This window comes from Pteronotus mesoamericanus, unplaced genomic scaffold, assembly GCF_021234165.1.
Source record: "Pteronotus mesoamericanus isolate MK-2021 breed Mesoamerican mustached bat unplaced genomic scaffold, CSHL_Meso_final contig_116, whole genome shotgun sequence".
Classification (NCBI taxonomy): Eukaryota; Metazoa; Chordata; class Mammalia; order Chiroptera; family Mormoopidae; genus Pteronotus; species Pteronotus mesoamericanus.
In genome coordinates, this window is record NW_026555027.1 from 3,098,426 (window position 1) to 3,235,797 (window position 137,372).

A 137,372-nucleotide genomic window follows, 5' to 3' on the forward strand; every position below is an offset into this window, starting at 1 on the left:
CCCTGCCACCTTGCCTTCGAGCGGCGGGAAGAGGAGAGCCTGTTCAGCCACCGCCTGTAGCACGTGTGTGCGGATGACTCGCGGGCGCTCTGTGGATGATTTGGGTGGGCTGACACTGGTTGGCACACTACTGCGTGCCAACTTTTGGGGGGACCGCCCACTTGATTCTCTGTTTTCCTGAGACCTAAATTTTGACCGCGCCATCTTTAGTTTTGCTCACCCTTGCTCACCCTTCCTCACCACCAAGCTCCTTTGTGCTGGGTGGGCCCGCACCCTCCCACCAAGGTAGCCCTCAACGCGGCCTTCACAAGACGGGCGTCGAGGCCCCTACTGCACCAAGAAGCTTTAATGAACCGGAAGCACCTGGTCCTGGCTGTGCACCTGGGAGCCGCCACCGGATATTGGGCTGCGGGGTCCGAGTCGAGCCCAGGGGAGTCTGGTGGGGAAGACCACGCTCGCTCACTCGCAGCGCAGGCCGGCAACTGGCTGGAGGCCTCCCCCTTAAGAAAACTTCCCCAGGTAGTAGTTCTCCCACCTCCGCACTTTGTTCACTAGTGCTCTCCATTTGCTTGGGTTTATCCTTTCAATTCCTCGGCTGATTAAGTCGCCGACAAGTATGTACTGGTAAGAATAGATGGCGTCGATGGACTGCAAGCAGAACTCCTTCCTGTGGTTGATGATGAACCATTTCAGAGAGGACCAGGCCAAGTCCAAAGGGTTCAGGTGGTTGTAAGGGGGAGGCAGCGAGAGGAGCTCGTGGCCGTAGGCCGTGGCCACCTCCAGACGACACGCGACGCTCGTCAAGGTAATGACCGGCGGGGCCTGGGGCTCCGGCGCCTCGTCCTCCTCTGGCTGCGCGGCACCCTGCCCTCCTTCGCCCTTAACCACAATGGCACACTTCCCATGGGCCTTCTTGGCCGCGTCGCAGAACTCCAGGAACAGGCTGTCTTCTTGCCCGACACACAGCTCGTCCCTGAGGAACATCCGGTAGTGCCAAGGCACCCACCCTTGGCCGCCGCCGGCGTGCACGACGCTCCAGACTGGACCAGGCCGGACGCGCCTGTTGCTGGGTTTTTCCCCAGTGACGAGACTTTCGGGGATGTCTGTTTCCCCCAAGTACACGGTCTTAAACCCGTCGTACTGCAGCGTGCGCAGGGCTCTCAGGTACTGCAGGCACTGCTTCCTCCTGTGGCCATCAAACGGGATCCTGGTAATAATGTTCCTTAGAAGAGGGTGGGCAACGCGAGGCATGGCGGCACCTCAGGCCCCCAGGAGAGCCTGCCCAGCTCTGCATGCGGAGTTCCGGCCACAGCGGTGACCTCACAAAGGGCCCCCTGGCAGCCGGGCCTGTCCGGCAGGCACACGTGGGCTCGGGAAGCGCCTTGGAACACGTATTCCGAACAATTCCCCCCCCCCCCCCGCCCCGGCTTCTATGATGCAATACGCGTGCGATACGGGAATCAGGGATGTGATCCATATAGTGAGTCTTGGTGTTGCTTCCGCCAGACGTCCGGGCCAGAAGGGGCCGCTGTGTGAGTCTCCTAGGGCCGTCGTAACCAAACATCACAGGCCGCTTCATGTAAGCAACAGAAGCTTGCCTCACCGTTCTAGAGGCTGGAAGTCCAAGATCAGGGTGTGGGCAGGGCTGGGCTCTCCTGGGGCCTCTCTCCCTGGCTTGTCAGTGGCGCCCTGTCCCTGTGGCCTCGCACAGTCTTCCCTCTGTTGTGAACGCAGGTTTGTGTCCCAGTGTCCTCTCTTCACGAGGGTGCCTGCCAGGCCTTGGAAGTGACTGGGGTGGAGTCCTGGAACCTCAGAGGGACCCACGGAGAGGACCCATGACGAGCCAGCAGGCACCCCTGCAGAGACCCCCACCTGCACGTCCAGAGAGAGGCCCAGCCAGCACAGGGGCGGGACCCCGAGGTGGTAGGGCCGGGACTGGAACAAACCATCACACCCCGGAGACCGGGCACCGAGACCCCCTTCCCGCCCTCCCCGGATGCGGCGCCTTGGTGGCTTTCTCTGCATGGATATGCATCCCCCCAGGCACCTGCCACCTGGCAGGTTTGGGAGAGGGCAGGAGGGATAAGTCTCCATGACGACTTAGAAGGCAACACCTCACCCCTTCCCCGGGCAGCAGGCAGAACGTGGCCAGCCCCTGAAGTCACGCCCGCTGTGCCCGCTCCCCCGTGACTCAGACTGCCTGCTTTCTAGAAAACTCTGCTGTAGTCCCTCCTCCTCCACTGCTGGGCAGCCGAGGGCCTACAGCGGAAAGCTGACCGGTGCGGCTCCCTGGGAGAGAGCAAGGGAAGAAGTCCTAACTGAGGACGCGCTGCCGCAGCTCCGCTGGCCGGTCGTCTACCGACGCCAGCCCGCTCAGCCCGCTCGTCGTCAGAAGAGGGAGTACTCGTGAACTAGGTGTACCCCCCAACACGAGAATAGTTGCCACGCACGCCCGTGGGTGGGTGCCTGTGCTCACTGGGTCTCATGCCACAAGGTCAGGGGTGCAGGCAGCGCCACAGTTGTCTGTCCGAGTCGCTCCCCCAGTCTCGGCCCCAGGGCCGAGCAGCGTCAGGCCCGCGGCCGCCCTCCCACGCGGGCGTCATGGGCGCCGGTCCGATCCTGCTGGCGTCTTGCTGGCGCGGAGACTGTCGAGGCCAGGCCCCGGCCCCCTCGGGGTGCCGCAGCGTCCAGCCGCCCGCAGGGGCACCTCCCGTGAGCGCGCTGCGTGCCCCATCCCTCCCCCGCTGGCCCGGCCCCGCGCCTGCGTCTGCAGGACGGACACACCGCACAGTGTCGGCGTGCACAGGGCCAGAGACTGGGGGGTTGACAGTGAGGTCAGGGCACTCGGTGCCAGGGGCGCGCCGGCCCCTCCCCCGAGGCTCCCGGCTGTCCTCGCCGCGGCCTTGGGGCCCGACAGCTGTCGCCAGGCCGGAGACAGGTGGCTCAGGAAGGAGGGGGCAGGTGTGACCGCCTCTGCTTGTCCCCATGTGTCCCCAGTCACCTCTTTTTGTCTATAGAAAGGATTCTTGGGAAAAAAATTCTTCTATTGCATTTTCTAGAGCCAAGGGGAACCGACTGAGGCCCAGGGGTTTCTTCCCGCTCCTCGCCGCTCCTCGCCCCCAGCCTGTTTCCCTCAGGAGTAAAAGGAGAGGCAGGGCGAGCATCATTCACCCCGAAGTCAGGCCCTGCTCTCGTGGGACAAGAAAGATGTGTGCAAACGTGGCTGTCCACGTGGGGACGTGTGCGCGCGTCCGTGTGTGAGAGGCAGGGGCCTCAGCGTTAGTTGTGAACTGAGTATCTTTTTCCCTCATGTAAACATCTATACAGAATTCTCAGCAGAGAAACGTTTGAGGGTTTTTTTTTTTAAAGATTTTATTTATTTGTTTTTAGACAGAAGGGAAGGGAGGGAGGAAGAGAGGGAGAGAAACATCAATATGTGGTTGTGTCTCACGTGTCCCCCACTGGGGACCTGGCCCGCAACCCAGGCCTGTGCCCTGACTGGGAATCGAACTGGCGACCCCTTGGTTCGCAGACTGGCACTCAGTCCACTGAGCCGCACCAGTGGGCGCAAGAAACATTTGACTTTCTTATGGATGAGAAAGAGGAAGGAGGGAACAGGGCTGGGCTCCTCCTCCTTCCAGGAACACAGTATCTTAGTCCGTTCCGGCTGCGGACACAAGTGTCTACAGACTGGGGTGGGTGTGAGGCTCAAACCACACATGCTCCCTGCTCCCAGCTCCGCAGGCTGGGACGGCCGAGGTCATGGTGGCCGCAGACCCGCGTGGGGCGAGCCTACCTCCTGCCCTGCAGAGCCCGCCCCATCACAGTGCCTCTCGGTGGAGGGCAGAGAGGAGGAGACAGATCTGGTGTCTCTTCTTATAAAGGCAGTGTCCCCGTGACCTAATTAACCCCCAGGCCTGACCTCCTAAAGCCCTCGCAGCAGAGCATAGGGTTCCCATGCACGGATTTGGGGGGGCCTACACATCGCGCCCTAGCCCGCGGTTTGGGGGCCCGGTTCCACTATGTAGCAGCTGCTTAGTGCTGGACGCAGATTTCCAGACTCTCGACCCCCAGACACACGGCAGGAAGGATGACCCTGCTCCAGCCCCGGGTGGCTCGGAGTCGCCGCGGGCTAAGTCTGGCCAGCCAGGGGGCAGGTGGAGGTGAGGGGGTCCCTCCAGGCTGGAGCCCTGGGCCATCACCATGAGAGCCCCCAGAGCTCTTCCCCTCAGCGTGGAGACCAGCAGTGTCTCAGCGACCTGGGTCTCAGGGCGGGGACCGTCACGGCAGGGAGCAGGGCCCCAGCGGGCCTTCTGTGCACGTGACGTGAGAGAGAGGTACACAGACCCCGAACTAGTCGCCTGCGCACTCCGCACTGTGAGCGACAATGAAGGTGTATGTTGGACGAAGACTTTCTGGAAGCCTCACATCAACTCTGGGATCTGACAGGCCTGGCTCTCAGCCCCTGCCAGCTGCGTGGCAGTAGATGCCCAAATTTCTGAGGCTCTCTGGGCCTCGGCCCCTGAGAGTGCCCACCTCGTGGAGCTCCTAAGAGGGCCACCTCAGCTAGAATGTGTCAAAGCTCCTAGCGTTTGGGCGCATTTGTTAAGTGTCAGCTTTCCCCCTTCCCACCGCACCTTTAAGGCACACGTGGCTGCCCACCTGCTTTTAGTCCCCAACCCCCTCCCGACAGCCCCACGCGTGTGGCTCACCTGTTCACCTGCCTGCCAGGAGCCCCAGGCTCTTTTGGAGGAAGCCCCCACCCTGTTTGTGCTGTAAGCAGCCCCACAGTGCATCCCAGGTTCCCGCCTGCACTTCCAGGCTCGCCGGCTCCCAGAGGGGCCTGCACCTCTCCCTCCCCAGGAGCAGATCCGTCCTCTGTCCTCAAGGCAAGTCTCCCCAACACTCGTTCAGACACCCGGCCCAGCCGGGAGCGCAGCCTGAGCGCCAGCCGGGATCCCCGCGGAGGCGCTTTCTGCTCATTGCACTTCCCAACATAACCCCGTGCCCAGTGCGTGGGCCGGCAGGGGAGGGGGCACAGGCCCCCGCAGGGCCCAGAGAGGTGGCAGCTCCCCGCTGCGTTTCGTACCAATAACACACACGCATGCAGGTGCCGGCCTGGGCGAGGTGCAGCTCGGAACGGTGGGCACGAGGCCAGGCTTCGGACAGCCCACCCGGGAGCGTGGGCGGGGGGCCACAGCGCGGCCTCTCTCTGGCAGAGACCCACCTCAGCGCTGCTCCCCGAAGGCCGTCCGTGTCTGTGCCCATGGGGAGGCAGCACGGCCGCCGTGGGGCGTCCCTTGACACGGACGGCTTGTATCGAATCCCCATCAACTGATCCTGCTGGTCGGCTTCACCTCGTGTCTCCGCGGTGTCTGGCGGGGCTGCTCAGGCTGAGCACGGCCAACCTTGGTCTCTTTCTCTGCCCTGACCTCATGTCTACCGATCAGTTTTCCGGTTCTGCCTTAACATGGTATCCCAGATCACCAGCGTGTGGGTACGCTTGTCTTACAGAGAGTTCATAGTCTGGGGGACGCTTCCTCTGCCAGGCCTGGGAGGCAGCGTCTAACCGGGGTGCGGGACGTCTCCATGCTACCTGGGACCTCAGAGAGGCCATGACGCCTTCTGAAAGTGGCCGCCCTGAGCCTCTCCCCCTGTAGGAGACGCTTAGCACAAGCCGGCTCCTGGACGGCTGGCCCTTCCCCCGGAGCCCCCTTCCCACACCCCTCCTGGACAGGGTGACCCACCGCCCTCCCTGCTCCCAGAGACCTGGCTCACCCCTGGCCCTGTGCATGGTCCTGGGACACCGTCTTCTCCAGGACGCGGTGTTTCTCTGTGTCCCCGCCCGAGGACAGTGCCTGGGCCTTTGTGTGTCTGGGAGATAATGAGAAACAGATATTCATTCGGTCTTGGTCCCCGGTTCCTAGCACAGAACTTCTAAAACCCTTGGACTTCCTGAGTGCCCCTAGATGGCAGGGGGCGGGGGCGGGTGGCCTGAGGCACCAGGACCATCCGCTGACCCCCTGCGAGGGCAGGGAGGCTGGTGACTGAATTAGTCACTGAAGGCTAATGCCTTAACCAACCATGCCTGCCTGCGGAGGCCGCCACCCAGTCCCCTAGGAAGTGGCATTCGTGGAGCTCTGGGTGGGGAACGCAGGGAGGGGCGGGGCGGGGCGGGGTGGTCCTCCGGGAGCAGGCGTGGAAGCTTGGCGCCCCTCCCCCACGCCTTGCCCATGGTCTCTTCCACCCGGCTGCTCCTGAGTTGTGTCCTTCATGATAAACCAGGAGTCCAGTGGGTGAAGTGTTCCCCTGAGCTCCGTGAGCCTTTCAGGCAAATTATCCAACCTGAGAGGGGGTGTGGGAAGCCCTGCTTCACACGGAGCTGATCAGAAGCACAGGTGGCAGCTGGGGACCTGACGCGGCCCCCGAAGCAGTGTGTCTGTGGACAGAGCCCCCAGCCTGCGGGGTCTGTGCTGGGCCTGGCCTGCTGGCGTCGGAACCAAACGGAACCGCAGGGCATGCAGCGGGGGCTGGGCGGCGGGAGCCCTGGGTGTGGGCGTGGAACACCCGCACGTTTGGAGTCACAAGGGTTTTGAGTAGAAAGAGCTCGGGAGGCCCTTGAAAATGCGCAGGGGGCTGTCGTGGTCCAAGGAAGTGCTGCGCGCACCGTGCACGCGTACTGTGCTCCTGCAACGGGGCGGCGCTGAGAGGGCCTGCGGACCAGGCCACCGTCGCTGTCTAAACAAAGCAGTGCTCAAGCAGTGCTCGGGGTGGAGACCTTGGGGGAGGGGAGGGGGAGGAGAGACAGAAAGAAGAACACGTGGGAGCCTCTCTCCTTCCAGGAACGAAAGCCTGGGACTGCGTTCCGACCTTTACAGAATCGGGGGGCTGGCTGCAGGCCGCTGCGAGTGTCCGCCTGCAGTCCAGGGGCATCACCCAAAGCCAAACCAGATGACCTTCACAGACGGCGGCACGAAAGAGAGTTCCTCCCTGTGCCTGCTGAGAGGCACGTGCAGGAATTCGGCCGACCACAAGCTCTCTTATTTCTGTAACGAGTGTTGGTAAAGCACCAGGATGAGTCTCAAGTGACGAACACGAAAAGCGACCACATGGAAACCTTCCGTCTCGTCAGCCCGACCCGGAGGACGGGGCATCGGCTGGTAAGTGCAGACAGGTCCTCCGGTAGCGTGAGGCGGGGCAGCCATCCCCGGCAGACGCGCCGCCAGCGGGCGAGCTCTTTCCCGTCTCACAAACGCGTCACCACCGCCACCAGCGCCTGCCTCGGCCTCCCCAACAACAGCCCCCCCCCCACCGAGTACGAACGTCAGCTGCCATCGCCCCCAGCGTCCGCCATCAGCACCAAGACCAGCGCCACCGTCAGCATCTGCCGTTGTCACCACCGCAAGACGTACCGTACTGTTTATTTTATTTTCAAAATACACTCAGGTGCATGGTCTCGTTAGCGCTCCTCTGCTTGTAAGGTCCGCAGAACTGGCGTCGTTGCCTTCGTTTTATCTGTACGGAAGCCGAGATTCACACCCCAGGGGCAGATAGTGAAGCCCAGACTAGAGTTTGGTTCTTCTGACGCTTTTTTCCAGTGGGTCCCTCTCTTTAAATGAAAATGAAGAACATCTGACGAACTTCTGATAGTAACGACTGCATTCTGCGTTCCAGCCGGAGGCCTCAGAAGGAATGGCCGGCGGGACCACATGTCCCAGTCCCCACGTGCCCCAGGTGAGCTGCCAGCCTCTCAGCGTTCACGTAGCCCCTTGAAGTTGACACTTCATCCAGGGCCTGGGCTCCCAAGTCAGCCTTCTGAGACAAGAGGCCACCTTCATGGACACCCTAGGAGTCTCCCAGATTCCTCTGAGAAAAGTGGGCGTCCCTTACCCTCCCCGGGACACAAGCTTCTCCGGGGCAGGGAGAGTCTGGCCGGAAGCCACTGCTGCTGCGGTCTCATCTCAGAGCACCAGAAAGCCTGCGAAGGACACAGGACGCAGGCTTCGCGTGTGTGCCACCCGCTGGGAGTGCCCAGGGCTCCGCAGAGATCCTCCGGCCCCCTCGGGGGCTTGAGCCCTGTCTCCAGGTTCCAGGTAAAGCCAAAGCAGCTCTCGGCCGACCCCGCAGGAAGGCTGGGCCTCGTCTATGGAGACCTGCTTGCCTCGCCTTAAGGGATCCCCTGGATCTCGGTTTGGGTTCCGCTGCTTGCACACGTGGGGGCCAGGCTGGCCTGGCTGGGTGGCAGGGCGGCTCTCTCGCCAATGGGCAGTGCGGAGTGCTTAACCGCCTTGCCCTGGAGGCCTTTCTTTTTGAGTTCGGAGGTCAAATTGGAGTAATAAAGGTCTTCCAAGGACTTGTCGTTCTTTCTGAGGATGTTGCTGGCCAAGCGGAAGAGGAAAACCACTGCGTAAATGCCAATGATGGTGAGGATGTACCAGGCGGCGCTGGTCCCGTCTGGAAGCTTCAGGGCTCTGGTGGAGTTGGTGCCGTTGCGGCCCTCCAGGTGGTCCCTCAGCAGGTGCCCCAGGAGGGTGGCCGCCGGGGTCTGGTTGGGGGCTCCCTGGGGAGGGCACTTGACCCCTGAGAAACAGAAAGATGCGGATGAGACCCAGCGTCCCGGGCTGAGGGTGCCTGGCCAGGCCAGTGGCCGCGAGACCGCCACACGGGTGGCGAGCGCAGGAACGCGGGAAGAGGCCTTCTCTGCTGAAGGAGAGGAGCCCAGCGCCCTACGTGTCGATGCACTTTTAAGACCCAAAACGGTTCAAAATGCCAAGTTTTGGAATAGGAGATGAGGCATCATAAAGATGTCCATTGTCTCTCAAATAATCTGCACAACATAATTGCAATAAAAATGTCAGTAGAATCTTTGCGAACTAGACAAACTACGCCTATGGAAAAATTAACGGTCAAGACTAACTAGAAAGAATGTGGGGGGATAAAAAGGTGATGGATGGAAATTAGCGTAGCCAGAAATGTAAAACTCGCTGGTCAGGGGAATAATTTCCGGTTTTGTAATGAAGAACTATTTTACTTGCCCACAGCCCAGCTGCGCTCGCTGGGCCTTGTCGTGGCTGTGGATGGCGCTGAAGAACCAGGCGCAGCTCTCCCCAAAAAGGCCCCCTGCAAACACGCTACAGCTGGAACAGTGTGATGCCGGCCACAGACCAATGGGACAGAGCGAAATGCCATCGGAAGGCCGGGAATCAGCATTCGGGCCCTTGCTGCTCGGTGAGAGGAAGCCGAGCTATTCAATGAGCATTGCAGCAGCACAGCACTGGGTCTACGTCTCTCACATTATGTCCAAAAACAGTGCCAAGGGATCAAAGATTTTAACATTAAAAAAAAGAAACAACCTAAGGTACTAGAAAAAATGGTAGAGTTTTTCCTTCATCATCCCGGAGCAGGTATCTGTTTCTAAGCACAACACAAAAATCCAGAGGGGGTGAAAAGAAGAAAAAGAAAAGAAATGTTAAATTCAACTGCGTAGAAACGTGAACGTTATTGCACGCTGTCAAGCCAAGAATAAGTGACAAACAAGAACAATTACAATTTACACCACTGAATTTCTCTTAATCACTTTTTGTTCTGGGAGAAAAAAACCAAAACCCTGGTAGAAAAATATATGCTGAGGGTAGGGACAGTTAAGTTATAGAAAACGAAAGGGACCTTGAACGTGAAAAAAGCTTCTCAGTGTTACTCATAATAAGAAACGTGCAAAGTCAAACACAACCAGACAGCATTTTGGTATCTGCGGGGTGTGCAGGTCCGCCGAGTCCCGGCACACGCCGCGCGGCCGCACCGTGGGCCTGAGCGGGCCTGCTGTTGCGGGTGCGGGTCCCTACGGCCGGCCCAGGGGGCGCCGACGTTACACACGCACTTCCCTTTGATCCAGCAATTCCACCTGGAGGGCCTTATCCTGAAGGTGGCCCGGAACGAGTTTGGGACCCTGCGCGGATCAGGTGAGCCTTTGCGGCCCGACGACCAACGCGGAGGGCCAGCCTGGGCAGCGCCGCTTTCGGGGGTGGTGGCTGCATTTGGGAACCTCCAAGCAGTGCTGCTGTGCAGCCATAAGATGGATGAAGAGGTTTTTGGGTACTAAGTATTAATTAATAAAAAGTAACCCAACTGTGATATAATGTGACAATCAGACATGTAAGTAAAAGGGGGACTACGTTACCTGCTTGAAGCTTGGACGTTCATGGATAAAACATCCCTGGGGGAATACACAGGCAATCGGTACCTGTGCTTGCGCCGGGGAAGCGGGGGGCTGTGCTTTCACGGATGCCTGTTAGCACATTTTGTACCGTGCGCACTCAGTTTCGGAAAGGAAGTGATTTAAAGCCGGGAGAGTACGCGCGGCACCTTCCTGGCCACCTCGGTGACATGCCCTTGGGTAAAGACGCCGTGCACCCTCCCGAGACCAGGCGATTAAGATCTTAATTGCTGTTTAATTCTAAACTGTTTTCTCTCCTAGAGGAGCCGGTGGGAACGGAACCGAGGAAGCCAGAGAAGGCGTGGACGAAACTGTGAGGCATTTCCCCCGAGCTTTCCTGCTTCCAGCCCCCGTCCGTGCTCTCTGCGAGCCCAGCTGTGTCCAGACAAGTCACAGCACACGCCCCGCAGCCCGCGGCAGCGTGGGCCGCGGGGACACCATGGCCGCGTCCTTGCGGACGTTTGTCCGTTGCTAATTGTCGCGCTGACGCAAGGGTAAGAGCAGCTGGTGTTTTCCAGGGTAGTTAATTGTCAGAACGCATGAAGAAACTCACTGCTTTTAGATAAGAGAGACACCTGTTAAAAATAGCTCTACAAATCACATCTGACAAAGCCCAAATTAACAGATTTAATTACATGGAATTGGTCACTCAAGACACACAACCATCAGGAATTTGACACCACAGTTGGGAGGATGTTCGTGAACTTTAAGTAAAGAAGGGGGACGTCCCCTAATTACTAGCAAACGAATCAACCCGACAGAAGTATCATAAACTTAATTAGGGCAAGAGGACATGTTTAAACTTGGATGTTTAAACATGTATGACCTCATAGGACTTTCTGCGAATTGTTATAGAATGATGGGATACGTTCAAGCACATAAAAAACACCCAGCTAAAACTATAGAACAGTGAATTATTTTAAAACCAGCCCTTTTTCCGCAGGAAAGACGCTCACTGTCTTAATTTGTGAAGTTCATTGTTCTTTACCTTTCAGTTTTGAAAATAATAAGAGTGAGCAAGGTGGCCTGTAGCGGGTAAACCCATCACCCCATAGAAGACACACCTTCACCTGTGGCGCCTGCTCACGTCCTGATATGAAGGAGACATATCACGCCAGGGCTGCCCGTCCTTTTGTGGCTTCAGGACACTCACCTTCCATGGGGTGGGGGGAGTTCCTTGCCTCCTGGGAAGTCGATGAAGGGGGACCCCGCTTTGCAAATGGTCACAACGCCCCTGAAGTCCGGCTGCACCCAGGTCCCCGAGCAGCCCAAGAACGGCAGGGAGGCACCCAACAGAAGCTCAGCAGAGTGAACCGGGCGAACAGCCTCTCACTCAGGCAGTCCGAGGACCCAAGCCCGTCCGCCTCCAGTGGGCTGGGGATGAACGGCACCGCCCGGCCTCAGCTCGTTTGAGGCCGTCTGACGCTAGGGACGTGTTCAGGACCAAGCCGGCACCAAGCCTCCTCCAGCGCCCGCAGGCCCCCTGGCCCTGCGGTGACGGGCTGTCCCTGCGGCTGGCTCACAGGTTACGGCCTGGACGGTTCCTGAACTGCCCTGTTTTGCACCTGTTGCAGGCGTGGCCCTGGGTCAGGTGTGACAGAGGCCCGTTGTCATAGGGCCAGGAAACTCCGTGGGCAAGAGTCACCACCTTCCCCTCAGACTGTCTCCTCGAGGCGGAAGCCAGGCAGGGAGGCGCAGGAGGGCGCAGCACAGGCTGCGGGCCCCGCGGGGGCCGCCGGGCCACGGCCCCCGGCCAGGCTGCACGTCACAGGCCACACGGGGAGGGAAGCAAAGTTATCCCAGCTCTGGGAAGGCTCGGTCATGCAGCCCCGGTTCCTGGTCCCATTTCTGCCGAATCCTCGCTGACAGGACCATGAGCTGCCAAACTGGCGAGGGCTGTGGCTTTTCAAGTGTCATTTGATCAAGTTTACATCACTGGGGGACTAGCTAAGTAAATTATAAAATCAGCCACGTGGCCCAGCAACTCCAAGGCCCGTACGCAGAAGAAACAGAAACACACCCAGACAACACTTGTACACAAGTGCTCACAGCGGCACCAGCCACAGCAGCTAAAGAGCGGGAACAGCCGGGGTGCCCAGCGGCTGACGGTGGAGAAATCAAACGTAGTCTGTTCACACAAGGGAATATTACTGGGCAATCAAAAGAACAATAATACCTGTTACAAAGTAGATAAACCTTGGAAACATTATGCTAAGTGAAGGAAGTCAGTTACAAAGGTCAGCATAGCATGTACTTGCATTTATACGAAATGTCAAAAATCTATAAAGACAGAGGGCGGTTTGGCTGTTGCCTCGGTATGCGGTGGGGGCTAGGGGCAGGGCAATAAACTGGCTGGTGCTGGTCACACAAGTCCTCCAAAGCCACTGAAATGCGCACTGTGTGTGAGTGATGTTCGTGGTATGTGGGTTACATTTTGATAATGTAACAGAGTGGAAAACTGCGCAGCCATGAAAAAGAACGAGGAAGCTACTTGTGCACCGAGTGTAAATACCTGCAGGATGTATCCTTCAACCCAAACAGCGCAGCGGGGAGAGACGCTCCGTCTACGGGAACACGCCAGGGGAAAATCGCAGCTCCACTTCTTGCCCGTGCGGGCCGGAGGGCCGCTCGGGGGTGCCCAGGAAGGGAGGGCTGGCGCTGCGAGGGGCCGGGAGGCAGGGGCAGGGACAGGGACAGAACTCCCACTGTTTATTCTTCGTGCCCTGAGGAATCCTAACGCAGCACTGTGTTTCCTGTTCAGTTATCAGCCCAGCCGCTGACGACGTGTGAATCTTGGTCCAAGTTCCCTGCAGGCTCCTGCTGTTCCCTGCCCCAGGGTGGCCGGACCACGGCCCTGCCAGCGCTGCCACCTGGTCGGGGACTCCAACGCTGGCCCGAGGGAGTGGCCCGGGCAAGTCTCTGCCCTATGAGAGCTGCCGTTGCCTCCCCTGCGAGGTGGGGGTGCCCAGTCCCACGCCCCGTCCCGGGAAGGCAGGAGGGAAGCGGGACCGGGCGGGGCTGCTCCCAGGCAGGTGTCCGGCCGGGGGCGCTGCCCACGCAGGCGTCGCGGGGCAGGGAGGCGCCCAGGCAGCTGGCGCCCGCGGGTGGGCGCTGCAGAGGCGCCACCTGGAAGGCACAGGGCCTCGGCCTCCCCGCAGCGCGGGGGCAGCAGCAAAGAGGCCTGTTGTCTCGCTGGTCGGGCCGCTGCCCCGGGCACAGCGGTGAGGGACCAGGCCGTGTCAGCAGCTCTTCCTCTGCCTCCAGGTCCCTGCGGGCAGGAGGGCCGCTCCGCTTCGAGGTGGGGCCACGCCCTCAGGCTCAGTGAAGTGAAATGCCCGGTGTCACACAACCTGTACGGAACAGAGCTGGGATGCCTGGGGACAGAGCTGGGACGCCCGGCGCCAGAGGTGCTCCCCCTCCACCACCTGCGCGTCACCTGCACGCTGGACCCAGGCAGGGTCCCAGGAGCTCTCTGGGTCGTGCGCCCTCCGGGTTGAATTGCAGAGGGTTGCTGCTGCCGCGTACCCTTGACCTTGAACCCTCCTTGTTGGCTGAAACCACACTGTGCCACTCAAGCTGGGATAATGGACGGGGTGCCTGCCGACCCGTGAAGGAGCCCCGGGCCGCGCTCGCCTTCTGTCTCGCGGGGCCGTGCGCGCGGGGCCCGTCGTGGAACCGAGCGCGCACGGCGGGTTCCGGTCGCTACGTGAGCCCCGTGCGCCCACGCACACCGCACCCTGCCGTGACAGGCAGCCCGGTGTAAAATGTAAAATGTACATTTTACAGAAAAATGTAAATGCTCTTTTTAACCAGGGTTTTCTCCTCTGCCATGGCTGTGGCCACACGGTGCCATCGAATGAAAAGTGCGCTGTCCCCGGGAGGGGGGTGGCCAGGCCCGCGGTCACAGGGCCGGGCAGCTGCCCGTGCGCATGGCCTTATTTGTCATTCCTGAGCGCTTACATAACAGTGCCACGGAACAGCCTGTACCACCGGGAGGGTCAAGAATCTCCTCCCTCCTTGTGTGTCTCCTTAGGCCTCCGGTTCAGTCTGGACAAACACTGACCTGAAGGCCGTCACGCAAAGCCACTCCCGGTAAATATTTGTCCCAGTGGCAGTTCTGGGAGCAAGACCCGTGCTGCCCGCCCCCCACGCCCCGCCCCAGCTCCTCTGACCGTAGAGACTCACCTCTCCCAGCCGGGCAGGACTTTTTTTTTCTTTTTCAATTTTCCGGCCCCTGAAGAACCCGCGAGCTTTGGAGACGTCTGGATGGGCGGCAGGGGCAGCAGGGATGTGGGACTGAGTGCCCAGAAAGAGACGGCGCAACAGAGGAGCAAGTGCTTCTGAATGTAAAGGTGTCAGAGCTGGCGTTTTAGGAAATCTCAGTAAATAAATGCTCGCATCCACAGCTGGTCTTCTTTCTAAGGGGGGCTTTCTGGGGGTGAGGCCTCGCCACCCGTTCTACCCCCCGCAATGTGCAAGGACATTAGTGACCAACCAGGAGCCACAGGAGAGCGGCCCAGGCTACAGGCTCTGCCGCGCGTCCTGGCCCAACACGGCTCCCTGGGTCCCTCTGCCTCCGCAGGCCACGGCCTCCGAGGGGACGTTGCAAAGGTGCTTTGCGTATTCTGGGAATCTTTAATTTAAGCATCATCCTCGCCTTTCCTTGGACGTTGGATGTCACTGCCTGTCCCCAGGGAGGGAGGTGCAGAGAAAGGCTTCGGGGCCTGGAGGACCAGAGAAAACGAAAGCCAGTGGAACGAGAGACAGAAAGGAGAGTGCACAGGCCTCGATCCGTCCGTGCGGTAGGTTGAATGGGGTTTGCTCTGCACTGAACTGTGCCCCCGTAAAATGCACGCGTCGAAGCCCCGGCCCCCGGTGTGAGGGGCGGTGGAGCCTCCAGGCAGCGATGCGGTTTAGGAGAGGTCGGGAGAGGGCCTGGTGCCGGGATCAGTGCAGCGAAACCCGAAGGAGAAACAGGTCCTGCTTCCGGGGCAGCTGCAAAGGACAGAGGACAGTGTCCCACAGCACAAAGGCCAGCCTCGCAGGCGGAGGACCTGGCAAGGCCCCGCTGCACCCTGAGGAAAGTACCCTTCACGCCCCAGAGGCGGAATAAACTGGGGTCTAAGTGATTCACGTTGCCCTGCAGACAGGCTTTAACCGACACCTGCCTCTTCCAAGGAGTGAACCTCGGTGGCCCTCTGAGGCTCCCCTCGGCTCTTCCAGGAACGAGCTAAAGAAATGTGTTAGAGTTCTTAAACAAAGACTTTGAGCGCCTCACCCCATTCCAGTTAACATGGGCCAGTTGAGTCTAAAATTTATGTGGAAAATTCAACACACAAGAACAGCCAAGAAAACTCCAGGGGAGTAAAATAATGAGCTATTCTCACAAGATGTTAAAACATAACGCAGCCCTGGCAGGTGCAGCTCAGTGGACTGAGTGCCGGCCTGCAAACCAAAAGGTCTCTAGATCGATTCTCAGTCAGGGCACAGGCCTGGGTGGTGGGCCAGGTCCCCAGTAGGGGGGACGAGAGGCAAGCACACATTGATGTTTCCCTCTCTTTCTCTCTCCCTTCCCCTCTGTCTAAAAAATTAAATAAAATAAAACAAAACAAAATGTAATACAAACCACAGAAATCAACAGCACTCCCTCCTAGTACATACACGGGCAGACAGAGCAACAGAACAGAAACAGGCTAAAAAACACTCAGGAAAATAGTATAAAATAGAAGGAGCATTTCAAATCAGTGGACGAGAAACCGGTTGTTCCCTAAATGCTGGGGGAACTGAGTAGACACCCGGCAAGCGTGAGAGTGGGTCTCTGGTTTGATGCTCCAAGTGAAAATAAATTCCATGTGGCTCTAAGTTATAATTTTTAAAACGAAGCTATAAAAGAGGTAGGAGAAACACGGGAGATTTATTTTTATACTCCCAGGTTGTGATAGTCTTTCCAAGCGTGACACCAAAGTCCGAAATCGCAGAAGACAACACTGAAGAAACAAAAATGTCTTGGCGCCAAAACCAAAAGGTTTTAACAGACTCCCAAAATAAATAAATGATGAGCTGGCAGAAATCACTCGCAACACGTGGGATCAGGTGGCGAATTCCTTCGTGTTCCAAAGGCTTTTGACATGAAGGAGCAGATCGGGGTCTCGACAGAAAGATGACCAACACGCAGGAAAACTGGTCACAGCAAAGGACGCGCCAATGTTTTCAGAGCAGACCAAACCAGGCTCCTTCTCCCGCATAGTGATATAAATGCAAATTAAACTTATGCAGAGCCGCCTTCAGGGCTTGCTGATGAGTCAGGGCCACCTGGGAAACGGGTTGGTCCGCAGGGCCCAGGACGCAGTCAGAAGGGCGCCCGGCTCGCCGGACAGCTCACAGAGGCCGGTCACCACCAGCGTCGGTGGTGAGGACAACGGCCATGTTAACATTTTACGGCGTCCATGTTTCCTGACCGCTCGGTCCTCTAGGAATGTGGGGGGCTTCAGCGTGCGTGCGAGCTCTTTCCAGGACACGCGTGCAAGTCTGTCACCGCCGCACTGGGACAGCACAAGGGTGGAAACCACCTATAAACGTCCGTCTGGAGAGCAGGTTAAAGGCAGTGTGGAAATCCACACAATGGGGTCGCATTCAAGCACGAAGAGGAATGAGGCAGGATGTCAGTGCACGAATAAGGAACAATCGTCAATGTGCTGCTAAGCAGGAAGAAAATAAGCGCGACGCAGACTGGCCTATGGTGTATGTTGTATACCTTTCGTAGATGAAAGCGGGATATTCTTGTGTATGCACAGACTCTCCCTGGAAGGAGACCCAGGGATCCTTTCCTTGCCTCTGAGCAGCACCTCTTCAAGCAATTTGTTTATTTTCTTGATGTGTGTTTATTATCTATTGAAAGGCAAACCTAAGTGTGTGAGTGTGCCAGGAATATTATACTCGGACTCTCTGCGAGGAATCAGCCGTTTCTATGCTAGTATGTTGGAAATTCTAGCTTTCAGACACTCTAAATCCGACCCCCTACACTTGTCTCGGCCCCTGGCTTGCATCTCTGGTAGGAACGTCCCCCTTCGTTAGAGAAGTAGCTGCCTGGTGAATGAGGCGCGCGGACTGCACCTGAGGTTGCCCAGACTCTAAACACACACACACATACACACACACACGCACACACGCACACACGCACGCGCGCCCTTTTGGAATTCAGGCATCCCTGCTGGCTTTGACTGCGTGGCCCGATGCTAACCCGCGCCCACCTGATTCTTCCCGAGCGCGCGCTCAAAGAGCCTCCTGGAGGCGGAGACTCTGGCTCGGGGGCTCTGCGGTACCCGCGGATGCTCTGCCCCCTGGTGGCGAGAGGTTGCTATAACAACCAGGCCACCTCCGCGGAGCTGCGGAGACGGACTCCACCGGGTCCAGCCCAAGGGCTTTCGCTAGAGGGCGCTGATGAGACAGCTATGTTTGTATGATAGAGCCGCGCGCGTTTTCTAGCCTAACAATGGCATGTGGATTTTACACACATGCAAAGGACTAGAAAAATTGTAAAAATTGTGAAGTGCGTAACTATGGGCCTAATAGTGGTTATTGATATTTTAAATTCCTAATTCTGATATTCTGTACTTAACTGACAAAACTCCCGCCCAGAACTACCGGGTATGCTTGTCAGCTGCCTGCCTCAGTTTGACTTCAGAGAGTGACCGGGTGCCTGTCCTCTGTGGCTCCTGTGTCACATGCTACAGAGTATCCGTCCATAGGGCCACAGGGGGCCAACATTACCGAGTTTGGCCACATAGGCGAACATTTAAGATGGTGGGTCAGTGCGCTTTTTTTTTCCCCCTGTCAAGGGCCGGATGGTCAATTCTTTAGGATTTGTGATTCATACAACCTCTGTCACAAGACGTCAACTCTGCCTTTGTTGTGTGAATGCAGTGCTAGACAGTATGTAAGTGATGTGTGATTGTTCCAATAAAACTTTATTTATAAAGACGGATGGAGGGCTGGATTTGGCCTGTGGGCCATAGCTGGCCAAATGCTGGCTGAGGACACTTGTCCGCATCTCTGAAGCCCGGTGACGCCGCGCCTTGCTGGCAGCGGGGCGCTCTGTGGTGTGCCAGCCCCCGGAGTTCTGTGCTGCCGGCAGGGGGCGAGCACAGTTGGGGGCCGCTCTCTGCTCCATCAGCAGGTCCATGGAGGGCCTGCTCCAAATCCAGTGCCTTCAGACCTCTTGTGGCCCCAGGAAACGTCTCACCTTGGGGAGCTGTGTGGGGGGTGGGGGGAGTGACGTGTTGAACGTCTCCATGCTGTGCAAGGCCCCAAAGTCTTTGACCCAAGAAAGCAGCTCAAACAGCACAGCCCTTCACCCAAAGCTCCCACCACATCAGAGCCCCCGGGCCCTGCAGAGCCGCTCAGCGCCTCCCGGAGGCCCTGTGAGCGTAGAGCCTGGGGAATGCGACTGCGTCGCCGTCCTCCGTGGCCTGAGCAGGCCTCCCCTCCATCCCTCGGACTCCAGGGCGCGTTGGTGCCTTTCTTTCTCCGCTTCTCCTTTTCTCTTCGTCAGGGTGAGCCCTCGAGCGCGTGCCCTCCACCCCCCACCCCCAGGTTCCCACGTCCCTGACTGGAGGGGCTCAGGCCTGCCCACCCTTGGGGACGTGCTTAAAATAACTGATGTTTCTTTTTCTTTTCATTTACTTGAGAGTGAAGCAGCAGGAGGCCCCCAGTGCATGCCCAGCGCCGGCCGGGGAAGGGCCGCGGGCCGCTGACCGCTGAGCAGGCCCCGCCCTGGGCCCCTTTGCTTTTATCCCTGAAGGAACAATCTCGCCTCCGGTGTCCTGCCTCAGGCAGCCTATGTGAGGACTTGTTACTGTTTTATTTTTTATTGGATATAGTTAACATACAGTAGTATATTAGTTATATTAGTTTATATAGCGAGTCAACATTTTTATGCCTTACAGTGTGGTCACCCCGCCCATTTTAGTAACCGTCTGTCACCGTGCAAACTGCCACATCATGGACCGTCCCCCACTTCGCCTTTGTCATCCACCCCCCACCCCGTCCCCTCTGGCAACCACCTCTTTGGTTTCTGATTCTGTGAGTCTGTTGTTGTTTTATTATGTTTGTTCCTTGTGTTTTAGTTCTGCACATACGTGAAATCATATGGTATTTGACTTTGACTTATTTCACTGAGCGTAAGACCCTCTAGGCCCATTCGCATTGTTGCAAAGGGCAGGCGTTCGTTCATTTGTATGGGGGAGAGTAACGTTCCACTGCGTGTGTGCACCACGTCCTCGGTGTCCAGTCAGCCATGGGCGGACTCCCAGGCGGCTGCCGTCTCTCGGCTACTGTACGTAAGGCTCCAGCGAATGTAGGGGTGCGTGTATCTTTTCGAATCAGTGTTTTTGTTTTCCCTGGATAAACACCCAGAATAATGTGCGGAGTCATGGGATTGTAGGGCAGCCGGCACCACACGTGACAAGCAGCCTTTCCTTTTCGTCCTGTTCACTGGCAGCTCCTGGAGCATCTCTGTGTTGCTCGGCCTCTATTCCCTTGTAGGCAGTGAAAACCTCCGTTGACAAAGATCACGATCGGGTTTACAGCAGCAGCTTGCATTGGGTGAGAACAGGCACCGTGAACACGTGTCATGAGCTTGTTCTGTGTCCGCATTGTTCTAAGCTGTTGGCCCTAAATTGTTGCACTAGGCTGAATGCCCGCCCAGAGTCTCAACATGTGGCCTTCTCCGGAGACAGTGGTTGCTGCTGCAGTTAAGGGCGGGGTCTACAAGTGAGATGATCCTGGGGTAGGGTGGGCCCTAGGGCTGATGATGTCCACATGGTGTCCTTTGAGCAGACCGGACAGAGGAGCCCCTCCTGCCGGCAGCCGCAGCCCTGCTCCAGGGCTAACGGGACTCATCAGCCACAGGGCCCTCCTCTGTCTAGTGCTGGGCACTGCGTGTCGGGCACCCCACAGCCTACGCTGGGACTCTGTGCTCCCCAGTGGAGGGTATCGGGACCTCCGCGGTCACCTCAGGGGGGGTCCCTCCATGCACAGCGCTGGTGTCCCCAGGCCTGGGACTGAAGGCGGCACAGGTCTGGCTGAGAGACGGGTTTCCGCGGGCTGGAAAGGGCGGCGGAGCCATTCCTGGACATGGGAGAGGGGGTCCCCTCACAAAGGAAGGGGGAGGGGGTCCCAGCACCTGCCCATGAGTCTGAGCCAGATGCGGGCAGCCTGATGGAGCGTCCCCCAGCGGGGCAGGGACCTGTGGGTGCCCGGCCAGGACCACACTGGGGACAGAGCTACCAAAGATTCCGCCTGCTTCTGCCAGCAAGGCCGGCAGCCCTTCAGATGCAGGGTCCCCGCTCTGACCCCACTTTCGATCAGCGGTGGCCTGGGGCTGGCTAGGGGCTGGGCCTTCTCCCTAGCGCAGAGTGCTTACATCCGTGGTCTTGGGGCAGAACTCGGTCCCCGGTTGTATTTTGTTTGGCCCACACAATTTTTAAAAATTGAATTAGTTGCAAATATTTGAAAATCAAGAGATTTCAAACAGACATCCAGATTTCGTTTATTTTTTTAAATAACCAAGTTCATCCGGACAGTGCACATTGCCAGCTGGTGGAAAATGTACCACTCAGTCGCCCTGGACGGGGCCAGTGGAGGGTGGGGGGTGGCTCACAGTCCGCATCTGGCCCCGCCTGGCTGGGCTCCCTGTTCTCTCTCTGCGGCACCAGCGGGTTGCCGCGGAGGTTAGCTGTCCACCAGTGCCCTGGTGTCCCCTCTAAATCCTCCGGGAACCCGCATCCACTTCCTAAAAGGGCCACAGTGATAGAGACACACACCACTGATCATGATAAAAGTCTTTAATTTTTAAAAAAGATCCTATTAATACCCCAAAACGCTTGTTGCCCAATCCACTGAGCACATAACATGTTACACACAGAATAGTAACTGAGATTCTAGTTCTAAAGAGCTCAGCACAGCATCTAGGTGTAGCAAGCAGTCTATGCCTGTTGGGCCAGATTTTAAAACACGGTAACAAGGATTTGAAAACCACGGCTCAAGAGAGGTTTTGGGGCACAGGGAATGGGCCGAACCGCCAGCTGGTCCCCCAAGGACAGGGAGGAGTCTTGGGGCAGCGGGGGTGGGAGGCGGCACGAACTGATGGCCGGAGCCAGTTCTACACCTGGAATATCGAGGCCAGAGTGACATGGTGGCTCAGTGGTGGTCGCTCCGGGTCCCTCTCCACCCGAGCTCCCAGCCTGCCTTTCCTCCCCCACGGGCGAGACATGTGCCTGTCTGAAGCAGGGAACCCAAGGGGCTACAAGGTGCCAGCAGTCAGGTGTGCTTTTGGGGGCCCGCAAACCCCCAAGACGGCGGGCAAAATGTGCCTATGAGTATTTTTGGGGGGAGTATGGGGGGATCATTAACTTTCATTAGATTTTCAAAGGGCTCTGTGACCCCAAGAGCCACCCATCCCAAGGACTCAATCACCCAGGCTGTGCCCCAAAGATGTCCCAGCCAAGGGCCTCCAGGCTCAGCCAGAGGCGTTGCTGCCCGTCCATCATGGGACGCAGGCCTGGGGGTGCGCGGGCTCGGCCTGTGCCCTTGAGGAGGCTGCCGATGCTGGGGGAGGCTGGGAACAGCCGTGTGTGGTTGAAGTGCCCGTCCTCTTCAGGTGAGCGTGTGGGCGCAGAGACCTCCTGCTGCCTTCCCACGGTGGCTGGAGGAGGGGCTGCGCCCGCGGCACTGGCTCCGCAGCTCCCACCCCCCCCCCGCCACCCCCGATCGGGCCATGTGAACGGGGCCTCCTCTGCAGCCGTGAGCCACCCTCCTGGGCCCATCCACCTCCCCCCCCACCCCTGCAGTCCCTTTCCCACCCCTCATCTGTGAGGGGATCTTCTGTTTTGCGAGGAGAAGGCGGGCGGAGAGGAAGGCAGCTGTCACGTTGGCGGGGGTGGGCGCAGGGAGGCACTGTGTGAGCTTCCAGTGGCTGTCATGACAGAGAATCCCAAATTACGTGGCCTTACATCAACTCACAGTCCTGGAGGCCAGAAGTCTGAAGTCACAGGGTCACGGGGCTGTGCATCCTCTGTCACCTGCAGGGGAGACTCCCTCCTCGCCTCTTCCAGCTTCTGTGCTGGCTGTCACCTTGGCGTTCCTTGGCTTGTGGCTGTGTCCCCCCCGTCTCTGCCTCTGTTGTCACATGGGTTCTCCCTATGTGTCTCTGTCCAAATCTCCCTCTTCTTTGAAGGACATCCATTGTATTGGGTTAGGGTTGACCCCAAGGACCTCATCTCACTTTGATGGCATTTGCAAAGACCCTGTTCCCAAATAAGGTCACATTTGCAGGTACTAAGGACTTGAACAAATATTTTGGGAAGACACAATCACTCAGAAATTGCCCTCATCACTCCCACTTCCACTGGCCAAAACTTCATCATGTGACCTGCTAGCTGCAAGGGAGTCTGTGAACTACAGACCTTACCATCTCAGCGAACAGATCCTGGGGAACAGCTGATGGTCTAGGATAGAAGGAATGTGATCTTAGAGAAGTAGTGTTAATCCACCCCTCACCCTTATAATAGCAAAAAATTGTATCCCTACCATACAGAGTGTAAGAGAGCATAGGATTAGAAAAATCAGATTGTCCCATTGACTTTGTCCCCTTTTAACTGGACGTAGTGTCAGCATGAAGTCTTCATCTCGGGAAGGTACATGCTGGGTCGTTCCATAGCCAGCTGGTTTTCAATGACGTAGCACGCCCTGAAGCTCTCCAGGACCCGGGCCTGGAAGTACGCCTTGTCTTTCTGCTGCCAAGCGTCGGACTCGATGTACACGTTGAAGGGGTCGTGGGAGTGCTCCATCTTCTTGGAGCGGATGTAACTGAGCATGATGCCCAGTGTGAAGAAACCGAAGAAGCCCAGCAGCATGAGGATGTAGAGCGCCTCCATCTCACCGTGGCTGTCCCCGGGGACCCGGCGGGCCAGCTCTGACACGTTGCCGCCCTGTTGAACTGTCTCCTGCCACAACTTGGTCGAGAAGGGTGTCATCGCTGTGGTGTTAGACAGGGCCATCCTGGACATCAAGTTTCCACGGCAGGAGAGGGAGCTTCCTGGGTGAACTGTCTACAAGAAAAGTGCAACCTGAAATCACAAATACACCGTGGCCCAAACCCACACCTGGCACCCAGGAACGCTCACCATTTTCAAAGTCTCAGGTGAGAGGGGGCCTTAGCACACTCCTTGGGCTGCACCAGAGGCCTCCCTGGGCCTGCACAGTGGCCTCTCTTGACTGACCAATTGATAAATTGATTTCCTTTTATTCCAATTTACCAGCCCCACCCTCTACCTCCACAGGTGACCACCAGGATGAGCCCCTTTAATACACACCCTTTGTTGTATGTGTGCCTTTTTGTTCATGCTAAGGACCACACTGTGTCCCTCCCCCAGGTCACCTGCTGAAGCCATTACCCCCAAAGGGCCTGGCGACACCGTCTTCAGGAGGTCATTAAGGTCGAATGAGGTCCTGAGGGCGGGGCCCTGACCTGTTAGGATGGTGGCTTTGCAAGGACAGGAAGGCAGATCTATGTGTCCTTGCGTCGTGAGGACACCTTGAGGAGGCCACCATCTGCCCAGCCAGGAAAGAGGCCCGACCCTGCCGGAACTTTGCCCTCGGGCTTCCAGCCTCCAAAACTGTGAGGAAATGGATGTCTGCTGTTGCGGCCCCTGCCTGGGGCATTTTGTGATGGCACCTGAGCAGACCACACTCCTTGTGAGTGGGATCTGGGTGCATAGCTCCCTGTTCTCCCTCCTTCCTCCTCGATGCGGTGGCTCTCCAGCCCCCTCGGGCTCTGGCAACCTGCATCCCTGTCCTTCCCACTGCATGGGACCCATGGCGGGTACCCACCGCTTCTCTGTGCCCATCCCCCAGAGCCAGACGCTGCTGTGCCACCAACTCCATAAACATGGGGTGACAAATGGCCTCCTGGGGACCTGGGGAAACCACACATTTCACACAGCTGGTGCCTGGCGGTTCACGCGACGCACCATGGTGCTGTCGGGACTCCTGAGAGGGACCGGCACCAGGGGACACCGTCTGGGAGGAAGGCTCGTGCTACCGGTGGCCGGGGGTGCGTGGGTTCCCCGCTAGGGCGCCCATGTGCCAGCTGGTGCTGCATTTGCCTCTCTCTGCATTGCCCCGCCCCGTCCCCCATTGAATGGCTCGCAGGAGCCACGTAGAGGATGACAGTGTCCCCATCAATTTAGTCTGGACATCATTGTCCCTGAACACCCATGGACAGGCCTGGGAGTGGCAGGCGTGGCCTCCCTGAGACCCGCACCTGGGCGGGCACCCTGCCATCAATGAGAAGCTGAAACAGATTTTATTCTTCTTTTGTTTGATGTTTGAGAAAATCCTGCTTTCTACCCTTACTTCCTGCTGTGAAACAAAATCCCCAAGGCCCAGCCCACGACCCATGCTCCCAAGCTCCAAGCTCAACGCAGAAGGGGCCCCAGAGAGCGGATCAGACATCAGCGGTCTCACTTCTCAGGCCCCTCCAGGCATTGAGTAAAGCACCCTGGGGAGCTGCGGGGATGAAGCGGGAGGCGGCGCCGGGGTGCCTGCTCCTGACACAAAGGCTGCAGGACAAGAAATGCGCACGTGCCCTGGGTGTGCAGCGGGGGACACGGTAGGCGGCGGGGCGCCCGCGCTCCCCCAGCGCAGATGGCAGGGACAGGACGCCACACTCTGTCTCGCCCAACGCAGGTGTCACCCTCGGAAGCCTCCAGACCAGGCCCGGAGCTATTTCTCTGTAGATCGGGCCTAGTTTTCAACGTCCGTCCGCTGAACACAGTGCGGTGAAGATGCGCATGCACCGCACCGCGCGCTGCGCGCAGGGCCCTCCTCCTCCGCCAGCTCCGGGGTCCGTTGTCCGCCCTCCTGTCTCTCGCCGCGGCCTCTCCCTGGTCACGCAGCACTGCTCCTTCAGGTCGCCCACGTGGCCACCACCCCGGGCACCCCCTGAGCACCGGAGCCGCGTGTCCAGTGACCTTCCAAGGACTCATTCGCCTTAAGCGCCCATCACCCGCCCGCGCGCTGGAGGGAGCCCGCTCCCCGCCCCAGTGGGCTGTGCCATCACCCACAGGCACACCGCAGTCACCCCAGCCTGCCCGGGCCTCCCGCCGTTAGGGACGGGCACCCTGGTTCCAGCTTGGCTCCCGGCCCTGGGCGGAGGGTGGGGGGCTGCTCCCTGTCCTGCGCAGGACCTTCCCATGCCCCACGCTCCCACCCTGCTCGCCGCGTCTGGGACCCTGAACTTGTCCTCGGGTCCTTGAAGGTCCCCAGCACGGGCTGCTGCAACTGCTTGGCCCGGGAGACTCCTGAATGGTGCCTGCCTCGCCAGGCCTCCAAACTCAGCTCTCAGCAGTCTCTCGCCTCCTTCCCGAAGCCTTTCGCTGTGCCGGCCAGGCCTGCACCACCCGCCGCACACGCTGGAGGCCGCTGCGCTCCCTGCCGACTTCAGCAGCGCAGGGTCCCTGTCCGCGGGCCCATCCCCCGCTGCCTCCATAGCACACAGCCAGGCAGGGCTGTGTGTAAACTTCTCACTAGCTCCCGACGGGTGGGGCCGGCTCTTCCTGGCCGGCTTATCTGATTAGCAGACGCCCCTGCCGCCTCCAGAGCCGTTTCCGGAGGGGCAACTCTCTCTGCGGGGGGCATAGGCCCGGCTCTGTGACCAGTGGGGAGGGAGCGGAGGGCGCCCAGAGCTAGGAATCCCGCCTCCTCCTGGCCTTGGATTCAGGCCCCGCATCCCGACCACGCGACCCAAGTCAGGCTCCTTTGGCTGCTCAACCCTGTCTTTTGGCCTTTGGCAACTGAGGAGAAGGATCGCTGACCTCTGGGCTGTGTGTCGCCCACCGGGTCCCAGAGTGGCTGCCAGCCAGCGTGGGGCCCCCAGTGCGCATACTTGGTGTTCCGAGGGGGAGTGTTTTGGTGTTTCCGCCTTGTTAAGAAACAGCAGCCCAGGGGTTTGGGGGTTTGGCTCTTCCCCAGCCGATCACCATGGCATTTCTTTACCTGGTGGCGCCGGGGCCAAAATGGGGAGCACATGTGTTTGTGGCCTTTCCTGACACCTCGGGGCCTTGGAGTCTGTGCCCAGAGACCTGGCAGGGGGTAAGCTGCCAGACCCTCTTCTACAAAACCAGCATTTGCCCCATTCTAACCAGGCAGTGGGCAGGAGTCGTCGGGTAACGATTTTTTTTTTTCTTAAAAGCGTAGACCTGGAGCTGTGGGTCTGCTGGAAATCAGTCAAGATTTTTAAACATGGCGTCCAGTATTTTCGTTTCAAGTGACTGGAAACCACTTACGAACGCAGAAACCCTGCCCAGAAAACAGGCAGGCCTTGAGCCGGTAATATAATTTTCTTCCGTAAACCGCGGCCGACCACAATTGGCAAGGATTCCTGCCACCAACTCCTGCTGGAGCGTTCTTATCACTTCCCCGCCACGGGAGCAGAATTCCGGCTTCCATCGCCAAAGGTGAGCTGGTTCAGAGCCCACAGCAAATTCAAAGGAACTTCTGCGGCTGCTGCGTGTTGGCGAGTTCGCCGAGACCCGCCACTTAACACCACATGGACGTTTCTGCAGCCGGAGGAAGCAATCAGAAACATCCGCTCTGAAAGCCTGCCAGGTCAGAGGTCTGCGGCCACCCCCAAGGCAGTGCTCTCGCTCTAGAATCACCGCTAGGAAGGCTGGCGGCTGGCTCTGCCCCCGGAGGGTCTGACCCACAGGCCTGGGCCTGAGAATTCGCGTTTCTACCAGGTTCCCAGGTGTTGCTCCCATGAGGACCCTACTCAGCGAGTTATCAGAACCACCTGGGGAGCTTTAAAAATGTGACGCCTGAATTTCACCTCCAAAGAGTGTGCTGTCCTTGGTTGGGGTTCCTGTCTGGCATGGGCACTTTTTTTTAAATCCGCATCTGAGGAAATGTTGATTGATTTGGGGGGCGGGGGGGAGAGAGAGAGGAGCATCGATGTGAGAGAGAAACATCGGCCAGCTGCCTCCTGTACGCGCCGCACCCGGGGATCGCAGCTGCCACCCAGGCACGTGCGCTGACCACCTCACCACCTGACCAGGGACGGAACCCGCGGGCTTCCCGGTGTGTGGGGCGGCGCCCCAACCCACGGAGCCCCCCGGCCAGGGCTGGCACTGGCACTCGTAAACGCTGCCCAGGTGACCCTAACTTGTAGCCAAGACTGAGGGCCACTGGGCCCTGGTGTGGGACTTGAGGAAACTGACCCATCAGACTTTTGAGCAGCAGGGTCCTGGGAAAAAATTGTATAAGCAGAGAAACAGGGTTTCACAGCATAATTTTCCAATCTCCTTTGTTTTTCAGATTTTCTCCTTTGGGCTCACAGGTCCCTAGCTCGCCCGCAGGGAAACTGCCGAGGGAAACCCTCCAGTCTTCACTGTCCCCTCCGCTGCCGCCCCCACCCCCACTCCCGCTGGCACCTTCCCCTACACCGAGCTTGTCGGCGCTTTAGGCCGGACCAGAAAAGCCAAGTTCATCAGCTGCCTTTCAAATAACAACTCTGGAAAGGAAAAGCGTGTTTCTTACTTCACCCTGAATTTCCTGTATTGCTTTGGCCGCTTGCCCGCTGCGCGCCCAAGGCTTGTGGGCCGGCCCTGCAGCGTGGGTGCCGCGGTGCAGGGTCCCATGGTGCTGTGCATAGTGAGTCTCAGAATGTCACATGCTCTCATGACACACACCCCAACCTGCACGCCCGCTGAGGGGGCGTGTCCTGTGCGCCAAGTTCACCACTGTGACGACAAAACACCGCCGAGGGGCCACTCTTTCAGACTTGGGCTCAGGGGACCCTGGACGGCAACCATTGCAACCACCTCAACTCACAGGCACTGGGCTGCGTGCGCGTGAGCAGACACACCCAAGGTCATGCCTGTTATCAAAGGCAGGTGTCAAACATCAAGCTGAGGCGGAGGAGAGGCAGTTCCCAGCGCTTCGCAGAGAGGAAATGGATCCTCAGGCTCCGAGGAACTGGGGAACCAGCCACTTGGACCAAGTAAAACGGGGCCCACCCGAAGGAGGGCTGGCTTCTGACAGACACAGCCAACAGGGCGCCGTCCCCCACGGGGGACGGCCACCGCTTTCCGCACCTTGCACGGGGACTCGGCACTGGACAGCCAGGGTGGCAGGAGCTGGGGCCTCCGACCCCAAACGCAACCAGTGTGATGTTCTGACTGTGCCGAACATTCTCAAAGCCGAGACCGGGCCACTGGAACCGCTCAGGACGCGGCTCCGGGCCCTGAGCCGGGCTCACGGCAGGCCACCCCGCCCTGGGCTCTCTCTGTGAGGCCCCACCACGCCGGAGAGGGGCGCAGTGTGATGTCACGCTGTCCTGGGCATGCCAGCCCTCTGCACTTCTCCTACGCATCCCAGCTCGTTGTCTGTCGGCGCTGATAGCAGCCTGGAAGCTCTGAGGGCCGGGTTCCCCGCGTTCCCAGCTTCCATTCTTCCCTAAGCACTGACTGGGCGGGCCAGGCCCCCGTGGCTGACCAGAGGCCTTGTTCTGAGAGGGACAGTTCTGGATTGAGCAGGGAAGGGGCGTGGCGGAGTCAGGGCTCAGGGGCCTACGTTCACAGGCTCCCCTGGGCCTCGGCTGCTGGTGTCGGTGGAATGGGAATAGCATGCCTGTCATTCCTAACAGCATTCCTCGGGCGCTTTCCTGAAAGAGCGTCAGGCCTTGAAACCATCAGTGGGCCTGATCTGTTTCAGGAAGCAGGCACGGGGTGAACAATTGTGGGTAAGCCTCATTTACGTGACCATGACCTCCGGGAGGCCAGAACTCTGTGACCCGGTGTTCCTCAGAGGCCGCTGCCTGCATCACCATTGCGACACTGCGTCCGAGCTCTGGAGGCAGATCTGCCTCCTTGCACACGGGGCGCTGGCGGCGGCCCTTCCAGGCGGGTGGCCGGCTTCCCTCGTGATCCTTCCTGGAGGCTGAGTCATGCAGGGTCTGTCTCAGGGATCTGGGCGAGACCTGCGCAGAGGCACAGCATCTGGATGTCCTGTGGCTCTGAAAGGGCTTCCTGCCGCCTCCCTGCTGGGCCCGGCCCGTGGCTCTCGAGTCCGGTCACAGTACCGGGAGCTCCTCAGACCTCCCCGCGGGTGCCGAGAGGGGGCTTCAGGGTGTGCCGGAGGGAAACGCGAACCAGCGCGCTGGGGAGAGGGGCCGGTCAAACTCCACCTGGAACAAGGAGGAGCATGCAGGCGCGGAGCAGAAGTGGCGGATTCCCAGGCTCTGGAGGTGGCTGAAGTCACAAGGAGGGAAGGCAGATGGAACGCCCTCTTCAGCAAATTAGAATAATTCGGGGCACCTGCTTCTTACCTGAAGCCAGGGTCTAATGGAACCTAGGCTGGCTACACCCCAGGGTTCTGCGAGGCATGGAGCAAGTCCCCCCGCCTTGCCTGTCTCTTGCTTTTGCTGCTTTCTCTGCCAGAAAGGTGTGACCCACCATTTCTGCTTCTGGAAATGCTCCAGGAGTCCGCTCCTGTGCCACCCTGCGTGTGAGCCCCACCCGGATGTCCCCAATCCTCTTTGACGCTCAGAGCACCCAGCCAGTCAGCTCCCATGCTAACCTGGATCCTATAACCTGGGGCTTCGCCTGGGCACTTCCTCCAGGAGCTCGGCGAGGCCAGAGACGCCGGCTCACCTTGTGCCCGCGCCAGCGTGCGGGGGCTGCAGCAGGGGCCTGCCGAACCGCAAAGGGTTAGACCCCCTGCGACTGCCACCTGAGAGCAAACAGCGGAGGGAAATGCACCCGGGTGGCGGAACCTAATGAACCCACGCTCAACGTAGCGTGTTTTCACATAAGATTTAAACCATTTGTAGTTCTATTATTTTATTAGTATAATTTGTTTTGTATATTAAAGTGTATATGAGTAATATCGTTCTGTATGTCCCTGCAACCCACCCTGTTCCCAAAGAAGTTTAGCACGGTCACTAATCTTAACACCACAGCATAGTTTTCATTCTCTTCTGCCTCCGGGGGACCCCTGCCTTGTCCCACAGTACTTATCATGTGCGAAGATAATTGGGTTTTCTTGCTCATGATGGTCAATGTTCAGCGTTTGCCTTCCCCACCGAAACGCACACGCCTGCAGGCGGAGCCGCTGGGCTGCGTGGGTCCTCAACGCCGCCCGAAGGCCGGAGCAGGGACCCAGCGCGGCGGGAGCCCAGCCCGCGCCCGCGGGACGCGGGCACGCACGCCGGCTCCCGGGAACGGAAGAGCTGCCATTCAACCACGGCCTGCCGCCCAGACGCTGTCTCCCAGCTCACCCTGCTGAGGCTTAAGGGGACAGGCAGGAGTCCCTCTGGGGTCCTCAGAGTGCACTTTATTTTCAAACAATCCCCTTTTAATCACCTGTGCAAAGCAAGGCGCACCTGAATGCCCCCCAGCCCGTCCCCAGCTGACCTCCACTGGGAAGCACGAGACAGACAGGGCGCAGGAGGCTCCTGTCCCGTCGTCGGAAATGCAGGGCCCGGGAGCAGGGCTGCCCACTGGTCACACGGGAGTTAGAGCGGCGCTGCCGCCACGCGGAGCTCCCACCGGCGTGCCCGTCAGTGACAGCGTGGTGACCAGAAAGGCCCTACATGAATGGGGCTGGGGGTCCCTCCTAACCTATTGTGGACTCAAAATAAGTGGGGCTCACATGCAGCGGCCCCGAAACCCGCGTGGGGGCAGCGCGGTGCACTCCAACCGCCACGCTCTGCCACCTTTCCGCTGGAAGTCCCGCGCCTTCCCCAGTCACTGTGACCAAGACCAGATAGAGACCCACAGCCCCCTCCACGTCGCGTGCCTTTTCCCCACGTGGGTGTCAAGGTCCCAGGACCTGCCTGGTCCAAGTCAATCAATCAGCCAATAAAATAAAATAAAATAAAATAAAATAAAATAAAATAAAATAAAATAAAATAAAATAAAAATTCCCTTTGAGGCCGGTGTGTATTGCCTGAGCTCGAACTCTTTGAGGCGAGGGAGGGGCTGGGATTGTGGGTGGTTTTAGTTTTCTTTGGATGCTTTTAGGAAGTTTCCAAATTTTCTACAAGAATGTCTGTAATTTAACCCTGCCGGGGAACTGCTGTGCGTACTGGGTGGTGCGCCGCGAGTCCGTGCGGGCATTCTCCAAGTGGAGAGGACAGAGGGCGAGGGGTCTCCGGCTGCACTCGCCCGCGACAGGGTCGCCGCGCCCGCCTCCTGCCTGGGGGCGCTCAGACCGGGTCCCTGGAGTCCCCTTAGAGTCGTCCGACTGGGGCACCCGCGCTTGGGCGAGGAACCGGGGGCAGGAACCCCCCACTTACCGGGTCTGGGGCGCCGGGAGAGCCGGGTGCGCGGCGGCGTCCGTGCGGGCGGAGCGCAGACACCGGCAGCCGTGCACGGGCTGCGCCCTCCGCGGCCAAGTGCGCGGCCAAGTGCGCGGCGCGGCGCGGGCGGGGCCTCTCCAGGCCGCGACGCCCCGCCCCACCCCGTCCCCGCGCGTCCCGGGCGACCCCAGGGCAGCCTTGCGCCTGCCCCCCGCATGCCGCGTCCCTGCCAAGTGCTTTGCGTCACGGCAGTTGGCGAAGGGCCCGCAGAAAGCCCGTAATACAACAGCCAGGCAGACAGATCCATCTTCGTGCAGGTGTTCGCGGTCAGGAGGCAGGAGGCTGCCGCTGCTAATGGAACGGCCCACCGGGATCCCCCGTCCGCGGCCCAGCGCGGGGACTAATGCCCCTGCGAACAACTCCCCCTTCGAACACCGTCGCTCCAAGTCGCTCAAAGCCCCAGCGCCGCCCTTAGCCCCACCCACACCCCGGTTGTGGTCGCGCACTTACTGGGCGCTTATTGAGCGCCCCCTGAGTGGGCGTAGGCCCTGAGCGTGGCTGAAGCTGGGGACCGGACTGGCGGGTCCCCGGGAGCAGGGATCCGTCGCTGGAGCCACCCGCGCCTTGGTGCCTGTGCCCCAAGGCGCTTGAGGCCCTGCGGACTGCCTTTCCAGCGCCGAGGGGCAAACCGCGCCACGGTCCTGGTGGCCCCGGGCAAATGCTACGGCAGGTGCCCCCCAGCCTAGGCAGCGACAGTGAGACGGGGAGAGTCCCGAGTGACAGTCCGTTCAAGCGCTGGGAATGAGGCCCAGGCCCACGGTCTGCAGGCAGGCAGCGGAGGCAGGCTCTGGACCGGGCAAGGCGACGTTTCCTGGGGAGCCGCGGTCTTCTCGGCCCCTCACTTCTCCTAGGGCCTCGGCCCGGGGGGCTTCATCCGGCGGCCATTCCCGGTCTCTTAGCCTGGCGGGCTCTGCCCTGCACCATGGGTACTGCACGTTCCACCCACACGGCCACCTTGAAACGTCTTAAAGTGTCCCCAGCCTGACTGTGGAGTTGTCCTGTGCGAGATGCATTCTGGGGAAGAGGACGTGAACTATGGAAAATTCTTCATCGTTTTACTCACAGAAGTACAGTCTCAATGTCTCAGAATAGAAAAACAGTTAAGACACGCTTCCCTGAGAGAACCCTGCTCTCCGCAGTGGAATAAGGCATGCAGTCATGAAGACAGCGTGCAGGAGGTGGTCTGAACGACTCCACCTCCATTATAGTGTTACGTGGACATGCAAGGCCCTACGTTGTACGTACAGAAGGCGACGCATTTTTCCAAAGACCGCGGGAGAGCACACTGCGGTGTTTATAGTGGCTGTTGGTGGTGGGCTTCCCAAAGCTTTAGTTTCTTATTTATACTGTTTTGCTTTCCTTCTTTGTGCAATAACTCTATCTGCTTTCATATTCAGGAAAAGATACGTCAAGTTCATCTGAAAACGCCCTGGACTCCCGCTGCCCCTCCTCAGGGCCAGGATGCGTGTATGTAGTCTCTCTTGCCCATCTTTCTGAAAAACTCTGCCAGGAGGGACAAATAAAGCAAAATATTCAAAGGCTTGTCCTATCAAAATAGGCACAGCCCTTTCAGTGAACCTCTTAGGCCAGGTAAGCAGGCCCGAGGGCGCCGGCCAGCGGGGGGGCGGGGGGGGGTCCCCTGCCCGCCCATCACCAGCCATTGCAGAGACGTGTGTGTGGACGCGTTACGTGGTGGTGATGTTCTGCTTCACTCCCTGGCTCCCTCCGTTCCACACGTGACGAGTTCTTCTATGATGATCACGTCAAGGAGACATGCGTACAGGTGAAAGGCTGTAAGGCTGCGCTGTGTCACCCTCGGGGAACTTGAAATGCTTTCCCCTTCCTCTTCCGTCTCTGCCCCCTCTCTCACTCTCCCCCTCCCATTCTACAAGAGGGATCAACCTTAAAAAATCAAAACACCAACGAGCCACGGCACCCAACTCCGGGGGCTCATTTCTCTCTCTGACTCCTCTACCTGCACACAGGACAGGGCCTTCCCAAAGGACACCGGCAGCCCCCTGGCCACCCCTCCCCCACCACGGGAGTGCTCCTGCTCCCCAAGAAACCCCGCAGCCCGCCTAGGGCTCTGCAGGGCATGTGAGCTCCAAGACCACTCCCCAGGCCTCGGAGCCCCCAGGCAGCAGACAGGCCCTCTGCCCTCTGTGCACCGCCCACCGCCCCCCACCCCAGAGCCTTCTCCAAGGGGTCTGCCCTCTGGTTCCAGCTTTACAACCACAGGTTGACGGTCACCTTCCAACTCGGACCCGGGACTCTTCCAAATCCGACAGCAGACACCCAAGGGGCGGGGCCGCAGGCCGGGCTGAGCTTCCTGGCTCACCGCAACATGTTTGCCTTCATTTTGAATTAGATTTTAAGATGAAAAAGCTGAGAGCTCTCATACTAAACATCTGGATTTCTGGCTTCCTTCACAAAACCCAAGGGTTCAAGAAGTTTGATTCACCTTTGGCCCAGCAGCAAACAGCAGGAGCTGAGTGAGGGCATCTGCGTCTTTCCACAAAAACGCAGCGAGATCCTTGGCGGGGCTCCGAGCCCCCGCTCTCTCAGCAGGGGTGCGGGATGTCCTGCCTCTGGGATGGAGCTGGGCCCCTCCCTTCCGGGCCCCGCTGTCCGCAAAGCCCTTCCCTGGCTGTGCCATCCGTTTGCTCTCCCCGACACTGCACTGTGTGGCAGGTGCTCCCTGGTTGCGGTACATGTGTCTGTTCTGTGTGTCCTTTTAGACAGATGGCTCTTAGCTTTTCAGGCCTCTCCTTTGGTATCTAAGAAAACCTAGGGCTCCCCTCTTCCCCCCGCTCCCACAGTGCACGCATTTTATCTGCGACTCAGAGACTTGTAAACACCTGAGGTGCTAGGTGATTCGTGGCTGCCGTGTTACAAACTGCTGATTTAAGGCAAGGACTCTCTTTTCCATAAAACACGTTCAACTCGATAGCAGTGTCAGTTCTTTGCGTCTCCGCTACGTCTTCCGCTCACCAAAGGACGTGCGTTGCTGCCCATGGAAATGGCCGTGTAGGCCGCCTCCGCCCAGGTCCCGGGGACGTCTGCAATAATTCTTGGCACCCTCGGGTCACCCGAGGACTGCAGCGCAGCCAGCTGGGGACCCACCTATTCGGGCATCACAGCTGCCCTTGCATTTGACAAATAACCACAACCTTCACCTTGTTATGAAACGAGCACAAATCCAGTTAAGAAAACGTTTCTAAAAGAAGTAACAGCATTGATTTCCCCCACCCGCTGTCTCTCTCCTCCCCTTTTTGTTCTGGAATGGGGCCGTACTGATAGGAACATGGATAAATTAATTACGGTCTGGAATGTGATTCATGGCTAGGAAACCACGCGGAATCTGCATCTACGATGTTTGACATTTGAAGACAAACATTGTCTTTATGGGTTTGTTTTTTTAAAAAACTCAATCGGTCCAGTGTACCCAGGCAGATGTATAATCCTTTTAAACGCCGTGGACTTAAAGTCACAGAGGTAGCATTCTCAGCGGCCCCCGTAGAGCCCGGAGGGGCCGGAGGGGGAGATTAGCATCTCCTCAGTGTCCCGCACGGGGGGCGTGGCTTGGTGTGCCTCCAATTCCTGACACACAGGAGCACTGTTGTGGCCAGAGTCCCCGGCGTGGAAGGACATTGGCAAGCCCGAGTCTAAAACCAGCACAAGCAGCCTTTCTGGGGACGTGCATGCACGAAGGTCACTTTGCAGAAAGGAGGCTGCTCGTGGCCATGGTCCTGGCTCCTGCGGCTCAGGCAGGACCCTCGGCCTGGGCGAGCGGGGGCTGCTCTACGTCTTCCGCGGGGCGTGGACGAGGGAGGGAAGATCTCAGGGGGGTGTCCGATGTGACTTGAAGGAGGATGAGAAGAAATGCAGTCAAAGAGAAGTTTTAGGAAAGCAGATTCCAAAATACTGTTAGGTGCAAAATTTGTAAACAGAGGTGGAAACATTTTGACGAGAGCCTTGCGCTTCCGACTGAATCCTTATTCTATTGACCCTCCTAATCTGAACTTAGACCTCTTTCCTTAGAATTTCTCCCCGTATGCGAATGTCCCCTCCGATGACAAGTCAGTCCGGCTCGGTAGCTGCTGAGGTCCTGCAGGCTGGGGGACGGGCGCCCCATCGAACGTCTGTCCAAATCGGCCCGCCTCGCCGAGCAGAGCTAGACCGCCCACCCCGACCCCCGCCACCAACACGGTCCAAGGCTTTCTGGGAGCGGTGGTCTGGTCTCCCCGGCGGGGGCAGCTGTGCAGGTGCCGACAGCAGCGGGGTGCCCCCCTTGACCACGCCCCCTGCCCTCGGGTACCCAGCACCGCTCTTTTCACATCAGAAGCCCCCACCAAGGGCCAGCACACACCAGCGTTCTCCAGGGAGCGAACAAGAGCTTCCCAGCTGGTCTCTTGGGCCAGTCTGACGCCCTTCATCTGCCTTTGAGTGGTCGGTTTTGTCCCGCCTCATCTTCTGTCTCACGTGTCAGAGACCGACGGCCGGGTTGGCTCTGCTCCTAGGCTGGACGGGCCCTACACACGGATTCCTCTTCCTGGTCTCCGTGGTGACCCTTGAGGCGCCGTGTGGGAGAAAGGGACTCAGGGATTGTTCCTTGATTGGAGAACTGCTTATCGTCTGTCGTGATTTGGGGGGCACCCCTTTCTGGACCAGTCGCAGACCAGGCCTGGTGGAGGCTGACAGGACAAAGCCTCAGGGACATTTGTTGAGTCGAGTGGAATTCAGTGGGCCGTCGAAGCGCGATGTGGGACTGGGGCGGGGAGGGGAGGCCTGGGTACAATGGCCGCAGGTAAACAAAGGCCCTTCGCTGTGAGACCCGGTCCAACCTTCACTCCTGGCTGTTCTGTTGGAAGTTACAAGACGCCCGCGGGGCCACAAACACGGGATGTTTGGGCCAGAGGATTGCCTGTAACCAAAGCCGTGGCTGCTCAGTGTTCTCGTTCTCTTGGCAGCGAGAGTGCCCTAAAAACTAAACTGGGGCCCCCCCAGAGCCCTGTGTGGGGGCCCAGCCTCTGCAGGTCGCCACCCATTCTCTAACCCTGAGCTGAGGCTCTTGGACTCTTCGTTTCTGTTTTGCTCTTTGCCACCTGGGGTGATAAGAACACCTGCTCCGTGTGACTCAATGTGTCCATATAGGGGAGTAAAATCGCTTCAATTCCCATGCAACAAGGCAGTGAGTTGAAAATGTAACTTTTTCCATTGCAAAGAATGTTCTGGACAAGGCAGCTCAGTAAGTTCACGCTCCGATCCAGCCCTCAGCCCTGAATGCAAAGCCGCTGCCGATAAGGTATAAAAATAGAAAGCTGAAGGGACAGAGCTGTCTGTCTCCACAGGCTCTGAGCAAACACTGCTGGAAGCCCCCCTGGGGCTCTTTGTCTAAAACCAGCGGGAGGTTGGCCTCTACCGAGCAAACCCAAGACGCAAACACCCAAGGCAGGAACTGAGAACTTTGCTTGAAGCGGGGAACTGGGATGCGAGCCCCTCCCCCGCAAAAGACATCATGGTATTTCATCGCTGGAGGCCAAGATCTGAGAAGGACGAGGGTCTAGGAATGGGGAGCAGGAGACCCAGTCGGCAGCCAAGAGCCGAGCCTCGTCACACACCAGCCTAGTGATGGCACGAACGGCTCCCGGCGGGACAGGTTCCCTGGGGGACAGACCCCAAGACCCCGGTATGAAGCCTGGTCCAGGGTGGACCCCCGGAGGTCCGGCGGAAGCTGACACGAAGTGCGGGGCACGGGGGGCGGGGCGGGGCTGGCTGCGCGGCTGGAGGCAGGTGGGCAGGAGGGCGAAAACACAACACAGAAACCCTCTCAAAATGAGCCTCACAATCAAAATTCTAAAACAGGTGAAAAAAATCTACTACGAAAGGCGATCAAAACTCCCTGACTCATCTTATGGAGTTAGAACATTCTAATACCAAAGCACTTGATAGGACAAACAAGGAAAACCACGCGTCAACATGCGTTCTGCAAAGAGATGCAAAGATGCTGAATAAAATGTGAGCAAACTGGATTCAGCAATTCTAAAGTCAATTCTGTACTGTAGCAAAGGTAGGTTTTCTCCAAAAAGGCCAGGTACCATACAAAAAAGTCAATGGATGCAATGCACATATGAGTGGTATTAATAGTAATATTATGATGTTATTGTTACTTCCATGTGTTGACTTGACTGGGCCATGCAGTGCCCAGATATTTGTGCGAACGGTCTTCTGGGTGTTGCTGTGAGGCGGTTTCTGGAGGAGACTGGCGTTTAGATCCGTAGGCGGGGTAAAGCAGATTGCCCGCTCCCGGGGCGGGGGCGGGGGGGGGTCTTGCCCGAGCGGTTGAAAAGCTGAACAGACCCTAGGGCGACTCCCCCCAGGGAGCGAGAGTTCTGCTGCCTGACGGGCTTCCAACGGGACACCGGCCCTTCCTGGGGCCACAGCAGCCCGCTGGCCTTCAGACTCAAACTGGGGCACGGGCTCTGCAGATCCCGGCTGCCAGCCTCCCTCAGCAAGGGACCCCGCTCCTTAAAATGACCTCCAGGAGGGGCCTGAAGAGACATGACAACTAAAGGTAACGGGGGACCCTGTGGAGCAGAAAAGCAGGGTGGCAGGTGAAGACTAAGAAAATCAAAACGGATGGTGGACTTTGTTACTGAGGTATCAACGCTGGTTCATGAACTGTAACAAACGTACCCCGTTGACAGCAGGGAAACTCGACGTGAGGAAGACGGTTGGACTTTGGGGGGCGGCACGCAACGCAACACACGGTCTAGTGTCGTAGGGATGCGTGCTCGAAACCGTGTGACCCTATCAGCCAATGTCAACCCGATAAGTTTAATTTGAAAAAATATATAAAGAAGAAACCAGAAGGGAAGTATATGGGAACTCTGTACTATCATCTCAATTTTTCTGAAAATCTAAGACTTTCCTAAAAAAAAAGTTAGTTAAAAGAAGAATTTAAAATGAACAAACTACCACTACACCAAAACAGCTACATCTCTCTAGGGTAAAGTGGAACGAAATAAACCAGACACAAGTCTACAAGCTCTGAGATTCCTTCCCCTTTAAATGGGCAGCAATGGCGAGACGTTAGCAATAGGTCTCCCTTGGAGAAGTGGACCGGGGCGGGGGGTTCTCTGGGACGATGTCATGGGTGGGACTCGGGGTGGGGGCAAGTATCACTCAACTTCCTGGTCCAGCGGGTGGTGGCGGGGATTGTCCACATCATTCAATTAAATGAACGGACACCATTGTGTTCTCTTCTGCGCAAGTCCCTGAACCTCGGTGATGGAAGGAAAGCCGGGAAAATGCATGGAGAACGGGTCAGAATGGGAACCCATGGGGACAGACGTAAAAACAACGTCGGATTTAATAAGGTCATTTGCCAAATATTACCAGAAATATACCAATTCTTTGCATTTACCATTGGTGAAGCAAATCATATCTTGCCTACAGACTTACAAAATTTAGTCTAAGTATAAAGACACACATGAGAGGATAAATAAAGAATTCACGATAACAGTTTCCTCTGTGGAGAGAGGAAGGGAAATAGAATCAAGCGGGGGTGGGGATAAAGGGTCTCACTTTCTACCTATAATGTTTATGTATAATATATAAAATATTATATATTGCAAAATGCCCAGTTGTGATACAGTTCAGTTCATGACATTATTCTCTTTTTTTCCTGCTTTGAAAAGTATATACGTATTTGTGTGCATACACCCCCGCCCCCCGTAAGAGCACGTAACAGCCTGGGAGAATGAACGAGCGTTCTGTGGCCGACCCTTGGCCCCGTGTGCTGGAGGGCGGACGCACTGCCAGGCCCTTTGCCTACAGAGGCCCTTGGTTCCTCTTTGTCCCTGACTCGGAGACTGATGGCCTTTGTGTTGCACCAGCCCCTTGTTAACACCGCATCTTTCATGAGCTGTAATCACCAGGGTTCCTGGGAGGTAAATTACACCTGCTGATAAGACCTTCAGACCCTGGAACGGCCGGACAGTGGAGGCCGACGAGAAACCAGCCCGGCTGCGCACCTGCTCCATGGCCCGTGTGAGAGGGGACGGGGCTGGAACGGGGCTGGGGGGGGGGGGTTCGGCACAGAGGGCAGAGAGGAACAAACAGATCGGAAGCCGCTGGGTGGCCCCCGGATAGTGCAGCAGAGCCCGGGGCGGGGGGGGGGGGGTGAAGCCGGAAGTCAAGGTCAGCCCAGGTCACCCTGAGCTGACTGACGTGGGGGCAGGTGCCGTGAGCTGAGATGAGGAGGCTGGGGGTGGGGGATCAAGAACTTTGTCTTTTGATCAAAAGACAAGGTGGCAGGTGGGGTGCCTTCGAAGTCCAAGGCCAGAAGGAGGCAGCGGTATGTGGAATGCGGGTGTCCCTGCCCCGTCATGAGGGTGTTTGCCTCCCTTCTGGAGTGAACACTAACGCCTGTTGCTCTGGAAACCCGCTTACAGACGGCAGAAACCTAAGAGCAGAGAGAAGTGGAAAAGGCGACCTTGAGCGACAGTGACAAGGTCGAAGCCCCCTTTAATCCTCCTCAGACTCTTTCCCTTCCTCCACGCTGCATCCTCTAACCCCTCCTCATCAACCACATCCTCTAACCCCTACTGGACTGCCAGGAGCCCAGGGAACTCACAGGGGACAAGAATCACCCGCCTGCTGAGCTCCCTGACCTGCTCCCACATGGCCCTGCCTGACCTGCCCAGGTGACCTCCGGGCCTCCCCCTCCCAGAGCCTCGGCCCGAGCCTTCTGCTCCCCCGCAGTATTCTTGGGTCTGCAATGCTCAAGGCAAGCAGCAGGGGGCGCTGCTGGCCTTGGCAGGGGCAGCCACACCTGAGCCGCGCTCACGTCTCCGATGCCCAGCTGTCTGCAGGGGTCAGGACCCCGCCCTAGGAGGAGGTGGGCTGAGCTGGAGCCTGCGGTCTCCGGGTCCAGGCGGCGGGGTTGCAGGCCAGCGGCAGAGTGCGGGGGCAGGGGCTCCCGGGCCGGCCGGGGGGCCGGCGCGCAGGCCCCACCTGGCGAGCACGTGGCTGGAAGCGCAGCGGGGCCTCACTGCGCAGGGGCCGGGACGCCCCTCCCCTCGTTCCCTCCCGGTCTCTGAAGGCCTGTGGGTCACATCGCCGCCTCTTCTTCCCTTCAGCGTGGTTTCAGGAAAGCGGGGAGTCCTCCTCCTGAGCGCACTTCCCCTGGGTGGGCTGCGGCCCCACCACGCCGCGTCCGGCGCGACAGGCGGGGCTTGTCCGTCTGCTGGCCGGCCGGCGCCCTCCGGCCGGGCGTCCACTGACCTGGCCCGCAGGCGAGGCCCGGGCGTCCCGCAGGGCGCCCCCCATCGCGGCTCTGGCCGCGGCAGCCGCGCCACCGAGCGACTGTGGTGGCGGTGTGCTGCCTGCCTGCGAAGCCTGTCACGCTGTGCGCGGTTCATCTGTGTGGTCCCCCCGCCCCATTTCTGATTATTCAATACGAAGAGAGTTTCAGGAAGCTCCTACATACCCGCGGATCAGTGCCTCTGCAAAGCAAATTCTCCACAATTTCACAGACGGCCGCACGGACCCCAACCCGAAGCTGCTGCGCTTTTTTAAATCTTATAAAAGGCACAAATTCAAGTGAACTCAGTGAAAACAAGTCATCTGGCAACGGAGGCTCTTGTAAAAACCACTTGAAAAGCATTGGATTTGGGAGGCGTCACTGTGTCTGGGTGATAGGAGCCACTACTTTCAATGGTTGTTGATGACCCCGTAGAGCTTTAAAATGCATTTCTATGAGAAAAAGAATGGTGTCTTGTGTGTGTGCGCGTAACTCTTAGGACACGTGTTTTAGAAGCCTCAGGAATCAAGTTGGCCTTGTGGAAAGGGGGGGGTTTCCTCGCCGTTTCTTCCCCCCACAGTTCGCTCATTTCCAATGCATCGCCGCACGTGTGTTTTTCTGGTCCAGAACGTGCCTGCCGCCCCTACAGGGTCACATGACACCGGGTCACCACGCTCCACGCAGCGTCGCTCCCCGCTGGCCCTACGCGGGTGCATATTCTTCTTGAAGTGCAGATGTGGGTTCTAAAAAGTTAGTCACACATTACACTTTAAAGAAGTGGGGCCCAAGCGGATCTGTAGTGTTAACAAAATGCCACAGGCATACCCAGGTCCTTCTAGAACAGCGTCCCCGATGCTCACAGCCGCGTGGGGCGCAGCGTGCCTGACTCCGCCGGATAGCACTGCCCGCCGTACGTGATTCAGGCGTCAACCCGGGAAAGTGTCTCCACCAGGAGGTGGCCGGCTAAGGCCTTCTCCTTCCTGACTTCTGGCTGTTTTCTAAGCGTTGGCGTTCGTGCCCCTTGCCCTGGTTTTTAAAACAGTAGGTCAGCCTTAGGAAGGGGCGCCGAACACGGTTCGAGCTACCCGCTCAGGCACAGTGGGACGCGTTCGGGGCGAACGCACACTTGTTCCTGCCACTGCGCTGCTGCCGCTCCTGGTAACTGCGCTGCCCACCCAAGGGGCACATGGGGGCCCTCGCCCGCACCCCACCCGCCCTGCGGGCAGTGACTCTGTCCTGGGAGCCTCATCCGCGGTCCTACCCCAGCACAGCTGTGGCTCCCTCTCGCTCCTTCCTTCTTACTGCTCCAGCTGCCTGGAGATTTGCTGGATTAAAACACTGAGGTGCTTACGGCTCTACTCACTAGGTAGAGGGAAACATGCCGGACGATTTTTCTGTTCCTTCTCAGTGACCTCTCATTTCTCTGCCTCTGAAATCCCTATCCATCCATCCATCCGTCCATCCGTCCATCCGTCCATCCACCCATCCATCCATCCATCCATCCGTCCATCCGTCCATCCACCCATCCATCCATGTGGAATGCCCACTGTGAGCCCCAGGTTACCAGGAGTCCTGCCTCCACTTGACTTATGTTCTAACGGGGAAGACGAACAAGGCAACAGTTACGCTAAAAGGATAACACGTAGTGTGGTGGGGAAATACGGGGCACAGTGGGAGGGTCCGGATGGGTAGCGGGGAATGATTCCCAAGAGGAGAGACATTCATGATGAAGCTTGTAGGAGAAACACCAACAGGTCAGTTAATTATTTCAGCAGTTTTTACTGAGCCCTGCAGCCTGGGCGCGGTGGTCGCTGCCACCGGCTCAGGCAGGGTAAGCAGGGCGGACCTGGGCTCGCTCTTGGGGGTCCATCCCGCCAAGGCGTCAGCCCGGGCTGCGCCGGGGCAGCGGGGCCATGTCCAGGCAGAGGAGCCCCGGGCAATGGTCCACAGGGAAGGAAGGCCCTGGTGAGTTAGAAACCCCGAAAATTACACGTAACCAGACTGCACCCCTCAGCCCGTGGGAGGCCCTTCAAAGAGGACGCGCGGTTAGAGTGTAGCAACTGCTGGGCTCTCATTTGCTGTGCTGAATGCTCATTGAATCCCTCGCCAGAATCTTGAAAGAAAAAGAAACGCCACGTGTAGTCACCCCATCTCAATCACTTGGAAATCGTTCCCTGTTCCAGCAACAGTGCCATGACTAAAATGGCCTCCCTGGGCAGCGGCGGGGGGCACGGAAGAGCAGGTCTGTGAGGACAAGAGCCGCGCCCCGCCGGCCCAGTCCCTTGCGTGAGTCACAGGGGCGAGAATTTCAGAGGCAGGGGGAGGCTTGCCAAGAAGAGCGGCCGACTTGAAAAAATTTCCCTACATGTCCGACGTCAGGATCAGGAGACCAGACAATTGGGCAAGAAAGAATGAATATCTTATCTATAGTCTGAACTTCTTCCCAAACCACCTTACGGTAAATTACTTACGTGCAGTTTCTATCCCAATCGCTGAGCTGGAGATGAGCGGCACTTGGCAGGCACGGCGTGCAGTGCGGCGAGTCTCGCGCGGTTCTGCCAGTGCCGCGGAGAATGGCGGAGCCCTGCTGCTGGCTCGCTTTTGGTCATAACGTGTCCATGTAGGGTAGTGCTTTGCCATTGAATATTGGCTAAAGTCTATGTACTTTGTAGCGAGCCCTGTACATTTCCCCTAAGATTGGAGCTCCCTGAAGACCCAAGCCTCCTGCCGGCACTCGTTCAGAGTGTTCTGGAAAGGCGAAGTCCTATGGGCTTGCTGAGTGGAATCAACGTCTATGACTGGGGATCAATATGCTGCTCTCAGTTCACCACCCTCCACGGTGACAGAGCTACATGTCCAGGGGCTGGGCTCCTCTCGGACGGCCCTATGCTACTCACCATCGCATCAGAAATGCATTCTATCAAAATCTGTTTAAGGGGCGTGTGCCGTCTCCTGCAAAGGGTGTGTCCTGCCTGATCCCGCCCGGCTGGTGTTTGTCACTCGGCACGTTACGGAGCCCCGTCCCAAACAGGGCCCGGACAGCACGCGAGCTCTGGGCGTGCTGCTCGTGACGGGGCCTCGCGTCCGTCCGCCAGGTGACACCGTGCCCGTGACACCGCTGGCTCTGGGGTTGCAGCCGAGGCTGCCACACGTGCCTGCCACAGAACAGCTTCCCAGACGTTGTCTGGAGCGCGTGGCAACGTGTCCTGCTGTGCTGTGACTTCTCCTCGGGTCTGCTGGCTTCCCCGGCAGTGGCCCGACCACCCACGCCTCCCTAGGTGGGCGAGGGGGCCGCTGGGAGTTGCGTTTCACTGACTGCACACCTCAGCCTTACCCAGGGTCATTGGCAAAACAGGATCCCAGCCCGCAACTTCCCAAGTCACCTCTGGTCATCACTGGGCTCCTGGCCATTCGAAGGGATGATAAACGACCTTCCCCCCACTGCCCCACCCCCCACAGGCGGGCAATTGGTGAACCGGATCAACAGGCAGATTCGGCTGACCTGACCCGAGTGTGGCCCTTCCAATGTGTTTGAACCTCATGCACACACGGCTTTAACATACGCAAACGCTCTCGGGAACCGGCGTGGCAAGGCTCCCCATCAGAGGAGGAGCGAGGAGTGTGGGAGTGGTTCATGGTGACCTTGACCGCATGGAGGCCGATGCTGGAGGGCAGCGAGGACGTGCCGGGTCGGGCGGGCCTGGGGGGACCCCCACGCGCAGCAGGAGTCCCCGGCCGAGGGCGGCCCGAGATCCAGACACTCGCGGGCAGACTTGTGGATCGTAACTGGCCTGTCATTCAGCGGCTTCCACGGGCACCTTCTAACAGAAAAGATGGCTTCCCCCACGAGCCATCACAGACACCATTGGTCGGAGGGTTTTCGTCTGTCACCTGCGCAGACAGGAGACATACGTCCCTTTACTACGGGATGTGCTGTCGGTGAGGTTGACCCTCCGTGAGCCAGAGCGAAGACGTAGGAGTCTCTGAACTTGAACCGATGAAGGAACATGCCCTGAGACTGGGGAATTCAAAGGGTTCACAGACCGATCGATTGGGAAGAAAGGACAACCAGGTAACTTTTCCATAAAGAGCATATTGTGTTGATTTATTATAGAATGCAGTTAAAAAAAATATTCTGAGGTTAGCCTCTCCAGTTTAAAAGCACTTAACTAGGAACACTTGAACAGCTACGCAATGGTCTCCCCCGCACCTGCCCTGCCCCCCACCAAGTACTGTAAACAGGGTTTTGAGAACATTCAATTTCTTGATGTGAACAATCGAATTTACTCGCGTCTTAAAGAGAACCATCCAAACTTCCAAAGCATGCATTGTTACTTGGCATTAGGTATTTCAAAATGACAAACTTTGTTATGGTATTTTATTTTAAGGCCAAAATATAATACCTATTTACCAGACGTATACGTTACAACTAGAAAAAAATTACAGACGTCAACGAGAGTAACAACCCCATCAGGAGGGAACGGGAAAGGCACTGTGACCCTCATGCCACCGCACGCCCCTGTCCCCACCGCGTGCTTCGAATCCAAGTGCCGTCCAACCTTTCGATGGTGTTTTCGACAACGTTCAGTCACAGGTAGGTTACTGCGTCTCACACTATTCTTCCACTGCCCTAATTTTTTTCAACCAAGTGCACAACAGGTAGGAATATACGCGATCAGCTTTATTTACAAGTTTATCTCGCTGTTTTGGTGGGGTAGAAAGAATAGGGTATCCTAACCAACGATGCCCAGGAAAGGCTTTTGGCCAGGACTCATTATGAACCACATTGTGAAAGGAACAGGTGAGATCGAGTCCAACCCCGGACGCCTAAGCTGAAATTTCTCACCCACTAAAAGTTGGCAGTGAAATTCTCTTGCATAAGCGAAACCCAGCCTGGGGTTTCAGACGGACCCCTTAGAAAGAGCACAGGCGCTGCGACGCCCGGACAGGGCGCGGAGGGGCGCGTTCCAGGCAGAATTCCACGTGTGCTGTTGTAAGGGGTCGTGACTCGGGAACGGTGCTAGTTTCCAAACACTCTCCTATCTTCCCAAAACATGCAGAACGACGAGGACGTAACTCGATATACGAACAAGGGTTAGTGTCGGAAATCAGTAACGCACATGCACGAACACCAGGACACGGGGGAGAAAAAACCAAACGCTACGGTTTCCACGCTGGCTGGGGTCTCGCCGCCTTCCTGCCTCAGACACGCCGTGGTCGTGGGCGCCTCTCGCGCCGGGAGGGGGCAGCCCCGCAGGACTGCGTGGGCGTGGGCCCCGGGCCCACGCATCAGCCTGCCCTCGGCCCAAGCAGCACCCAGCAGGAAAGAACAAGCACAGAACACTACGGTTACCGGGTTTTCTCGAGACGCGCCCTAATGTCCCCGCGCGATCACCCCAAACTCAGTGACGGGCCCGGGACACCCAGGGCCGCGGACATTGGTGCGCAGGGTCAGAACCGGGAGGCGAAGCCTTGATCCTCTTCGGAGCAACACGAACTGGAATCCCCGCCACCGCGATCATGGCCGCCACCTCCAAAGCCGTGACCAGCCACTCTCACAGCCAAAGGTTCCTCCCCGTGCGTACAACTCGGGATGCTCCGCCCGGGAGCCCGCTCAGCTTAGGTGGAGGGGCGTGTACTCCGGCCTCCTGGTCTGGATGATCTTGGGCTTGGGTCTCTTCGTTCTTTCCGCCTCGTCCTCCTCCTCGTCCTCCTGGTCGCTCTCGCACACGTGGACGACCACGCTCGGGGTGGTGTCTGTCGCCGCGTGCAGCTCGTACTTCTCCCCTGGGGAAAGAGATTCGCTGCAGGGTGACTCGGGTGAGCGCGCCGCCCGGCGAGGGCCCGCGGGGAGGCACCGGGGTCCGCGCAGCGGCTTCTGAGCGCGGGTATGGGGACCCGGGACCCGGCCGCCGGACACACCCAGGGCTGCCGGTCTTCGGTGGAAGGAGCGGCAGCAGGGCCTCCTCCTACCCTGCTCTCGGTGCCCTCTGCACCCGGGAGGTGCGTTTGTCATCCAAAAGGGGGTGCATTTCTGGGTCGCACTGGGGAGCCCGGGATGTCGCTGTCACTGTGTTTGGGAAGGGCCCCAGCTCTGCCCGGGCAGAGGGCGGCGGGCGGTCAGAGGGACCCGCGGCACCGTGGCCGGGAAGCTCTTTACCGTCCCTACGGGCCTCCTGTCAGTCACAACCCAGGAAGTGGCGGCACAGGACCCGCCGGCAAAACCTCCGCCACCTCGGAGACCACAACATGCAGCCAGAATAGGAGCCACGTTATTCACCCCCACTGTTACGTAAACTGCTTTTATGGTGCCTTTGCTCTAAAAAAAGCTTCTCAAGTGAGCCTTGTGCAGGGCAGCGGCGGATCCCAAGGCGTGGGGTTCCTGGCAGTGTTTCTCGCTCTGGAGCCGCCTGACCCGCCGCCCTGGGCCCTGCTGGTCACCTTGGCCGGAGCGGCCAGGAGGAGCACGCGCGTCCTCAGACTGGCCACATCCACCGTGACCTTCACGCCACCCACGGCTGGCAGGAGGCATGTGAGCCTTGCTTTCCGCCACAGAGGAAATTCCTGTCTGGGCCGTGTTTCAGAAATGTGACCATTTCAATAGGACATGCTGATGGCCCAAGAAATGAACACCCTCAACCCAGAGGGGCATCAGGTGGCTGATCAGGAGGAGATGCGTGGGGGTGGGCGGCCGGGCTCAGTGCTGAGCCCACCTGCTGCCGGACTGGGCAGGACGGGGCTCAAGCCTCTTTATCCCAAGGCCCCCTCACACCTGTGTCCTCACACAAAGCCTCCATCCGACAGGACAGGGCTGCAACCGCTTCCTCGTTTCTAAAACGCACGAGTGGAGCACTGCCCCTGCGCCAGGCCCGGCCGGAACGGCTTCCTGCAGGGTGGGCGCAGGGCCGCTCCCGTCCCCCCAGGATAGGGCCCGTTTCCTGGAGGCGGCCCTGCGGGGGCAGGGCCGGGCGCCTTCTGCACTCTGACCCACAGCTCTGCCTCCGACCCTGAGGAGGGCCGGCGAGAACCGCAGCGGGGACAGAACGCCCCTCGCGGAAAACTCCCAAGGGCAGGGGCTCTGTTTTCCTTTTCCAAAGTTCAACGGCTCATCCCCACCCGCAGCGACAGGACCTGGGGTCTCCGGCCACCCACACGGGCTGCGCCCAGTGGGTGAGGGGGTGGAGTCTCGTGTGCAGGCCGGGAGGGGTCGTGGGGGTGCGGGTCCCCAAGAGCAACCGCAGTCCCTGCCACACTCCTCCCTAGGGACTGAGGCCAGGGGCGGGCGCACACGCCCCAGCATGAGTTACACAGGGAAAGAAGCCGTGGACGGAGAACGTCCACGCTTGCAGCAACCGCACGGGGCTGAAAGGGCGGGGGAGGGGCGCCACGTGGCCCCGGTGCGGGCGGGCACCTGTGTCGGGGGCCTTCCGCACCATCCCTCATCTCCCCGCCGCCCCCCGGCCCGGGAGCCCCGCTTACCTGGCCCTAGCTTGGAGATGGCATATAAGAGGTCATAATTTATGACGGGGGTAGCGTCTTCCACTTGTTTCCAACCAACGGGAGGAGAGGCGGGAGGAGAGATCAGAAACTGCTTGTCCGGGTTTGGCGGGGCCAGGTGCGAGCTCCCTATGTGCAGAGTCTGGGGAGAGAGAGGACAGGCGATGCAGACGCGGCGCGAAGGACGGGCCGGGCCGGGCGGCGGGCCGGGGGTCGGTGGGATGGCCGGAAGGGCGTTCGGCCCCGGCCGGAGTGGCCGTGCTGGGCGGGCCGCCCCCCGTCACCGCCCGGCTCAGGGACTTGCAGGCGATCGCACTGGGCCAAGAGAGAGGGACATGGACAGGCGTGGCTTTTGCATAAATGGAGAAACAAAGCCACTGGCATCCAGGTTGGAGCGAATCTGGAAGTCCTTCCCCTCCCGCTCCTCACACCAGAGGCCTAGTGGAAGCTCCAGAGCCCAGGTGACAGGGGACAAAGCAGGGACTGCACAGCGGCCAACGGCAGCCTCGAAACTCCCTTTCTCCAGGGCTCTGAATCCGATGCCCAAAGAGCGGAAGGAAAAAACATCCCTCTTCCAGGAGACAGAAAAATAACAACAGGGAAAAGTAGCCTAGGATCCCAGTGTGAGCATAGAGGCTCTACTAGTGAGTAGAGGGCCGTCCAGAAAGAGCTCCTCAGTGGGTGGGGGTGGGGAGGACTGGGCAGGAAGGAAAAGGGCGCATTGACATGAACAACAGGGTGGTGCTTGTGGGGGCGGGGAGTACAAGGGGGTAAATGGTAGTAAGATTTTTTTTTAATATTCCCAGTTTGGCGCCCCCCTCCGCCCGCAATTTCCACAATGCATTTACTTGAATAATCAGAAACAGTCATGCAGGGACTACACAGTTACTACACGAAAGCAGCCAAATGCAGAGAGAAGCATATTCATAGCTAAGCATCCCAAGTCAAAACCTGTACCACAAACACCACTAGGGGGCGGGGCGGGGCGGGGCGTCCCAGCGCTGAAATCCCGCTTGTGGGCCTTTCCTGCGGCCTAGAAGCTTCCCTAGGGGGCTGCTCCCATGTGGGCGTGGGGAACAGGGCCCCAGGGGGCTCACTTTAACCAGGGAGCAGCCCTTCCGAAGCTCCTTCCCTTCCCCCACCAACCCGTCACATCGTCACGTGGGACTTTGAGCAGGAGAAAAAAGCCGACCCAGCTCACGGCACTGCTGCCTGGGCTGAGGCTGCGCTGCGCCCCACAGGGTGAGCGGGCTCCGCCTGCAGCCTCGGGCAAGTTCCTGGAGGCCAACCGCCCTGGGCTTGGGGCCCGAGAGCCCCCATCCCCCGCGTGCTGCGCCTTCCCCGTATGCCACCCAAGAAGGCTAGAAGTCACTTTCAAATACACCCTGATGCTTCCTGAAAATAGGTGGGGCAGGGAAAACTAGAGCGTGAATTCTGCCTTTCTCGGGAGGAACGCTTGCAGCGTGACCACTGTGTAATGTTATGACTGTATAAGCTCCTCCATAAACAAAGGGGAGAAGCAAGCAAAGCAAGCAGCTCCGCGCACCTGAGCAAAGTACAGTTTCATCTCCTTGCCCAGAAACTCGGTCTTGTGCAGCCGCAGTCTGGCGTCCGCTGCGGATAACGGGTTGCTGAAGTTTATTCGGACTCGTTTGAAGCTCTTAAAATACTGAAAGGTGATGTCCTTGTCGTAGGTCCTAAAGAGGGATTCGAATTTGGCCTGGAAAACAAAAACAAAAGGAGATAAAATTTACCTGCGTGCGACCCTTGACTAGGTGTGTCCGTGACGGTTCTGACCGAGGCAGCGGGTCATTGGTCACTTCCAGAACAGCTCACTTGGTGGGGAAGACAGCCCGAGCCTCTGCCCTCTCAGGAGACCCTGCGTCCCGCCCCTGTAGTACGAACACAGATGACTTCCTAAGAAAGGACGGGGCCGACTGAACTCACTCGGCAGCTTACATGCTTCTGTGATCACAGAAACGTGCTTTTTAAAGGAGAATGAGCGTCTGCACAGTGGGCTCTGGTCGCCGGCGGTGCCTGCGGCCTGACAGCGCCTGAGTGCGGTGGCCCCCGCGCCCAGGGAGCTGCACCGGCACCACGCACCTCCGGACCTCGCTCCCTGTCCAGCAGGCATGTCTTTGGGGATTAAAAGCTGTGCAGCTGATTTGAGAAAACCACTGACTTGGAAAACAATGAAGTTATTAATAAGAAGCCTTGCACTTTTTTAGCATGAAGGATGGAGGTTAAAAAAACCTGGCTATTGTTTTCTCACTCGGCCTGTTGCTTTCTAGCTCTCCGATACAATGCCGGTCTAGGAGGCACCGCACTGCAAGTGCGCCCATTCCTGCACGCTGGCTTTGACATACGTGCACGCTGGCTTTAACATAGCGTGACCTGGCTAGTGACAATTCGGAATGCAGCACAAGCTCTCAGCACCGAGATGCCGAGGTCTGGATTCAGGAGAGAGCTCATCAGCCGCTGGGCGGGCTCCGAGGAGGGCCCCCCGGGCCGGAGGTGTCTGTGGGGAGCACAGAAGTGGGCACTGGGCGCCCGCTGCAGTCTCTCGGGATCCCAGCCGGACAGGGCGTCGATGGACAGATGGCGGGAGCCGGGAGGACAACGCACGGCCTGTCGGTGGGGGCCGTCCGGCTGAGGAGGGCGTGGGGCAGCGCGCCCAGCACACAGGGGAGTGGGCAGGGAGGCCCGGGCCCCAAAGCTCCGGGAGCCCCGCAGGAAGTCCCTGCGGTGTCCCAGGGTGTCTGCGCAGGGGAGGGAGGCTTCCAACAGAGAGAGAGGAGCGTCTTCCGGGACGCTGGGTGCTGTGAAGCGGAGGGACGGGCCTCCGGGGACGCGTCCGCGCCGTCTGGCAGGGCTGCGAGCAGGTGCGGTGTGACCGCCACCGGGTGACTCACCAAGCAGGTTGTTAAGGGGGGACGCTCACAAACTTTCGCTCTTTGAATTCCCTGGCTTCTCTTTAGTTTATGGCAACGTCTGTGACGCCCCTGTGAGGCCTCTGCAGAGGCAAAGGAGGAGGGCGGCGGCAGAGCACACACTAAGGCCGGTGCCGGCCGCCCGGAGCTCGGGCAGGTTCCTGGCACAGGTGCCCACATAACTTTGGCATCTCGCATGACCTCATCAGCAGGCACTGCGACCAACTGTGCAGTTTTGAAGTTATGATTCATAATTTAGGAGGGATGACTTTGATGGATATTTTTAGAGCACAAGTCAGGGCTCGGGACGAGAATGCGAGCGAATGTGCGTCGGCTTTTACACCCATGTCACTGCCACACAGTTCTCCTCCAGAACACTCACTCGTCCCTGTCACTGGTGCCTGGCCGCCGTAGCTGTCGGATGGCATTTCTGCTTTGCTAAATTAGCAATGTTCCTCACTTAAGGTTACTATTAAATACATGGTGTACTTTTAAACATAGAATATGCTCTAGTATCTAGTTCAAAATCTACAGCCTGGGCTAGCAGGGATAGTATTTATAATTATGAGGTTAAACTTGATTTAGAAAAAAGAAACCTTCACACATCCGATGGGGCGTTGAGTATGAAGCACCTCACATGAACACCCCCCGCCCCGCCCCTGGCAATGGAGCGTTCAGAATTCATTCACATACAACACTGGGAAAGACCCAGCTCGCCGGGCTGGTGCTGATGAAAACCTTCCATCCTAATCAAATGAAGAAGAAGATTATAGCAATGAAAGTGACTAATTATATTAATCACCAACACTGAGAGCTGCTTCCCAGGAGGTACGCGTACCCCACACTTAAGTTATTTATCCAGTTTTATTATTTGCTGTGGCTGCGTTTTTCTCTTAGCTGAGAAATCCGGAATTCCTGCACACACGCAAATACCTTTACTTCACTCACTTCCTCAGATAAAATCCAGTCACTCTGAACGCTCGGTGCCAGAGTGAACGTCCCGTCCGCTGGCGCCTCCTCCTGCAGCGCCCGCCCGGGCGGACAGAGCGCGGAGCCTGCCTCGCCGGCCAAGGGATCCGGAGGGTTTCACACCCTGAGAACTTTATTAAAATCCCTCATAGTTAATCCCGCCGGAGACAGCTTTTGATTTTTAAGGCTCAGAGTATTTTGGATTACTTCAAAAACCCCCAACCCCCAAGAGATCCACATGCCGTCCTCGCTGCCCCACCCCCTCCGCCAATGTTTCAGTCAATAGTCCCAATTAACCTAATGCTTTGAAAACTCTCACCAATCACATTATATAAGACGCCTTACCCTCGTTTCACTTTCGCTGAAGACATCACTGTTGGCCACACAGGCAACCAAGGAGCTAAAACTGTAGTTAAAATTTCTAAAATGCATCTTGCTTGCTACCAGGGAGCGGGCTAGAGACCCACGCGCTCAAGCGCGAGAGCGAGGCTGCTTTCCCGGCGGGCGAGCGGGCGGGCGGCTGGGGGTTCTCCGCGGAGCCGGGGCTTATAAGGCGCCGCGGCCGCCCAGCCCCCTCAGGGACAAGCGCCGCTTCCAGCGCATCCTGTTTGGACAGCGAATTCCTGAGTCAAGTCCTGCAAGCTCCAGCAGACAGGGACAGAGTGTGAGTTTCTGCTGGAAAGAGGTGACGTCAACACCTTAGTCATTTTCCCTATGCTAATTAGCGCTGCCCGGGCAGGATGGAAAAATCTGCGAGGTTCTCTGCAGCTGCCTCCCCGGCTCCTGCAACATAGTTTCCACTGGTAGTAATTCCACTCGGCACCCAGACCCCGCGCCCGCCCGCTCAGCGGGACGACCCTTCCTAAGACGGAAAATGTTACAACAGACACGGAGGAAGGGCTGCAGTAAACAGTCATTCGCCTCCGGGGCTCGGGGCTCGCAAGGTTTTGGGAAGCCAGGACGCCTGCCGGCCAGCGGTTTGATCCCTGTTATTTCCTGGGTAACAAAGTTTCATAGGGGGTAGTAGGGAAGACATCTGAAGTGTCTTGGTCAGTGCACTCGGTTTTAAAGAGAAAAGTGGAACTCGCTGTGAAATATGCCCCCCCCCCAATTGAACTTTATTGGGTGAACATCCTCAGGAGCATTTGCACTGCCCAGCGACAACCACGGAGGGAAGCTTGTGCAGTCACAGAATTTCCACTGGAAAACTTCATTATTGAAATTTGAGAACTAGGAATATGCAACACTTTGACCGTTTTGTAGCAGCTACTGAATTCAGAGAAAGCTACAATAACATTTTAGAGAATCTAGTGTCTGAAGTGGAGAAAAACACCCAGAGGTCCTGGGGCTGTGAGACTCACAGACCCTTTCCTTTTTCCAGGGAAGGGAGATAAAATGGAAGGAATGCGCAGGCGGCTGGGAAGCTAGGCCAGCTGGCCTTCTGCAGGTGGGAAGTCTAGTCCCTGAAGCACCTGCACTGCTGGACCTCCCAGGCCCTTGACTAGTTTAGATCCCCACCTCGGTCCCCACCTGGACCCTCCCTGCCCCGCCCCCTGCCCCGTGCGGGTACCCCCCCTCCCCGTTTCACCATCACCTAAAAGCGTTCTCCAGCCTAGAGGCACAGGGGCACCTTTCAAGCTTCCGAAAGTTATACCATTCACTTTTAAAGAGCCAGCCAATAATAAAAAGAATACATGCAGTGGAAAAAAACAACCCAGAACATTAATTCCCCTAAAAGAAGGAAAAGCGAAGTCTTGGATGAATGAGTGTTGCTTAATTTCAGTTGCCTACTGGAGTTACGTAAGAAACCAGCTATGATGTTTGCTTTGCTAAATCACCCAAAACTCCCCACCCGAAAAGAGCTCCGTGCGTATATCCTAAAACACGTAGGAACACCGTGAGCGGAACGGGGTGCATAGGGCACCCGGGGGCGACAGGCACAGCGGGCGGTGCTTGGGCGGGGACCGGGTGCTGGCGCTGCCGGGCCAAGTCTGCAGAGCCAGACGCAGCGTGTCCTGGGGGCACAGGAGACCCCGGTGGGGGGCGCTGCAGGGGGTGTGGGTGCGGGAGGTGTTGGCGAAGGGGAAAGGGGGAGGGTGGGCGCACCAAGCTGCACTGCGCCCTTGGGGGGCGGGGCCTCCTCTGGGCACCCCCCCAACCCCTTCCCCTCCCCCAGTCCACGGTGGTGGCAAACAGCCACCGGCGATCAGAGGAGGGAGAGGAGGCGAATTTCACTGACCCCTCTCGCAAAACATGCTGATATGAAGCTCCAGTTCAGGGGTGGGGCGAATGTGAACATTTCTGTTCGCCCGAGACAACAGTGCTGAGCTCGCCCAAATTTGCAATGTTGGTTTCAGTACGGTGATGAAAAGAAAAGAAGTCAGGTATTTGAAGATTGACCACCTGTCCTTGCACATAGAAACAAATGATAAATGTCTGATTTTTCACTGGGCTGCCCGCAAGTTTAACAGAATGAGTAATTTTGTACCTGCCTTTGAAGTGACTTTAAGCACCGTCTGAATCAAATTCGGCGAACCCGAGGGCTTCCATTTTTACATCAGGGGAAGGGGCTCAAAACGGGGGTCAGCTACAGGGAGGGTGGATCGCTGTCTGGCAAAAATCACCCGCCCCCAAGGGCCCCAGGGCCCTGCACGGAGGGAGCGAGCTCCCCAGGTCTGCCAGCGCAGGCTCTCGCGCCTCCGGGGGGCAGGTGTGGCGCGGATGCGGACGCGGGCTTTCAGCGGGCCAGGCTGAGTCGCGTGGCTCCCTCCTGGTGCCGCGGTGCCCTGGCCATGGGCACAGACACCTGTCCCCGCACCCAGAGGTAGCACACTGCGCCCATCTCTCCTCGACGCCTTTCTGTCTGCTAACCTGACAGTCTGTGTGGCAATGTCCTCGCGCGACTGCATGTCTATTACACGTGACCTTGGGTCTCTAAGCATCCTATACAAAAGAATTACTTTGTAAATGGTAATTTTACCCACCGAGAATAAAAATGGACCCAAAAGCAAGTATTTAAAAAATTGACTTTCAAAATAAACAAATGGGACTACATCAAACTAAAACGTCTCCGTACAGCAAAGAAAATCGTCATCAGAATGAAAAGCTGACTTACAAGACGGGAGACAGTATTTGCAAATGGTGCTGGGGGTTAGGGGTTAAGTCCAGAATATGTAGAGAATTTATACAGCTCAACAACAGAAAACCAAACAACAACGGCGCAGTCACGAAAAAGAACGAAGTCTCGCCGTCCGCGATACCAGGGACGGCCTCGCGCGCGTGATGCTCGGTGAGATAGAACAAGGAAAAAGACAAACGTGTATGACTTCAGTCACATGTGGAATCTAAACCACACCAAACCAAATTCACGCGTAGAGAGAAGAGGTTGGGGGGTGCCAGAGGGGGACGGAGTTGGGCAATGGGAAGAAGAGGTGAAGGGTCAATTAATTGTATGGTGATGGATGGTAATTAGACCTTTGGGGGTGATATGTTTGCAGTGAATACCGCTGTCAAATTATAATGTTGTGCACCTAAAATTTATGTAATAGTAGTAATAAGTAACAAAAATGTCCAACTGCCCTCTAGTGACAGAAAGCAAGTCAGTAACGGCCCGGAGCCAGAGGCAGCAGCGGATGGGCCACAAACCTCTTCTGGGGGCGCAGACAGCCTTGCCTTGCTCACAGGGGAGGTTTCACAGAGTGTGCACCTGCCGACGCTCACTTGCACACTTCACATTTGTGAAGTGCATTTTACGTAACCGCTCCCCACTAAAGCTGCTGAGGGAAAGCAGAAATACAAAGCGGCCTTTCCCCCTTGCGCGCCCCCGCGGCTGGGGACACCAGGGCAGCCTCGCCTCCGCGCCGCGGGGGTGTGAGTGGTGTGGCGAAGGCGGTGCTGGCGGCAGTGTCCCGCTCGAGCTCTCGAGAAGCAGACTGAAAACCGCGCTCCAACAGCAAAACCGAAGGTAAAGGAGCCAGGAAACGCGTCGGTCACCTGTTTTGCATTTGTTCCGCTCTCGTCCTAAAAGCCTGAGACCAATCTCCTGACCCTGCGCTCGCCCCTCTGGCCCCAGGCACTTAGAGCCTGTTTTCATCTGGTCGTGGCTCTCTTCAGTGAGGAGAACTCGAGGCTGACGCTGAATTCTGTCCCGGCCACCACGGTGCTGCCAGGGCCCAGGGAGGACGACCCCGGCAAGCCCAGGGGACCTCACGGCGGGGACGACTTTGCCCCGTGACACTCTGCACGATGACCACACAGCGCAAGTGAGTTTGACTTGCTGTGCGAGCCAACGCAGAGCAGATGGGGACATTTGTAGAAGGTCTGGGGGCCGGAAAAGGGTCCGGGCGGTAAAGGGGCAGGGCGTTCCCCTGGGGCGCCAGTGGGACCCGGGTTTCGGAGAACGGCTTTCCTGCCGTGTAGCGTTTGCAGCTGTGCCCTCTGTCACGGCGCTCCCACACCCCCATGCGGTCGTGGGGCGCCTGCTCTTCCTCCGCGTGGCCGGCTCCCCGTCTAGGAGCTGCTGTTCACGGAGGAGGGTGTCCCCGTCCTCCCCTTGGACACTGGGTCGACGTCTAGTTCAGGGTGTCGTGAGAACGAAGCAATTGGGCACAGGCAACGTGCCTAGCCCCGCGCTGGAAACAGTCCGTGGTTGATGCGTGTTAGCTGCATTTTTATTCCCGTTTCACTGACAAAGACACTGAGGCTTGGGGGGGAGGCGGGGTGCACTGCGCTTGGCAGAGCGAAGACGCACCCTGGCCTGTGACTGCAGACCCCGCACTTGTACTGTACACGAGGCCCACCTGGCATCAGCGCCCTTCGCTCCGGGGGTCATTTCCTCCCTCCACTCTCTCGGGCCCTCTGGCTGGACCGTCAGGGCACCTTAGGTGCCCGGGCCCCTCAGGTCAGTGGGGAAGGGTGTAGGTGCTCCGTGCCACCCCCAACTCCGCACCCCAGCACCCCCGTCAGTCAGCCCTCTGCGCCTTGCTGCCTTCCCGACCCGCGTGCTGTGGCCGCGTTCCCGCGGCTCCGGCTCAGGGTGGCTGTCCCACAGCATCGCACTTCCCGAGGCTGAGCTTGATCCCAGACCTCTCCCACCATCAACCCTTCAGTGGCTCCCACTGCTCTTCAAGCTGAAGATGGCTTTCACGTGTTCACTAGTTCATCTGTCCATTTACCCACGCATCCGTCCGTACGTCCATTCATCCATCCATCCATCCACCATCCATCCACCATCCATCCACCCATCCATCCATCCACTCATCCATTGTCCATCCACCCATCCACCATCCATCCATCCACCATCCACCCATCCACCCATCCATCCACCCACCATCCACCCATCCATCCATCCATCCACCATCCATCCATCCACCATCCATCCATCCATCCACCATCCATCCACCCATCCACCCACCATCCATCCATCCACCCATCCACCCACCATCCACCCATCCATCCACCATCCATCCACCCATCCATCCACTCATCCATTGTCCATCCACCCTTTTACTCAATCCCTGTTCTTGGTGTTGGGTGTTCAAAATGAACAAAACAGACAAGACTCCTGGCCTTGTGGAGCTTACATTCTCGATGGGGAGAAAAGAGAAAGGAAGGAACGTGGGTCAAACATGGCGCTCGTGTGGACAGTGTGCGCTGGGAACGCGGTGCAGAGGAGGAACAGGGCAGGCTGGGGACAGAGGCGAGGAAGCGCCGGCAGGCAAGGCGCCGCTGAGAAGGCGACATGGGGGTGCATCGGGCCTGAAGGCAGAGGGGGAGTGGGCCGGGAGTGCTGGGGACAGAAGGCACAGAGGCCATGAGGCGGGGGGACGCTGGCACACCGACGGCCCGGCAGGAGGCTCCAGGGGCCACGGGGCAGGGACACGGAGAACGCGCCAGGGGCGGCTCTGTGAGGCCTGCAGCCAGTGGAGGGACTCGGGCTCCCACACTGAGGGAGGGGGCCAGCAGAGGCCGAAGGTGTCGAGCAGGGACAGGGTGAGGCTGACTCCCCTGAAGCAGAGCCACTCCCGCATTTGGGTCCAGGGCAGGCGCCTCCTCCAGCCACAGGCTGGGTGGGCTGGCCCCCTCCGGTCTCTTCTCGGCCTAGCAAGCACCCACTCACCCTCGAAAGCCCCCCGCAATGGCCCCCCTCCAGCAGGCCATCCCGACTTGGGGTCCTCTCCCTCCTTAACCCGGGGGACCCCGGGCTCTCACCACAGCCGCCGGCGCCCTCGCTAGGTGCCTCCCTGGCGATACCCCCCCGGCACGTGAGGGGGCGTGGGAAGCGCACAGACTGCACCAGGTGCACCAGGGAGGGCGCCCAAGGCCGAGCGGCAAGCGCCCGCCAGGGCCACTCATGTCCTGGCCGGAGGGCGCCTGCGTCTGTGGTGGTTGTCCGCGCCCGCGTGTGCTTCCTCGGTCCTTGGGGCAGGGCTCGCACCCACCCCACGGGGCACGACGGGGACTTGCGATTCCGTGTGGGTCTGCGCAGCGGCCTCCGCAGGCCTCAGGCGTGTGGGCAGGACACAGTCAATCTAACGCATGTTCACCTTCTTCCTTAAGTGCCTACTTTTAGAGCGTATTCGGTAAGGGGCCCAGTGTCCAGTAGCCATTGCATAGAATTTACAAGTAAACTGGTTTTATTTGCACTCAAAAGTCTTTTTACCAATGAAATGTGTGATCCAAACTGTTTGGAGACCGTTTAGCTAATTAGCAGTGTGATTAAAGTCCCAACCTCCTCTAGCTTCCTCATAACGATCAAATGTAAGAAAGAGAATGGGAAACAGTTCTTCGTTTTGATCTCTAACGGAATTCCCATCTCCGTTCGCTTTTAGGGGTCCCTGGGGCTCAGGCGGCCCGACTGGCGCGCAGGCACTACGGCCCCGAGCAGCGCTGTGCCGCTGGGGGAATCTGACGGGCCACGGGGAGGGCCCCCGCTTCAGAGAAGATGTGAAACAAAGCAGACAGTCTCTCCTGCTGACGAGCCGGGAAGGTTCTAGGCAGCGGCCCAGGGAGAAACAGGCAAGGTCAGGCTCTCCCACGCAGGGGATGATGTCTGAGAATTCTAACTCTGAAGTGGAAAGACCAGCTTAGATGAAACAAGCGTTCCTCCCCTGCGTTTGTAGGATAACACGGAAGGAATGCTATTAATCAGCCTGGCATAGTCCTCAGACTTAGAAAAAATAAAGTGGCCTGAAATATCATTGGATGGTTGGCACGGATTCGTACGAGGTGGGGTACAGATGCTCCGCATGTCTTGGAGGCCACAGCACTTTCAATGACTTAAATACAAAACAGGATGGTTTGCGGATGCCAGGGCTGAAAAGGATGGATGGAACGGTGGCAATTCTAAACACGCATTTCAGCAGAAGGGCAATTGTGTGGTGTTAAAGCTTATTGTGGACGTAAAGAAAAATTGCAATCGTTCTGTGAATGAAGGGAAAGAAGGAAGAAGTGAAAAAACATAAAATAACCAAAGGGCTGGGAAAAATTAGGGAGGAAGCGTGGGCTCAGACTCTTGCCTGCAGACAGGTCAGAGTTCATATAAGACTCCACTTTGTTGAATTCCGGGTGTGCCCAGAATCCCATGAACTCCTTTTGCTCCTGACTGTGACCTTTCCTTGGTCTGTAAGGTTAGCCACCCTCTGGAGTCCCCGGAAGCCACAGCCTGCGTGGCTTCCAGAGGGGCAGCCACCGGCGAGCCGAGCCGCCCTTGAGGACCAGCCGCAGCGGCGGGCCCGGGGCGGCGGCTGACCTGGAGGTGCCGGGCGCCCTCCCGGGCCCCCATGCTCATGGGCTCCCTTCAGTCTGCTCCCCTCCCGACCACCCTGCTTTCCTGCGCGAGTCAGCGCGTGCCCTGATGCCGCACTCGGGCGGGCGCAGTCCCGCGGAGACAGCAGCCCGGGCACCACGGTCCTGCAGGAGCGGGCTGGAGGCGCCCGCTGCGCGGCCCCGGCCCACCGGCCCGGCTCACCGGTCGTTCCCGCACCGCACCGCCGGCCCAGCCCCAGACTGACGCGCTCCCACCGAGGAAAACCCTCTGCAGTCCGCGTGCGAGTTCCGCCGGGCTGCGTTCACGCTGACGGAAAGCCTGGGCCCTCGCCCGGCCAGGGTGCCCACTGCTGCGCGGCAGGGGCCGCGTCACCCCAGTAGCTTCTGCCAGGGGACCAGGACGAGGCAAGGGCCCTGTGGAACCAGCGAGTGACTGGCTGAACCATAGGCACACAATCAACAGGTGGGAAGTCACAGAGGAAGGAGGAAGAACCGGCCACGAGCAACCTGGCAATCCTTCGTCCCAGGGAGGACGTGTTGCTTGGCAACGGCCACACGCGGTCAGAATCCGCACCTGATTAACCGCTCGCTCAGGGTCGGCCCTGGGCCAGGTCCCCGGCTGGGGGGTGTGAGGAGCAGCTCGTCGACACACCTCTCGCACATCGATGTTTCTCTCCCTGTCTTTCTCCCTCCCTTCCCCCCTCTCTAAAAATACATAAATAAAATCTTAACAAATAAAATGAAGTAAAAGCTCAGAGCCGGTGTGGCCGGGGGCAGGGCAGCAGAGGGAGCGTCGCCCTCCCGCCACCGCCGTGTCCGCGTCTGCCGCTGAGGCCACCACCTGGCCACACGACGCCGCGTCCGCACTCCCGTTGCCGTTGCCGTCTTCGCCGGTTACTTAAACGTCTGATAAGAAGCCGCGTGAGGGTGACACCGACTCAGAACAAACTTCTGGAAACGGCAACCTACAACCGCGGACCAAACCAGACCCCGCCACCCGTGGACCAAAAAAGAGAGCCCTGGGGCTGCCTTTGCCCCTCAGGGAATTGTGGGCGTTCATGCCCTGTAACTAAACTTTGGGGACTCATCCTTCGGGGCCGGATGCGGGAGCTGCCCTCACTCAGCAGGCCCAGAACCGGCAGCCACCAACTTTTAGAGTCAGTGGTGAGCACTGAAACACGGGGAGGCTTCACCCAGAGACAGAACGCCCAGCTTCCGCGGGGAAAAGGACGGAGGCTGGGTCTGGGGGCGCACGTGGCTATGGCTAGACCGCGGGCTCAGCCGTGCTGTCCAGGCCCTAGCGGCCCTGCTGCTCTGGACCCCGCAGGCGTTTGAGGTTTGGGCCCCTGCCTTGACTGAGTCGTTGAAAACACAGGAGTCCCCGCTGTGAGCCAGGCCCCGCGCGCGAGCCGCTCACCCATCCCCCCCCCCGCCCCAGGGCCCAAACTGTCCTGGTCAAGCCAGCTCCTGCCGGGGCCATATTCAGAGGGTGTGCATCTCGCCCCCATCCCCGCCCCCCACGGCAGTTCTTCCCTTTTTTCTGGCCCCTTCTCTGGTCACTGTTTCCCCGGGCGATTTCCAGGGCGCTGCAAGGGGCTCTCTCCCCGTCCTGGAATCAAACTGCCACGCGAGGGGTCGGCGGGGACGTGGTTCTGGGACGGCCCAGTCCTGCTCCGGCGTGTGCAGGCCGCAGCGCCTTCCTCGGGCCAGTTAGCGAGACGTGACTGGGCCCTGCCAGGGAGCGGGCAGCGCGGCTGGGAGCCCCAACCCACGCAGGGGGTTCGCCGGAAGCGGCTGCCGGGGCGTGGGCAGGAAGGCTGGGGCCCCCGCGGCAGGAGGCGGCGTGGCGGGAATGGCGGCCGGAAAGCAGGCCGAGCTCCGGGTACCTTCAGGGTGGGGATTTTAAGATGGTTTTTAAAAAGGCCATTTTGCGGAGATAGTTTTTCAAATGCTCTTGTAAAAATCTTGGCCCAGTCTGACCCACGTCCTCACAGTGACAATGTAACGGTTGGGAGATCGTGCCTGACTGAATCCTTCTCAGAAGGTGTCCTCGTGAGTCTGAGCCGCCCCGGGCTCTTCCCTCCTGGGGGAGCCCGCGGGGACACCACCGCCTTCTGTTCAGGGAACACCTGCTGGGGGCTGTTGAGGGCACCCCCTGCCCCCCAACTCCCCTCCAACCAACAAACCCAGCAGGCGCTGGCTGCTTCTGGGCCCTGGGTCAGAGCCTCTGATGCAGGGGGTTTATTAGAGGTCAGAATCGGGGAAGGAGAGGCACAAGGGGAGGGGCGGGGGTATAACGTGGGGCCGAGCAGGGGGCACGGGGGTGCGGTGTGGCCCTGGGGGAGGCTTCCCCGGCCCTGTGGAGAGTCCCGGAGGAAAGGCTCCACCCGCGCTGTCAGCTGGGGGACAGGTGGCTACCCCGAGAAGGGGAGGTCGTGGAAAGTGGCTCTCTGAGCTGAAGCCACCCCCGAAGGGGGCGACGCCCGGGGCAGCTGGGAGACAAATCTTTTATTCATGAAGGGACCTGGGGTGCGTCACAGTATCCGCCAAGCAACCAAGCAACCAATCAACCAACCGATCCACAAACCAACCAACCAAGCAACCAAGCAACCAAGCAGCCAACTACGCAACCTATCAACCAACCAAGCAACCAGTCAACCAACTAATCAACTGACCAATCAGACCCAAGCTCAAAGATTTGTGTCCTAAGTTAATCATTTAAAGTTTCTCACAAATATGACAGACTTTGAAGGGGACACCATGAAACTACTACTGAGTCTACTCCAACTCATTAGCCGTCTATCCATACAAGGAATTCAAAGGAATGTGGCAAAATAAGGAGTAAGTTCAACAGTTTACACTTTCAGTACAAACCAGGCCAACTCAAACCCTGAATACCAATCCAGCAGCTTCATCCCTAGGAATTTATTCCAAGGAAATCCTCCCAGCTGTGGGCGATGATGTCAACGCAGGCCATTCTCCACAGTGCTAGTAACAAGCTAGAGACAACCCACACGTCCAATCGGTGACCAGCCGATAAATATGCTCCAGTCAGTCAAGGCCAAAGAGCCATGCACATAAGCAGGTGAAGACTATTTAATGTCACAGAAAGATGTTCACACTTGCTGTTAAGAGATAAAGTGGGTTACAAAGTAATCTTTATGGTCTTGACTCCATTTTGGGTGAAAAGAAAAAATATACACGGTAGCAGTAAAGAACGCACATTTCCCTTTGTGTTTACTTGGACTTGCGGGCATGTCCACTTAATGTTTTTCCTTTTGTGCCGATGGTCAGGGAGACCAGGACTAACCGGCACACGAGGTGAGGTTCCAGGCTGGCTGGGGGACAGGTGGTCTTTCACTTCTTTGCCCTGTGTTTCTCCTTCACAACGCCCAGACCTGGTGTCTTTAACCCATTAATATTTTGGAATGCCAGCCGTTGGAAGAATTCCATTTCTTGCCTAAATGCCTTTAAAAAACAGGGATTTCACTAGAAAACACGTATTTTGCTTCTTGCAATGATCTCTTCTGCCGACGGTCTTTGCCTAGGGAACCGCCTGACCGATCAGCTGTGCTGACTAGCCAATGCGGTGGACCCAGGGCCGCCCCCTGCCAGGAGCTGGGGACTGTGTCCTGCCCTGTGAGCGAGCAGGTCGCTGGGCCGAGCTCTGTCCCAGTGTGAGCCGGTCTCACACGGCACGTCCCGAAGGCTCCGGAGTGTGGCCCGCAGGGAGCTCTGCTGACCTTTGGAAACTCCCATCCTGGCCTTGCACATGGCCCCCTCCTCGCGATGCCTTCTTTGAGCAACACCGTCACACTCCTTCTGGTCAGCGCCACGTCCCCACACCCGCTCCGCCCTCACCTGCCTGTCCTCTCTATCCTTCCTGCCGACCCCAGATGGCGCCCAGTCTGCTCCTTTCTCGTGGGGGCGGCCCTGCCCTCCGCCGCTCCCTCTCCCAGCACTGGAATGCTCCCTAAGCATCTGTCCCTCACAGCACTGTTAACGATGACGTGTTTAACGTCTAAGACCTCTCAGTGAATTTGTCTTTAATCAGCAAATTCTGGAGATCAAACCTCAGCCCCAAAGTCATACATCACTCAGGGGAAAAGCCCAGGCAGCCGTGGGTCTTGGGGGAAACGCCCTGGACAGGTGGGCTCCCCTGGGGCTGGGGGCTGCCCACCTGCAGGCGAGGCGCACAACGGTCTTCGAGTGCCTGCAGGGAGCAGACTCTTGTGTGGCTGTTTGCAGCTAAGAACAGAGGCTCAAGGGAACACACTCACTTGCCCATTCATTCAGCTGCCATTCGTGAAGGGTCTGCTACGTGCCTTCCTGAACTTGGTGAATTCCAAAAAAATTATAACTATTCCATGTTCTCATAACATGGGGGGGGGGGGCTCTCGTTCTGAGCATTTATCCCATTCTAATTGGTTTGCTTCCCCACTAAACTAAGGGCAGGCCAGGTTGCGGACCCCGGAGCACTCAAGCCCTTGCTTAGACATCTGTTGAATACATCGGCCAAGGCCCTGCCTCTTCCTGGGAGACACAAAGAACAGCGAGGAACGGCGTTCCCTCCAGAAGTGGGTCGTCAAATACACCAAGAAACACAGAGCCATCAGCAGGGGCTCAGTCAGAAGGCTCCAGAGCCTGCGGCGCAGCTCCTGCACCTGCGAGCCCTCACCGCTGAAGGCCGGGGCACGAGAGCTGAGACCGCCGCGCCAGGGACAGGCCGGCACCTGGCAGGGCAGAATGCTGCCCATCAGGTGCTGCGGACCGGAAGGTCAACATGCCGGGGTGCAGGGTGGGGTCAGAGAAGGCTAATCCCGAGGGCAGCGACCCATCTTGGCACCCAGTTAGTGCAGTTAGAGAGAGTCCCGTGGCGAAGGCCAGGCCACGCCTGCTGTTCCCCTGAGCGTCTACGAGCGGCCCCCGGCAGGGCAGGAGGGAGCCCGGGAGCGGGCCCTGGCGGGGCCGCTCGCAGCAGCGGGACCCTGGGGGAAGCCCTGGCTCCTGCGCGCTCCAGCGTCCTCCTCTGAGAAACAAGGATAAATGGGACCCACCTCGTGGCTGCAGTTGCATCTACTGGCCTCATGCCTAGAAAGGACACTTGGCACACAGAAAGCTCGGGGACGTGTTTGCTGTTTGCGCCCTGTTAACGTGGGGCTTACGTGGCGAGGCTGAAGAACAGCCCCTCTAGGGTGTCCACATCCTTGTCCCTAGAGCCTGTGAGTACGTCACCTGTCGTGGCAGAGGGACACCGCAGAGGCAACTGAGCTGAGGGCCCTGCGCCGGGTGGCGGCCTTGGGCTGCAGCCTGCGGAACGTGGGAGCAGGAGCGAGCCCTGGGCGCTCTCAGGCCCCGCAGACGGAGGGCGGGCTTCTGGCCTCCCGGGCTGTGAGAGAAGCGGCCTTTGCTGTTTCCGGCCCCTGACCCTGCGGCGACTGTTACAGCTGCAGCGGGAAAGGCTGCAGCCCTGAGGGTTCCGCCCTGAGGAAGGCAGTTTCACAGAACAGTGTCGTCTCAAGTTTGCGCCCCGCTCTTGTGGGAGATGACAACATCACACAGCGGGCAGTTGGGGCTGGTCGGCGTGTGCGACCCACACTTCCCAAACCGGCCGAAACTTCTCAAACGACCTGCGCCCCGGCTGGACGTGTTCGAACCGGAGATCAGTGGCGGCAGCCCACGGGCCCCGGCCCCCATGGGAAACTGACCCGAGCCGCGACTCAGAAAGTCCCGCAGAAATGAGGAAGCCGCGCTGGGCCCTTCGTGGTTTCTGACGGAAGGGGCTGCCACATGGGGCCAGGGTGGGCGGAAAGCCCAGCCCCTTGCAGTGCGGACCCCCAGGCCGCGCTCCTGCACGATGCGCCAGCCGAGCAGGCGGGAAGGCCTCTGTGCCCCAGTGTCCTGGGAGCCTCGGGGTCCCTCTGTGTCCTTCAGCAGTTACATTCGTCACATTCGGACGGGAACTGCTTTTCCACGTGCAGCTCTGTCCCTGGCGTCCTAGACTGTCCCCCGCCTGCGGTCTAGACAACCAAAACCAAAGGCAAAAGCAAAGAAACGGCACACCCCCAAATGCCCCCCGCCCCCCAGTGCTGCTCAACGCCGGTGACTCCCATGGATTTTCCGTAACAATTTCAGTATCATCCCAGAAGGGGACTAACTCTGGGATCTAAAATTAAGGAGGTGTGTGCTAAGACCCTAAGAATACCCCCGGCATGCCAAACACAGTCACTCGACTCCTCATTCAATGGGAGGGAACAGCCTTTCCCCACACGTCCGAGGGGGCCCTGCCCGAACGGCTGTTGAAACACATGTAAAAACAGTAAAAGATGTCAGTTAGCCTTGAACTAAATGAAATCCCCCACAGATACCACATGCTCTTTGATCAGCCCAAGGATGGTAAGAGGTGGTCAATTACAGACGGAAAATGGGTGACATGAACATCTCAGTGACTCGGAAAATGACCAGAGACCACCTTGGGCAAATATTCACTTTTTTCCATTACAAAAACCAACCTGCCTAATAACAGCCACCGCAAACATCTGCCAGCAGGCTGAGGACTTGCTGAGTTCTGGCTCTCAGGAGAACAGACATAAAAACATTGACTCTATGTACTTGTTTGCCATTTCTTCCTTATCATGAGGTTTTATACTTTTTAAAGAAGGTAGGTACCATTTTCTTGGTTTCTAAACAAATAGGCTTTCACTTAAAATCATCTGCTGGTAAAACTGAGCATTAAGTGATTTGAAAAAGCCCAACAGTGCTGATAATATATTGTCAATAGGCGCGTACCTATTTCTTTTAGAAGCTGATGTGGAGAAGACGCCACAAACAGGAGCGTGAGGGGAGAAGCCCCCGTGGTGGAGAAGCCCCCGTGGTGGAGAAGCCCCCTGCCCTCGCAGCTGGAAGCCAGGCGGGCCGCTCAGCGGCGCGTCGGCGGGTGCGGGCCCCCAGCTCCGGAGGCGGCCGTTGGCGGGCACAGGTGACCCCCAGGCCAGCAGGAACTGAAGCGGGTCCAGAATAGCAGTGGGTTTTTCCCTGAGATGAAGGTTTTACAAGAAACGTTCAATTCCATTTTAGATGTGGAAAGACAGCGCGTGTTTCCCGTGAAAAGGGGAAACAGGAAAGGCATACGCAGCTTGCTTCATTCCTATCTGGAAAACCTAAAAGGCGGAAAAACTGATGAGTCATAGATGTGTGACTTCTTGAAAACGACTTTCTGGATGAACCAAGACCTCCCTGCCTGAACAAACGCTCCCCAGTCCTCCGTGTCTGGGGTCCCTGCTTTTGAAGGGTCTCTGCAGTGAGCAAGACAGTGGCCTCGGGGGTGGACTCGGTCCCACCCGGCTGCAGCCACGCCCCCGCGCCCCCCGCCCCCGCCCCACACCCGGTGGTCTCCACGGCGGAGCCCAGGCCTGGGGACAGTCCCAGCACCTCAAGAGAGCAGGGCGTGCTCCGTGGAGCAGAGAGAGGGCCTGGCATGGGCAGCCAGGTGGTTGCCTGGCCCACGGCCCTGTGTGCGTGCCACGTTGCCTCCCCCCGCCTGCCCCACAGAAGTACCCCCAGGAGGCAGAGAATTTGGAAAAACAGCCTCAGCAGAAGAAGGAGAAGCCGGCCATGAAGAGGCTCGGGGAGAGAGAAATTATTAAGCACCCTGCCCGCCGCTGTGGGTCGAATCGTGTCTCTCCCCAGATTCACATGTGGAAGCCCAAACTCGCCACGTGGGGGCGTCAGAAAGCTGGGGCTTGGGTGAGTGATCAGGTTTGGAGGGGCCCCGGGGGCCGCCCTCAGGACGGGAGCAGGGTCTTCACAAGAAGAGGAGACCCCAGAGCTCGCGCCCCCTGCCCTGCCGGCCCCGGGGACGCGGGCGGCCCGGACTCAGACGGAGGAAGACGCGTCTGTGGCGAGAGGGCGTATGTGGTCGAGCGGCCGGTGCTGTTGCTGCGCTCGGGCGCCGGAGTCCACGCGCTTGCCACACTCTGGGCAGCTCTGAGGGAGGACATCAACGCGTGTGGCCCCTGGCGCCCTTCCGGTGCCCACAGCCACACACGGAGTTTGTTCCGCACGGTCAGACTTGTGCTGGGCAGGTGAGAATTGTGAATCTGCATATGAAGAATAAAACCAGTTCTCTTAATCAAAGGGCATTTCTCTGATTTCTGTGAAAGCTCTTTAACGACCTCTTAAACTGGGTGCGCTGGGTGTTCAGACATAAACTGGCAAAGTACAGTTTTCTAAAGGCTGAAAATGCTCAAAAAGGTTGAGTCAGTACATGCTTGGGATATAAATTCTCTTCAATATGGAAAATTTTGAAACATGAACATAGTACTTTTTAAACAGCTTTACTGAGATATAATTTAAATATCATTATGGTACTTCAAAAATCTCTGTCTTTAACTATACTGTAACAAAAGCTGAAATGTTGCTTAACATCATGAGAAATATTGTTTTAACTAAAAAAAATTCATGAAAATTCAAAAAGCTGTTATGAAATTCTACGTCTATCAGTAAATCTACTACTGCTCAGTGCAAAACATGCTGCAAAATAACATTAAGTTCTTAGTGCCTTCTAAATAAAAACTTCATTTCTTCTACGTTTATAGTGTAAACTCAAGCAAAGGGCTAGAACACAATATAAAGCAATTACAGAGACGTGCATGCTTTTCCTCCCTCTGCTTATTTTGTGAACTTGTTTCTTATTCTGTGTAGGTTTGGTGATTTTGCTAACCTTCACGGCTAACAAGCTGGCCTGTGGCCAAACACCCAGGAGAAAGGCTCTGAGCTGCCATGAGCCGGACGGACGCTGGGGTGTGACCAGCGGTCACGTCTGAAGGTCCTCCATTGCACGTAGGCTTGTTACTGTCTCCACTCTGTTTGATGAAAGAAAGCCCGTGTCAGCAGCTGGTGGCCAGCGGCCGTGCCCGCGCGCACTCTGCATGTGCGCTGGTATGTCCTGGCTCACCCTGTCTGGGGGGCCGTGGGCCCCGCAGGTGCGGGGCGAGAGACGGCAGTCAGACCGCCGGGAGCCCCGGCCGGGCAGCTGTGTTCGCAAAGGCAAGACCTGCCACGAAGGCACTTTCTAGGGCAGCCTGTGACTCCATCGAATTATCGTCTTTCTGTCCAGCAGTGCTCACTTTCCGACCTGGCAGTGGTTCGGGCCACGTCCTAGTCTGCTTCTGAGTTTGAGCGCGCCTCTGCCAGAGGGCTCACGGTGGGTGCCCAGGCCCACCGCAGGGCGGAGGGTGGGGGCAGACTTGGGAAACTAATCCTCTCCCACAGCCAGGGTGGTGCTGATGCCCCCCCCGCCCTCACCCCGACCCCCGTGCCATTGGCATGTTCAGCAGCGCATGCAGCGCTCTGCCGTGTCTCTGGGGGGATTCTCACCCTGCTTTCATCTGACACCACACCAGGAGCCGGTCATTCGTGTGTGCAAAGCCACACCACTCCCTGACGTTGATAAAGTAAGACATGCAACTCTATGGCAGCAATTAAACTTGCTTGTCCAAGCGCCACGTCCCTGGCAGTCATTGGGATGGGTTCCTTTTTTCCTGAACAAAGACCCAAGGAAGGCAGTGGGGAGGCTCTCCACGGTGCCCGCCCCATGGAGGGAGACCACTGAGGCCACGCCCATGCCAGCGGCCGCTCTTCGTGCCCCCACGTTCCGAACGCTGCGTGGGAGGTCCGCGGGCCGGCCGGCCGCCCGCCGGAACGGTCACAGACGGTTACCCTTGCAGAAAACGTCTATGACCGTTTCTTCCTTGGAAAATATAATAACAAGCCCTGAATCATATTTTCTACAATCTTAAAATAATGATGTTGATTTGCTGCTTTATTTGAAAATTCCATGGTAATAAAATAACCAACTAAGGATTTCACCCATTTCCATTCTGACAATCAAAGGAAAAGGAGGTTGTCACCGTGGCGCGACGATTCCCCGGCCGGCCCAGAGCCCGCGTTCTCACGTTCAGTGACCGCGAAAGACAGCAACGCTGGAGCCCTAGGCTGGGGCGGCCTCCCCGGGAACAGTCGGTCTCGGTTCTCCCTTAAATCGGCCCTAAGGAACGCGCAACCTCGTCCACCTTCGCCCACAGAACCCGCTGTGCTCCCTCGGTCACTGAAGCGGAAGTGCCCCCCTTGTCCTCTGCACTTCCGGAGCCACCTCCTGCACGGTGGAGGGTGGGGACCCCGGTAAAACGCCCAACGAAGACCTAAGGGCCCGTTGGCTTGGGGCCCGTGAGGAGACAGGTGGTTAGGAGTCCCTGAGATCGACCCCCCACCAAGACGGAGCCAGCCACCAGGGGGAGGGGAGGCACCGCGGGGCCTTCGTGAGGCTTCGGCAGGGCGTGGGCACCCAGCCACGTGCTCAGAGGACAGAGAGTGGCTCAAGGCGCAAGGTGGGAGGGCCAGCGGGGGACGCATTCCCCCACCGGGCCACCTCCCAGGCCCGCCGCGGGGCGGTTATGAGTTGTCTGGAGACTTGAGGTCACGGACACAGAAGGACTTAGGTGTCAGTGCCAGGCGGCGGCGCCTGTAGGGCTTGGCTTCTTGCTAACTCTGCCGGCACAGCCCATCCCACAGCACCGGCCTCGATGCGCACGGCGCGGCCCGGAGCCTATGAGTTGGGGGGATACAGGCCTCCCCAAGCGTGGGTGCGCGTTTCAACCCGGTCCCCAGGGGACTCCCATCACCCCGTCTTAGTCTGGCTGCTCCTGTGACAGAGGCCAAGAGGCCGGTGGCGTCTGGCAGCAGACGCGGATCCCCCCGGAAGCCCCAGGAGGCGGGAAGCCCCAGGGGCAGCCCTGGCGGATTCGGAGCCCGGCTCACAGACGGCCGTCCTCCTGCTCTGACCCCACATGGTGCACGGGAGGGGGAGCCCCTGGGGTCTCTCTGATAAGGACACTAATCCCACTCATGGGGGCTCCCCCTCATGACCCCGTCCCCTCCCGGAGGCCCCGCCCCCGATGGCCTCGCCCCGGGGTTAGGTTCCAGCCCAGGAGCTTGAGGGGGTCACAAACACTCGGTCAGGCCACAGCAGGCGGAGGAGCCTGGGCTAGGGTGGCAGCAGCGGAGGGACGTGCGGATCGCTGCCCCGCGAGGGGGACATCAGATGGTCCCGGGGTAACTAGTGGCCCTGTCACTCTCCACAGCAGCTGCGCCAGGTGTCGCAAATGGCCGACCGGCCGTACCTGCTTCACAGGATCCTTCTGGAGAAGCTGTTTCCCAGGTTGCCAGGGGCATCCGTGATGGCCGTTCAAGGGGCGTGTGAGCCTGCAGGCTCCCTCCCTCACGGGACTGTTCCCTGAGATACGCTGACGAGCGATACACGCTCACTCGCGCACACACACACACGCTCACACACATGTTCACACACACGTGCACACATGCTCTAACACATGCTCGCTCATACATACATGCTCACACACATGCTCACACACACGCTTGCTCATAAATACACATGCTCACATGCTCACACATGCTCGCTCATACATACATATGCTCACACGCTCACACATGGTTGCTCACACACTCGCTCACACACACGCTTGCACACCTTCACACGCTCACACACGCACACGTGCACACATACAGCTGCGTGTTCCTGCGTGTCTGACCGCCTGGCACCGACAACACAGCGAGCGCTCCGCGGCGGGTGCAGCGTCAGTGGTGACTCCGCCCCGCAGCCCTTGCCCCAGAGACGCGGCGTCCCAGACCTTGCGGGGCGCTGGAAGGCCATGCCGCCGCGTTCCGAATCTCAGGGCACATCCCGGAACCCAGCTCGATGCGGGGGCAGTGAGTCTCCCGCAGTCCCGAGCGGCCTGGCTCCAGACCCCGGGCCCCGGATGCAGGGCAGCCGGCATAGACCCCCTCGAGCTGACGGCCGGGGAGGCTGACGGCGTGAAGGCCTCGGCGCTTTTGCTCCACGGTGCTTGTCAACCTCATCTCAAACTCACGGCTGGAAAGAGAGACTCCAGGAGTCCGGAGCCCCGCGCCACATGGGCTCCGGGCCCTCCGGCCGCGGGAAGCGACGCCCCCTGCTGCCACACGCAGCTCCCGTGGGCCCCAGCACCTCCTTCTGACCTCCCCCTCCGCCCCCCGCCCCGCGCTGCCGTCTCCAGGACTGACTCCCCTCCAGCGCCCGCTTTTCTCGTTCCCTGAAGCGCCCCTGAGGCCGGCTGGTCCACAGGAGAAGTGGGGGGGACACACAAAGCCCGGAAACCTAGGCACAAGTGTAAAATCTTCACTGTGGGTCCCAAACACTCCTCTGGCCTTGCACTCCCAAGATGGGCCACTGCCCCTGGGTCTCAGGGACGTCCTCTTCCCCAGGACGTGAGCCGGTAGCGCGGTGCGGGGCGCAGGACCGCAGCGCGCTGAGTCCAGGCCCAGAATCAGAGCTCCTTGCGACGACACGACACGCCGTAGAGCAGCGGTCTTTTCGGAGCCAAGGGCTCTGGCTTCAGGAGGACGCTCGGCTGGGCGGCTTTCTGGCCGCGGGCGCCCTCCCGCGTCAGGTAAAGGCGCCGTGTCATGTGTCACCGTTGGTGGGTGTTTTTTTAACATTATTAGCAGAAGGAACATGGAGCACTTGAAAATGCTTCACTCTGCTCCTGCCTGAAGGAAGGTAAATGCTCTGAAAGGGCTGTGTTCTCTTGGAAGCCACGCCCATTTCGCATCTTTAGCTGGAGCTTATGGAAAAGGGAGTGAACAAGCCAATCCCGTACTAGTTACTTTTCATCTTCATACTCTTTCTTTGAGACTTAGAATTATGTTTATTTTTCTAGTTAGCATCCTGAAGAGTGTGTTTCTAGTTTAAAGATGTGAAACCATTTGAAATTATGCAATCACTTTCACTAAAACTCACTTTTTCCTGGGACTCGCGCAGCACTTCTGGTGCCCACTGAGAAAGACTTTGGGGGAATCCTTTGAGCTGAGCTAGGCATTGGGTGTGCAGAGCGGTTTCAGGTGATGAAACCCAGGGACGCGGGGACCAGGAGGCCGGGGCAGCGACGGCTGCTAAACCCATCAGGCTTTACAAAGCTGCCGGGGAGTTTCCTGAGCTGGGTCAGGCTGGCCACATGACCCCGGGCACAAATTTGTCCAACACACAAGAGGAGAGACAACCCCTGGTCCTGCAGCCGGCAGGGGACAGCGGCCGTCGGCAACAGGGCCTCTCAGGTAAACAAAATCAAAATGAGACCCTCTGATTGTGTCCCATCTCCCAGACCTAGAATTTCACAGTGAACAGAGGGGGAAGGGGGCGCGGTCATGGGCGCCGGCGGGTGCCGCCCCCGCCCCCAGACGGAGCAACGGCCGGCCAGACAGGCGACCCAGCGTCTGCAGATACCAACGGCTGTGCACGGGGGACGCAGACAGCGACAGACGGGAGAGCTACGTCGACCCGTGCAAGGGGTGCATCTCACTTGGATTCCGATTCAAACGCACTTCTCACAAAAACAGGCTGACGAAGAAATTGGGGAAATGTGGATACAGAATGTTTGATATTAAGAAATTACTTGTATGTATCTACCTTTTTTTTAATTTTTGAAAGGAGTCTTTATCGCTTCGAGAAGCACACAGTTGGAATGATGTGATACCTGGGGGTGTGTTTAAAATCCCCCATGGGGTGGGGGCAGGGGCGGGGGCTGGGGAGCCCTTCCGGAGCTGACCACTGTTGAAGCAGGTGGTGTGGTGGGGGGGCCGGGTTCCCCAGACTGTAGTCCCTGCTTCTGCGTGTATGTGAAAACCTCCATGAAAAAAAGTCATAAGGCAAAAAAAAAAGGAGTGAAAAATTGATAGAGCATTTCCAATAAGGTCAGCACTACCTGTACTAAGTCTAAATAGACAGGGTATAAAATGGTTCTCAAAATAAAGACCGTAACTCACACTAGTTGGAAATCCGTCATTTGATTTTTACCCATTTTTCAAGAGCGCGAGGTCTGATGAAAAACGCCGCGCCCGCCACCGCAGGCATTCCGCAGGCTCTGCGGCACAGCTTAGTGCTGCCATCCTTGCGATACGCTTGCGGGGAAAGCACTTAGGACGACCTGCACGAGGCTGGAGAGCAGGAGCAGAGAGAGGCCCCGGCCACCTCCTGGGGACACCGGCCCCAGCGAGGCTTTTGCTCCTTCCTGGGCGACAGGCCTGTGTCCAGTCGGCCACGTCACCCGAGGTCTGCGGCCCCGCTGAGAAGGCGCTCTTCCTGTGCCGCCGCTGTCACGGGGGTGCTTCCTGTATTTTCAGGCTGTGAGGGCCACACGGGAGCCATTGGTAAAGCGGACGTTCCTCTGGCCGGACACGCCCCTCGGCGCCCTCCCTTCACAGCCACCAGCTTCGACGCTCGAACCCCCAGCCCACAGCAGCCGACGAGGCGTGCAGGGCGGGAAGGGGCGGTCTCTGCGTTTTGATTTCATCCGTGAAAAGACTGACCCAGGTCATGTCACTGTCCCAGTCAGCGGAGACTCAGGGGGGAGGCCAAAAGCAAGCCCAGCCCGACACCTCGACACCGCGGCACGCGCCTGGTGGCTGACCCGCACAGCGCGCCCTTTCCCGCCCTGGCCACGGCGCCCGCTGGATGACGTGGGAGGACGCGTAGTAAAAAGTGTCACATGGTGGGGCTTCACATTTCCAGGTAATTTTTAAAGATAACAAACACTGAAACCACTTTCACATTTAATGCACTTAAACAAGGAGAAGAGCTGGAACCCATTTTGCAGAGAAGACGACCGTTCACAGGCAGCAGCAGTGACGATGATAAGATGGGGAAGAACAGGCAGCGGCAGCCGACGGCTTGCTTTCCCCAGGCCCCCAGGCCGGTCCCGGCACACGCCCCGTCGTCCCCCCGACCCCACGCTCCGAGACAGGCGCCGGTCCCGCGTCACAGACGAGGGACTCAGGCCACGCGTCACGCCTAGCTCCCTCGCAAGTCTGACTCAGAATCAGAATCTGGAGCAAAGCGACAGTGAAATTGTTCCCGGCCTAACACAAATTCTTAAATTAGCGAGGGATGATCCCTCGTAGCTGGTGACAAACCGTGCTGACAAGCTCCATCTGCCCAGGAGGCGCCTGCGCGCCCTGCGCTGCGGTGGGAACAGCAGTGCTTCAAGGGCTGCGGACGCTTCACCGGGCAGCCGGACGCTCTGTGGGAGACGTCGCCCACACCACAGCCCTGCCCCCACACGCCAACGGGGAGGCCTGCTGGACAAAGGCCGAGGTCCGAGCCTTCGCAAGGCCGGCGGCCTCTGCCAATAAAGCTGTGGGCCTTCGACCCCGCCCCGCCCCGCCCCGCCTTACGGGACGCACCGCGCAGCGGCTGAGGCGCAGGATGACCACTGAGCTGGAATGACCTAGAAAAGACATTATCAAGAGTTACCAAGGAGAAACTTGCATCCTTAATCAAGAAGTCAGAGTTGGACTGTCCATTGTAGGCACTGATCAACCCCCAAACAGTTAATTGAACATTGAACTTCCAATCACCAAAAGGTTACATATCCTTCCGCTTGACAGAAAGCCTGGCTATCTAAGGATTTTGAATAGCAGAGACTGTACTCTGGTCCACCAAGGAGCCACGAGACCTTAGCGAGGACGCCGGCCCACCAAGGAGCCGCAGCGCCTCAGAAGGGATGCTGGCCCAGGAGTCAGGGTCTGGCCACCGGCCCTGGCTCATGCAAAGCAACATGGCCCAACACTTCACGACCCTGGAGCTCAGCTCACCTGCTGCAAAACCCATGGCAAAGGCTCCTTCAGCTCCCGCGCTCTGAACCCAGAGAACCCAAGAAGGCGGTCGCAGGGACGGGACAGATCCGACTCGCGTGCAACACCGTTCGGCTGACAGAAGGGCACAGCGTGGGAAAGCGGGCGGACGTTGATCGCCGCTCTGCCCACGGTGCGCTGCCCAACACTCCATCCGAACGCCAGAAGTAGGCTTCCAGGAACCCTCGCGTAACGGAAAGGTCATAAATGGCTGTCATCTTGCTGCGTGAAATCCCCCCCCGCCACCCCGAGTGCCTGGAAAGTGCGAGAATGCAGAGCTGGATGAAAGCTGCCTGCTTCTGCCAGGAATCGCTGGAAAACTCGGACCGAGGCCAGGGTCGGGGAGAAAAAGGACGCTCGCCTGACAAGCTGAGCGAGCGGCATCAGGAAGCCTCACGTGATCTGCCTGCCTCACAGCGCAGCCTCCCTCTGCTGGCCGCCCCGCAGCCCCGCCTGTTCAGGGCGGTGGCCAATGTGCACAAGGACGGGCCGCCGAGGGCAAGGGCGGCATCTCGGGGCTCCGTGAGGGGCCCTGCTGCGGGGGCGTCCCTGGGGCGTCCCCAGGTGAGAAGACAAGGGCCTCGCTGTGAGCGGCACGGACGCCCTGCCGGCCTCGCGCCCCACATGCGTGGTACAGGACAGCCCCTTGTTCCGGGGCCCTGGGGCCCGCGGAGACTCCGGCCTTCTGAGGGCGGAGCTCACATTCTCCAGTGCACGGGCGGGCTCGGCAACCCTGAGCTGCAGTCATGCTCCGCCATGCGTTCCCGAGGTCCCCCAGGCGGAGGGGCTCCTGGGCGCGCCCCGACCTGCTGGCTGAGAGGGCACAAGTAGGCACTCACGCCCCTCCCTCCCTTTGCAGAAACAGGACTCGGTGAGCTCTGGTTACTCGCCCGAGGTCACGCACCCTGTGACTGGCAATGTGGACACGCACGTTCGTGCCCTCTGACTGCCACCCAGGGTGGCTGCACCCAAACACGCTGGCCTGTGAGTCCTTAAATGGGAGCGAAAGGGCCCGGTAGGTGCCCGGGCACACCCTCTGGTTTCTGTGATGAGCCAGCAAACGTGACTGACTGGTGAGCCATTCAGGTCTCGGGCTCTGAACTGAGAAAGGGTTAAGATCATTAAAACAACTTTCTCCCAGATTGATCTCCTGTCCTAGAAGTCAGGGCCTAGGTGTTTTCAGGCCTGCAAACCCCACGTCTGCCTCCATGCGTAACAGAGATTGCTCCATTTACGGCTCTGAGGGTGCCGCTGACGAAGGGCCCGGATGGCAAACAGACAGGCCAGGTGCCCCGGGTGGTGTGGTGAGGTCGCGCCCCCCGCCCCATGCCCCGGCCCCGGCCCCGGCGGGCTAAGAGATTCTTGAGGAGGCCCTTTCCAAACCTCCCGTGAGACTGAGAACAAACAGGTAGGAGAGAGTAAGGATTAAAATTGAGGACAAAGAACATAAGCAAACACTGGACATCCACACCGATATTCATCTCAAGGGCATTGACTTTTGTCGGACCTCCACTTACTGGAAATCTTCTCTACAAACGGATAATTGTTGCAGTTCTGAATGATGAAAACAAGGTTTTATAATGGAAACTATTTTGCAACTGTTTAACAGTTTTAGCATTTAATGTAACAACTAGAAATGTACCGGAAGACTGGGTTGTATTTGGGGCCACAGTGAGAGCCTGGGGGAAGCTAGGCTCCCTCTCCAGGAATCTGAGAAATAAAGAAACAAAAAAGGGCGGCGTCCAGTCCAGTTGCTCACTTCGCACCGAGAAACTAATGCCGTGTTGAAATTATGATCAGTGCAGACACAGGAAAAAGGCTCCTAATCTATGCCCGGAAACTGTTTTTGACAACTGGTTACTGTAAACCTTTTTATTTTTAGTACAAAGAAGAATAACCCCCAGGTCCGCTCCCAGGCCACGGCTGGACGGCCCGCAGAGCAGGAACAGTGACCGCCTGTGCCCCCGCCTGCTTATCTGAGGCGCTCTCCTGCGCCCTCAGCGTGCACACCGGCGCCCTTAGAGAGCCCCTTCCTCCGCAAGTTAAAAATACCGCTGCTGGCTGTACTTGGCCTGTTTGGGTGCTTAAAAGCAGAGTGGCAAGGACTTCTGGAAAATGTTAGCTTCTTTCTGGTTGACTTTACAAAAAGGTTAGTTACCCGAGAGATCTGTGGATGGAAGGAAGAGGCACTGCACGGTGTCCGTGCCGGCTGACCCTGAGTGCTAACTCAGGGGCGTTCTGTCCCCACTGCCTGTGGCAGGGGCCACACTGTGCGCCCCCCTGCCCTGCGCTTGGAGGAGCCCCGCCCCACAGCTGCTCCGTGGACACAGGATTCCCCTCCAGGCCCAGCCTTTCCAGTTCTGGGCTCGACCTAGGAAACTCCAGGTTGCTCGCTCCAGGGCCCTGAGGCTAACTCAAGCCCACAGTCTCCCCTGTGACCTTGGGAATGGAAGTGTGGCCTTCGGACGTCCTGCAAGCTCAGGCGGGGCGGGCTCTTCCAGGGAAGCTGACCCCTGCTCCGCACGTCCGTCATGGAGACATTAAGCCATCAAGCGGCTGCAGGTACTCGGCCTCCACCAGCCTCTCGTCCTGCACAGGACGTCCCTGGGAGAAACGGGGACCGGAAGCAGGCCCTTGGGACCCCGCAGCCGTGCATATCGGGCTGGCACTCTGATCCGGACGGTGTCATGGGATCACCGCACGGCGCCCTGGTTTTAAGGAGCCGGTCTGCTGCGTTTGGGGTGGGGCAGCCGCCTCCAAATGGCTCAGAAAGAAAAAACAGTTGGTACTTGTACCGAACCTGCAACTTTTCCAGAACAACAAGAACAACGTCTGCCCCCTCCCTCGCGAATTCCACAGCAAGTCAGCAAACGCGGAGTGAAACGTGGTGCTGTTGGCGGGGGCGGGCTCTGGGTCCCCAGGATCAACCCCTAGCTTCCCCCGTGTGCTGTGCACTCAACCAGTTGCAAACGTTACAACAAACCCACCAAAAAGCAATTGTGACTGTGAACAGCTCCCTAGGGAATTTCCCAGGGGAAGCGGCTTTATCAATGAATTGACCGGGTTTAAATATGGCAAGACACCGGTCGGTTTTCTGATAAAATTACGCTGAAAAAATATAAATCACCACTTAAAGTTGATTAAGTGTAGTCTATGAAAATTAAACTTACATCAACCTCTTTAAATAAGAATCATGTCAAAGCATGAATGTACTTTTAATTAAAAAATCAAATTTCCCTAGTAATGCCAATCAATTCATTTTAAATTAACACTATGCAGAGAATACAGATAAAAATGTTAAATGGCTTTACAAGAAATCACTATGACAATGTATTTAATTTGGTGCATTACAGCAAACTGCTTTTACTTGCACGGCCATCAAAGGGCTAACGCAATTACCAGCACCACAGTCAGCGGCAGAAGCAGGCAGAGGACCGCCATCCCGCGCAGGAAGGCGCACGCCCAGCGGTTTCTGGGGCGGGAGGCTGGACGGCACGGTGTGAGGGGTAACCGGCACCGCATATGAAGGGCCCCCAGGGGTCTGCAGGACAGGAGAGGAACTGTGAGCTCCCAGCGACCATGAGGTCCCTAAGAGCCTCAGGTCAGAAAGCCTGGGCTGGAACTCGTGGAGACAGCGCCTCCTCCCCTGCTCGAGGGACTGGGAGGCCAAAGGCTGAAGGCAAGTGCATGCCTTTGGGTCCCAGGAAGACGCACAAACAGGACATGCAGGGATGGGGGGCAGGGCTGCCCCTGCCGGCCCTGCTCTGGGCTCAGTGTCATCAACCTCGACTTAAGGAAAATCCCCAGCGGTGGCGGCAGGGGTTCCGGGGTGAGGGGGGCTCAGGGTGGGGCGGCAGGGCAGGCCCCTCTGTCCTCTGCACAACGGCGCTGCGCCGCTTCACTCTGCTTATGTGTTGGGCTCAGTGGAAAAGTTCATTTAAAAAAATATTTCCTTAAAAACAACAAAAAGCCAAAAAAGAGAGAGAGAGACCATTTCAAAACCACTGAGCTTGGCGACTGAGGCTCCTTCGAGCTTCAGCACTGTAAGGTCCACCATGCAGGTGGGTGAACCTGGCTCCCACACCCGAGTCCACGTCAGCAGGAAATTCTGCGCGCAAGACGCAATTCCTCTCTTGGGCGAAGCTTTGGTTTTACAAGTCATTCAAGGATGCTGTTTGAGAACAGGCTTGATATAGACGGAAAGATTTCAGCAGAGACACTCCAGTTTGGGGACCAAACGTTTCCAACTTCTTTTTTGTCTCAGTTCTTCCTGGGTCATGCCGTGGCACGGCAACCATGGTGACTGAGGGAGGGAGGAAGGACACATGGAGAACATGAAGTCACGTGCTTGGATTATTTAGCTAATCTCTTGGTACTGCCCAGCATGATGAAAAGGCTTTGCTATGGTGGGTTGGGTCCCTTGTGTGCGTCCTGTTACCATGCTTGCTGTGCCAAATTTCCACCCCTCGCCTGCTCACAGCTTCTAATTACTGGGTGTTAGGACACCCGGCCGACCGGCCCCACCACAAATCCACCCCGTATCACCGCGGACGGCGTCCGTTCACCGCTTGTTGCCTCCATAGACGTTTTGCGCCTTTCAAACCCCCGGAGTCTTCTGTGAGGACACTGACCTCAACTTCTACCTTATGAGACCATCGAGGCTGAGGAACATGGATGAACGTCTCCCCGCGGTCCTGCCTGGACTTCTCACCCCTTCTCCACTGTGCCAGTAAGAAGCAGCCTCCTTCCTCCCCGAAGACAAGGCCTCCATTCACTCCGTCAGCTCTGCCCCCTCCTACCTCCACCTCATCTTACTCCATCTTATAATTACTCCTCCTTATAATTTCTGTTATTGCTGTTACTATGTACATTGCTTCTCTAGTTAGGAGAAAGTTACCAAAATTATCTGTGTCATCAAAACACCTAAAGAGAGAAAACGTAGGAGATGTAGAATACCAATGCAGAAGTGTCAACAGTCACTCACTAGGGTCCCAGAAAGAAGAGGAATAAACGAAGGGGAGGAAATCAAGGAATGCAAAAAAAAAAAAAAAAAAAAAAAAAGCTCAGGTCTGACGGCGCCACATCCCGCCGGACAGCGCTCACCGGGGGAAGAGGGCCGCGCGTCAAGGCCCCGCACGGCGCCTCAGAGTAAGGGGGTGAGGAGGGATGTCCTAAGAGGAAACAGAAAGCCAGTCCCTGACGAAGGTGTACAAGGCCGACGGACAACTGTCCATCAGCCCAGGAGGACCCGGAGGCGAGGGGCTCCCCCCGCCCAGTGCTCTGCACGGGAGCGGCGCTCACCACGGAGGCCCGCGCGTGCGCGCACGTAGAGAACCAGCCACCGAGCGTGAGGGCGAGACGCGCCTGCTGTAAGCTGTGTTGCAGAAGACGGTTGACTTTTCGTTGTCTCCTTGGGGTGGGGGAGAAGTCCGTGTGGCTGTTGTCTTGTGTAAGCCACACAGGAACAAGGCATGGGCCCCAGGAGACCCCGGACGCGCCCCCCCCCCCCCGGGGCCGAGGGGACTGAGGGAGAGCCCCAGGCGTGGGGCAGCAGCAGCCTGGGACAAGCCCGCGTGTACCCCCAGGGAACGTGAAGGACAGCACGTTTGCCGTCACTGGGAAGGTGCGAGATCTCAGGTCTATGACAAAGCGCGTGGCATGTGAAAAGGGACATAACAGAAATTCTAAGAAAATTCAAGAAAATTAGGCCCAGATACAGAGGAAAACATCACATGCCCTGAGGTGAGCTGAGAGCTTTTTGAGCGGATAAAGAGTATCTGGACGCGCCCTTGTGGTACCCCCGGGCCGTGAAGACGGGCCTGCCCAGGAGGCGACGCCGCGCTAACCTGCCCTGGGCTCGGCGCCGCAGGGGGCTTTGCGGGCCGGAGGGGCCCGGCCCTGCCCACCGAGCTGCGGGTGCCTGAGACAGCTGACACGGCAGCATGCATGCGCACCGCGGTCCCGCCCAGGACGTACACAGTGGCCACCCCAGGATGCGCCCGGCCGCGAGCAGGCGGAGCGGGACAGGCAGACCCGGACAAGAGGAAATGGGGGGACAGGGAAGGTGGAATCGTCGATTCCGGGGTTTGAGGGACCTGCTGAAACTGGTCCATTTACAGCAAATGAGTTTCGACCAGCGCCACGGTCGCGTTGTCCCAAAGCTGGTCCTGGGGCTCCTTGGAGGAGGGCCAGAGTGAGCCTCCGTCCACGGTGCCGCCGGCCGCTCGCTGCCATCCACCAGGGCCACCCGCGGGGCCCAGGCCCACCCTCCGCAGGGACGGCAGTGCGGCACAGGGAGACCCGCCGCCCGCTCTTGGCCCTGTCCCCTCCCAGGACTACGACCCTTCCTCTGCCCCCGGCCGCCTCCCCTCCGGTTGTGCCCGCGCGTGGCTGAGACGGCCGCTCTCAGGGGAGCCTGGCCTGAACACGCGCACCCGGGCCGCGAGTCTGTCGGGGGCGGCAGAGCAGACCGGCGGGCAAAGGCGCTGGTGGCACGGCCCAGGGAGAGCGGAGACGAGGGCTCCCGAGCACAGCCCCACGCCAGGAAGGACACGCAAACTGTCCCGACTGAAACACAGGAGGGCCCATGCGCGCCGGTTTGCCGAGGAAGCCCCCGTGACCTCAGACGCCTCACTGCACCCACCCCTCAGGGCCCTCTCTGAGGGAGGTTATTTTGCTGATGAGGAAACAGCCTTGGAAGAGCCGGAACGGGGCCCGGGGTCAGAGTCCTTTCGTCCGTCCCTGCGGGGACCCTCGACCCTCGGTCCCTCTGCGTGGTCAGGCTGCGAGCCAGGCTCCTGCGAAGCCACCAAGCGCTGCCCCCAGACGTGATGGCCAGGGGAGGAGAGGGGCACCCGACAGAAAAGGAGGCTTGCGGAGGAGGCTGGTTCGAGCCCAGGGCCGCACAAGGCAGCTCACCTCGGACGACGTCAGGTCCTACCCAGGGACTTAAGTCCCCGATTCCGTGCGTGGCCTCCTCCTCCCTTCCGTTTCCCAACATCGGGGCGCGGATGCCGTCAGCAGGTCCGGGGACTCTGCAGGCTCACACCTGCTCCGCGCCAGCCTGGATGTCCCGCCCACTCCTGACCTGCTCTTTCCAGTGGGAAGTTGGGCCTGCCACGGGCGGGGCCCTGGCCAGCGCCCAGGGGAGCCCGCGGCAGGGAGCAGAGAGGCCCCAGGACAGCGTCCAGCGAGGGCGCAAGCCCACTGTGGGCAGGGGGCGGCAGGGGGGCTCCGCGCTCGAGAACCAGCCTGCGATGGTCCTGCGTGCTCTTAACCGAGCCCTGCTTTTTAAGGAAGAATGATGAATTTTATGAAAAACAAAAATTATAGCGAGCTGGGGATGAGGCCCCAGCACTGGAGAAGCCTGCGCATTTTGTAAAGAGACGCTGCCAGTATTTGAAAGTCTGAGCTGGGCAGGTTTCCAGGGGGTCTGCCGGCGGCTCAGCGCAAATCTGCTGCAGTCAAATGATTTTAAAATGCGAACGAGCAGGTGGGAGAGACTTAAGGAACGAGGCTGCCTCCCTTGGTTCAACGACAGGACGTGGTTTTAAGTGACCTGCTAATGTATCCATTCATCACACTCGTGGTAACAATGTGTAACGGGGAAGCCCTGGCAGCCCTAAGACGGTTCTCCATGCTAGGAGGTCGGAGCTCCGATGTGAGCGGAGGCCGTGCGGGGTGAGCAGGGCGGGGGTGGGCGCAGAGGTTAGGGCGGCGGAAACACTCCGTGTGGCGCTGACGGTGGACGCACGCCCTTATCCATTTGTGCAGACCCACAGGGTGCACGGCCTCAAGGGGGCCCGCGTGAGCTACGGGCGTGGCCCGACGATGGCTGTCCGTGAGGGTCACCTGCTGAAACAGACGCACCTCTCAGGCCGGGGTGGGGCTGATACGCGGGAGGCGGGCCGGGGCCGGGAGCGCATGCGAGGTCTCTGGGCCTCCCACGAAACTTTGCTGTGAACGTAGAACGGCTCTAAAACACAGTATATTTTAGAAACTGTTAAACCGCCAGGGCTCAGCTCAACACGGAAGGGGTGAGGCACCCCAGGTGGAGCCAGCAGCAACTGCCACCCCTATGCCACGTTCTGGGAACCCCAAGTGCTTCTGCACCCCCGCGATGACAAGCTGTGTTAGGAAAGGGAGGGAGAAGACAGAGACAGAAGTGGGAGCCAAGTGGAAGGCCTGACGGGCGGGCAGCGTACCGATCTCGACCTGCATCTTAGAGATGTGGGTAGCTGAGGAGGGGCTGTCAAAAGCAGGGGGTGCGGAGACCAAATAGGGCTTGAGAAAGACCTCTCAGGGGCGGCTGGAAGCAGACTGGGGGGCCGGGGGGCGGGGGGCAGGAGGCGCTCTGAGAGGCTGACCAGGCAGTTACGGGGGCCGAGGAAGGGGAAACAGATGGGAGGCTCCTTCTGGAGTGAAACCACAGAACTTTCGGCCGAGTGAAGAGGATGAGAGAGACAACAGCCTCTTCCTCGTTTCTGGCCCAGACAGCCTGAGCGGATAGGAGAGGACAAAAGAGGGACAGCCAGCCCAGGTGGGGACGCAGGGCTCGAGGTGCCTGCGGGGGGCCCGGTGGCCAGCGGTTCTGGAGCCCTGCAGTCAACACAGGGCTGGAAGTGGTTGAACAGGACCCATGACCTTGTCCAGCCAAGGTGAGGGCCTGGAGGACAACCAACGTGGAGGTGACAACTCAAACCCGGGAAAGAGGGAGATGTTTGCTACAGAAATAGATTTCATATTGTCCTGGACACTTAGGATTGCTTTGCTTTACAGGAAACAGAATAAAATGAATTAGTCAGGAGTCCTAAAATAGACCTGACTCTCAGTTCCCTGGAACACATTCTCTGACGTTCCCGCAGGCCAGCGAGGTCCCCAAGCTTCGAGGGGCAAGGCAGGCGGGGAGTCGGTGGGTCCCGGGTGTGACCTTGCCTTCCGTCAGGGCCTCTAACTGCCCGGTGTTCCACCCTGGGCAGAAGGAAGTTTGGTTTTTTCTTTTAGAATGCCTTCTCCGCTCTAGAGCAAAAATCACCCCCCACCCTCTGTGTCCCAGCGCCGGCGGGAAGAACCCGGGCGGCATTTGCTCTCAGCCTGTCCCTGTGGCTGACGCCAAGGGCCGGGGGTGCGGGAGGAACACCCCGCCTGGCATCACGTCCAGACCCTAGGCGTCTGCATGGCAACGGCCCCCAGCTCACGCCCGGACGACGGTTTGGGGGAGAAGGGAGAGGGCCCGTTCACGCCGCTTTCACAGGTGAGGCAAGGCCAGCCTGAGCACGTCTAGAGCCACCTTGTCTGTCCCCCAGGGGGCTGGGGCCGGAGGCCGGTCGGCACGGTCTGGCCAGCACTCGCAGCTTCCGGCAGCTGAGCGTGCTGGCATCCGGGCCCGAGAGGGAGCGGGGTCGGCACGAACGGAAAGAATGACAGCGTGCCCTTCCCTCTTCCCCAGGCTCCGGCTGACATGGAAACCGGCGGGCCCGGGCAGCCGTGGAAAGTATGAATCCGTTCCTGCCCGGGGTCGAGTGACCGCAGAGTGATCAGATCAGGGCACGGGTTCAGATATCACGGCAGCTCACTTGACAAGGCCATTGGCCAGCCCTGTCCTTTGTGAAGGCTGCAGGAGTCACAGGCTGCCACCCAGCGCGGCCGTGGTCGGAGCCTGCAAAGGCATGCACCAGGCGCGTTTCAACAGCGAGGCTGGGAGCTGGCCAGGGGCGGGGCTGGCCTGTGCTCTCAGGGGCCCGGCGGCCGGGCTCTGGGGGCCCCTCCTGGGCTGCTCACCTCGGTGAGACCCCATCGTGACCCTAAGAAGTGTGTGCTGTTCACCCCACCTTAGGGGTGCGGGTCTCTGAGATCCCCAGGTGGCCGAGGACAGGGATCCAAACCCCGGGGCCCGTGGGTCCAAAAACAGACCTGCCAGCCATCCGCACACCACCACTGCACCCCGGCTTCTGTCCCAGTCACATCTGAGGAAGAGCAGGCCAGGCCAGGGGAAGGACAGCACAGGAGGGCAAGTGACAAGGGTGTTTGCGACCGGGGATGCGAGGAGGAGGGAGAGGACAGTTTTAAGCTGAAACTGCAAACACGTCCTTTGGAAAAGCAGTAGGTGAAGAACCCACAAAACAGAAGCACCGAGCAGTGAGCCAGGAGCTCTAGGCCCTCCTGGAGGGGCGCCCAGTCGCCCTGGAGACGTCTCAGCCTCCGTGGGAAAGGCCTTCAAGCTGGAGAGTGGAATGGCTTCGTCAGAGTGTTTTTCAAAGTGTCCTGGAGCTAAAGGCGACGCATCCCGCCGGCTCCACCAGCTCAAGGTGCTGTGCGCCGGCCGGTCCTGGGCGCCAGTTCGGGCAGAGCCAGGAGGGCGAGGGGCAAAGAGCAAACTGAGTGAGTGTCCCCGCGTCAAACAACGGATGGGTGCTGTTCCTTGAAGACCTTTTCAACTGAAAAAGTGTTACTTGCACCCCCTTTCCTGCCTGAGAAGTTTCTGAAGTGGAAGGAGAGGAACAGAAACAGAGGTGGAGGAGGAAGAGGAGGAGGAGGAGGAGGAGGAAGGGACTTCCAGGCCTCTGGCCCGGGGCTCCCGCTCCCTTTGCTGGACCCAGACCAGGGAGGGCAAGGCGCCCACGAGGGAAGGGTCGCTCCCAGGCATCAGCGCCCCGGCAAGGGGAAGGTCACCACAAGTGAGGAGCCTCTATTGCGTCCAGGCCTGAAAAATATCATGCACAATGAGGGCTCTTCGCAAGGCAGTCTCCGCAGTGTAGTAAAGGAAGAACTCTTCTAAAAAAAGTTAGGAGATCAGGAGGCAGCCTACGCATCCCCAGATGTCACAGAGGGGGAGGGGGAGGGGGGCGCCCCCCACGGGTGCTGCCGCACAGGGGCCCCCAGCGCTGAGTGTGTCCTCAGGATGCCGGCAGCGCGGCCCCCTTCCATTCTCTCAGCACCTGGGCTGCGCGTGGGGCGTGGAGGAGCCCAGCGGTCGCTAGGTGGAGGCCGGTGCCACTTCAAGAGTGTGACAATGCGGTTCATAACACGCCGTGTACTTTGTCTTAGCCCTGTTGGTGGCAGGGAGCTCCAAAAACCCTTGGAGCTTCCTAAGTGCTGAGCTGGAAAAGGTGTCTCTTGTTATGTTAATGAGGTGACTTCAACACCAGGTGATGAGTGGTTGGAACTTTCTGTCCCCTGTCCCCTCCCCCAGACCCCTAGGGACAGGAGGGTACCGGAGGTTGAATCAGTTGCCGATGGCCAACTATTTGACCAGTTGTGCCTTTGCACACAATACATACGGAGCCTTCACAACACCCCAAAGTGACAGGCCTCAGGAGCTTCCAGGTGGGGAGCACGTGGAGATTTGGGGAGAGGTGCGCACTCCGAGCAGGACGCGCTGTCTCTTCCCCCCCACTGGGCCCTCGCCTCTCCTCCATGGGCTGTTCCTGAGCTGTGTCCTTTGTAATGACCTGGGATCTAGTGACGAAAATGTTTCTTTGAGTTCTGCGAGCTGCGCCCACGGGTGAGTTGAACCTGAGGAGGCGGTCACTGGACCTGCCGTGTGGTCAGAAGCCCAGGTGACCACCTGGACATGCGCCTGGCATCAGGGTGGCAGGAGGGCAGTCTTGTGGGTCCGAGCCCTTAACCTGCGGGATCTGATGCTGTCCGCTCTGGGCAGACGGTGTCAGAATTGAGCTCAACTCTAGGACAGCCGCGGGTGTCCGAGAAGTGAGGGCGTGGGGCTGGAATTGGGCCCAGAGTCACTGGTACCAAGGAGAGAACTGCCTGATGCTTGTTTAGGAACAACAGTGCTAAGAAATGCCCGTGCATGCTCTTCCCCCAGTTTTATTGAGGTGTGACTGACAAACAGACAATGTATATATTTAAGGTGCACAACATGATGGATTACATGCATGTGCACTGTGAAATGACTGCTACAATCAAGTCATGAACCCGTCGCCTCACACAGTGACCCCTTTTGTGTGTGCGCGAAGGACACTTAGATCTAGACTCTCAGCGAAACTCGAGCGCACGGCACAGTGCTGTCAGCTGCAGTCCGCGGGCTGTGCGCGGCTCCGGGCCCCCAGAGCTGGCTCATGACCGGAAGCCCATGCCCTCGACCAGCATTTCCCCGTCTTGCCCACCCCCGCCCCAGCCCCTGGTACCCACCGTTCCACTCTGTTTCCGCTACAGCTCGGTTACCCTGACAGTGCATGGGCTGATTTGTGCCTCGTAACTTGCACGTTGAAGTCCTAACCCCTAGTACCTCACGATGTGACTCTATCTGGAGTTGGGGCCTTTAAAGAGGAAATTACCTTAAAACAAGGCCTTTAGGGTGGGCCTACTCTGACCGGCGTCCTCAGAAGAAGGGGAGATGAGGACACAAAACCAGACGTCAGACACGTGCACAAAGAAGGAAGAACCCGTGAGGACACAGCAAGCCAAGGACAAAGGCCGCGGGAGAAACCAAACCTGCCGGCACATTGACCTTGGACGTCAGCTTTCAAAACGGTGAGAAAATAAATGGGTGCCATTACGCTGGCCAGCGGCGGCGCGCTCACAGCGCGGCCCGGGCGGACTCAGGTGCAGAGCCTCCGCTGTGCTTTGAACCCATGGGCTGGTCAGCTTCACCTGAGTTTACAGAGATGCCAGGAACAGACCAGCTGCAGCAGAGGCCCGGAGGCCGGCCATTAAATAAGCCACACCCCCCACTCCCCAGCCAAGCTCATTCAGATTGTGAAGCCTGACCAAGAGCTACTTCTCTACCCTCGTTGCCTCCGGACGTTTCTCCAAAGCTGCGGCTGACAAGCGTGGCCGCGCTTATCCGAGGCCCGAAGACAGGGCAGCCAAAGACAGCTGGCAAGAGCCGCCTGCGGCGTCCCAGCTGCTGACCGTCATCATGCAGCAGGCTGTGGACTTTAACCTTTTGCCCATATTCTACAGCCAGAAAAAAATCTCATCCCTTATTTCAAGTAATCTCTATTAATACCCCTTCCTAGCCCTCAGAAGATAGTGAGAATCCAAACTGAAATCAGAAACTCAGTTGGCTAGAAATAGCTAAAATGTCTCATTCAGAATGAATTTATCAAAGCAAAATTACCAGGATAAAATAAGTCTTCCAACACCAGAGTATTTCTCTTTCTGAATGCTTCCACCAAATCTAAGAAAGCAGGTATCACCATGGTTAAAAAAATTGCACCTTGCAAAAATAAATCTTCCTAATTACAGTTTGTTCTGTGAGTCAGTCCACCTCTCAATGAGGGCAGCAGAAAATCACATCCCCGGCGAAATGAAATGTAATCCCGTTGATAGTAACACCCATTAAGGTTCTCATCAAATTGCAAGGTGAGACGATGTAATTAGGGGTCGGCAGGGAATTTACAAAGGACGCCGGGACATCAGTCCATGAGAGGCGAAGGCTGAGGAGATCAGCACTCGCTCTTGACTTAGCATCATGTGCTCGCAAAGTGACGCGGGCTCTTGGGCCAGGCTTGTCACTCGGCGGCGGAGGCGGGTGCCCGCCTGCCCGCCTGCCCGCCTGCTGACGGGGGTGTTTTGAAAATCACCTGGACTCTGTCTGAGCCTGACTCTCCTCGTCACTAGACTCATAAAGGCATCATGAATCCAAATGACAGAGCTAGCCCCTCGTCCCCAGGGCCCCGTGCAACGCGTGGCATCAGGGAGGAAAGCCGCGACTCCTGTCGCCGGAGGCCTGGGCTCTGACGGGCGTTTGCTCAGCACCACTTCTGCCTGTGAGGGGGCAAGGCCCTCACTTCGTACATCAGCTGTGGGCTTCGATTCTGATGAAAGCAATTTATAAGTTATTCTCGTTTAAAACAAATTTCTTCTTTTTCTAGGAAAATTAGTAACAGAATTTCAAAAATGTTTAAGAATTTCTAAAGATTATGTATGATTTCAACTTCACCCTTTTAACTCATTTTGGTGATTATCACATTAACAGCTCTAGGCCTTTAGGGAAGATAGATAGGTAGATAGAAAGAAAGAAATTTATAGGCATTTCCAGAATAACGCATGAACTACAGAGGCAGCATGTGCTAAGATATTATTTTTACTTTGCAGTTTCTATTAGACCTTAACAAGTCACGGATGCATGCTGTAATCTCCAGAGTAACCGCTCACAGAACAGTAAAGGAACATTTCACAAACAAGTTAGTAGAGTGAACGAGTGAAATAATAAAAAGGTAATAAAATGCTTCAAAAGCAGTCAAGAAATAAAAAGAAATATAAAAATAAGTGGGACAAATAGGAAATAAATAGTAAGGTGAAAGAAAGAAGAATGGAAAATTTATACCATGTAAATACCAATCAGAAGAAAGCTGATACAGCTGTCTCACACCATGCAAATAGACTTGAAGGCAGCAAGCATTCCTAGTAAAAAAGAGGGGCATTTAATAATGATAAAAGGGCCAATTTGCCCAAGAGATATTCTAAATTTGTGTGTACCTAATAATATAGTGTGTGTGTGTTTATATACATACACAGGCATTTATATGTATATACATATACGTATATACACAAAAATTGACAGATCAGAAGGGAGCAATAAATCCATATCAGAGCTGGAAATTTTCACACTTCTCAGCAACAGATCGACCGGATAGAACTCAGTAAGGCAACAGAGGATATGAACAAGGCAAATAACAAATTAAACCCAACTGACTGTCAGTTGCTGTTCAGCGCTGCCCCCGACAACTGCAGAACACGCATCCCCATGAAACTGGTCCTCTGCTGAGCCTAAGGCGGGTCTCGAAGAGCATCGGGGCCTGAGACAGAGCACTTTCTGGTCACATAGCAGGACTGCACTAGGAATCAGTAACATAAAAGATGACTGGAAACCCCAAACGCTTGCAAGAGGTCAATACATGTATAAATAATCCACTGGTCAAAGAAGAAATTACAACGGGAATCAGAAAAGATCTTGAAGTGAAAGATGAATAAGGTATGACACGTCAAAACTGTAAGATGCAGCCAAAGCCATATTTAGAGAGAAATTTATAGCGTTATATGCATATGTTGGGGAAAAAAAAAGACTGAAAAAAACCAATGTTTTACATATTCATATCAGAAAGCAAGAAAACAGAACAGCAAATATAACCCAAAGAAGATAGAAGGGGGAAAAAAGAATAGGAAACTGAAATAGAAACAAATATACAATTGAAAAATAGTAATAGTCAAGTATTGGCTCTTTGATAACAATAAATTCAGTAAACCTCTGACAGGACTAATTTAAAAAAATGAAAGAAACACACGTTGCTTTATTAAAACTGAAAAGGAGACATAACTACAGGTCCTACAGATATTAAAAACCTATAAAAATACAATTAAAAGTTTTATGACAAATATTTAAAATTTTAAAGAAAATGGACAAATTCCTAGAAAAATATGACTTACAAAGAAACTGACAGAAGAGAAAATCAATTAGGTCTATATCATATTAAAGAAGTTAAATCTCTAATTAAAAAGCTGCTCCAGGACCACATGAAAATCAGTGAAATCTTCCAAGCATTGAAGAAGTATCATCGATTTTACAAAAACTCTTCCATAGAAAAGACAAAAGGGGAAACTCTTCCCACTTGTTTTATGATTTTTGCATGGCTTTGATTCTAAAACTGGACAAAGATATTATAAGGACAAAAATTACTGACCAATGTCTCTCATCAACATAGATATAGCGGCGGAGCTGGACTTACAAAAACAAGACTCTGCCGCACAGCGAAGGCCGTGAGTGCGCAGGGACGCGGGACAGGAAGGAGGACGGGACTGGGGCCCTGGGCTGGCTCCCCAGCTGGGAGACGCCCCACGGCCACCTGCGGGGAGCCATAAGCGAACCGCGGTGTGCCGATGCCGTAAAATAAAAACAGCAGCGGAAATGCACTATCGCCACGTGGCTAACTCGGTGTCACCTCGGCTGGCCACGGAGCTCAGAGAACTGGTCCCCCGGGATTCCGGCCGTTTCTAAGAGGGTGTTTTGAATGAGATTAACACTTACATTGGTGAACCATGGGGATGCAGACAGCCCTCCCTACCATGGGTGGGCCTCGCCCATCAGCTGGGCCTGACAGGAACAAAAAGCCTGTCTCAGTGAGCGAGAGGAGATTCTGCAACGACGGAGCCCCAGACCTGACTCCTGGGACCCCCGCCTGCCCGCCCACTCACCCTGTGGGCTCTGGACTTGCCTGTCTCCACCACCGTGTAAGCCGATCCCTTGAGATTGCTCCCTCTCTCTGGGGACACACACACCCCACTCGCTCTGCGTCTCTGGAGAGCTTTGCCTAACGCCACATGCAATGTGCATGAATCTCATAAACAGGCTATTGAACTAAAGAAACCAGGTACAAATACTGAGAAATGTATGGGTCCATTTATATACATTTCCACACAAGCAAAACTTCACCTTTCATCTGTCTATCATCCATCCGTCCATCCATCCATGTGTCTGTCTGTCCGCTGCTCCCCTCCGCCTGCTCCGTTTCTCCGGGGACCCTGACTAACACGGAGGTCTCGCCGAGATGTGAGTCCTCACGCGCCTTCCCTGGGCTCGCCGCTTTCTGCTCACGCTGGCGTCCTGTGGGCACAGCCGTGCCCGCCCTGCCGCAGGCCCCTACTCGGCCCTTCCCCTGCCTGGGCCTGACCTGGCTGCTCTTGTCCCTTCAGCCTCCGTTAAACGTCACCACCCCGGGGGGCTTCTGGGCCCCTTTTCAGAGCCTCCCGTTCTTGTTTGTCACAGCTCCCATTTGTTTTACTCATGACAGTTATCACAACCTACCGCCAATAAACGTAAAAAACATCACCTGCCTCCGCCATCCCAACGCCCTCTCCGTGAGGCGAGGACGCCGCTTCGTGTCCCTGCGTCTGGGCGCGCTGCCCAAGCGCTCGGTGACATCCGCTGGACGAACAGCTGAGAGAATGAACGTCAGGGCCTGGCGCCCGTGCCCCACTTCATCTGAAAGGGAGTACGAGCCAGAGCCTACGGGGAAGAGCCTTCTGGGTTCCCTTCCTAAAATGACATTTCGTCAACTGAGCATTTTTCTCCTCCTTATCCTGACACACGCTTTTTCGGGCTAACACACCGCCTCCCGTCCCAGCGCCGACCAGCCCAGCACCTAGCGCCCTGCGGGGCTCCGCCCTTCCCGGGCGCTATGGCTTTCGCCAAGGTTGCTTCCCACGGCGGAGCCGGGGCCAAGGGCTGCCCAGCCACACCCGTGACGGTCCCGGCCAGCGGGCCACGGAAGGGTGCGGAAGGACTAGAGGACATGTTTCCTACACATGAGAAGCCAGGAACGTCACAGATAAGGGAAACCGCGTTCTCGTTGAAACACAAAGTCTATGACAGCCGAAGTGATCGGAATGGCTGGATGGCCCAGAAATTTCTGGGCACAGTAACATCCCGCCTCGATCTGGGGAAGATGATGAGGATCTGCTTACTTAGTAAAAGCCCATCCAGTGGCCCGCCCATGGTCTGTGTACAAGTTTGGCGGCAGAACCCTCAATGATACATAGAGGCTTGGGAGGAGAGCGGACCTGGGCCCGGTCCTCAGCTCAGGCAGCCCACGCCACTGCGGGGACCAGGTCCCGGGCACGGGTTTCTCATTGGGTACGTATTTATTTAGGTGCTCGCCGTGCACCAGGCACAGCTGTGGTAGCTGGGGACATTGTGGGGAGCAAAGTGGAACAACCCTGGCCATGTGCAGTTCAGTGTTTGGAAGGAGGAGACGGACAATATTTAGTAAGTAAAACACACCACTTGTTGTGTGGTGAGACGTGGCTCTGAGGAAAATAAATAGGGAGGAGGACAGAAAGTACAGGGCACAGGGGTACGGCTGGCACAGGGTGGCCAGGGACACTCTCCCTGAGAAGGCGACATTTGAGCCAAGGCCCAGAAGCGATGAGGGAGCCGTCCATGGCTTTCTGGGCAAACACCACTCCAGGAGGAGCGAGAAGGAGCACAGAGGCCAGGGGTGGGGACTCGGACCGTGAGCCTGCAGGGGGCGGCCAGCCCCCGCAGGGACGCCCCGCGCTCCGGGGATGTGGGAGACCCAGGGCGTAAATAACATGCAATGGAAGCTGAGCTTCAATCACAGCTACTTTAAGACCAAACAGAGCGGAAGTCATTTAAACTGCCACCGAATTCCAGTCTGGTTAACTGATCTACCTAAAGGGTTCGAGAAGCTCATAGCTGGACCTTAAGATTGTCAGGCTAATACCAAAACTGCCATTAATGTACCCGAGTCCAGAGGACAAACCGTCTGCTAACTAGAAGCACCCTCCATACACACGTGGGGGGACTCGAGCATCAAAGGCGATGAGCTCGCAGCCCCCACGCCCGCCAGGGCCTCAGACCCCACTGTCTTTACCGAAGCTCCCTGTTGGGGTTTCGAGAGGTGAAAAAAATGGTGGGGAGCCAGAAAACCCAAGAAAACGATCCAGATTCACCCAAGCTTCCCTTCTGGGGGGGAAGTTCTGCTGGGGGCGGGGCGTCGGGGACCTGCCAGCCGCCACACACCTGGAGCGTCTGCTGCGCAAGGAGCTCTCCAGTGGGGCCCACCGGCAGCACCACGCTGGCCGCAGCGGCATTTCGGGAAGGCGGGGCCCAAGCTCGCGCCTGCACCCTGTCGGCCACTGCCCTCTGACCGAGGGGCTGGAAAAAGGGTCAGATAAGAGCCAAGGCTCAGGACGCAGGCTGCCCTTCTCCAGGACGGCGCACTGGCCAGGCGGCGATCTGAGCGCGAGCAGCGCGGCGGCGGGCAGTTTTCCTGGCAGGTCAGCGCGGTGGATGTCTCCCCCTCAGGCCCTGCCCGCCCCGCCCTCCCCCGCCCGAGCCGGCCAGCTTTCCGGGGCCGCCGGAGTGGCCGTCGCCGTCCCCACCAGGGCCACTGGAGTGCCTGTCACCCTCCCGTCAGGATGCAAAGTCTTTAAGAACAGAACCAGGGACAAGAACCCATGCTGATTTCTGTAGTGTTAAAACGAGAAGAGAACCCTATCACCTGTTCCTTGTGTTTCTGATTCCAAGAAGAAACATTTCTTGGCTGAGGCTGGCTCATCCCTGGCCAGATTTTCCCATGCACTGGGCTGGCCAAAAAGTCCATTTAATTTTTTTCTGTAAAATAAAACATATGTGTTTCATCTTCACCAATAACTTTATTGAACTGGATATTTGGAGTATGTCGGCTGTCTCCTGCTGCTGGCTTCCAGCAGGGAGAGGCCAGGGGCGCTGCTCAACATATTCCAAAGCATAAGACAGCCCCACAGCAAAGAATTATTTGGCCACAATGTCAATAGGACCAAGAAACCTTGCAAACCACTTTTGACACATTCGATCAATCACAGCACCTTCTCCATCCACTGTACAAATCGATTTTTGCATTTCAGTTGCATTTTTACCTTTCTTGAAATAATGAAGCATAATACGTGAAAAATGTTGTGTATCTTCCATCTTCAATATTAAAATGGCTGCACAAATATCCACTAATTTCGGTAAGTTTAAATGCATGCTGCTATGACAGCTGTCACAACACAATGTAACAAAATTGTTTCGAATGAAGCTCAAGACAAGGAAGCCCTACTAGAGCCACCATATAGAAAAAAACCAATAAACTTCTTGGCCAGCCCAGGCCCCTGTGCAGCCTCGGGACGAACACGGAGCCGTCCGCCCGCAATGACTGGCAAACCTCCACGGGAGACTCGCCCGGAGAGCCCAGTGAGCGTGGGGACACTCTGTGGCGCGGGTGGGGACCGAGAGGACGTGGGGCCTCGCGCTGAGCAGCCACAGCGCCCTGGCCCCCGGCGGCAGCGATGGCCCGGCGAGTGGACGCTGGGGCCTCCGCTCCGGGATGGGCCGACCCCGCTCCGCAGCTGCGCGACCCCGTCAGACGCCAGTCCGCACGAGCCGGCTCGCGACACGTCAGTCTCGATCTTGCTGACTTACGGAGACGCTCATTTTGAGCTGGTCTCCTAGGAGAAACCTCATCCCAGACAGAGGCGTAATAATGAAAAGCCAGCATTTCCAGGTCGGAAAGGCTAGGTGTGGGCAAGCTGACGTGCTCGGACATAACACTGACAAGCCCTCACTCAGCAGCCAGGCGCTGACGGCGCGCCCGGCCCACTCCGCCCGCAGACAGAGCTCGGCGGCCGCGCCAGCCCTGGCCCCGGCCCCCTCTCAGGGAGGTCCCGCAGGGGTGCGGACCGGCGGGCACGTGTGCGCCTCCTCATCTGCCGGGAACGCGACGCGCCCTCGTCCTCTGCGGGCTGTGACCCCGGGCCTGACCCTCGGGCGGGCGGGGACAGGGGCAGCCTGCTCTGCTGGTGGTGACAAGGGCCCCCAGAGAGGGAGGCCCTGGGCCTCGGTGAGCTACACGGGTGAGGGGGTACAAAGGAGCCCCCTGAGCCAGCTCGCACTTGGAGAGAGGACGTGACAGGTTTCAGAGCAGGAAACAGGCTTAGAGAACAGGCAAATGAGAAAAGTCCAGAAAAATGAGAAGAAAACTCCTCCCCGGGGCCGCTCTGGGCCAGCGTTTGGCGTCCTGGCTCTTCCCAGCAGCTCCGCGGGGGCGGCCCACCGCCCGGCCCCGACAGACGCTCGCAGAGGTCCGCATGGCGCGTGCCCAGGACGGGGCCAGGGTGTGCGGGCCGGCGACGTGGCGTCCGAGCCCTGTGAGCCTGCGAGGGGGTCGGGGGAGGCTGCTGGGCTGTGGGAGGGGCGGGACCCGCCACACTCTTACCCTCTTCTTCAGCGCTGGGGGCAAGTCCCATTCTCAGAGATGCTGCAAAACAGAAAAGCGACAACAATGTCCATGCCCAATGATGAGATCAGAGGGGTTTCTGCCCTGGCCTTCGCGTCGGAAGGTAGACCTGCCAAAAGCGAACAGAGGGGCCTGCTCGCCCCATGACCGAGCCCGCCTCCTGTCGGAGCCCTGGCCCGCGCCCCCTCCTGCATTCCCCTTCCTGGCCACCTCCCCACGCACCAAGCCGCATGCACGGCCTCGCTGAGTCACAGGGCGGGGGAGCGCACCCTGCCGTCCTGCCGGACGCCCGCTGTTGACAACCTCAGGAAATGGACCAGAGGACATACTTGGACCCTGAGGGCCAATGTTTCCTACAACCAACATTTCCTGAGGATGCTGGGATGTGGACCCAGTGCCCGGCAAAGGCCCGGCCAGGCAGCCCGGCCACCAGACCGCCCAGGCCCACACCCGGCCCTGCCCGTTGCAGGACAGCCTTGCCCTGCGGAGGGGACATCGCAGCCAGGAATCTGGCTGCTGCTCAGCCCCGGGGTCAGCCTGCATGGGGACGAGGCTGGGGGCTGGCACGCGCGCTTACCAGTCTACACGGGTGAGACTGGGGCTGCCACTTACTGAGGGGACACAGGAAGCGAGGGGCGCAGTGGGGACATGGCGTCGAGGGAAGAGCTCTGGCCGAGGACATGGGGCAGGCTCCGCACTGCACTTTCGTCGTGAGCTCCTGAGCGACCAGAGCCAGTCCCAGCCTTGCCAGGCGCGCCAGGCATGTGAGGCCCTTCCTGGAGCTCACAAGCCCCCAAGCCCCTGCCTCATAGTGTGAAGAAGGAACCCGTGCTACTAGGCTCGTGTGCCTATTTCAATGAAAATAAACTCAAAACTGAAATTTCAGCTCCTCAAGAGCATGAGCCACATTTTACGTGTGTGACAGCTTGTGACAATTTAAGTACATGAAAATGAACTGAAATGAAGGATTCAGTTCCTCCATCCTATGAACCATATTTCAGAAGCTCAGTGGCTCATGCACAGGGCCGTGCACACACAGGTGCCACCAACACAGGAAGCGCCACTGGGGGGCACTGAGACCACACATACGGAGACTGTAGGGTCCACAGGGCAGGCTTGAAGTCACAAAGGAGAAGTGAATGCAAGGTCAGTGCCCACATAAAAGCGAGCAGAGAGGGCTGGGTGTGTTTGTTGTGTGTAACCAGGTGTGGAAGAGGAAAGTATCCGTCAGAGATACCTGAAGACAAGTCACAGCACCAAACCGGCGCACCAAGCTTGGGTCCGCGGGGAGATGCTGCCACGTTTCCCTTAAAGGAGCCGCCCAAGACAAGGGTGCCCCCTGCGGGCCGCTGTCCTGCAATGTGGAAGCGCCGCGTGGATGAGAGACTAGAACACAGTGCTGTGCAGGAGTACAAACCAGAGCGTGGCAGTCGCACAAAGAAAATTCACACCTGCACCGAGGGCATGAAAGACGGCTGAACCAAGTGAAGCAGTGGGGGAACAGAATGCTCAGCGATGCCCGTTCTCCCTCGGTGTGAACGCAAAGCAACCTCACCCGAAACTCTCACAGGTTTGGTTGTTGCATTTTCGTTTTCCTTCTTCGCAGGGGGTGGGAGATAATTTGCATGTGACAGAATGAGTTTAAAGTTCACAAAAAAGAAAAAGTAAATGAAACTGGCCGGGAAAGGAAATTCTGAAAGAGACAGAGAAAGGAGGAGAATCAGCCCTATTAACTGTTAAACAGGCTACAATGTAGGGCACAGGCATTAAACACCGCAGGACACTGGTTCAGAAATGGACAAAAGGTCAACGGAAGAGTCCCGACCCGAGTCTATATGACCATGTAGGTGACACTTCCAATCTGCAGGGAAAGGAATGAGCCTAAGAGATACTGGAACCCGCCCGTAGTGTGCGAAGACAGAAAACCAGCAACAAAACTTATCAAAACTTATGCAGTGAATGAACGGCAAACATCAAAAATCAAAATGTGCCAGCACTAGAAGAAGACATGCTTCTATACATCTCAGTCCAGAAAGGGTTCTCTAGGGATGAGACAAGGCCAAGAGACAGGTAGGTAAAATTCCTCCATCTGAGCTACAAATACAAAGAACAAAAATTTCTAGGGTAAAAACAGCAACAACAACAACAACAAAAAACCCCACCATAAAATCAAATGGCAAACTGGAAAACATACCTGCCACATAATAAAGTATCAGCTTCCTTCCTATATAAAAGACTCTTACAAATTCACATAAGTACAGACCAAGAACTTACCAGGAAAGTAGCGAAAAGATATAAACAACAAATTTACAGAAAAATGACCAATAAGCATAACCTTGTTCCTAATTAAGGAAAAGCCAATTAGAACAAAGGGATCCTATTTTTCCCCTATCAAAGATCCTGGCTGCGACCCAAAGCAATGCCCTGTACTGGCAAGGGCGTGGGGACACGGAACTCTGGTGCAGTGCCGGTAAGACAAATTAGAGTAGACATTTTAGAGAGCATATTGGCAGCGTCTATCAAAATGCAAAATTAACCATACCTCTGACTCAGAAATTTTATTCCCAGAAACGTATCTCATAAACATTCACACAAATAGCACAGATAGGATGCTGCTCGCAACAGTGTTTATATAGCGGATGAACGAGAAACAATCTAAGTCTCTCTCAGTGGGAATTGCTGGTTAAATCATGTTACGTACTTATAATGAAATAGTAGACAGTCACCAAAAGAAATGGCACTGAGTTTATTAGAAAGATGCCCACAACATTTTAAAATGGCAAATAGCAAGAGTATATAGTATACTGTATAAGTATATGCAGTATATATATATGAGGGGGGACCCCCAAAACCCCCAGAATGTATTTATAAAAAAATGTGTCTTTATTCTTACATGTTTAAACTTCAGATACCTTCAAAGTCCTCTCTGTTTGACGCCATACACTTATTGAGCTGTTTTACCCACTGCTCAGGCCAGTGTTTGTACTTGTTGAATTTTGCACCCTTTAGTGCTTCCGCTGTTTTTTGTTTCACCTCTTCCACATCTGCAAAACTTTTCCCTTGGAGGACTTTTTTCATCCAGGGAAACAGAAAAAAGTCGCAGGGGGCAAGATCGTGGGACTAGGGAGGGTGGGGCACGGGGGTCCTGCTGTTTTTGGTCAAAAACTGCCGAACACTCAGCGCAGTGTGGGCAGGTGTGCTCATAAATCCCCCATCATGAGGTGAGCACACGCACTGAACGAGTCTTCCAGAAAAACCCAGCGCAGCCAGACGCAGCCTCTCACACCACCACCAGCTGGTGCGCTGATACAAATGGGTTCCTGGGACACCCGCCACGCGGGGGAAGCCTCTGCTACAAGGGGCCCGCCCTCCAGAAGATAATTCCGTGTTTTTTAGGTCCCCCTCATATAATTGCACATATCTGTTTTTACATACATTGTGTGTTATACATGTGCAGAACATGCATGAAAGGGTACATGTAAGACTTAACAGAGGCTTCCTTTACAAACAGATTGAGAGCAGAGGACGGGGAGATTTTAGCAAACGTCAGTGCCACCGTGCGCTCCGCTCCATCGGGCCGCAGTCCAGGCAAACACAGTAACTCCGAGCAGGCGCTCGGCGGACAGCGCTTATCGCCAGCTGTGCTCTGCAGAAAGCCCCCTAATACCATTACACACTCCACTCCCCACACAGCGTGGGCCTCGTACAGTTGCAGGGGACCCCTTAGCTTAAGGCAGCCTGCAGCGGCCGTGCTCCGTGGCCAGAGGGCCGGAGAAGGGGCTACCCCGGACCAGAGCACGGAGAACTGGCCCCCAGAGCCAGGAGCCCAGAGCACACAACAAACGCTACAGCCCCTCGCGCCAGTCTACACCCCTGCCCCGCCCCGTGCAGCCCTGTGCTGTAAGCACCTCCCACTACAGAGATTAGCAGATCACAGCCCCCGAGCCCCTTAGGATGCGATTTGGCAACAATGGCCAGCCACCTTCGGCCAAGGTGCTGGGGCCGGCCGGCAGGCAGCGCAGCAGGTGGAGGCTCAGCAGATGAGAGAGCTGTGTCGGCCCTGAAAGGCATGCTGAGAACAAAGCGGGGGGAGGGGAAAGAGAGGAAAGAGGGAGGGCAGGCGGAAGGGAAAAATCTCGCCAGCAACCCTGGCATTTACTTTTGATTCCCATATTCATTTGAATTGTGCTAGGTAGCATAGGACTTGCTCACTAGTGATTTTATGGAGTCCGCATATTATCTTATTTGAGATTTATTTTTTAAAAAATGTTTCAGTTCTTAAGTGGGTCTCAACTTTGTAGCAATGCCTACCTCAGGCTAAAACATCCTTTTGGGTCCCGCACTACTGTGTGGGAATTGCAGCTTGCTCCAAGTGGTTACAAGTGGTAACAAGCCTCGGCCAGTGTCCTGGTGTGAGGCCATCTTACCAGAACATTCTAAACGTCAGCCACAGCTAAGCCCGTTAACCTCGTGTGCACTTGTGTGCACACACACACGCATGCATCGCTGCAATAGTTCTACAGCCAAAGACTCTGCTGGCCTAGAACAGTTTATGCAACTTCTAGAAGCGCCTTGACGACGTCTGGGGAAATGAGGCTTCATGTTTAGTGGACTGAGGAAAGCAAGGCTCGCTCAGTGTTGGTGCTCACTTCCCCCGCTGCACAGGCGCTCGGCACCTGCTGCGCGGCAGGCGCGGCCCCAGGCGCAGGGTACAGGCGAGTGAGCGGGGCGACTGCGTCACTCACGCTAATGAGCGTGCTCATAAGCTAAACGCGGGCTGTGCGCCTGGTGCCGTTCTCTGCCCTTTATTTGGATGGAGCCCTTCCACCCTCACACTCCCCTTTCCCAAGTGAGGACACCGAAGCACAGAGCAGTCAGGCCGCTGCCCACGTCACGCAGCCACGTTGCTGGCCAGGTGCGGGTTGCTGGCTCGGGGCCGCGCTCCTGACCCCTGTATCATTCCGCCTTTCAACGAGCAGAATTCCAGTCTCAGCTGGGCCCCTGTCCCTCAAGGCTGGGCTCCTGTGGGTAGTACCTGCACACCCCCAACACGTCTCCACCCTTGACCGAGCCAAAAACTAAGATGAACCACCAGTGGCAGGCGATCCTGCCAGCGTAGTCCCTGTGCTACTTGTACCGAAAACACAGAAGGGAAAGAAAATGAAACAAACTACATGGCAACGTAACCTGAAACCCTCGTTGACACCGAAACAGAGTCCCTGGTAAAGACTCACCAATGTCGTCGAAGCGTGGCCGGCCTCCAGACACTACCACGGCCGCCTGGGGCCTGGCGCCCGCCCCGTACAGGCAGAAGAGGCTCGGCCACGGCCCTGGAGGAGGTCAGCTGGCCCCGTTCCTTCCGAGCCACTCACCCGCACCCAGCGCTCCGCCCCCTCGGGCCCCTGCACAGCCCCCCTCCCACAAACGCAGGACGTCGTCCCCCGACACACGACCTTCCTACCCGCCACCACCCCGCTCCCCCCAGGCCGCACTCCCAGGCGGGCTGCCCACACTGAGGACAGGCCAGCGTCCCGAGCTTGCTCCGAGTAACCAAAACCCTCTACATGTAGAGGTTGCGTAGTATCTTAGGGCCCATTAACAGTATCTCCCAACATCGCCAAGGACTAAATGAGTATTTGACAAGGCAGAGCACACCGGGGTTCAAGGGTCAGCCCGCTGCGCACGTTGTGAATCACCTGGAAGAAACGCACAAATTCAGAACTGACTTGAAAGATGAAACCCGCTCTGCAAACGCCGCATCGGGCGGAGCAGCTGGTGGAGTCAGAGCGAGCTCTGGGGTCCGGCTCCTCCGGAGAGAGACACAGGCGCGGCCAGCCCCGAATCGCGTCCTGTGGGCAGGAGTCGCCGGGCCAACCGGTGGGCTGTGCCGCAGGCACTCTCCCACGGGCGGTCTGTGTCTAGGGGCTGCGCGGGGGGTTTACAGACTGCAGGCCCAGCAGGGGTGGGGGTGGGAGTGGGAGTGGGGTCTCCACCATCACCTGGGGTCCGCAGCTTAGGGCGCACAGGTGGGTGGGGGGACACCAGAGTCCCAGCCCCGTGCAGCAGGTAGTTTTGCTCTCACGCAGGACGTTAGCCCAGGAGAGCACGTCTCCCACAGCAGAGGGGCAGCGACCTCCCACCGGCACCAAAACAAGCCATCCACTCGCAACCCCAGTACCGGAGGCCAGCTCAGGAAGCCCCCTTATCTCTGAAATGAAGTGTTTGCTTCATCTGAGTTCTCTTCGTGTTTCTTCATACTGATGATCCGGATCATGGTCCACACAAACCGCAGCAAATGAGCGCAGTGCCGGGCCCACAGCGCGGCGGGCGGGAGGGGCCTTCCTGGCCCGCGTGCGCCGCGTGTCCCCAACTTAACCAAAGGGACCGCGCAGCGCAGCGCAGCGCAGCCGCAGCGGCAGCCGCAGCCGCAGCAGGGACGCGTCCATGGAGGCGGGGGAAATGCCTGTGTCTGTGTGGGGTGGGGGGGCGGGGGGAGCCTCTGTGTTTTCACGATTCAGCTACAAACTCATCTTTATAATAGCGCCATGTGGCACAAGGTGCGACTTCTCGCTTCTGAAAACGCACTTCAGGGCTCCGATGCCCCAGATAAACGCCACCGCTGGGCTCCCCAGCGAGCAGGCATGACGTTATCGCCCCCTGGTGGCGAGCGGGCACCGGTGCTCAGAACAGCCTCAGCCCCGCGGGCTGGACAGGAAGGGCAGCTCCCTGCCGGTCCAGGAGCCGGGTGGCCCGCCAGCCCCCAGCAGCGGCGCTCGGGACAGTTCTGCCTGTGCTCTCTGACTTGGCTCTGGATGTCCTCACTACCTGCAGGCTCTGGCTCGCCTGGACGGAGCGGGGCAGGGAAGACATCATTTCACAGAGTGAAACGAGAGGCATAAGGAGCAGTGGGTGGGGGGAGCCTGCGAGCTGGGTCCAGGTCTGGAGGGCCGGTGGGCCCCGCGGGGGAAGATGCGTGGCCTCCCTGCCCAAGGCTGCCTCGGGGACGTGAAAGGCTCGGGCTGAGCGCTGCATGACAGGCCTCCGGGCAGCTGCGGCCAAACACCCAGTGGCCAAGACTCTGTGCTGACTAGTCCTGCGAGGGGAGAAAAGCAAACGGTCTCTTCCTTAGAAGGTTGTAAGAAGGATGAAATAAAACTATGCACATGACATATTAGGCACAAATCATAAGTGCCCCCCAAATAGGGTGCTTATAAGTCATCACATGATAACTGCTTACACAGCTTTTCATCCACACTAAACATACTGTCATCTTGTCGATAAGGAATAGCTACAAGGAGACCTGGAAAGGTCCCCAATAATTGACAGACTTAAAAAGAAAATTCACCCAAGAGTCCTGCTTCGTGAGGCGCGACCTCTGGCAACTCTGCGAGGTCACCGCACAGGCGGGCCGGGGTCAGGGAGGGCCTCCACCCGCGTCCGCTCCCCCCCGACCCCCGCCCCCGGCCGCCCTTCCCAAGGCCCAGCAGGGAAATGAGCAGAAGCGCCAGGTTCGCCTCCTCGCCAGCTGCGAACCAGCCCACGGGCCTCCCGCCCACTGAGCAGTGCAGGGCAAGCAGAAGTGGGGCGCAAAGGCAACAGGGGGTGCCGCCCCAAACACGCCTCTCGGACGTGGAGGTCATTTTGAGCCGAAGGTGATGAAGTGCCGCACAGGCAGGGAAGCTCCCTGTCCGGCCACCCCCCCCCCACCTCCACCATGGAGAGGCCATCGCCCCCTCCGGCTGGGGCGACTCCGGACTCCGCGCCCTGGAGGCGCCCAGGGCTGCGCTGGCGGCTGGGCCCCGCTGCTCCATGTGTGCGGAGGCTTGCTCCCCCGCATCCTGTCCTTCCTCCAGACGCTTACTCTTGTTTTTTATAAGTATTTTTTTCTTCACTTAAATCATTTTTATTTTTCAATTACATAAGGAAAAAAGATCAAATATATGAACAACAAGTGGCAATGAATGCATAACTTTCAAAGGTTAAATCTAGAAAACAAAATAAATGGACAAGCAGAGCAGAGACAGACTCAGACGCAGAGAGCAGACCGCTGAGGGCGGGTGGGAGAGGCGGCTGCAGGACAGCCCGGGGTGGCAAGGGCAGCCCCGGCCGGGAGCCGGGACCCCTGTGCTGACTCTGCCAGGGGCCGGTGGGGCCGGTGGGGCCCCGAGTCGCCCTCCCCGCTGAGCTCCGTGTCGCCGGGCGCTGCGAGCTGCCCGCCTCGCCGCCTTCCTCCCTTCCATCTGTCCTGTTAAAGGGCCGCAGCCGAACCCCTAGGGTCGCGTCCAGCCTCCCCAGCAGGTGGAAGCCGGAAAGGCCGTGGGGAAGAGGGCTGAGGTCACCTGGGGGAACCCTCTTCTTCAGCAAATCCCTACTTGGAAAAGCCTGGTTTATGGTGTGACCCCCCGGGCGCGGGGCAGCCGGGCCGGGCTCCGCAGGCACCCGCACACAGCCAGCCCCGGCCGCGCACGGAGCCCAGGCAGGTCCCACGCTCACCTGCGCAGGACGCGCGTGGGGCCAGGAAGGCTAACGACTCGCCCAAGGTCATGTGGTTTATTACATCTCTATTAAGCTCTTTGTTTCTGTTCACATAACACACGCAGTGAAAGAAGTTAATTTTGTCCAGCATCCCCGCCCCCAGGTCTGCCCGGGGCTGCGCCCCTCACACTGGCCTTGCCATGACCGTGGGGAACAGGTGACTGTCCTTCCCCTGCAACCGAGGCCAGGCCTGGGGGTGGTGGCTGACTCCCCTGGGGTCCCCGCCGGCCTTGCCACCAGCACTGGTCCCAGAAGCGGGCAGGCCCTTCATGAACGGAGCCGAATGAATGAGTGGACAAACGAGTGAGGAGACAGAGCCCGGGCTCGGCCTCCGCGGGGACACGAGCGTGTCCGTGGGGCTGCCGCTGCGCGCAGAGCACGCCTGTGTGTCAGTGGCTGGCGGGAGGGCTGACGGGAGGGCAGCCGGGAGACTCTCTCGCAGAGCTGCCCGAGGGCTGGCGGGGGCCGTCAGCGGAGGGACGCTCCCCGCGGGGCCAGCGCCTCCTGGCCCCGTGACCGGCACGGGTCACGTGGCCTGTGCGGGCCTCAGTTTCCACATCCGTAGGACGGGGATGGTAACAGTGCCCTTTTCACAGAGTTCTTGTAAAAAGGTGAAATGATGCATGTTACATGACAAGCACATAAAGAAACAGAAACCTCTGTATTATCTTTAAAATAAAGCAGAAAGTTTGACAGAAAATAATAAAGGTGATAAAGTAAAACAAGATATTATGTTGAGCAAAAAAAAAAAAATCCATAGTTAGCAACCTGAATTAGGCAGCGTTTTTGTCTTTTAATTTGGAAATCAGGCCAACCTCAAATACCTCTTTCTGGTGTTATGATCACACGTGGGAGATTCAGGCTGCACCTGCCAAAATTAGTCACGAAAGGAAAAGTACTGGCCCTTCCCACGGTAAAAAGGGTCAGTTTCCCCCGCTCTCCTCATAGAAACCTAGCGGCTTAATACCTTTTGATACGTTATAAACTTAGTAATGTCCCCATAACCTTATCAATGATGTATTTTATGTTTAGAGGCTAACACTGTATCTCCTTTTATAGAGTTAAAGCTGGAAAAAATCAGATTAGAAAATGCCTCCATAAACATTCTGAACAGTAGCTGCTCCACAGAAGTCAGAAGTTTGCCAGGACAAAAAGGAGGCCGCTGCTGCGTCTGCGGCTGGAGCCCGGCCCTGGGGGTCTGCTGCTCCAGGCACTCGGACAGAGAAGCTCCCCCCCACCCCACCCCCCAGCCCAGCGTGAGCACACCCACTGCCTGCTGCCTGGCTTCTAAAGCCCAGAACACAGCAGGGGCGGGCGGGGGGGGGGCACTCCCACTCTGAGGTAGGCCACACGGCCCGGGTAGGCCACACGGCCGGGACCCCCACTCTGCCGGGCACGCCCTTTCCTGCCCACTCGGATGGCAGCCAGCTGCCGGCCGTGGGCGGCCGCAAGGAGAGGCCCACGTGGCCGGGAACTAAGGGAGGCCTCCGTCGACAGCCTTCAGGGAACCGGGGCGCCCAGTCCAATATCCGTGCGGAAGCGCAGCACTGCCACCGCCGCGCGCGGGGGCCTGGGCGGGGCGCCCCTGCAGCCCAGCCTGGGGGGACTGCCTCGGAGCCACAGCTTGCAGCCTCGGGGGCGGAGGCGCCGAGCTGAGCCATCGCTGTGTCCCGGCCTGCAGGCACTGCGACGGTAAACGCCTCCAGCTTTGACCTCTAGGTTCTGAGTTAGTCTGTCACAGGGCAGGGGATAACGGATACCCTACCTGATGCTACGTGTTCGTTATTTCCCGGTCGCTGTGACAGGCACTGTCCGCACATCAGGAGACGTGAGCACTGCGGGCACCCGCTTTACAGGCCGGGAAGCGCAGGCACGGGTGGGGCGGTGCTAGAGGCAAGCACGGGACCCACACCCTCGGCCGTTTGGCGGCTGCCTCCACGTGTACACTTCAGGGGGGCGTGAGCACGCTGCGCCCGACTAAACCTTTGCAGGTTAAAAAAACAGACGCCACGCTAAACCCACTAAATCAAATACAGCGGAGGGTTCCTATTGTGGCTGAAACCTAGCAACTACAGGAAGACCACCTGTCCCCGCTTCCAGCTCAAAGTTAAGGTAATTGGCGTTTTCCTGATGTTATGCTTGGAGGATGTTCCCGCTTCGCCCAGGAAGGGTGGGTGCGTTCTTGTCACTCCCTGTTGCCTGTCAGGGCTCAGGGAACACGGCAGGGTCCCTTATGTCTCACTGATGTGAGCACCCACCGCAGCCGCTGGGTGCGGCCTGACAGCAGAAAACGTGCCCGAGCGGTGTCTCTCCCCATCTCCTCAGCACGCACACCGATGGGCGCACACCGCCGCGAGCTGACGGGGTGACGCAGCCACAGAACCAGGCGAATGGCCCCTCAGGACGTGCAGGACGAGGAGTGGGCCGTGCCATCGGAAGCCTTTGCAGCAATTTAGAGAAAGGAAGAAGGCAGCTGCCACCCAAACACGGGGCTCGCACAGCCCCTGCTCCGGCGCCTCCACGCCACACACAGCCCGCTCCTCCTTCCCTTGTGCGACGCCGTCAAGCTCGACGTGCAGGCCTCCCCAGTGGGGGCATTTGCTCTGCTGCTGCCGGAGGAAGGGTGCCCCGGGCAGCGACAGCGGCAGCCAGTCGGGCTGGAAGGGGAACAAGCCCTGGCAGGGAGCAAGTGGGTGGGGGAGCTGAAGGACCTCAAGGACGTGAAAAAACACACACAAACGAAAAGCCCCAAACTTGACTTATTTAAGGATCAGAAGTTCTAAGATGAGGGAAGCAGCATATAACTTCTAAAGAAAACTTTGCGGCATATACCCCTGCAGTTTTTAAAACATGCAACGTTCTGAACGTCCTGAACAAATCAAGCGGCGCCACATTGGTCTCACACCTTCCCACTCAAGGAGGTCGAAGGGGAATTTCTGTGAGTAATTGAACCTGAGACACTGCGCGCCCAGGCCACCTGGCTGAACAGGGAAAATGGACTGAACACGCCTGGACCTGCCACGGAACTAGAACCGCACCGTCCCCATCCTGCTGGGAGGTGGCCTTTGACGACCGGCCGCCACCAACATACGCACGAGGGGAACCCGGCCCCCACGACACTGTGCTCCAGCCGCGTCCCCGGGTCTGCAATCCATTCCATGGCCCAGTTACCGTCACTGAGGACGGCAGGGGTCCCGGATCTGCCCTGGGGTGCAGGGGGCCGCTGCGCGAGAGGTTGTCACCGGGGCCCCAGGCGGCAACCCCATGTTAGAGAAAAAGCTCTTCTCTTGTGTGCCGCCTGCCCCAAGGCTCGGGCTCCAGGCTGACAGCCGGTCATCCTGCCTCTGGGACGAGGCCAAACTCTCAGGAGCAGGGGCCGGGGGCCAGGCTCCCGTGTAAATGGGAGGGAACCCAGGCGCAGGTCTGGCTAAAGGTGGAACTTGGCGATCAATTGTTCAATAATGGTTTCATGACTCAATGGGCCTGGCCAGGCGAAACACCTTGTAGCTGGGACAGCGGTCCTCAACATGACTCCCTGTTAGAGTCACTGGGGGGCCCTCCCAGGGGCCCCCCGTCTCACCTGAGACCAGGCATGGTCTGTGGCAGCCTGGGCACGGGGGGGTGGGCGCTTTTCAGACTGTCTGGGGGTCCCCGCTGGTGGGAAGAATGTAAGGACATCACTTGGGCTCCTTTTGTGCCTCTCAGACTATCCCGTCATTTAAAGCAAGGCCAGGAGTATCACAGGTCTTAGTGGGCACTTGTTTTGAGAAAGGTGAGTTTATCCTCTAGCAGAGTAAAGTTCTCTGTGGTGTGCATTTTCCAACTTAGCCTTAGGCAAAGCTCTGTCAATCAAATGTACATGCATGTTCCAGACAACAGAAAAAGTGGTATTCGTTTCCATTAGCGTATGGAGCTCTACTTACTGCCTGGAAACCGACAGAATATTACCTGAGGACTTAAATTTCAGGTTTGCTCGGCGAGGGCTGCCTAAACTCTTATTCCGGGGAACCAAGGAGCCCTTCCCACCACGCAAGCGCACGTAAGGACTGGCTCAAGGCAGTGCTTTGCTTTCTCGGCACAAAAAACCCCCGCCCCCAGAGCGTGCAGTGATGGGCATGCTCAGCAAGTATTTGCACAACAGAAAATCAACTTATTTTAATAAAAGTTTTCATTCATTTGTTGTGTGAATCTCTCTGCTTGTAATTAATGATCATACAGTTTCAGTTATTATTTAGGTAAACACTTAATGAATATACTCATTACAATTATTTACAATTAATGATGGCCCAGTGAACAGAAACAAAGTTTGCAGACCCGACCCCGACTGGTGGAGTCAGAAAACCGCTTCTGATGCCAACTCCCCTGGCAACGGGGGGTTCAGGCCATTCCTGCCGCTCCCGCCAGACGGAAGGGGCAGGGCACTGCGAACCGAGGGCCTTCCCCTTCGCCCCGTCCACCACGATCTGGATGTCCAGGCGCCCCCCGCGTCCACAGGGGGACGCCCCAGTCCCCGAGGGGACGGCATCAGCAGGGGTCTCGGGCGGGGCTCCCCTGGTGAAGGGCTGGAGCCCTCCCGACAGGGCTAGTGCCCAGTGACAGAGGTGCCCCGCAGAGCCCCTCCTCCCTGCGACCGCCAGTGAGGGCACGGCCAGAAGCGAGCCGTGCGCGCGGGGAGGGGACGCGGGCCACAGGCGACCACGCCAGCCTCGGGCCATGAGAGATGCCTGCTGCTGCGGTGCTTGGTTGCGGCAGCCCTGACAGGCTCGGCCACCGCTGCTCGCCCCGGCGACAGGAGGGGACGGCCGGACCACCGCCAGGGACGCGTGCCAGCACCAGGTCAACAGTGCGCCTAGCCAGGCGCAGACCCCGCTCGCCTGGGGCACAGTCACATTTGCACTCCCCACTGAGGGGGGCACAGGGGGTCGGCCTTCACAGCAATGAGGCTTCAGGCTGAAGCCTCGGGAGCCACAGGGTCCCCCGGGGACTGAGGATGGCTTAGCTCCCTGAGAGGCTCCCTTCCCGGACGGCTCGCCGCAATTTCTGCTCCCAGGGCAGGGCTGCCTGCCCTCGGGGACCGACTCCCCAGTCCGAGGGGTGTGTGTCTTCGCCCGCCGTGTGACATGTTACAGGACCCCATGGATGACTGGTGCCCACAGGCCCCGCAGTTCTGGACCCTCCAAATGGAGAGGACAGGCTCAGGTGGGCCTCCTGTCCTTTGCTCTCCCTCCTGCGTCGCCCCCCGAGTCCAAAGCTTGTTGGAGCGGCCGGGCCGCAGCCAGAGCCTCCTAACTGGCCTCCCCACCTCCTCCCTGCCCACCCCTGGCCCTCCCGGGAGACGTTCTCCAGCCGCCTGGCAGTGAGAAGGACGCCCAAGTCCCTCCATGGCCACTAAGGCCCTCGCGGCCCTGGCTGTGTCCAGCCTCAGCAGCCACTGCCCACCCACCCTCACACTCACGCCGCCCTCTGTCACGCAGGCCCCTGCGTGTCCCCCAGATGCCCCCAGTTCGTCCCTGCACTGGATGCTTCTGCTGTTCACTCTGCCTGGGCTCCAGCCACACGGAGCCTATTCATAGAGCTTCTTCCCTCAGCTGCGACAGAGCTGTGCAGAGGCCTTGGGGCCACTCAGTCTCCAGGGGACCGATGGCGACCCCTGAGCAAGTCCTCTCCCTGCACTGTCCCCAGAGTCATTCTGCACCCGCCGCCCCCCTCCCTGGGCCCTGTGAGGCCGCCCCACCGGTGCGCTGCTCTACTTGGCCTCCTGGCTGCAAGCTGGTTCGGAGAGCCAGGGGCAAGTGGGGGTGTCCCCCCTGCTCAGCTTCTCAGTGCCACCAGGGGCAAGTGGGGGTGTCCCCCTGCTCAGCATCTCAATGCTATACCTTCATGTCTCAGCTCCTGCCTGGCAGCTCCTCTCTTGGGGTTCCAGCAACACCCCTGTTGATGCCCGGAGTCCTGCCCCCGAGAACCAGCTCCTAATTAAAACCTCCTGAACCACCACCGGGTCCCTGTTTGGGCCGACGGAAACCACCCCACCTGGCTTCCCCGCTCGGTCCCTCCGCCACGTTGTCCTGCTGCATTTCCTCCGCTGCCTTCACGGCGCTCAGAGAACTCGGTCCCCTTGCTTCGGTCCAGTGTCTCTCTCCTCCTCCCCCAGAACACGAGCAGGAAGCTCAGTGTGCTCACCGTCCTGCCCCCTGGGCCTCAAACAGCCTGGACGGCAGGAGCAGAGCCTGGATCACAGGAGCACTCAACCAGCAGCGCGGGAGCCAGCGACCTGACGTGCGCCCGCGCGCCAGCCCGGCGCCTGGCCAGCACAGCCCCTCACCAGTACGGCCCCATCACCTCGCACAGGACAGCGATCTCCTCTCCCAGACCTCCCCCTCCGTGCCCACTTTGGGGTCTTGCTTTTTTTTTTTTGTTTGGCACCATCACCTCTGATACATCGGATACATTTATCTCTCTCTGTCTTTTCCCCCCAACAAAAACGTCAGCCCCAAAGGCGGGAACACTATTGAACCACTGAGCCTGGAACTGGGCCGGGCCCAGGACACAGTCTCCCCTGACATTGACTAAAATGAACAGCCAGCAAAGTGGGCAAAACGTCATACAAAGCCATCCAGGGTCGTGCACAGCACTTCCTGGGAAGAATGTAAAACGGTGCCTTGCGCACCCCCAAGCAAGCAGCGCTGTCTTACAAGACCTGACCTTGCTCCCCAGCGGCGGCGCCGAGGACCCCCAGGAAGGGACTGGAAACGCTGCGGGACACTGGCCCAGGAAGAGGGAGGCTTTAGAATGAGCAAGACCCTGCGTTCGTGACAGCTGTTGCTTGAGAGCGTGGCCCGGAAGCTCACCGAAGGCCACAGCCGCTGGGGGTCCTTCCTGAAAGTGCCTGGCACATCAGTGATAAACACCTGTGCTGGTCCACTCTGTGCCACTGTGGCTCCTCTCAGCACCGACAGGAGCCACCAGAACGGGGCCAGGGCGGCGCGGCTCACCGACAGCCGCCCTCGCAGCAGGGCACGGCTCTCCCAGGCAGGCCTCACTCCGCACTGCCCGTGTGTTCCAAATTTTATTCTGCATGCTAATCGCCGATTTGAAATAAATGCCTCCTCCCCACCACTGATGACTCATACCTGCCCCCTCGTCTTCCAGTGTCTACATTGTGTGTGGGGGGGCGGGGGCGTTGGGGAAGGTGGGAGTCCCCACGGACCGACTGTCCCTGAGGGTGGCGTGTCACTCCTGAGTACATCTCCTACAGGCCTAAGAAGTGAGTCTCTTCCCTCCCAACACCGTTTGACCAAAACTGGCCCACCGCAGGGTAATGAGCAACAGCGCCGCTCACCCAAACATTGGCTTTTCTTCCACTAGTGCAGATTGGGAATGCGTGAGTCACGTCGCCATAGCGAGTCCCTAGGAATGAGGTGACCCCTCCTCTAACCAATAAGTGCAGGGGCTGGGACGAGCCTCCCAGTGACGTGACAGCACAAGCTCCAGAGCGCCCCGTCCTTTCGTGGGCTAATTCCTCCCTCGTCCCCACCTGAGCAGACACCCGGGGCAGGGGCGTCGCTGGGAGGCGGTGACCAGCCCAGGTTCCAGCCCAGGCGCTGACGGCAGGTGCTCGGGGGCAGGGACCCTCGGGGAGCGCGGCCCCACCCCAGCGCCAGCAGGCGGGAACCCGGCAAACAGGCCCGCCTGGGGGGGTCGCCGCGTGCCAGGGTCCGCTCCCCGCCCCGCGGGCCGGGACCTCGGCGCCGCGACCCACACCGCATCCTCCGGCAACAGGTGTCAGCCCCGCGCCCCACGCGCCCGCCCTCACCCGGCAGAGGCCGTCCACGAACACGCGCGGGTCCAGGTGGCAGGCGATGGTGGCGCTGGGCAGGTCCTGCATGTCCACCTCCTCCATCTCGCAGTCGATGAAGCTCCAGTCGCCGCCGCCTTCGTCCGCCTCGGCCGCCCCGGAGAACGGCGCGAAGGGCCGCAGCGACACCCCGGGCCGCGCTCGCGCCTCGGCCGCCTCGGCCGCCTCCCCGAGCCGGGGCTCCGCCACGCCGTCCTCCATCCCGGCGCCCGCGCGCCCTCGTCTCGGCGGCAGCGCCCGGGTCGCGATCTCCCTTCCACTGACTCTCAGTTAACCCCCTCGCTGTCGCGTCGCAGCCGGCGGTCACCGGTGCCCTGGCAGACGCGGCCTCCGGGCGCCAGCCGGGTCAGCCACCGTTTCCCTCGGCGCCCGGCAGCCCAGCCCTTGAGGGCGGAGCTCCGACGGATTCGGCGGAGGGCCCTTTAAGACGAGACGAGCTGTATTTATTGCGTCCCGCCCACCTACGAGAGAAGACCAATAAAAGAACTGAGTTCGTCTCACGTGACTCTCATTGCACCGCCCCCATCCTGAAGCCTCGGGCAGCCATGTTGCTTAGGGGCAAAGGCTTCCCTTGGGCAAGTTCCGCTTTCTCAGCAGCGGGAGCCGGCTGCCCCGCGCCAGGCAGCGTCCTGGGCACCGGGTGGTAGCTGGGTTGACAGCCGGGTTCCCATGCGGTGCCGTTTGGAAGCACATAGGCCAACTGTTGGAGATTTAAGTGCGATTTAGTCCGGGCTGTGGCCCCGTGGCCACGAGCAAGGGGGCGGATGCCTAATCACGTAGAGTCGCAAATCAGGAGTGAGCTAGACCGGGAACGGCAGTAGCTTACCTTTGCATTTCAGCGTATCTGTCTTCAGGTCCTTGTTCAAAATTTGTAGCATCGGAAGTGATCGTTTGGCTTACCGCCGTGTACTAGGTACGACAGGAGAGAACACAAGAACTGGAGTGGTGGCCGTTGCCTTTGAGGAGCTTCTTACGGAGGGAAAGCAGAGGACCTCAGATCAGCCTCTCTGCCTCTCCCCGTCCCTGCCCCCACCGCGGACGGAAGACCTTCCCGGGCGGGGTGGGGGGGGGGACGATGGTCCCCTGAAAACCCAGTCGGAATTCCAGCTTTGCCGGTACCGACTAGGCCAGTGACCCCATCTGAAAAACGAGGTCATACATGGTGCAGGACCCGATACATGGCAGCTCTATTTCTGTGCTAGGTTTTCAGGAAGACGCAAAATGAGACCTGTGTTTTCCCCTAAAGGAGGGTCCCCCTCCAGTGAAGAACGGTAACTGATTGTGATAAAACGTATATATCCAACGGACAGCGGAGGTTGATTCAGGACGTGCCGGGTGCTTCGGTCGCTGTTAGGGGCAGTCTTAGTCCCGTCTGCGTCCTGTAGAAGCTTAAACCCAGTGGGAGTAGTGACGCACGGGCAGAGCCGGTTCTTCAAATGGAGCCGGAGTCAGTGTTGTGGGCGGCTCCGTTCTTCCCCGCCAGTGCGGTAAAGAATTACAGATCAGCCAGCCTACTTGTATGTAAGCAACGCTTATTAGTGATACATTCTTATGGAAGAGAGCGGGCCTGGCGGACGCGGGGGGGGGGGGTGTAGGGAAGGCATAGGGACTGGGACTCTTGGTCCGGAGGCCTTATACAGTTTGTGGGGCGGGGTGGGGGAATTCTATATTGCTTTGGTGGGAGAAGGTGGTGCATACTCTTCCAAGGGAAGGCGTAAGTATGGGTGGAGGTCTGTTAACTCAGACTTTTATCTTGTTCCAGACCACCCCTTGTTATCCTATTAAAAACAGACACGTGGCCAGACGCAGTTCATCAAAGTTAGTTATGAGCTTTTTCTGCAAGTACGATGGACCCTCTCCCACCCCTCCCCCTTCTCCTACACTTCTACCTAACACGAGGGTCCGGAGACAGTGGGACCACCCTACACTGCTAGTGGGAATGTACAGTGGTACAGCCACTTTGGAAAAACAGTTGGGCGGATCCTAACAGTTAAACAGAAAGCTATTTCATAACCTGACAACTCCTCTCATAGGTGTAGACCCAAGGGAACTGAAAATGTGTGTCGGCACAAAAACCTACGCACGATGGTTCATATTATCATTATTCATCATAACTAAAGAGTGGAAATAACCCAAATGTGCATTCGCTGATGAAGGGGGGTAAGCCAGATGTAGATCCATACAATGGAGTGTTATTCAACCATAAAAAGCAACAAAGTGCTAACCCAAGCTACAACATGGGTGCATCTTGAAACATTATGCTAAGTTCAAGAAGCCAGTCACAGAAGGCTCTATGTTATTACACTTACATGAAACATCCAGAAAAAGCAAACCCATGAAGACTGTAGATGAGCGGTTGCCTGGGGCTGAGAGGGGAGGGAAGAGAATGACTTGTAGAGGGTACAGGGTTTCTACGGGCGTGAAGAGAATGTTTTAGAATCTGACTGTGGTGATGGTTGTACAGCTCCATGAACGTGGTAAAGACCCCTAATCACACTTTAAAGGGTGACCTTTATGCTACGTGAATTATGTCTCGATACAGCTGGTATTTTAAAAGAAGAGAGTGTTGGGAAGGCCGGAAGGGGTTGGATGAAGCCAGCGAAGTGCATGACGTTGCTGAGCGCGCAGCTCTCCCTAAGCCCGGCAGACATTCTGAAACAAAGGGGAGCAGGCGCCAACTTAGTGCTGGGTGGGTCCCTGCGGTGTCATCACCTCAGGACGGGAGGCTCTTTCTGTCCTGAGGTACCCCGAGCTGCCTACAGCCTGCAGACACAGGGCAGGGGAGGGAAGGACGCCCCAGGGAAGCAGAAACCTGACGCGCCCAGAGCCAGCCACCGCAGCGGTGGCTGCTGAGCGAAGAGAGGCCAGGGCAAGTTCAGCCTCAGGCACGTGGCGAGGACAAAGTCACCAATAGCTGACTTGACAACGTGGTCAGTCATTTCTGAGACACAGACACCCAGGCTCTCAGGGACTTTGGATTCCCTCCTCTGCCTGTCTCCTCTTTCTCCCCAGGTGGCAAAGTAAAGAGGGCGATATTTTTTATTGTCTCTCTGACTCCAATAATAATACTGACTTCATCAGGGTAGCTTGTAAATAGTTACCGTGCATACACGTAAACTAGCTCCCATAATCCTCGCGAACAGGTATTTATTACTCCAGAGTCTTGGAACTGAGGATCAAGGAAATTGAACGATTCTCCCACAAAGCAAACAGGCAGCCAGTGGCCATGCAGAAGAGCAACAGGGCTCACCAAAGCGGGAGTGATCTTTTCAGAGCTGTCATAAAGAAAACAGGGACAAGCTTCCTCAAGGCCCTTCGGGAATGGATGCCTGTCTCTCTCTGTCCACCTGTGGCAATGGAATGGAAGACCCCCCTGCGTCCTGATTTGGCGCCCGTCGAACGGGAGGGCCATCCCTTCTCATGGGCTCCCAGGGGCCAGGCTCAGCCAGAGTTCCAGGAACCCAGAGGGAAAGGGCCCCCCACAGGGGCGGAGGGCTGCTTCAGCTGCCCCTCTGCTCACTGCAGCGTTGCTTACGGTGGACAAACTATGGAAGCGACTGGGGTCCATCAGCAGATGAGGGGGTGAAGGCTGTGGGGCATGTGTGCAATGCAATATGACTCAGCAATAAGAGAATGAAATCGTGCCATTTCTGACAACACAGATGGACCTGGGGGTACGGGGTGAAGTAAAATTAGCCAGAGAAAGACAAACACTGTATGATGATACTTTATATGTGGAATCTGTGAAGGCAAAACGAATGAATCAACAAAACAAAACAGAAACAGCCTCACAGAGAACGAGAACAAGCTGACGGCTGACAAAGGTGGGCGGCGGGGGTGGGGGGGGATACAAACATGATCCAATACAATAATAACGGGCCACACAAACTGCCACCTTGAGCAAAAAATAGAATAATAATTTTTAAAAAGAAGGATGAGAAGCTGCTCTCGGTGGTTCCTTTTGCGGAAAGGCGGAAGGGGCACGCATTTCAGCGGCTATAGCCCACCGCCTCCCATTCATTTTCTGTCCCTTACACTTCGGTGGCGCCGGCCGCAGAACAGCCAGCAGGGGGCTCGGGAAGTCGCACTTGGTTATTTGGTTCCCAGCACCTGTCTCTCACAGGCACCGCAGCCCAGTTCCGCAAGCGCGCCTGTGCGCCCATAAAGCAGCCTATTCATTTGCCAGGTGGGAAGTTTCGCTGTGCGACTTCCAGCCGCTTCCTGTTCTGCTCTGGAGATTGACGGCGCTGTGTGCAGCAGGCCCTCGCTGAATGCTTATTAAATGAACCCGAGGCATTTCCGCACATGCCGGCAAATTATAGGCATTTGAAAGTGTTATTTTAGATAGGAGGCAAAGAGCTGCATTTCTGAGCATTTTTACAAAGAATAAACTGTTCCAAAGGCTGCTCAATCGAATAAACCCCAAAATAACTCAATCCAAAGTTTCTATTTTGTTACCTCCTGTAAAACGAATTAAAAAAATACACTATTTTTGCTGTTGTTATTTCAGAGAAATGAACTTTTTTCCTTACTCAAGGTTTATTCTTAAAATTTACTCTTCGAAATCCCTGTAATTTTTTTATGGTCTGTGATGCTTTTAAAATCAGAAAGCTAGCCTCATAAATTGGGTTTGGGGGGAATGCTGGAATTTGGTCACGTGGCCTTTCCAAATTTGGAAAGAAAGCTCACTGACTCTTGGGTCCCTCCAGGCTCTCTCAAGGTCGCTGACAACTCCCTGGGTGCTTTTATGTGAGGATTCTTCCCGATTGCAGGCAACCAAGACCTTAGGTGCCAGTTTAAACAAGGGAGAATTTAAGTTAAGGATGCAGGGTGTCTCTTGGTCGCCAAGGGCAGAAATGCTGCCAGCCATGGGGAAGGTCCCAGCAGCTGGACCTCGGTGGCTGTCCTGGAGCCAGGCTGTCATTCTGGGCACCTTGGGGCCAACAGAGGAAGGGGCGGATGCCTAAGGAAATGAATGTTCACTTCTGAGCGTGCACGGCCACGCGTTTACAGCGATCTTGTGTTGTTCAAATGCCTCCCTTTGTGGGGAGCTCGCACCCCAACTCCGGCAACGGTGCTGTACAATCCCCCGAATGGCTCCAGCAGGAAGGCCGGCCTGGTCTCAACTCCGGTCTGTCCTTCATCCTCTCTGTGGCCGAGGGGGATCTTGCTGTATAGAAGGCTGATGTAAAGAAGTGCCGAAGGGGCTAGAAACCACATCCAAGCTCTGCCTGGCAGGAGAGGGCCCAGCATGCACGGATCGTCGCTCTTCTCTCAGTCCTGGGTGCCCCTCCTGTTCTACATATGTTAAATCTTCGAGGGGGACAACAGGTAAACAGATGTTCCCCTCCGGCCAGCATCTAGGGAAGGACCACCAGGGCCGGCTGCGTCTAGGGACCAGCTAGATACTGTGCTTGTCATGAGGTCCCCTCAGATGGAGGGGTGGAGGATGCTTTCGTGACTGCCTCTCCACAGTCTGTCTTTGGAAGCCTGTGCATGCTGGGTAGCCCGTCCTCAGACCTAGCCGGTGTCGCTGTTGTGATGCCACAGGGGAGGTTTCACTGGTACCTCTCCCAGTGCCCTTCCTCAGGGATGGCTTTTTCCTTCTTAGATTCGACCCGTGTGTAAGAGCCACGTCCTATGTGCCTGTAACACAACAGAGTGAGGGGAACCAAGTCTGCCTCCCCAAAATACGTCTTTTGGGGCTTTTCATTACTTTAAACTGGTAACTTTTTAAAATCCTCACCTGAGGACATTTTTTTCATTGCTTTTTAGAGAGCGAGGAGGGGGCACAGAGACACGCAATTGGTTGCCTTCCGCACGCACCCAGATCCGAGAATCAAACCCGGCACCCTTCGGTTAGTCCAGCCAACTGAGCCACGCCAGCCAGGGCTAAACTAGTCATTTTTAAGAAACAAAGGACGCTGGAAAAACCTTTGGCTTTCGCCCAATCCACTAAGAGAACTGAGCTAGATAGAGCACCTGCTGCGGGAACCACTCCTAGGCGACGCAAGGAGGAGGGAGAGCAAGCCTAGGAAACACTGCCACCCAGTGGTGGGAGGCCGACTTTCAAAACCGTGGCTCCTTGCTCTGCCCCGGAAAGCCTGCGCGTCCCGCTACACAAACCGCGAAGAGAGAGGTGGACGCCTGTGTGGTCAGGCACCTAACATTTTCCACCAGACAGACGGATCTAGGCGGAAGGATCGGATCTGCACGGAAAGGGGTGGGTGAAAAGGTACTGCAGGGTCTGTTTGCCTAACAACATCCCAGAAGGAAGGGCTCTGAATGAAGCCTTGGGTGCACGCGCTCCTCTGGGCCTGGTCCTGGGTTTCAGATCATGTGGATGCAAATTCGCTGTTGGGGTTCTGGGCCCCCCGGGAGCTGGTGGGTGGGACTGGTGGGACTGTGGGGAAGTGGGGGCTGGCAGCTGTCTTTCAGAGACCTCCGGGGCGGGCGCGGGGGAGCACCCACCCCTCCGCGGGTCTTGGAAGAATTCACAGCTCTGTACTTGCAGGTGCAAACACACAGGGAATGATTAGGAAGCAGAACGTACAAACCCACCGGCACAGCCAGGAGCCGGTGTGACAGGTCACAACCCCAGGGGCAGTGGGCGTGCACTCAGGAGTTCCGGCTCCCCCGGGTTTGCAGCGGGCCTCACGGGACCCTGAGTGTAAGAGGACGAAGGCTCCGGTGACACACGATAACGACGAGGAAGCGCGCCGTTTTGGCCATGGTGAAGGACGTTGCAGTGCGCGTTAGTGCACCAGTGTTTGAGTCCCTGCCTTCAATTATTTTGGAGCTCTATACCGACACGTGGAATTGCTGGGTCCTATGGTAATTCTGTGCTTACTTTTTTGAGGAATCACCAAACTGTTTTCCATACATGTTCTTTTCTCTCTTTTTTTTAAGCAAAAAAAAAAAATAAAAATAAAAAATTATTTGTCTGATGTAACAGAAAAGTTTGGCAGTAGTATGGATCGACCCAGAAAACATTATGCTCAGTGAAATAAGCCAGTGAGAGAAAGACAAACACCATGAGATTTCATTCGTATGTGGAATCTAATGACCAAACTGAACTTAACAAGGAAAATAGGGACAGACGCATAGATGGAGAGCAGATGACAGCTGGTACGGGTGGGGGGAGGGGCGGGGGAGGGACTGAGCAGAAAGGGAAAGGGACTCACGCACATGGACAACCGTGTGGCGACTGCAGGGGCAGTGGGACGGGGCTGTAAGGGGACTGAATGGCCGTGGAGAAAATACATCAAAGATTAAAGAAAACAAGAGCCCAGAAGACAGAACTTAAAAAAGAAGTCTGGGGCGGAGCCCACGTGGAAGTCACGCGATGCCCCCGGCCTTGGCCCCCGCGGTCCCTCATCCCTGTCCGCCTCCACCTGCCCTTCTCGCCCCCACGCCACAGGCCGGCGACAGGGCTCCCGCGCCCCTCGAGGCCTGTAGAAGGGGAAGACTCCCTCCCGCACTGGACGCTGAATCTCCCTCTGTCTCAAGTCCTCTCCTGGCTCATTCCCACGGGTCCAGCCAGGGCTCTGGATCCTCTTTGCCTGGACTCACCTCTGAAGAAAGCCGGCAGGGGCCAGCCCCTGGACATTCAGGAAGGTTCTGATTCCACTTATCTGGGCAGAGTGGAGGCATGGCAGCCAGGCTGGTACAGGTAGGTGTGTCATAAATTCCACGGGCGGTCCCCCCAGATCAGGGTGTGAGGACCCCATGATCTAGGGGCTTTTGGTAGTGAGGCAAAGCTTTAAATTCCTGGAGGTTGATCACCTGCCAAAAACCCCTTTACAGGTGAGCGTGCCCTGAAGAAAGGGCTTGCGCTCCTTGGATACATGATCTGCTCTCCTAATGAGCCAGCGGCTTTTGAAAGGGCTCATGAAGGGACAGCGGCCGTGGTTGAGAGAACAGGGGCCCGTGGGCCCCGGGGAACGATCGGGTGATACGTTCATTCTAAAGCTTCCTGTAGAGTAAAGGCCCTTCGCAGGCAAGTCCTGAAAGAAAGCAGGGCTCACTGAAACCAGACCGCAATAGGCTCAGGAAAGGTTAAAGGGCAGGGGGGGCCCTTTTAAAGGAATTGCCCGCGCGTTGCTGGGTAAATTTCACAGGTGGGGGAGAGCAGCCGGTGCGGCGTTTTGGTAAAGATGCCACCGATTCCTTGAGAAGAAAGGCCATCAGAAAAATCTGGGATTGACAAATAAAGCTCTGGAGAGATAGAAATGTGGAAATCCGAATGGCTAATCTCTTTTTAAAAAATTAACTAAATATGATTTTTGACTCGGCAGGGAGTAAATGATTTACTGTTGATAAACAGTATGATAAACGGAGTGTCCAAGACTCCCCGGTCCAAGCCAGACTGAAAGGCGCTTGCAGAGCTGAAGCTCGCACCCTGGCCCCGCCCCGGCTCCGCCCCTCGGAACGGTCTGTGGTGATTTTTCTGGACTTCAGCTCCCAGCCTGTCCCCCGCTGACCCCAGGACCTGCTGCCTTTCCTAGAATGTGGGAAAGGAAAGGGAAGGAGACAGGCCGATGAAAATGACACCCCTTTCCAGCTGGGCCAGGAGGCGGCCCCTTTAATCCAGGTTCCCAGCCACCCCACAGGGCAGAGCCTCAGGCCAAGGGCGGTGAGGCCCCAGGGCTGTGCCCAGGAGGGCCCAAGTGACCAGCACACAATTGCTCTGCTTCTACATCTGCCAGAAGCTGAAAAAGTCCCCTGTGGGAAGGAGCTGAATTTTGGGAGAGTGGAAACCTTTCGTCAAAGTTTTTTTTAAAGCACTGAAATAAACAGAGCGACACCACCCCCCCACCCCCCGCTCCCCAATCCACTCATCTCCAAATCAAGGGAACGGGCTAGCCAACCGTCTGCCGTCAATAGCAACACCTATTAGCAAAAAAAAAGAAAAATGTTTTTTAAATGTGTTCTTCTAATATCTCATTACAGTAACTATATTAATAAATGCTAACCACGAATTTACATCTGTACCTATTTTATTCATATATTTTATATATTAGAAAGAGAATACACTATTAAAACATACACAAGAAGAAATATGTTGAGTGTTGATAACAGGAAATGTCTCAATACTCTTGTGCATTTACTTCCTTCCCCTGTGGCGGGGAGGACGACCCCAGCTGGGAGCTCGGGGCCAGCGGGGACAGAGGGTCATCGAGCATTTAAAATGGGCCCGCACGCTGTCTCTCACTCGGTCCTGGGTGCAGAACCCGATCGCCGCCCCTCATGGACAGGCGCTGAGGCTCCCGGGGGTCCGGGAGCTGAGTGCTGCTCTCGGAGCCCAGCACAGGGATGTGCAGGTTTACTTTGTTTCCTTTTCTGCTTGGAATATTTTTAATGGTTTGCTCCTCGTCGGTTTTTTGAGTTGACCCACTTTGCGGGACACCCTCTCTTGACCTGGTTGCGCGTCCTGTGTCTGAGTCGCCTGCCCAGCACGGGGCCCCTCAGGGTGGGCGCTGGTGGCATTTCGGGCTGACCGCCCCGGGCGGCGGGGCTGTCCGTGCATTTGAGGATATGGAGTGGCATCCCTGGCCTCCACCCACTGGTACCTGTCATAGGGCCCCGAGCGGTGACAACCACAAATGTCTCCCGATTTTGCCGAATGTCCCCTGGGAGGCAGAATTTCCCCCAGTCGAGAACTCCTGGTGGGCAGGCGCAGCCCCACAGCTGGGTGGTCCTTTTCCTTTTACCCTTTAGGTAAATTTACACCCATTTTCCGACAGCCCCTGCCTGTCACTCTTGGATGCGGAGCCCAGCATGGCCGCCAGGGCCCTGGACATCCGGGTCGGAGCCCCCACCTTCCAGGAAGCAGCGGGTGGGTGCCCAGGGCCCATCGTGGGCCATTGCCCCGTCCGCTGACTGGCCCCCTGACTGGTCCCCTGTGAGCACCCTCTCCAGGTGCCCTCAGCTCACGCCAGCCCCGACGGACAGCCCTCCGGCTGCCTCGCGCACCGGAGCACGTCCCAGACACTCTGAGTGTGTCTAGGGCTCTCGGCCCCTCATCGCGCCCCCGCCTCCCGCCTGCTCACCACCACCCACGCTTTGCGCCCTCCTCGCTCAGATAATGTGCACTTTTTTGCCCAGATTTTTGAGGGAAAAATAAGGATGCACCTTATACATGGGTAGTGCTAATTGCATATCTATATACATGTTTTTAATTCTTTTATTTATGCTTAAGTGTTGAAAGTGTAACTCCAGAAAGCAATAATGATATGCGTATGCAACCGGATACCCTGGAATACGATACTTGGTTTTGTTTCTAAATAAATAAACACATAATTGAATTAAAAAATTAAAATGAGAGATTTTCCCCCCTGAAAGTGTGGGCGAACAGCGTGGGTGTGCATCATACACGGCAAAACACGGTACCATTTTTCCTGGTCTGCTCCTTGCTCCAGGCTTCCCCCAGTTCTTCCCTCCGCCTGGGATGCTATCTTGGCCTTTTTTTTTTTTTCTTTTTTGACCAATTAAACGTCATCCTTCAGGTGCGCCTTAGATCTGACCACGCCTCCCTCAGCACCTCCCACCGCAGGTCAGGGCAGGGCACGCCTCCCACCTGCTCAGAGCAGGACAGGGACTTCTCCTCTGATTGCTTGTCTGAGACCACCCAGGAGCATGGCTCCATTCAGCTAGGGCTACGGACCTGTCGCCTGGGCGTACAGTGGCTGGTTCACCAGCGGGCCCCTGGGTGCATCTGTTCAGTGCACGCACCCACTGGACAGTGCCTGGCACGTGCTTGCCCAATACCAGGAGCGGTCAAGTTCATGAGGTTAAGTTCAGAGCCGCCGGAGCCAGGCTGTCCAGCTCTCCCTCTGGCCTCCGCTGCTTTCCCGCTGTGTGCCCTTGGCCACATCGCTTGCCCTTTCTGTTCAAGTCTCATTTTTGGTGTGGGGTGGTGGTAGCAGTGTTTGCCTGCAAGATTACGACAAGGCCCGTGTGAGTCAATACATGCTTTCCGCTTACAAGAGGGCCTGGCATCCGGCCAGTGCTGAGTTCACTGTCAGAGGTTCAGACGCTCACTAGACTTACCCACGTGGAGAGGGCCAGGGCTTTGGTTGGAGGGGCATGGTAGGGGACAGGGATGGAACGGGGAAGGGTGACAAGGCAGGCGGGGGTCCTCGCGGGAAAACCAGGGATTCTCATGAACGAGATTAGGACCTTGGCCACGAGTGCGGTGGGGGTGGGAAGGTCCCGGAAACTCACGCATATTTTTAGAATTCGTGGTAGCTGTATTCTGCCTCCTTCTTCCCCTCCCCGGCCCCTCCCCCCAGGACCCACCTCAGGAAGCGTCTCGGGACACCTAACCTTTATTGATGACATCGCTGCCATGAGGAAAAGGCATTTCTCGTTCCGACCTGCTGGCTCATCGCCACGTCCATTAGAAAAGAGGGACTGCTGGTTACGTGAAAGCGTGGTGGCTTCTCTTACAACCAAACCTCTGGGTGACGAGGACGCTGTCAGCCCACCTTGGAGGCACCCCTCGCTCCGCGTACCTGTGTCGTGAACAGTAAACCCACACCTGAGTGCCCAGCCTGCGCCCCCAGCGTGCTGCCTGCAGGGAGCCACCTAGGGGGTGTCAGTTCTGGGTGTCCGGGTCCTTGGGGAAATGACTTCAAGCTTCTGGACAAGGTTATCGCGGCTCAAGGAAAAGCCAAGACCAGGAACCTTGTCCAGGAGCTGGAGCCTGCGTTCCTGAGCTCACGCTGACCTTGACTGATTACACGAGCAGTGGAAACACCAGGTTAGACGTTGGCGGTGGCGTCCATTTGGTTGCTCAAACAATTAAATCAGGAGGGCAGGGAGGCAGGCCGACGGCACACACTCGCCGGGCACCTGTGCTAGGTGCCCGGGGACGAGGCAAGGACAACGGTGGCCGAGGCAGCGTGGCCACGGGTGCCCCGAGCCGTCGGAGAGCCCGGGCGCGGACTCCGGGCTCGGCTGCTCTCCCGGGGGTTCGAGCCCTCTGACCCCCAGTCCGCCCGTCTTGGCAGTGGGGAGAGTGTCGTGGGGTACCTCCTAGGGGCCCAAAAGGGCTGCAGGTGACAACTGCTCGCATTTGTCACTATGTGTCAGCCACCAATGTCACTGCCGCTGTTGTGGAGCTCGTGAGCAGCTGAGACAACCCTGCAGAGGGAAGAACAGATCGGCAAGGCCCTTGGGTGGGCCGTTTGGGCTCTGGGACAGCGGCTGTCAGCTTGGGCGAGGACGAAGCAGAGAGGGGGCTAAATCGCTTCATATAACACGAAGTCACAGGGATCTGGGGCTTGAGTGTGAACAGGCAGCGGGCGGAATTCAGGACGAGGCAGGATGGCAGGATGGAGCCCCATCGCCAGAAGAAAGTCCTGGGCCAGGAGGGACCCAAAAGCCTAAAAACATTTTAGGCAGAACATTTGAATTTTAGACCTTTTTTCCAGTGTGGCTCTAACATGACCAGCTCCCAACCTGCTGCCCGGCGTCAGCTCTAAATCTTAAGTGAACGCCTCCTGTGCTGTGAAGCTGCGACGCCGCGGGTCCGGGGGCCCCGGGACAGCCCCGTGCTTTGCACCTGGCTCCGCAGCACCACTGCACTTACTTCGAGAGGTGCCTGAGTTTGGGCTACAAATCATGGCCTAAGAACGCCAGCGGCCTTCTGTGAGCCGGCATGTCTGCAGCAGCAAGGGGCAGGGGCCGCCGGCCCTGCGCTGCCCTGAGAAAGAGCGGAGGGCGCGGCGGGTGGAGACGGTGGGGGTGGGGTGGACACAGAGCTCAGAGCAGAGGGGGCCGGGATGGAACCGGGGCCGCGGGACAGGCGCGGGGCTGCCCTCTGGGCCCTGGCGGGGCTCCCAGCCCCTGACATCTTTAGAGAGAACCGGGAGATGGGGAATATTCAGCAACTCGCACATGGGTCATATTTATCGCATTTTTAGGTAAATTTACGTACTTTGAAATATAAAAATTGCATTCACCCCAGGAATCCCGGTCCCTTTGCCAGGAGTTCCCCACTCCCTGCCCCCCGCCAGCCACTGACCTGTTTTCTCCCGTACAGTTCTGATTGGAAACGGTGTCATAGAAATAAATGAAGCAATAACGCACGCAGCCTCTTGGGTCCGGCTTCTTCCCTGTCCACACTGCATCTGAGGTCCTCCAGGCCGTTGCCCGCGTCAGGGGCCGGGCGCCTTTCCGTTACTGCGAACCCTTCCATCGTATGGACGTGCAGCGGTTCATCTATCCATTCCCCAGTTCGAGGACATTTAGGTTGTCTTCAATAACGGTTAAATTTCTACAAATCGATGGATCTGTGTAACTGGTACCCCCTTAAGGCACATACATGGGTTTCATCTAAAGACCACTGGGAAACAAATTCTACTTCAATGGTTCTTAACCTTTCCCGAGCCCTGGATCCCTCTGCTAGTCTGGGGCGCTTTGCTCTGAACGAGGCTTTCAATGAGTAAAATAAAATGCATAGGACCTCAAAAAAAAAAAAAGAAAGGCTAATTGTATTGAATACAACAAAACATTAAGAAGGAATATGTGACTAAAAAGGACTCTAAGGAGAAATGAAGTAGCATATTTCCTCATGAAGACATGCAATAAAATCCAGAGGCAGCCTGAGAGCCACCAAAACTGTGAAGAATGGACGAATAAAATGGAGATCCCGTATGTCTGGAGGGAGATACAAACACACCTGTGATTTTTTTTTTGGAGGCAATGTCCTGGGTACAATTACCATTGTCTATTTCCCCCTCCCCCATCATTGAAGGCAGTGTTACGTTCCAATTTGAGGTGCGTGAATATGAAAATACGGTCTTCCCCCGGGGACCTCCTGAACCTCTCTGTGTACGTCCTGGGCGCTCCTTTCGGGGCGCCTTGCTGCAATGAGATCACCCACTGCATTTGGTTGCTACGGCCCTAAAAAGGGAAGGGGGACTGGTGGCTTTTGCTGGCTTCTGCTGCCTTGGGGAGAACGCCCAGCTCTCTTCTCTGCTGACCCGCATCTGTTGATTGTGCACGACCCACCTATTCTGAACAGGTGCGCTCCCTGGTCGTGTCCGTGACTTCAGAAACCCCTCCGCTTACGGTGGTCTCACTGTGATGCCTTCTCATCCTGTCAGGGAGAACTTGAACAAGGCCCCTGCATCCTGGGACAGGGGAAATGTCTACCTTTATCTTGACCTAGGAGGCCCGCCACCTGAATTTATAGCTGTGTACACACACTTCAAGCTAAAGCAAATAAATAAATAAAAATAAAAAACGAGAACTGCTAAGTCAGAGATAGAAAAACACAGCCCACATTTTGTGAGCTCTGCGTTTCTGTTGAAACATGAGCCAGTTATTGGTTCTGGGAAAATTCAACTTCCTGGTTTGAGGACGAGCTTATTCAAGTTTGTGCATATCAAATGCTCTCCACTCACCCAACAGGATTTTCTCAGATGGGACACATGTTAGTGCACCAGAGACACACAACGCAATGCCTTAAAAACCGCTCTGAAAAGGAAGAATAAATGTATTTAAAAATTTAAAACCTCCTCCAAATAGTGGTGCTTTGAGAGCTACCTCTTCACCCTTTTTCTTACTTCTTCCCAAAAATCTAGGACTTTCCCTCTTCCTGCCGTGTGTTTAGCCAGGTTTTGGGTCTATAGGTTCCTTACTTGTCCTTCACTGTAAACAACCATTTGGTTAAAATATACCTTAATTATATTTTCATCAAAGATCCTAGGTGGGTTAACTTCAGGGAACTAAAGGTCAGAGATTCTCTACCTGGAAAATGGGTTTCTCATTTGATCTTGGGTGCCTTAAAATTTCCACGGGGACCGCATTTTTATTTCTCAAGTAGACATAGGACTTGAAGTGCAAAAACCCTTTGGAGTGGCAGCTCAGTGAGCCAAGTTCACACAAATGTACCCGTGGGGGGTCCAGCTCCCCAGACCTGGAAACGCAGGTGTCATTCCTGCGGGACCTGGGGTCAGACCCCAGGGCCTCGGGTCTGACCGCTGCACACGTCATTTCGGGAGACCGGACACAGAAACCTTTCGCCCAGGCGCACTCCCCGGCCTGGGGCACCGCTGCTTCGATGCTGCGCGTCTGAGGGGCGGCCCTGCCTGGGCGGGGCCACGGCTCTGTCCACACAGACTTCTTGTTTGGTCCCAAATAACTTTGCAAAGGCAGGGCAGCGGTCACTCCCCAAGGCTGCGGAAAAGGACTGGAGGTGTTAAAGGACATGCCCGGAGACACCCGGCTGCCAAGGGCAAGGAAGGGCGGGGTCTGCCCTTGGCCTGTTGAGGCATTTTGTGGACCTGCAGTACTGTGTGTGAATAAATGCTGGGAGAGGTACCTGTGAAATTCCGGGACCGGGATATGGAACTTTTATTTTTAAAGCTCTTTCATTTTCAGATGTGGTCGGGAGCCTTCCGGAGCAACGCCACATGGATGGCAGGGCATACCGCCATCTAAGCCACCGCAGAGGGAAGTCCAGTCGGTGATCTGGGACTTGCCGAAAACCAGTGGAGGACGGGGTACCCTGAGCACCCGGGGGTGGGTAGAGGAGGAGCGGAATCTGAAGATGTCAGCCTCATAGACTCGGGGCTGGGGGCGGGGCGGGGCGGGGGGGGGCGGTATTGGCCAAAGGGCAAAAAGTTCCAGTTACAAGTTTTGGTGACGTCACGTGCAACATGGTGATTATAGGTGATAATTCTGTATTGTATGCTTCAAAGTTGCTAAGAGAGTAGATCTGAAATGTTATTAGCACATTTACAAAAAAAGGTAATTACATGAGGGGATGGCGGTGCTCACAGACCTTATTGGGGTTGTTTCACAATAGATAAGGTATCAAATCACCGCATCATCCACCCAGAGCTTACACATGTTATGTGTCAATTCTGTCTCAACAAGGCTGGAGAAGATGGCGCACAAAACCTCATTTCATGGCCATCACAGGTAATCATGATGACGATTATTTTGCACAAGGTCTGAAAGTGGTCAAGCTGGCCTCATGGTGTTGCGGATGGAGATGCGGTCTGGGCTCTCGGTGGCCGCAAACAAAGGATCGCATGAACCACACACAGATACGCGAAGCCAGCAAGGGAGAATTTCTGGCATCGTCACAGACAAATCCCCTGAGAAACAGGAGAGAACCGAAAACCAGAAACACCCACCAGAGCCAATACTGACCATCAAAACATCCAGGGAAATAAGGGGAAACCTTGACCATCAGGATCCACTTAACTCGAGAGAGACCACATCCTGAAATGGCCCAGCCTCCCTGCAGCTGGCGTGGTCAGGTAAAAAGAGAAAAACGCAATCCAGTTAGAGAGCGGAAAGGGGGGCATTATAGTGCGTTAGGGATCGTCTCAAATGTTCCAAATCTCTTCTTTCTCTGCTCCTGGTCGCAACTCCCTTCTCTACTCCCAGCCTTTGACATAATCATTAGGAGATAAGAGAGAAAGGAAAAAAAAAGGGATAGGGACTCTAATCATGCAGAAGTGTCAGGAATTGCATTTTTCCCTTTAAGAATTATCTCATAAAGTAACGGTAAAATATTTAATTCCAAAGGAAACTCATACAGTGTCTGGCAGAAGTAACGCCCACCTGGGTGTGGTTGGTAGAGTCACAATATAGGTAGAATAATCTATAGTTTTAACTTGAAAATTTCACCTAAAATGTCCTATGGTGTCTTTGAGTGTGATATTGTTACATTACAGAATTACATGCTAATGATTTTGTAATAAAAGGTTTTGTCATAAACAGGGCCGTTATTTATGCTGGACCCTGGCATCTCACAAATTCCAAAGTAATTCCACAGTAGGCACATATCTTGCAAGTTCCAAAGTCAAAAGCATCCCAGTTCACAAAATCCTCGTCTCTTCCAGGAGCCAAAGGCAGAGCAGCTTCTGCCTGGGTCCTCTCAGCCCCGCCATCCCCAGGCCCGGGAGCACTGTCTCCGGCCAGGGAAGACCCTCTTCTATCGAGCGGCTACAGGCTTTACCAGTCCGTCCTTATCCGTCTACACCTGCGAGTCCCCACAGTCCTCCGCGAGTGCCCGTCCGGGGAGAAAACCCCACGCTGATTCTCCTCAGGTGTCACAAGTCGCTTCTCGGACACCAGGGCGCTGACCAACGACAGCTGCAGTGTCTCGGGGTTTCCCAGTCTGTCTCCTGCCTCAGGGGGAAACGTTTCAGAGAAAATCGTATTCAAGAGCCCGTTTTCCCCAACGCATTGTCATTTTATCCAGCGTAATTCCACGTCACTTCACTCTGTGGCATCACCTGTTTCTAACTCCAGGACAGTCAGCACCTTCCAGGGTTTCTGAGGGTGTTTTAATAAAAGATCTTACACATCAGACTAAAAGGTTTTTGCACGGCAAAGGAAACCATCAACAAAATAAAAAGACAACCCACAGAATGGGAGAAACATATTTGCTGAAACATCTGATAAGAGGTCAATATCCAAAATTTATAAAGAGCTTAGAAAACTCAACACCAAAAACACATGCAATCCAATTAAAAATACGCAAAAGACCTGAATGCACTTCTCCAAAGAGGACGTACAGATGCTCAATGGACCAATAGGTCAATATGAAAAGATGCTCAACATCACCAATCATCAGAGAAATGCAACTTAAAAACCACAGTGAGATGTCACCTCACACCTGTCAGAATGGCCATCATCAATGAATCAACAAACAAGTGCTGGCGAGGACGTGGAGAAAGAGGGACCCTTCTGCCCTGTTGGTGGGGCAACTGCAGAAAGCAGTACAGAGCTACCTCAGAAAATTAAACATAAAACTGCCTCATGACCCAGCGGTTCCACTTCTGGGAATTTATCTGAAGAAACCTGAAGCACTAATTTGAAAGAACATAAAGCACCCCTCTGTTCATTGCAGCACTATGTACAATCGCCAAGATCTGGAAGCAGCCCAAGTGCCCATCGGTAGATGCGTGGATGAAACAGCTGCGGGACATTTACGCAATGGAGCACTACTTGGGCGTGAATTTTACGCCTCACGACAGCATGGATGGACCCGGAGAACATTATGCTAAATAAAATAATCCAGTCAGTGAAAGACAAATACCATATGATTTCACTCCTATGTGGAATCTAATGAACAAGCCGGACTAACAAGCAAAATAGAGACAGACTCATAGATAGAGGCTGACAGCTCAGGGTTGGAGGGGGCGGTACAGGGGTTGGAAGGACCGAGCAAAACGGAAAAAGGACTCATGGACGTGGACAGCAGCGTGGTGATTGTGGGGAGGCGGGGGCATTAGGCGGATAAGTGGCAATGGAAAATATACAATAAAAAATAAAATAAAATAAGATCTTATGAGTAAAGACGCTCTCTAGAGTGGTGAACGCAAAACATCTTGTTGACTAGGGGAGCTAGACAGAACCTCTCTGAGGTCACTTCGCTGTTCGTGCTCTAAGAGGCTGGGAGGTTCGCACCGAAGACCTGCAATACGCGCGGCGTGTGCTTGCCTGGCAGAGCCCATCTGCTTGGAAAGCAGCAGGTGGAAGTTCGAGTCCTAATCCTGGGGACCAGGGATCTGTTCCCCTCCAGCTCCCTCTCATTTCAGCGCTGTTTGTTGCCTTTGGTTCTGTTGGACCCCACTGAAGAGGATTCGGCTCCTGCCGTTCCCCTAGCAACCAGCGCCACGTGGGCAAGGACTTGAATCCTGTCTGCAGCAACCACACCTGCAATAGGCTAATGGGAGAGTTTTAAAGCAGTTTAGGCAGAGGTACAGGAAGGATAAAGAGAAGAAATTGTCATGCCATGTAAATTCCTAATCGATACTATTGTGCTTTATTTGCAAGACAAATAATTATAACATGTCATAGTTATATATAGTTTATTTAAATTAAAATACTCTGCCTAAAATAGTTACATATGGGGTTTTGCCCCAATAATGCTATGCTAATTCATAAGTAAAGATAATAAAATAAAGCAAAAATATCTATATTGCTTTTTATTCAACATGTACACACATCCATCTGCTTTGGAAATTTCTGTTCATTGTTAAGTACTATTAGCTATGTTTATGGGACTCTTTTTTTCTTCTTTCCCTACCTCCTTCTTCTCTTCTTTCTTTCAATCAATATGTCATTTTTCTTAGTTCGCTTGAGGTGAAGAAATAAACCTTATTGATATCTGAAACTCAAGATTTTAAGTACTCTTTGCTTTTAATTTAAGCATTTTGTTTTCACGAAGACAAGTGCTTCAGCCCTTCTGTTATGCTGTTCCCAATGTATTCTAGATTAAGTCACCAGAAAATGGATTAGCTTAGATTTAGAATAAAGCCACGGGCTTCAGTTGTTCATCCCTGACGGAAATGTGCACCCGTTAAGAGGAGAAACTCACTTGTGTTGCTTTGGGCTCCGGGAGGCCTTTTTGCGCTCACCTTCTGATTCCGAGCTTTGTTCTACTCTGATGAGCGACTTCCAGGTATGTGAGATGTTGGAGCCTGACTTGCAGAATTCCTGAGCAGAAAGACCCCCAAGATCATCTGCTCCACGGTCCTTATCCAAGGTGATGCCCCCACGGGCAAAAGTGACTTCTGAGGCCACTGAACTCGCAACCCAGCCGAGCCAAGTCACGCACTCCCCAGGGGGACGTGGGGGGGCGGGGCTCCTCCCCTGCCTCCTCTATTCCTGGTCCAGTCAGGGGGATTCCAATCAAATTAAAATGGAAAAACCAAATGTGAGTACGATTTTCAGGCATACACTTATGAACTAAATCATTTCATTCTAAGCATGCTAAATAAACAAACAAACATTAAACACTGGACTCCAAGTTTTTAAGAGATATGTTCCAAACTATGAGTGGCAAAATTATTTTTACAAAGCATGGCCTTGGCATAGTTGGGCTTAGAGAGTATGATTAAGGATCTTCAAAATACACACCTGCGTTATCAAAGTTATGGATGAAACATGGTGTGGCACGCCAGCACGGACCAGCGTGAACATCAGGAACTCTGTAAAGCGGTAAGCCCTTTCGGCTCTGTAGAGTTAAGCAGCAGGCGGGAAACCTTCTTTGGTTTATGTTTATTTCTCTAACACTAGCTAAGCCTGTGTCCCAAGAAAGGTCCTCAGAAAAAAATCTGTGACTTGGTGGATGGATGAATGAACGATGGAGAAGGTGGTGGATGGATGCGAGGATACGTGGATAGACTGGGTGAGGCGTGGGTGAGTGCGCAGACCTCCGTTCTGGGAGTAGGTTAGAAATGGATTCTGTCGATGACAATGTCCTGACTATAGCATATTGAGATAACAATTTTGACATGTGGTGCACACTTTCTCGTGGGCCTGTAGTGACAGACAGAGTGATAGAAACAAAGAACTGGAGAGCCTCACAACGGCCCGCTTCTCCGGGCCGCTCAGGGCTGCCCTCGCTCCGGGGGGTGGCGGGCGTTTTCTGGGTACGCGGGAACAAGACACGCTCCAGCGCACCCTTTCTCTTAGCTTCATTTACCTTTTTCATTCTGGCAGATAATTTTTCCCAGCATTCCCTGTAAAAAAAAATGAATGTTTAAGAAATTGAGTTTTCTAAACTTGTTATGGGACACTGGATGTCCAGGCCATGAAAGCTGGCTTTTTGATATGTCAAGAGATTAACATTTTCAAGATTCTACTCATTTTCAGAGAAAAGAGGAGGGTGGGAGAAAGAGAAGGAGAGAGACATCAGTCCGTTGCTTCTCACGTGCTTCCAATGGGAGGCCCGGCCGGTAGCCCAGGCACGCGCCCTGACTGCGTGGGTACTGAACTGGTGACATCCTTGGTTCACAGGCTGGCGCTCAATCCACTGAGCCACATCAGCCAGGACGGGATTAATATTTTAGGTAAATGTTCTGTGTAACAGAAGAGTGAGTTCAATTCCAATATTTTGGCAGCAAAAAACAATAAGATCAACCATGACCTGAAGGTAAGTCAATAATCTCACTTGGTAATTGTGCAGAAATTTCACAATTACAAAACACAGGCGAATGATCTCCCTCAGGCCCCAGAGGAACCCGGTGCGGTAGGCTTATCGCAAGAAGCGGCTTGTACAATGCAGCACAGCCCGTAAGCAGCAGCCTTTGGATTTGAGCCTCGACTTCCAGGTGTAATCTCGTAATCTCTCTGTTTTAGTAATCTCATTACTTATTAGTAATCTGCAGGAGATGTTTTAAGGGATGTGAGCCTGCCCAACACCACGCGTTCCTTCCCTCCCTGTAGTAGAGTCAACAGGTTGGACTACACACAGCCCTTTGGGTGGGACATCTTGTAATCACGGTTTACCTGCTCTTCCCCTAACACGACGGTGAACACGAAGGGGTGGTTAATTCTTTGCCGTGTGGGGGAGGGGGCTGTCCTCTGCACTGGAGAAGGTTCAGCGGCCTTCCTAAATGCCAGTTACACCCTCCAATCATGACAAACAAACACCGTGGTCAGACACTGCCGAACAGCCCACGAAGGGGGCGCTCACCCCGTTGGGGACCTGCTGCTCACATGCGCGGCCACAGGTCTGCCCCGCCAGAGAGGCTGGGCTTCTGAGGACCCGAGGGAACAGAGCAAAACCTGGTGTTTAAGAGCATGAAAAGGAACTCACGCTTCTGACATGAGCCCATACAGAATGCTGGTCTGCTTTACAGAAACGCCCAAGTGCTGGGAAGGAGCGTGGCAGAGGGAGGTGGCGGGTTTAACGCGGACTTTCGGTCTTCAGTTTCAGGACGATTTCTGTCGCCAGCAGGACTGGATCCAGAAGGGGAGGTGATGTGAGAGGAAGAGGCTCCCGCTGCAGCCTCCCGAGCCTGGCAGGCGGCTTGGCGTGAGGGTCACGAACCCTTCCAGCCCCGTCCGCAGGGCTGGCCCTGGAGGTCGGAGGCCCAGCACGTGTGTGCCCTTCCAGCTTCAGGCTGCCTTTCCAGAAGGGCTTCCAGCAAGGCGTCACAATAGAATTTTGGAGGCTTCTCCTCCTCCCCGGCTTCTCTCTCTCTTCTTCTTCTATTTTTAAAACATCTCTTCCATCATCCAACATGTACTCGTAAAAAAGCTGGTTGGTTTTGAGAACAGTGCAAGATCACACGGGTAGAAAACAGAAAACACTCTCGCAAGCTCAATGACTTCATGGTAGGGTGACCGTATAATTCATCGTCCAAACTAGGGCATTCCCAAGAGTGACAGTGGAGGCTCTGGTGATTATGCTACCGAGACGACAGGCCGGCTGGCTACGACAGAATGTCGCCCTAGTTCTCCCCGGTGATCCGGTCGAGATGCGACCGCTCTGTCCTCCAGGACAACACTGGCAGGGAGGTCAGAATGTTAACACGAACAAACCCTCTGCGGAGTGTGATGCGCGTGTTCCCATTGCAAACCCACAGTGACCGTGGTCCCCCTGTACCTGTCCAGCTGCTGTTGATGAAAAACTTAGTGAGGACCTCACAGTCAGCCCAAGGCAAAGTGGGACTTCAGTCGGGCGGAGCGGCCTGGACGCCCACCCATCGTCCATGATGTTCTTCACATTGGTTCCTGTCCTGTTCTTACCGACCTCCACGACCTCTACCTGGGCCTCAGTCCCCGCCTCCTCAGTTAGGCCACTTCGGCAGCAGCCAGCAGCGACAGTCTTCTTTGAACTGAAAGTGTAACTTCACAAACAACTGAGCAGAACCAGCAGTTAAGGCAGGTGCGGGGCAGGCGAGGAGGGGGGCCAGCTGGGAGAGGAAGCAGAGCTGGGGGCGCTTTGGTTCTGCCATAAAACATGATCTGAATGCCACAGGCTCGTCATCCCCCGGAGGTGCCGCTGGGAGAAGACCCCACGGGGAGAGGGGATCTCTGTGGAAGTGAGTCCACTCATTTCAGAAGACCAGCCCCAACAAGAAACATGTAAATCGTTTATTGATAAGGCCCCGAGGTTTTCTTTGCAGTCCCCGAGTTACCCCGCTCCCTGGTTCCTTGTGATGTGTGGTAGGGAAACTCACTCAGTCCTCAGCACTTTTGCCTCCTGCCTCTCACCCTTGCGTTTGTCACCTCTGTGTGACCCTCCGTGGTATTTAAATAGCTAATCTGGCGCTGGCTGCCAAGGTCACAATGTGCAAGTCTCTAAGTAACTCCACAGCGACCTTCACAACTCTATTTATTTGGTATTTCCTTTTCATGAACTGACTTGGCCTTTGCTAATAATTAAAAGTATTCACTGAAGTAGTCACCGAAGTCTGTAGATAAGAATTTCTGGGAACACCGAGTCGTGTGACATTAGCTTGTCCCCCAAACTGTAAAACCAATTGAGAAAAACATTTTTGAAAACTGGCTCAGGTTGACTCAGATGTGTATGAAAGCATGCGTGTTTTCATTCATTCAGTACATTTTTATTAAACTTCTCCCCTGCACCCAGTACTGTTCCAAGTAGTGACGAACAAAATGTATCCTGTTCATCGGGGGAGAGAGCTGCCACGGAGATCGCCAAGGCACAAAAGGGCGGCGGAGAGCAGGAGCCGCGCTTTAAAACTGGGTGTTTATCCATGTCCATTGCATCACTATGCCCATTAGTCAAGACGTGCAAACAACCCAAGTACCTGTCGATGGATGAATGAATGAAGAAAATGTAACACACACATATATATATTTCATTATATATACTCTGTTTTATTATATAGCTATATAAGTTGTTACTTTCTGTCTTCCCTATTTTCAGCTTTGAGCCTACAATCATTTTTAAATAATACATTTTGTGTAGTTACAGGAAATCAACGTACAGGATTTTATGAAAATTAAAAATTCCTTCCGACGACTATCTTTGAAAAGTAAAAGACTCTACTTTCATGGTCTACATGGAATGATGCAGCTTTGAGGGCCAGTGTCGATCCGAGTAAATGGATCCTCACGGGACAAAAGGCGAATCCACCTGGGCAGGTGTCCTGTGGCTGCTCCCTTTCCTTCCAGGATTCCCCCCCGCCCCGCCCCCCGCCCCACGCTCCTCCGACGCCTCGGCAGCGCGCAGGATTCCGCAGCTGGGGACCAGCGGAGACGCTCAACGCCTGGCCCCTGGGCCAAGTGGGGATTCGGTATTTGGGTGAGGGGTGTGTGTTTGGGGGGGGGTGATTTAAATGCCTCTGGGACTTAAGAGTTGTTCCAGGAAACACCGGAATGGCCCGTAGAACCAGGATCTTCTCGTTGAAATCCACAAGGTCCATGAGAAAGGCTGCCATTGGTCAGGCTCCCAGGTCACTCAAACGGGGCCCGGGGCGGGGCGGGGATGGGGGCGGCGGTGTAGAGGTGGGGTTGCAAACCCCGCCCAAGCCCCGGAGGATGGTTAGCACCAAGGACTTCTGGTCAACCCCAGGACGGCGGGTCAGACACTCAACAGTGCAGCAGCAAAGCTGCCCGCGCGTCCAGGGGACTGCAGCCGGAATTGGCGCGCGGGTGGGAAGC

The 137,372-nt window shown here is 57.0% G+C and overlaps 4 protein-coding genes across 5 annotated transcripts; all 4 read right to left on the reverse strand.

Moving 5' to 3' along the window:
• Positions 1 to 501: 501 nt before the first annotated feature.
• CUNH21orf140 (chromosome unknown C21orf140 homolog) lies at positions 502 to 1,251 on the reverse strand. Its single transcript, XM_054576029.1, has one exon. The coding sequence runs from the start codon at positions 1,249 to 1,251 to the stop codon at positions 502 to 504; it is 750 nt and encodes a 249-aa protein (XP_054432004.1).
• A 6,916-nt stretch (positions 1,252 to 8,167) lies between these two features.
• Positions 8,168 to 11,384, reverse strand: SMIM34 (small integral membrane protein 34). Its single transcript, XM_054577457.1, has 2 exons — positions 11,367 to 11,384; positions 8,168 to 8,580 (listed from the first exon to the last, which is right to left on the reverse strand). Exons 1-2 carry the CDS (start codon positions 11,371 to 11,373, stop codon positions 8,168 to 8,170), a joined length of 420 nt encoding a protein of 139 aa, XP_054433432.1. The 5' UTR covers positions 11,374 to 11,384.
• Positions 11,385 to 22,881: 11,497 nt separating this feature from the next.
• Positions 22,882 to 23,280, reverse strand: KCNE1 (potassium voltage-gated channel subfamily E regulatory subunit 1). Its single transcript, XM_054577468.1, has one exon. It carries the CDS (start codon positions 23,278 to 23,280, stop codon positions 22,882 to 22,884), a length of 399 nt encoding a protein of 132 aa, XP_054433443.1.
• A 21,735-nt stretch (positions 23,281 to 45,015) lies between these two features.
• RCAN1 (regulator of calcineurin 1) lies at positions 45,016 to 113,240 on the reverse strand. 2 transcript variants are annotated; one of them, XM_054578126.1, is made up of 4 exons: positions 112,932 to 113,240; positions 49,982 to 50,155; positions 48,418 to 48,577; positions 45,016 to 46,725 (listed from the first exon to the last, which is right to left on the reverse strand). In XM_054578126.1, exons 1-4 carry the CDS (start codon positions 113,172 to 113,174, stop codon positions 46,553 to 46,555), a joined length of 750 nt encoding a protein of 249 aa, XP_054434101.1. In that variant the 5' UTR covers positions 113,175 to 113,240; the 3' UTR covers positions 45,016 to 46,552. The 2 variants fall into 2 exon arrangements, with proteins under 2 accessions (XP_054434101.1, XP_054434109.1); XM_054578134.1 differs by lacking the exon at positions 112,932 to 113,240 and adding an exon at positions 52,680 to 52,964.
• Positions 113,241 to 137,372: the final 24,132 nt, after the last annotated feature.

Coding starts and splice junctions, on each gene's coding strand:
- CUNH21orf140 (XM_054576029.1), bottom strand. CDS start 1,251: ATGCCTCGCGTTGCCCACCCTCTTCTAAGGAACATTATTACCAGGATC.
- KCNE1 (XM_054577468.1), bottom strand. CDS start 23,280: ATGTCCAGGATGGCCCTGTCTAACACCACAGCGATGACACCCTTCTCG.
- RCAN1 (XM_054578126.1), bottom strand. CDS start 113,174: ATGGAGGACGGCGTGGCGGAGCCCCGGCTCGGGGAGGCGGCCGAGGCG. Junction 50,156..112,931: donor TCGTGGACGGCCTCTGCCGG/GTGAGGGCGGGC, acceptor TTTGTTTTCCAG/GCCAAATTCGAATCCCTCTT. Junction 48,578..49,981: donor TGAAACTGTACTTTGCTCAG/GTGCGCGGAGCT, acceptor CTCTCTCCCCAG/ACTCTGCACATAGGGAGCTC.